At 43.6% G+C, this 123,743-nt stretch overlaps 8 protein-coding genes and 2 long non-coding RNA genes across 21 annotated transcripts in view; 4 read left to right on the top strand and 6 right to left on the bottom strand.

The window, feature by feature from the left end:
• prdm13 (PR domain containing 13) overlaps nucleotides 1-4,418 on the bottom strand; it is a 6,916-nt gene extending 2,498 nt beyond the window's left edge. Inside the window, exons 1-4 of the mRNA XM_056444426.1 lie at nucleotides 4,175-4,418; nucleotides 2,412-2,543; nucleotides 2,178-2,298; nucleotides 1-194 (exon numbers count right to left, since the gene is read on the bottom strand). The exon at nucleotides 1-194 is cut by the window's left edge and continues 2,498 nt beyond it. Coding sequence (XP_056300401.1) covers nucleotides 1-194; nucleotides 2,178-2,298; nucleotides 2,412-2,543; nucleotides 4,175-4,342 — 615 coding nt within the window. The 5' untranslated portion in view covers nucleotides 4,343-4,418. The remainder of the gene's footprint in view (nucleotides 195-2,177; nucleotides 2,299-2,411; nucleotides 2,544-4,174) is intronic.
• Nucleotides 4,419-10,847: 6,429 nt separating this feature from the next.
• On the bottom strand, nucleotides 10,848-17,700 carry zgc:172323 (uncharacterized protein LOC564165 homolog). 2 transcript variants are annotated; one of them, XM_056444565.1, is made up of 13 exons: nucleotides 17,612-17,700; nucleotides 16,045-16,166; nucleotides 15,614-15,870; nucleotides 15,275-15,434; nucleotides 14,998-15,147; nucleotides 14,442-14,561; nucleotides 14,262-14,357; nucleotides 14,040-14,174; nucleotides 13,839-13,949; nucleotides 13,645-13,755; nucleotides 13,365-13,489; nucleotides 11,384-13,261; nucleotides 10,848-11,215 (listed from the first exon to the last, which is right to left on the bottom strand). In XM_056444565.1, the coding sequence occupies exons 1-13, from the start codon at nucleotides 17,619-17,621 to the stop codon at nucleotides 11,122-11,124; spliced, it is 3,369 nt and encodes a 1,122-aa protein (XP_056300540.1). In that variant the 5' UTR covers nucleotides 17,622-17,700; the 3' UTR covers nucleotides 10,848-11,121. The 2 variants fall into 2 exon arrangements, with proteins under 2 accessions (XP_056300540.1, XP_056300539.1); XM_056444564.1 differs by having other exon boundaries at nucleotides 16,045-17,637.
• Nucleotides 17,701-17,717: 17 nt separating this feature from the next.
• tstd3 (thiosulfate sulfurtransferase like domain containing 3) lies at nucleotides 17,718-20,200 on the bottom strand. Its single transcript, XM_056444567.1, has 4 exons — nucleotides 19,968-20,200; nucleotides 19,643-19,810; nucleotides 18,662-18,821; nucleotides 17,718-18,239 (listed from the first exon to the last, which is right to left on the bottom strand). The coding sequence occupies exons 1-4, from the start codon at nucleotides 20,101-20,103 to the stop codon at nucleotides 18,152-18,154; spliced, it is 552 nt and encodes a 183-aa protein (XP_056300542.1). The 5' UTR covers nucleotides 20,104-20,200; the 3' UTR covers nucleotides 17,718-18,151.
• A 6,128-nt stretch (nucleotides 20,201-26,328) lies between these two features.
• usp45 (ubiquitin specific peptidase 45) lies at nucleotides 26,329-67,008 on the top strand. Of its 6 annotated transcripts, none has more exons than XM_056443883.1 (18): nucleotides 26,329-26,595; nucleotides 27,505-27,615; nucleotides 28,436-28,605; nucleotides 29,672-29,772; nucleotides 30,126-30,226; nucleotides 39,311-39,462; nucleotides 46,935-47,027; nucleotides 48,080-48,144; nucleotides 55,581-55,668; nucleotides 58,069-58,150; nucleotides 58,544-58,635; nucleotides 60,356-60,412; nucleotides 60,597-60,731; nucleotides 62,004-62,613; nucleotides 63,344-63,441; nucleotides 63,581-63,667; nucleotides 63,789-63,933; nucleotides 64,929-67,008. In XM_056443883.1, exons 2-18 carry the CDS (start codon nucleotides 27,513-27,515, stop codon nucleotides 65,057-65,059), a joined length of 2,310 nt encoding a protein of 769 aa, XP_056299858.1. In that variant the 5' UTR covers nucleotides 26,329-26,595; nucleotides 27,505-27,512; the 3' UTR covers nucleotides 65,060-67,008. The 6 variants fall into 6 exon arrangements, with proteins under 6 accessions (XP_056299858.1, XP_056299857.1, XP_056299855.1 ...); XM_056443882.1 differs by having other exon boundaries at nucleotides 46,935-47,030; nucleotides 48,014-48,144; nucleotides 62,007-62,613; XM_056443880.1 differs by having other exon boundaries at nucleotides 46,935-47,030; nucleotides 48,014-48,144.
• Nucleotides 41,536-42,333, bottom strand: LOC130212728 (uncharacterized). The gene is made up of 2 exons (XR_008835405.1): nucleotides 42,243-42,333; nucleotides 41,536-41,891 (listed from the first exon to the last, which is right to left on the bottom strand). It is a non-coding gene; the product is annotated as an uncharacterized LOC130212728 (long non-coding RNA).
• A 7,692-nt stretch (nucleotides 67,009-74,700) lies between the features above and the next one.
• pnisr (PNN-interacting serine/arginine-rich protein) lies at nucleotides 74,701-81,502 on the top strand. Of its 2 annotated transcripts, XM_056444725.1 has the most exons (13): nucleotides 74,701-74,751; nucleotides 75,245-75,344; nucleotides 75,513-75,689; nucleotides 75,990-76,240; nucleotides 76,620-76,782; nucleotides 76,950-77,009; nucleotides 77,444-77,640; nucleotides 77,793-77,927; nucleotides 78,038-78,137; nucleotides 78,739-78,792; nucleotides 79,200-79,394; nucleotides 79,584-80,667; nucleotides 81,121-81,502. In XM_056444725.1, the coding sequence occupies exons 2-13, from the start codon at nucleotides 75,257-75,259 to the stop codon at nucleotides 81,152-81,154; spliced, it is 2,538 nt and encodes an 845-aa protein (XP_056300700.1). In that variant the 5' UTR covers nucleotides 74,701-74,751; nucleotides 75,245-75,256; the 3' UTR covers nucleotides 81,155-81,502. The 2 variants fall into 2 exon arrangements, 1 of the variants encoding a protein (XP_056300700.1); XR_008835460.1 differs by lacking the exons at nucleotides 77,793-77,927; nucleotides 78,038-78,137; nucleotides 78,739-78,792; ... (1 more) ...; nucleotides 79,584-80,667; nucleotides 81,121-81,502 and having other exon boundaries at nucleotides 75,990-76,176; nucleotides 77,444-77,472.
• Nucleotides 81,503-87,686: 6,184 nt separating this feature from the next.
• LOC130213297 (uncharacterized protein MG328 homolog) lies at nucleotides 87,687-90,868 on the bottom strand. The gene is made up of 5 exons (XM_056444786.1): nucleotides 90,218-90,868; nucleotides 90,004-90,085; nucleotides 89,784-89,953; nucleotides 89,352-89,654; nucleotides 87,687-89,147 (listed from the first exon to the last, which is right to left on the bottom strand). The coding sequence occupies exons 1-5, from the start codon at nucleotides 90,866-90,868 to the stop codon at nucleotides 87,687-87,689; spliced, it is 2,667 nt and encodes an 888-aa protein (XP_056300761.1).
• A 5,688-nt stretch (nucleotides 90,869-96,556) lies between these two features.
• Nucleotides 96,557-102,604, top strand: coq3 (coenzyme Q3 methyltransferase). 2 transcript variants are annotated; one of them, XM_056405858.1, is made up of 6 exons: nucleotides 96,557-96,790; nucleotides 97,420-97,557; nucleotides 98,919-99,018; nucleotides 100,293-100,577; nucleotides 101,807-101,928; nucleotides 102,102-102,604. In XM_056405858.1, the coding sequence occupies exons 1-6, from the start codon at nucleotides 96,621-96,623 to the stop codon at nucleotides 102,349-102,351; spliced, it is 1,065 nt and encodes a 354-aa protein (XP_056261833.1). In that variant the 5' UTR covers nucleotides 96,557-96,620; the 3' UTR covers nucleotides 102,352-102,604. The 2 variants fall into 2 exon arrangements, with proteins under 2 accessions (XP_056261833.1, XP_056261834.1); XM_056405859.1 differs by having other exon boundaries at nucleotides 96,561-96,790; nucleotides 101,769-101,928; nucleotides 102,102-102,348.
• A 3,366-nt stretch (nucleotides 102,605-105,970) lies between these two features.
• Nucleotides 105,971-123,454, top strand: faxcb (failed axon connections homolog, metaxin like GST domain containing b). Of its 4 annotated transcripts, none has more exons than XM_056444676.1 (7): nucleotides 105,971-107,370; nucleotides 109,000-109,121; nucleotides 112,666-112,801; nucleotides 113,886-114,082; nucleotides 118,076-118,293; nucleotides 119,867-119,983; nucleotides 120,373-123,454. In XM_056444676.1, the coding sequence occupies exons 1-7, from the start codon at nucleotides 107,290-107,292 to the stop codon at nucleotides 120,933-120,935; spliced, it is 1,434 nt and encodes a 477-aa protein (XP_056300651.1). In that variant the 5' UTR covers nucleotides 105,971-107,289; the 3' UTR covers nucleotides 120,936-123,454. The 4 variants fall into 4 exon arrangements, with proteins under 4 accessions (XP_056300651.1, XP_056300652.1, XP_056300649.1 ...); XM_056444677.1 differs by lacking the exon at nucleotides 105,971-107,370 and having other exon boundaries at nucleotides 108,507-109,121; nucleotides 120,373-120,549; nucleotides 120,625-123,454; XM_056444674.1 differs by lacking the exon at nucleotides 105,971-107,370 and having other exon boundaries at nucleotides 108,508-109,121.
• LOC130213203 (uncharacterized) lies at nucleotides 108,979-110,072 on the bottom strand. Its single transcript, XR_008835459.1, has 3 exons — nucleotides 110,029-110,072; nucleotides 109,200-109,341; nucleotides 108,979-109,037 (listed from the first exon to the last, which is right to left on the bottom strand). It is a non-coding gene; the product is annotated as an uncharacterized LOC130213203 (long non-coding RNA).
• Nucleotides 123,455-123,743: the final 289 nt, after the last annotated feature.

Genomic DNA, 123,743 nt, shown 5'->3' with positions numbered 1-123,743 from the left:
CCTCGGAGAGGTGGAAGTGTTGGGGATGTCTCCGGACTTCGGCGACCTGCTGAAGGTCTCCGTGCCTCTGGCCTGCTCGCTGGACACAAACCCCCGACCGTTGCTCAGGGCGCAGTGGAAGTGGACGTGGGCCTTGAGCGTGTTCGGGTACTTGAAGATTCTCCAGCAGTACCAGCAGATGTAGCGCTCCTCACCTGTAGCGAGACCAGAAAACGTGGCATTAAATATCAGAAGGCTGCAGGTCATTAAGTCGCCCGACAACGTGAAGCCAGATAAAAACATGACAATTACATCCCCGTGCGTAAAATGCGTAAAATGCGCGTAAAATGCGTAAAATGAAAATGGCAGCTTTGGCAACTATAGGGAAAAAACCTGTGAGTGACCCCCTTCTTTTTTTTCTTCTTCACCCAAACCACCGATGCGCACATATACATTGTACAGGGTGTCATGTAAACGACAATACATGTTGCATTACTTTCCCATTCAAATTGAGGGTTTGTCATATTAATACATTGCCCCATCGATGTTCCCTTGAACGTGTCCCTTTAAATAGCAACATGCACATCAGTCACTGCTGCACATCACATTTAAATTATAATATAAGTATTATGGATGAGATCCGGTGTCTCAGATCTGGTGCCAAATGGCACAGGAGGCCATTGTAATGACCCTCCGCCCCCCAGTCGAGCACTCAGAGGTTAATATAGATGTAATGATTTTGTAATCCTCATACGGGCCCATTGTTTATGATCGCCATCAAAAGAGCAAACGCCCTGCCCAATCTGGCGCTCAGGAACCGATGCATTGAACTCGGCACTCTCCCTCTCTGTGCGCTTTCCCGTGGAAGTGACAGCAGCTGTTGCTTGAAATCGCAAGTCTCCATGAAACAATGGCGCCGGCCCATCTGTTGACGCCTCATAATGGGAGCGAGCGTATGTCCAGGAGCGCACACGGTGATGGGCCGGAGGAGCAGGGCAATATACACCCCATATAAAAGTTAGTATTCATTAGGCCACAATACCTTGACGCACCCACCTAATTTGCCATGAAGCACTTGTTTTTGAATTTATTTGCTTTTGAATACATGAATATTAATGACGCCGTGACATTTGTTAACCTCCGTCTCGCAACTGAATCCCGGGCCTTCTTTCTTCTTCTTCTTCTCCTTATTTTTCCACGAGATACTCCATTTCTGCTTTTAATTGATATCTTTCTCAACAACAACAAAAGATGCTTCAAGTACCGTAATTACTTCATCTCCATTATTAATATCTTTTCCCGGCGGACATTTGATATCAATAGAAGCTTCACCGTTTTGCTTTCCACGTTAATTCAATGAGTTGAGAGGCCCTTCCCGGTCCAAATAAAACGTGTAATCCCAAAGCATCGCCAATTGATGGCATTCCCTTCAAAGTATCTGTTGATAATCTTTTCCTTTTTTGTGGGGGTTTTGCGGATTAGTTTCTTTCCGAGCTGGTGTTTATTAGATTAGGGACTAATCCCCACGCGCAACCGCCAAATTATCATTACAGCCCAAACAAGCCGATTAAAAGACCAAACACAGGCTGATGACAAAACTCACAAGAAATGTTCACATATTCTGAAAGAAAATAATGTGCCCTAATTTATTGTGCTGTTTATTGTATGCCCTCCTATAATACTCCTGCAATCGAATTTAGTTTTGCTCGTCAATATTTAATCATTCACCTTCATCTGAATAAAGAGCGACACTATCTGTTGTGGCCCTGAAGTAATATTATTATCCCTTCTATGCAACGAATTAAACGTTTCGTTTTTTGGTTTTCTAAAAGAAAGGGATTCTTAAATGTATTATATTTTCATTAAATGAAAAACGAATGTTGTATTGTTTTGGATTTTTAACGAAACATTTTAGTTAAAAAAAAAAAAAAAGGCTGCCGGAGGTAAAAACAACATCCATTGATTTCCATCACTGGCGATACAAGGAGGGACATCCCGGGTATTGGCAGTCATTTAACTTGTGATGGACCCCTCAACATGTCGATGTGGTCTCTTCCCCGCGGTGTTCCACGTCACAGCCATAAACAACATCCTTATAATTCAGACACAATTCTCCTGTAATTCCCGTCACTTAATTTCCATATAATATTCTCCGTTTTGGCTGAACTCTGTGCGTCATTATTAGAGGTCGGCTTTACCTTTCTCGTCGTGCGTCGGCGTGGCGGTGGTGGGGATGTCGTACCACTGGGCCACCGCGGCGGAGTACCACACACTGAGCTCCTCTCCGGCGGGGATCTCTCTCAGCACGCGGTAGAAAATCTAAAAGGCGGGAAGAGGAGCTGAAGTTAACTATGGTGTCCAAGAATGGGTCCAATTGTGTGTCCAAGTGTGTGTGTGTCATTTGGCCTCATAAATGTGTCAAGATTATTCACCTGTCTGCCAGGTAAATCCGACACAGCCTCCAGGTTTTGCTCTTGGCTGTTCCTGGCAGCGCGGATCAGTCCGATCCAGTCTGGAACGGGACAGCCCGAGTCATCCACGAACTCCCCCCGCACCAAGCGGATCTAAGCAGACAAACGGGTCGGAATGAGCACGAGGCATTTAGACTATATATATAGAAACGATGGGAAACGTAAACTTGAACATCCGAATAAGTTAATACATGTTTCGGCTCCAGCTTTTGAAACACACGTTTGGCCCCTTTAGTTCCTCTTCATGAATCACCCTATTCATGCTTTTGTTTATTTGTATTTATTAATATTGTATTAAGTGAATTCTCTCGCCGTTATTGTCTGTCTGTCTGTCTGCTACCTGGAGGTGCTCCGCCACGCATGACCAACGCGCGCTTAATGCGTCTTTATCCGCTCTGCTGATAATTTACTAAAGAGAATGACACTCGGGCCTAATTGAGTTGATATGGGAAACGAATTTGAGGAGTGTCAGAGCGTTTCTAAACTGTTCAAGGACATTAATGATGGAAGCGTGACATTTGACACGGAGATTGCACCTGATGATCGCCGCGGCCCGGGGCCCGGGGCCACGCATTTAGACGCATCAATCACAGACACTGACAGCTCCACAATAACAGGGCGCGGCTAGAGGCCCCAGAGCCGCGGTGTTTACTCCTGTGCGTGCACAAAATAGGTGTTTTAAAGTGTTAATTTTATTTTTCGTCTCTGCTATTATACATGTTAACGTCGGGATATTTTTATTTTTTTATAATTATCTGCTCCTCTGGTTCACAGAAATATGATTTAGCTCTACATGCTCAGAATAATACCAATAAAAAATAAAACGAATTAAATTTTCAGTTTATTTTGTATAGCCCGATATAACAAATTAAAACTGTTCCTCAGAGGGCTTTACAATCTGTACACATACGACATCCCTGACCTTTGACATCACATCGAAACAGGAAAAACTCCCAAGAATTAGAAAAAAAAACGTTCACGGGGAGGAAACCTTCAGGAGAGCAACAGAGGGGGGTCCCTCTCCAAGATGGACAGAGGACATAGATGTCATGTGTACAGAAGGAAGCTTGCAGTTTATTTAGTTCTATTTTTTTATAAGGTTTTTTATTATTATCAGTAATTTTCGTATGGCCCGCGGGCTGCGGCCCCGGCCAAGGTGGCATCTTTCCGTGGCCGGGTTGCATTAACATTAAACGGCTCACCGGGATAACAGGCCCGACAGGCGGTGAAATGTGAGGCGGCTGAGGGCATGAAGCCCCACACAGCGGACCCATTAGGCCGGTTAATAGAAGCACAGACTGACAAGTCGGCCGCTAATGGAGCTCAATTATTTCCAACTTGACAGGCCAAACCAATTAATACGAGAAGGCCCGATGCAGTTTGACAGTGAAGCTTTAAAAATCACTTCCGTTCGTTTTTAATAATCACGCGCGCAGAAATGTAAGAAAGTGTGTTTGGATGTTAAAGAGGGCTATTTGTGGTCAATTGTGTTCACTAGAAAATATTACAACGTTTGGAGTAAAAAGTTGTGTATGCATTTTTTGAATAGCACAATTGGTAATAAATCACTCCATCAACGTCGATTTAAAAATATAGCAATGCACCCTGTATTCAATAATGCACTTCATTATAAATACACGTGTATAAATCAAGTATAAAAACCTGCAGCTTACAGAGAAACACATTTTCATGAAATGTTTTCAGTGTTGTTTTTTTCAACTCACCTTCTTTTTAGGTCCAACTTCCTTGCGGTCCGACACGTACTTCCCGAGTTTGAAGACGCCCGGTACCGGTCCTATCCGGAGCCCGGCCGGGACGCTGCAGTCCGCAAACACACTGACGGTGGTGGACGCCCGGGTGGCTTGCATGGCGTGAGCTGAGATCAGAACCATGAAGGCTGATGGAGACCGAGTGGGAGAGTTCAAGGAAGAAGGAGGAGGAGGAAGAAAAAGAGGAGGAGGAGGAAGAAGAGAGGATGAGGACCGGCCGATATCCGCCCTCAAAATGATGTGTTGGCGTTATGCTCTCCGGCTTTTCTAGTGATGGTGATAAGCAAGGGGGGGGGGGGGGGGGCGGGGGGTAGCGGTCCTGAGTTTGAAGCAGCGAGTCGGAGTGTGTGTGTGTGTGTGTGTGTGTCTGTGTGTGTGTGTGTGTGTGTGTGCGTGTGTGTGTGCGCGCGCGCGTTTGAGTGAGTGTGAGAGAGTTGGGCTCTCCCAGCAGCTGTGAGGAGAGGGGAGAACGGGCCGGCCTGGTCACATGGAGACTTTCCCTCACCCCGCCGCATAATGAATTGCTCCAAACCGGTCAAGAGACACAAAGGGCCAGGCGACCTTCCCATCCCCAAAACCCAATTTGTCAAGAGCAGAGAAAGAGGGAGCAGAATCAAAGGTCCGGAGCGACCATTAATCCTCAGCATGTGGCTTTGTCCTCCAGACAGTTCCGATATTTTAACTGACAAATCCACTGTATAATTTATCCATAAATCCTCTTCCTTTTCCATTCTCCCCTTTCAGGCCGGTTTTTGGAAATCAGTGGCTACTTTAAATCTACTTGGCTGGCATTCTTTGAGGTTTTATCCACTTCAAAGCGCTTTATTCTCCCTCCTCCTTTGTTGCCGTAGTTTAACAAAAGAGCAGGAAAGTTTAGAGGACTTGTTAACTTCTATTGACTCTCGGCGTGTGCCGGGTTGAGATCAGGCAGGTACTGAAAAGGAACCAGCAGCAGGGAGAGGGAGAGAGAAGGGGGAGAGGAGGAGGACAACAACGAGAAGAAGAACATCGCCATCTTCCCAACGCGCAATTGTGGTTTTCTTGTCTTCCTCATTCAACACGTATATTCCGCTGGAACGGCTAAAGAACATATAATTACACACATATTTATTTGGGGGTTAATAATTACATTATTTTACCTTTGACTGTATAGCTCAATACCTGATTTTTTGTGGCAACATATTAATTTATAATTATTCATTATAATTAATTAATTAAAAGCCTGCTACAAATTCCTAATATCTGAGAACATTTTGAGAGGAATATGATGTAAATAGATTGTGAAGCGTGACAGGAAAATCTGCTATTTGGTTTAATATTTAATTTATTATATGCTCTAATCCATTTGTCACAAAGTCACTAAAATTAAATTATTGTGAATGCATAATTGATTTATAGTGTTTGTCGAATGTACTTGAGGGTCTTGATGTATTTATTAATTGATATTACAGCATCAAATATATATATATTTTAAACATGTTCTGTCCTGTATGAACCACGTTTCTCCAGAATGTTTGCGTTGAGCTCAAAGCAGCCATGCTGTAATCTTCAGTCATGTAACAAAAATCATTGGTGTCATATAAAGTTGGTATATATGTTGTCAGAAGGACCAAGTAATCATTCTGTTTATCTAAAAAATACAATTAAAAAGAACAATATTAGACAGCAACACTGGAACCAGTCCAATACAACTTCTGAGTCAGAGCTTTGATCCATCAGCTCAACTGTAACATTTAGCTTCTTAATATCGGACACTCTATATGGTCAAAGGAATAAAAGCCTGAACATGATTGTCGCCTATATATGCGTTATGACAGAGACTCTGGAGAGAAACGGGAGAGCACGTGCAGCAGGTTTGATGCTGATGAGAAGAACAGAGGAACCTGTGGGTGATCAATTGAGACCATGAACACTTTGACCTCTGACCCGTCCACTGGGACAACGAGCCCATTATTGTGTTGATATGACTGTTTAAAACAAATAAAATGACATGATAAAATCCCCAAAAGTGATTGGAGTTATCCCGCCATGCAGTATTTGTATGATTTGATAATAATTAATAAAATAGATAATTAAAAAAAACACAGAACAACAACGACAGACCATCCACAATAAGATTAAATAAGTGCATTCCTTTAGTTCATCTTGAATTCAGCATTAAACGTTGTAAATAATCTAATAGACATTAATCTCTCTCTCTCTCCGCAGGCATCCCTCCTCTCTCCTCTCTCCTCTCCCTCTCCTCCCCGCGCTCCTCCACAAGTCAAAGAGCCTGAACGACACGCGAACAATCTCATCAATGGGCGCAATGTTTGCGCCTGGCTGTGCGGAGGGGGTTATTTATTAACGCCTCGCCATTTGCGGCTGGTTCCCATCCACCCCTGCGCTGGTTCTTTAAAGCCTCGCACTTCTCCACAGTGAAATGAATTATTCTCGGAGGAGGAGGAGGAGGAGGAGGAAGGTGAAGACTTTTCCTTTCTGTTCGCGGGAGAAGTCGCTGGATCTCCCCGCTCCACTGTGCGCTCTGCGCGCCGAGGAGCGTTCAAAAGGCTCGGTGTCAGAGTGTTGGATGGACAATTAAATGAAATTAAATGCCTTGACCGGCGCTATTGTTCCTCGTGCTTCTCCTAAAAAGGGAAAAGACACATTAATGACATCTTTCTTCTGGGACAATATCGCGAAGTCAATCAACAGCATTCCGCCAGTGCGCATGTCTTAAATCAAAGCCGCGTCTCTTTAATAAACGTAAATAACGAGCGCAGAAGAATCGCAGTCGCGGGACGTTTTTATGGGCCAGCTCTGCCTGGCTCTTGCCAGACCTTTTTTTCTCCTGTAGGGGGGTATTTTAACTGTCTAAACGGTGGGGCTCTGATTTAACTGGTTGGGCCATTAATGAGCCATGAATATAGAGGAACAACCTGTCTGCAAAGCAACGCGGTAAATACAGAGAGCAATGCCCCACCAGGGATCTGCATTCAGGCTCCCCGACTATACTTCAGGGGTGCCAAGGGTTCACCACCACCTCTCCTGGACTGGTTTCAATGGCCTACCATTTAAGACCCCTCCAAGCTCGGGAGAAAACACATTTTTTATGTCGACCCATAAACTTTGGGGTCTATTCAGAGGAGCCCAATCATTGTCCCACTTAGCAGCGTGGCCTATTTCTCACAGATTCCCACGTCTTAGAAATGACTCCGTGTTTGTCCAAAATCCATTTATTTATAAGCCCACACCTTCGGCACCTCTCACATATTTGGTCACACTTCTTGAGGCCTATACAATTAAAAGAAGAAGAAGAAGGAAAAAAAGAAAACTTAAATCCTCGTGCTTTTGCTTTTCGGGGACAGGTTGAACTCTTTATGCGGCAAATGAATTAAAACGTATTATGACTCCTTTCAGAGCTCAAACAAAGAGGGAGGAAAAAAAGCTTTTGTACGTGTTTATTTTATATTAAATGATTGTCTTTCTTTCCACCCGCCGTGTTCAAGGTGCTTTTCTTCCTGAGAAACCTGGGGAAAGATGCAAGCTGCACCAGGGGCCGACCAGCTGCCTTGATGCGGGTGGGACATTAGCGACGCGTTTGAATAGTAATTATGCTTGTATGGGACTCCCACCAGATGACATGATTGGGATTTTAACCCAGACTAATATTCAAAATCGCATTAGAGAGAAGCCGAATACACGGCACCTGATTCAACGCTGTTCATGCGTGATTTCATTCAAAATGCCTTTTTCCCCCTTCTTCGTCTTCTTCATCTTCTTTTTATTTGTTGCCTCCCACCGAAGTGGGCTGCACCGTTTCGTATTCAAAGTCTCTACAAAGTTTTTCTTTTTTCTTCTTGTTTTTTTCCAGGCCACATTTCCCTGACTTAAAGTCACTTTGTCTCGCATGAGGAGCCGCGGATAAAAGCGTGTGAAGTTTGCGTGAATTGATATGTTTCGGTGTACCTTATAAATTCATACCTTTTCTCACTCGAGCGCCTCGGAAAAGAAAGTGTCACTCAGGCCGATTCTCTCTGCTGTCCGACGCATTTAGCAGGAGATCTATTTGAAGAGTTCATTCCTAGGCAAATGTATGCAGACGCGGCTCTGCATGAATAGAGCGGCGTGTCAGCCGACCCTAATTGGGATTTAGCCACCCCAAAGCAGGCGCACAAAGTGACCGAGAAGCGCAAGTTTCAAAGGAAGTCACCACTTCTGCCCTCCTTGGTGCACACACTGAGCTCTCTGCCTGAAACTGTTCTTATAAGGATGAAGGTTCGTGACCCAACTGGCTGCGCGGCGTGTTGCTGCAAACTAAAAACACATATGATGCCAAAGTGCACGTTTAAAGACACGTAACCTTGACTGGCCTGCGTGTTTGAACGACGCCAGCAGTCATGGTTATTATATCTGGACACTTATCTGAATAATTGCATTGCCTCTTTTTCTCCCCTGTAATGTTTATTATTATTTTTTTTTTAGAAAGTTCAAATATGTAATTATTTTATTTTCTGTTTTGACGTGGATATTTTTGTAGTAATAAATCAGATATAAATATGAATGATAATATACCAATAATACTAATAATTGTTATTATTGCAATAAGGATGATGACGATACAGCAGCAATAAGATTGAGAATCATAATGACGATGATGATCATAATAATGTGTGTCTAAATATGCCACATATTAGAAAAAGGAAAATGTCTCTCACATTTGTCATTTGAAAATTCTTTTTTTTGACATATTATTTATATTTTCTTTATTCATCTCAATAATAAGAAAACACGGGTCCGTTTTTCCACCATGAAGCACCATTGAGAGCTCCGCTGCCGTCACACACACACACACACAGGCGCACACACACGCACTTCCAATAACGTACACGCTCCCTTGTTAATTATATTGATAATAAATTCCATCTTATCATATTGCCGAGAGGTGCACGTATCTCCCTGAACTTGAGCCTATAGGCCACTAATCGTTCGGGTTGGATGCACATTAATAATTCGCGGTAACAAAATGTAATCTAATGATATGACGTCTCGCGCTCATTATATCTCCGATTGACAGTTCTGGGCTCAAACTAATTGTCTCCCGCGTGTTCGGGTGGGATGAGCTTGTGGAAACGATGTGCGAGAGAAATATTGATTGCATCAACATGAGGTCTGTTTATTATCATCGTAACAATTTTTTATAAATTAATGATATTGTAAAGTATTCTGAAACTGGGCACTTCGCAGATGATGGAAAACAGGCTTCCGGACGCGCGTGAATTAAGTTATCAACATTTAATGGCAGGAAGTGTAAAACAAATATTCAAGGCGCTCTTCCTCGGCTCCCGGCGCCTCCGCCCCCTCAGCTTTACGGCCTCGGGGATACCTGTAGAAGAGACCCGATTTCTCTAATCCACGGAGTTTTATACTCTATGTCACCAGCCCTGGTCAAAACGTCACTTCCGGTCCAGTCGCTAAACAAGTATTTTCACAATAAGAGTCCGGTCTTGTTATTGTCCGCATTAAAGTCACTTTCACAATAAAAGTCCCTGTTATTGTAAGTCACTTCACGGAATTCAACCAGCCTCGTCAATCTATAATACGAACATACAGTCACTCTCATGCAACATACATTAATTCTTGCCATTTACATTTGCATAGAGTAAACATTACCCCTATGCTTCATAATACATTAATAACAATATCAATATTCTCCCTAATATTTTCTATTATAATATCTTTCTATATGTATTAATTTAAAACATAAGACTTCTGCAGATGTTATCAAAATAAACTATTACAACCTAACAATATCATAAGGCGCTCTTGCTCCAAATAATACTTCTCATTTATCGTTTTTATTTTATCTTGCTTGTTTCTCATTATGTGGTCATCATAAGTTTGATTGTATTTTTTCTTTGAATTTAAAGTATATAAAATATTTTCTTCTTCCTTAAAAAAAAGAGTAGGACATGTTATTATGTTGTTAGATGTATTGTAACACCATTTCTCAGAAATTAGTGTTTAGCATTGTCAATTACATTTCTTTTACTGTGGTCATTCTCATCTCTTTTTATTTTATTTTTTAAGTTTCCACTAGAAGCATTCTGCAGAGGAATAATATGTTTAATCGTCACTTGATCTAAGTCTTTATTATAATAAAGATGGCACAGCAATGCCTTTGTTGCCATATTAACGCTGTGATCTTTTGTTGCAGCTTCTCTCATGATGTGCTGCATGTCTTTGCCCTGAGCCCCAGGACACTGAAGGTGTTTGGCGTCGGCTGGATAGATTAAATTGCTCCCAATCAGCAACAGCAGGAAAAGGTGTGTATGTGGATGGAATGAGGACAGCAAGCGGCTGTGTGCCGTCACTTCGCTGCAGGACACAATTTGACTGACGGATTCCTGAGCCCTCCGGAAAGTGTCAGGATGGCCTCCTCCACCCTCAGGTGATTCTGTCTTTCTCCCGCTTTGCTGTTCCCTCACTTCTTTTCCCCTTTTCCATTTTTTATCCTTCCAAGCCAAAAATAAGCAACAGCTCTCTCAGCTGAGATAAAAAATGCTTTTACCAGCATTTCATGATTATAGATAACATCCTGTGTTCTCATGTGACACCACAAGCACAAACATGAAACAAGACAACGTAATTGAATGCTGATAGCTTTATTTGCAGCAAGTAGAAAAGAGGGGGAGTATATAAGGCACACAAAAGTTTGGAGACAATGTTTAGTGTTACTAGTTAGGCATATTTAAACATTGTGAGGTGACGTGTTCACTCTGTGGCAAAGGGTCATTCATGGTCTTCTTGTCCAGGGCAAAGGGCAAAGGTCAGTGCCCAGACATGGGCTTTGGTCAGCGCAAAAACTTAGAGGGGCGTGGAGGTTTAACAGCGAGGGGAGGTCAATTGGGAATTCATGCTGCTCATTCCTCGTCGGAGTCGTCGGCTGCACCGGAGATAATGTAGGTCTGTTCCTGGTGGTCTATCTCCAGCACCTGATCTTCATTTTTAACCGTTCTGTAAGGGAGGACATGCAGAGGGCTCAATAATTTAGAGGTATAGCTGCTGAAGTGGGTTCAAACACTTTACATTGTTCTTTCATTGGTATGCGTGATTTTATTTTCAGAGTTTTACTGCTGCAATACAAATGTAGGAAATAGAAAAAATACCTGATGGTACTTTTACCTGATGAGTACAGTCCTCCTCTCCGTCAGCTCCACAGCCTGCTCTGTGTAGGGCTCATTGTTGCCGTCGTAACCATCGGGTCCACATCCCATGCCGGCCCTGGCATTGTCACCCATTCCTCCACCTTTCTTCCCCATTCCACCAAGGCCTGACAGTGCAACACCTGCCCCCACATCTTCAGCTCCTCTATTGCCTCCGATTCCGCCAGCCATCCCATGAGAACCCATTCCACGATCTTTACCTCCATCTCTGCCTCTGCCATTCCCATCACCCGTCCCTCCACTAACACCGCCATTTCCTACACTGAACCCCATGCCAGTGCCGCTCATGCCACCCAAACCTGCAGTGCCACCATCAGCACCCATTCCAACACCATATTCACCTTTGAATCCCAAATTTCCATCAACACCCACACCTCCAGCCCACGTGTCCACACCTCCAGCACCAGTGCCTACACCTCCAGCCCTCGTGTCCACACCTCCAGCACCAGTGCCTACACCTCCAGCCCTCGTGTCCACACCTCCAGCACCAGTGCCTACACCTCCAGCCCTCGTGTCCACACCTCCAGCACCAGTGCCTACACCTCCAGCCCTCGTGTCCACACCTCCAGCACCAGTGCCTACACCTCCAGCCCACGTGTCCACACCTCCAGTACCAGTGCCTACACCTCCAGCCCTCGTGTCCACACCACCAACACCAGTGCCTACACCTCCAGCCCTAGTGTCCACAACTCCACCACCAGTGCCTACACCTCCAGCCCTAGTGTCCACACCTCCAGCACCAGTGCCTACACCTCCAGCCCTAGTGTCCACACCTCCACCACCAGTGCCTACACCTCCAGCCCTAGTGTCCACACCTCCACCACCAGTGCCTACACCTCCAGCCCTAGTGTCCACACCTCCACCACCAGTGCCTACACCTCCAGCCCTAGTGTCCACACCTCCACCACCAGTGCCTACACCTCCAGCCCTCGTGTCCACACCACCAACACCAGTGCCTACACCTCCAGCCCTAGTGTCCACACCTCCAGCACCAGTGCCTACACCTCCAGCCCTAGTGTCCACACCACCAACACCAGTGCTTAAACCTCTGGCCCCATTACCCACACCTCTGGCACCAGTGTCCATTCCTCCAGCTCCATTGTCCACACCTCCAGCACCAATGGCCATACCTCCATCATCATTGCCCACACCCCCAGCACCACTGCGCATTCCTCCAGCACCACTGCGCATTCCTCCAGCACCATTGCCCACACCTCCAGCACCAATGGCCATACCTCCATCATTATTGCCCACACCCCCAGCACCACTGCGCATTCCTCCAGCACCAGTGCCCATTCCTCCAGCACCAGTTCCAATTCCTCCAGCACCATTGCCCATTCTTCCAGCACTAGTGCCCATTCCTCCAGCCCCAGTGCCCACACCTCCAGCACCAGTGCCCAACCCCCTAATGTCAGCACTTGCGCCAACACCATTCATTCCTTCGGCACCCATTCCTCCCATGCCTCCCATACTGACACCCCCAGCACCTGCTCCTAAACCTCCAACCCCAGCTCCCAATCCATGAACACCACTAATGTCTGCCCCTCCTGTCCTTCCAGTAGTCTTGTCATCTGGACCACCAGCACCCATTCTTACACCCATTCCTCCAGCCCCACTGCCTTGAGCCATGCCCCCACCCATTCCCGCTCCAATCCCCATCCCTCCAACAACACCACCACTACCTGCCATCATCTCGTGACCCATTCCACCCCCCATGCCTCCTCTTCCTCCTCCACTGAAGCTCATCCCACCACCAATGGCACCCATGCTACAGCTGGTAAGGGACAGGGTTTGCATCATGTCAGAGAGTCGCAGATCCTCTCCTTCAATAAGTTTTCTGAAATATTGGAAAAGGACAACAAATATGTTTACAAATATAGTTTAAAAATATAGAAAAATATGTTATCACTCTACATCAACTATCAGTATTTTTTCTTCACCTGTATGTTGTAATCTCAATCTCAAGAGACATCTTGACATTCAGAAGCTCCTGGTACTCGCGCAGGTGCAGTGCAATTTTAGTCTTTGTGGTTTTCAGCTCAAGGTGCAGGGCCTCAATCCATGCCTATTAGGTGAGAGGAACCATACTATTAACTGTTACTCATTAATTATTGTGGTGGCTTTGTGTCTGCATGCATGAAAGTATCTGTGTATGTGTTGACAATGGACTCTGGTTGGACCCAGTTTGCAGCCGGAGACTATCTGCGTTGATCTTTGTACCTGCAGGTCTTCCAGCTCCTTCTTGTACTTTACTTGTGTCTCTCGGATCTTGGCCTCCAGAGCATCATTCTTGCTTTTCATGGCATCCAAGTCACGGTCTTTGCTTTGGATCTGGAGATATTTCAATGAATGTAGTCATTTTTTATCGCTTGTCAATCAAGCCTCATTAATTCATTTTCACTTTGGATACTCACGTCCTTTTTGGCACCTGCTATTTCCTCTCTAACGCTTCGAACCTTGTCCACGTGCCTTGTTGTCTTACTGGTCAGATCTTCAAACTTGTTTTTGTACCATGAATCCATCTCCTAAACATAGGGAATTAATTTAAAGACATGAATTTAATCTACAACACAGAGAACTTGACCTCAGACCGTGCCAATGTGCGATTATTTCACCTGGAGATTTTTGGCTGCGATGTCGTCGTACTGCGTTTGGATTTGTTTCAACGCAGCTGCCAGGTCAGGGAGGGCGAACACACTGTGAGCCGACGCGTGAGCCGAGTAGATCCGATTCATCAGCTCCTCAATTTCCTGGGAAAAAAAAGGAAATTGTTCGTCATCATACAAAAAATGGACGCCAAACTCGATACGTACTTCTTCAATGAAGATTGTATCCACCTGTTGATGGACCCGTTTGAGGAATTCAATTTCAACTTCCATCTGCTCCAGCTTCTTCTCCAAGGCGATGCGCGAGGAGGTGGCTTTGTCAACATCCTGAGGAGCACACACCCCGGTTATCATGTGGGTTCAAATTAATTTGACGATGAAGGAGATATCGGCTAATTATAAGCAACCTACTGGACGGAAGATTTCAATGTCTAACTCAGCTTTCCTCCTCAGCTCCACTGCCTCCTGGTATCTGATTTTGATCACCTCCAGTAGAGCAGCTGTGGACTTCGTAGCCGCCAAGGAAATGTCCTGAAAACCGAGAAGCCCGAAGTAATGTGGTCGTCTATTAGATAAAATGTAGATCAGCGACTTTTGCATTTTGCATTTTATATCTCAACTTCATTCCTGTGTGTGTGTGTGTGCATGTGTGTGTCTTCAGATGTACAATCAAGCCATCTCATCTGTGCATAAAACATAGCTGAAGACAGCTGTACTCCATAGCACCTTAACACGTCGAGGCACCTCTCCATTTGCCTGCCAGAAATAAGCCCGTTACCAGGTAAGGAACCTTGAAAACACCAAGTTGACATATTGTGTGGTTGCTTGGATGGATGCAGCTACGGCTCAGTGAGGTGTAAAAAACCTCGCCGCAAGACAAAGAATTCAGTCCTCACACTCTGCTGAGCGCCTGAAATGTAAAAAGGAGAAACCGAGGCGATGTGCGGCTCGGAGGATTCTGTCTCACCCGCTGAACTCTCATCTGGTCGGCGATCTTTTTCAGCTCCCTCAGCTGCTCCTCATACAAGAGGCGCAGACCCGATGGACTCTGGAAGCGGTTCTGGTAGGCCTCGATCTCAGATTCCAGAAGCTTATTCTGCTGCTCGAGAGAGCGAACCTGTGAGCACACAAAAAAAGCACCAACTCTTCTGTAATTTCGAGTACCACAATGTGTTGACCATGTGCTCTAAGAGGTGAGAGTAGTATGCCCATATAAGACTTGATGTGGTTATTGGCTGTTTTACCTTGTCAATGTATACAGCCAGTCTGTCGTTGAGGACGACCATCTCCTGTCTTTCAGTTGTGCGGGTGCTGAGGAATTCTTGGTTTTCGGCTGCAGCCACATCCAGATCCATAGGAACTTCTCCACCCGGCCCAACACAGACCATGGCGCCCGCACTCACCCTGGAAGGTTACCCGTGGAGCAAGGAGACATTTGAAGAAGCGGTAGATGGCATTTCATGAGCAAATAGAGGAACTTACTTGCATGAGGTTATTTCAAAAAACTTTTTTAACAGCACAGCCCTCTTACTCATAAACCCTACACCTGTCCATCTGTAGGCAGTGGAGGTGTCGGAGCTTACCCTGCTCCCGCCATGCGAGTCCTGCGTGCAGCCGAGGCGGTCCTCCGACCCACTGACTTCATGCGCATGCCGCTGGCCCCGGCTCTGCAGGAGTAACCGGCGGAGGCATGACGGGTGTCTTTCCTGGTGGGGGATGGGCTGGACACCCTGACCTGGTAGGACGAGCTGCTGCTGTCCTCAAAGTGACGGCGGTAGGACGAGATCCTCTCCGGGCTGCGGCTCATGGCGGCGGGAGTGACCGTGTTTCCTCTGGTTTGCTGATGGGAGATGAACGAAATGCTCAAAGCCTGGCTGTGGTTTTTCTGCACTTCACTTCACCGCTCCACCTTGTTTGCACTCCCGGATTGACAACCCAGCCTCAGGTTTTATACTGCCCGTTGCCAGCCAGACCCCCAGCTCTGTCACAGGCAGCCCGGTCCATGAGCCCACACCTGGGGAATGTCGAGCCTCTGCTCCAAATCAGGCCCGACCTGTCGCTCAGATATCTGCCAGCAGCTTGTGAGGAGCAGAGCGTGGCTGTTATAGTGGCTGACGGCATCGGACAGGAGTCTTTCTGCAAAACACAGAGCAATCATATCAGTCTCCCTTTAATCAGAACCACAATGGGTTTCGCTGGGATTAGTTTACATCCATTGGCTTATTGCCCATTACAGCACTGGGCAGCAGGCATGGAGGCAGGGTCCAGCAGCAGCCAGTAGGTGCAGCACTTGACGTGATCTGCTCTGATGGGACGAGGGGCTTTAATTGAACGCTGAGCCGAAGCTGGAGGGTGACCCGATGAGGCCTCGGAGGAACAAAGAGCCACAGCAGGATTTGACATAAATTAGCACTTATTTGTCTGATGTGTCTTCAACATATTAAAACCATAGTAATCGGGGAGGGAAAAGAAAAGAAAATTAAATGAACTGCCGCGGAGGGTTAAAAAGGAGGCAGAATAAAAGGAGAGGTGGGGTGGGTAGTCTAGAGTTTATGGTTGACATGGCCCATGTGATATGAGGGGAGAAAACAGCGCTCACGTCTCTATTGACACCTTCAGGGTCAATTGGTCAGGGGTCAGTAAACACTGCACTGTTCTTAATCTTTACTGTAAACATGAAACACCAGCTACATTTACCCTCATAGAAAAGCCAACACCAAGGTTACACCCACACACATTATCACCTGTCCAAAAACCAGATGATAGTCGTTTCAGCACATTTATAAAATGCTTTTTAATGTACGGTTCCTGTGACAACCCGTCCTGATGGATTAAGCTAAACTATTCTTTTCCACTGACCTCCGATCTTGCAGCAGCGTGGGACTTTTTTGGAGTCACTTGAACAATTTTCCATTAGGCCTATTTATGAAGCCTCACATGAAATGTTGACACAACCACACCTAATTTTTTATTTTATGAAGCCAAACATTGCAATGGGGAACACCAGATTCTAATGGTGTAGACGTGGTTCCTTCCTGATTAATTTATTGGTCTTTGTGTTTTCTTAATGTAACCGGACAAATGATGGGGTGTAGTTATGAGGTTTACTCACATACCTGCTTTAACAGTTACATATATATATGTACAATCATTTAGAGGAGGGATACCTTGCTTTATAATATAAATACAAATGGCATTAACACATCAGAGCCAGATTATTTACTCATGCTTCTGGTAAGTCACTTTGAGGTCAGTTTCCTATTCAGTGACAGTGATTCAGCATTGACAAGCGGCCTCGAAGTACAAAAGGCACAAACATCCTGATTGAACTGATCGCGAGAATGTCATGTGCGTGTGTGTGTGTGTCCTTTTTGGACTTTCAGCTCAAGCTGTAAAAGGGTAATAAGTTAATAAGGAACGAGGTTCCCGACAGCGGCCGACATAGTGTAGTTGAGGTATTCTCCTCCGTTGAAAACAAACACATTCATTATCGTGGATGACGAAGGAAACTGTTATTGTTCCCTGTCGGGTGGGTGGCAAATACGGAGAGCCAGTGGTTATTAGACAGAGCCCTTCAATACCGTAGATCATCTTGGGCCCAGCAGCTGTCACTTCAGCCAGCCGCCCTGTGCATATCACCGCTTCTTAAAAGACATGAACAAATATATTACAAAACACAAACATCACTGTTAATCAAAACTATAATTTTATTGTATGATGTTGGCCACAACTGTAGATGCATCTATGAGCATGGACTTCATTTGAACTCATAAATCACATAGGGTAATTTGCATAGATAATGAAGAAACAAAAAACCCTTACGGTCTATTGATATTTATATTATAGTTTTAGAGTAATCACAGGTTTTATATATGTGTCTCTTTAGAAGTCGTAAAAGTGTTTATGAATAGTTCTATGAGGAAGATAAATTACAAGTGACTTCAGGTAATATTGCAGTAGTTTTGACATGTTTTCTTTCGTAGCTGATTGGAGTTGTTGATGTTTGTCGAGCCCTCTGGTTTCAGTCTTTGGGATTCACAGTTGAGGGAAACAACAGACGAGTGAATGAACATCTTGAAAACCTTTTACAAGACATCTTGTTATGCACTCTCGCAAATGAATTATATATTTCCAGTTTTGCCATCCTTGGATCTGTCCTGCTGTTCATTTTTCGCCCAGTCTTTCCATCCGCCCAGGTAATTCTGAACACTGGAACAGAGGGAAGAAAAAAAAAAGAGAAAGGTCCATGAAACGTTGCATGAATAGAGATGCGTCAAAAATGGAACTGCATTTGCGTTTGAATGTGCCGTTAATAAAGTAACACTCTGCATGTGCTACGTGGCAGCTCTCGAAGGAGCAATGCATGATGGGATGGCATTGTGCAAAAACAGTTGCAATAATCTAAAAGCTGGTAAAACTGTCTCGTGACGAAATATAACCGTGATAACCTTCAGACATAACGACACAGTGGTACTTGAGCCTTGGCTCCGACTGGAAAAAATCCATTTAACTACGAACAATAACAAGAAATCTTTTCAACACTTCCTATACATGACTCGCTCAATAATTTGTGGACTTGACAATGAGGTGAGGAGCAAGGCTTGTGACAGATACGCGCCAAGGAGACTCACTCTTTGTATCCCAGCGACGTGGCCGTGTCGAGCGCCGTCTTGCTCCTGACCCCCACCTGACAGGTGAACACAATGTTATCTGCCTGCTGGGGCATTTCACCGCCGTACTTCTCATTGAACTCTTCCGGACCCAGCTGGAGGGCAGTGTTCACCTGTCCCACTGTTAAGTCAAAGAAGCACAGACAGGTGAGCCGTGGCCAGGAGAACTTGAAATCTGTGGTGGTTAATGGGGCTGGCGTGGAATCTGGGAGCCATTGGAAGCATTGTACCCAGATAATAAGATACGTATTAAGGTTAATGTTAACCAGGAAGAGACTTGTGCAGCATGACTGCTGGTGCCAATTCATGTTTAAATATTCTTCATTTGACAGGGAATGTGATATTGAACCATTTCTCCCCCAATGAAAAAAGTGCCTGTAATTATTCAATTCAATTCAGTTTATTTTGTATAGCCCATTCTCTTTACAATTATAGGCTGAGACACAGCAAACCAAGCAGCTATTCAAAACACATGTGTTTGACTTTTAGGATAATATAAATCACAATATTAATATATTTCAAATATACTGAAAATACAATCCAAATATAATTTAAATGAAATACCGGCAAGCATATTAGCACATAAACAGTCATGTACTTAAATTGTACCAAGTATACTTTAACTTGTTCCAATTTAGCACACACAAATACTTAATACACTTTAAATAGTACTTAAATACTATTTAAACAAAAATAACCCAGATAACACAATTTAAGTATACTTATGATTAGTAGGGCTTCAAGTATACTCAAGTATGCTAAGATTAAATATATTTAGTATATTTATTGTTCACTTGGGAGAACATTCACAAATCTGTTCATGTCTTTCATATAACTAACTATTTGGATACAACTTGTGTATATGGTCAATCAGCTCGGCATGACGTCAGACCCCTTGCCAAGCTAACACTAAGTGTGTATGTACTTGTAAACAACACTCACGGGGCACGTTGATGGACCCGGGGATGACGCCGAACTCCCGGAGCTCCCAGGGCTCCCTGACATCTATAACTACGATGTTCCGGCCCGCCAGAAGCTGCTTCAGCTGCTCGTAACTCACGTTCTCGCTCGCTGGCGCAGAGCTGAACGCGCGGAGCTGCGACCCTGCGACTGAAAGCGAAAACAAGTCACATCAGAAGGCTCTGCGCGCCGGGGACAATGTCGAGACGTGATGGTGCGTCACGAGCCGCCCGTGGGCTGACATTCACGCTGACATTGCTCCGCACCTGCAAATTAAGACAACGCCAACGTGAAATGCAACGCTCACTTTTGCAACCGTGCTGAGTGGAGACCAGGCTGGACACAGGGGCTCGTCCGGGCACAGAAGCCCGAGACAGGACGCCACTGTTCCATAACAGCCGCGGAGCGACCCCCGCCAACCCCCAACACCTTCTGAGAGCCATGTGATTAGTTTACACACTATGCTAGACTATATGTGACCACTTCGTCAACATAAACCCGCCTGTACGCAATAAATACTGCGTGCGACAACTGCCGTTACTAGACCAAACACTCGCTACTCACGCTCACCCTTCCGACATTCTTCTCTTCTTCTTCTTTTTAAGTTTTTAGGCGGATGGCATCCAGTGAACGGTGCATTTCCGCCACCTGCTGTAGTGGAGTGTGGACCAGAGTACCCTATCCCCTTACAAAACCAAACAAACAAAACCAAACTCAAAAAAATATATATATATACCCACAAAACAAAAGCAATAAAACAAACAAAACAAAAGGGAGATTCAAAAATGTCAGTGCTTTAAATTCTATTACTTAATCCTGTTTCTTTCAAATATTGTAATACCTGTCCTGCCCCCAAATTTAACGCATCTGTTAGATTTAGTTCCTCCACTCCCAGCTTCCTCTTCAACCTGTGTCTCTCAAGCGTGTATTTCTGACAATGACAAATGATATGTTCTACAGATTCTGGTACTTGACAGTGCTCACATAGTCCTGTTGGGTGTTTATTTACGAGATGCAGTGTTTTGTTCAGCCTTGTGTGCCCAATCCTCAGCCTGGTTACTATGTGTTCTTCTGCTGTGCTTCTTCTAACTGGCCTCCCTTTGCCAACTTCCCTCTGCACAGCATACAGATGTCTTCCTGTTTCCCCTACATCCCAACTATGCTGCCATTCCTTAATAATGTTTCTTTTGATAATTGTTTTAACTTCTGCTTTACTGTGTAAAATGTCCATCTTGTGCTGCCTTTCTAACGCTTGTTTTGCTAATGTATCTGCTCTTTCGTTTCCTTGCACCCCCCTGTGTGCTGGTACCCACATAAATGCTACGACAATACCCATATTCTTTAGACGGAACAGTGTTTCATATATTTCATTAATTAAATCCTGCCTGCTATGTGATGTAAATGATTGTAATGAGGATAGTGCTGAACTAGAGTCTGAACAGACAATGACTTTTTCGACCCGAACCTCCTCTACCCACTGCAGTGCTGTTAAGATGGCCAACGTCTCCACTGTATACACAGACAGATGCTCTGAGGTTCTCTTTTTAACTTCATATCTTAGGGACGGTATGGTGACTGCAAACCCAGTTCTCCCTGTATCAGGGTCTTTTGATCCATCTGTAAATGCTGGAATAAATGATAAGTATGTTGTCTCCAGTCTATCCTCCACCATTCCTGCCATGTTATTATTGTCTTTAAATGCTTGGGCTTTGTCTAAAAAATAAAGATCAACTGACACTGAGGGAAATAGCCATGGTGGTGTAATTGATAGCGGTATTGCAGGGGTGAATGTTATCTGATCCAATGACATATCTTTGGCTAATTTTTCACTGCTCCATGCGAAACACTCCTGCTTGGCCCCGTCTCTTTCCCAACATGGCAGAAGCACTTTTTTTGTTGGATGATTATCTCCAGAATGCCCTTGCAGGTTGGCCCAGTAATTTATAGTTAGGAGCTTGCGTCTCAAATGCAGCGGCATTTCACCCATCTCCACCTGCAGAGCAGCCACAGGACTTGTCTTAAAGGCACCACAACACAGTCTCAGAGCTTGGGATTGCAACACTTCCAGCTTCTTTAGTGAAGTTTTTGCCGCTGATCCAAATACGACACAGCCATAGTCAAGGACTGACCTCATCAGAGCGATATAAATGTTTTTAATCGCAGCCCTGCTGGCTCCCCATTCTGAACCTGTTAGACACCTCATTACATTTAGAATCGTTTTACATTTCTTTACTATCCTCTGAATATGCTCATTCCATGTTAATTTATCATCGAGCCACACACCAAGGAACCTAAAAACTCTCACTTGTTCAATTTTTTGTCCGTACATCTTTATCTGAGCATCAACTCCTCTTTTCCTAGTAAACATGATTGTTTTAGTTTTCCCCACAGAAAATTTGAATCCCCATGAATAAGACCATCTTTCTACCACTTTCACAGCCTCTTGTACTTTACCTTTAATGTGATTTATGTTCTTCCCCCTCTTCCACAGTGCTCCATCATCGGCAAATAGAGATCGGCCAATATCACCCTGGACTTGAAGGAAAACATCATTTATCATGATTAAGAACAGTATCGGACTAATGACACTACCCTGTGGTGTACCATTCTCTACCAGGTATCGTTTAGATAGTGCTGCCCCAATTCTGACTTGAATAAACCTGTTCCTTAAAAAATCTTTAATCCAATTATATGTTCTCCCCCCTATTCCTATCATATTTAATTTTATCATTAACCCCTCCCTCCAAACCATATCATAAGCCTTTTCCACATCAAAGAACACAGCCATCACTGACTCCTTGTTCACCTGGGCCTTCCTGATTTCTGTTTCTAAACAAATAATTGGGTCCATAGTACCTCTACCTTTCCGAAATCCACTTTGATGAGGTGATATCATTCCCCTGGACTCCATATAAAAACCTAATCTATCTGTAATCATTCTTTCCATTATTTTACCTATATAGGATGTTAATGCTATGGGTCTGTAATTCATTGGGTTTGATGAGTCTTTACCTGGTTTCCTGATTGGGATAATCACAGCTTCTTTCCAAGACCTAGGTAGTGTCCCCACTTGCCAGATCTTATTATAAAAAAATAACAATTTCATCATTGCTATACTACCTAAATGCTTAAGCATTATATAACAAATGTCATCCTTTCCTGGTGATGTAAGTCCTCCTCTTTCTATTGCTCTTTTCAGTTCCTCTAAGGTAAATGGGGCATCACTTGGACTATTAGTATCATCTCTCTTTCCAAGAACATCGCGGTGAGCTGATTGTGTCCTTTCCCGTCCTCTCTTACCTTCTACCGTCAGGTTGTCAGAGCTGTGGATTTCTGTTAGTGCTTTTGCAATCATCTCTGCCCTCTCCCCATCTGACGCTGCTGTTTCCTCCCCCCTCTTCAACACTGGATACTGCCACACTTTCCTCATTCCTCTCATGCTTCTAATCATCCCCCAAATCTCTCCCACAGGTGTTGCTCTTCCAATTCTGCTACAATACTTCTGCCAGCTTTCTCTTTTTGCTTTACGAATGATTCTACGAACCTTTGCTTGTGCTTGCTTGTATTCTATTAAAGTTTGGAAATTATGCGATCTTCTTAATACCTTCAGAGCTTTGTTCCTTTCTTTTACTGCTCTCCCACACTCCTCAGTCCACCAGGGGACTGCCTTTCTTTTCATCCTTCCTTTACTTTTAGAAATTGTTTGCTTCGCTGCTTCCAGTATTGTAGATGTCATTTTTGTATCAATCTCCTCAATATCTTCATTAATTTCAATTGTATCCATTTCACGCTCACATATATATTCAAAAAGTTCCCACTTTGCCCTACTAAATACCCACTTAACTATTGTGTCTCTCTGTTCTTTACTCCTTTGTATTGACACTTTACAATTTATTGGGAAGTGATCACTCCCCACTGATGTTTCATCCTCTATATCCCACTCACATATCGCTGCTAAATTTCTTGATACAATAGTTAAATCTAGTGCAGATGTGTTCCCCGTGTGGACATCTAATCTAGTCCCTCTGCCATCATTTAAACACACTAGATTATTTTCTTCTAGTAACTCTTCTATTGCTTCTCCGTTTGCATCTGTTCTTACTCCACCCCACAATGTACTATGTGCATTAAAATCTCCACACAGCACCACCTTGTTGCCACCCATCCCTTCAATTTGTGCCAATCTATTCGCCTCTAATTTTTTACAAGGATTATAAAAATTTATTACTGTTATCTTTTCTTCGCTGGCCCAGATCTCCACTGTTACATACTCTAGCTCAGTTCCTATCTTTACTTCTCTAAATGTAATGTCTTCACTAATGAATGTGGCACATCCTCCTCCTACACCACCCTCCCTATCACCCCTAACACACGTGTATCCAAATATTCTGAAATCCAAATTTGGCCTTAACCATGTTTCCTGTATGCATATGACATCTGGTTTAATAGATACATTTTCAACATATTTCTTGAATTCTTGTCCATTAGCCAACAAACTCCTCGCATTCCATTGTAGTATGTAAAGCATTGCGTTTTAAACCTATCCCTCCCCTACTTGCTCTTTGCTTGCTTGAATACTGAGATCATTTCTTACTTCCTCCCACGTTAATCCTCTGATATCTAAATGGTTAACTGCTGCTTTAACAATTATCTGGATTCTCTCCGTCTTGGATTTGACCTCCATTGTAGCATTCACTACCCCTGCTATGAAAGTGACTAGCTTTTTTAAATCTATCATTATTTTCCCCTCATTTGGCTGCTCTAGGACTGCTGTGGGTTGTTTTACTGCCTTAGTGTTCCCCTCCGTCCCTCCACTCTGGCCGATTCTCTTCACTGCCTCTGCATAGGTGATTTTATTCTGCACCCTCACCTGCTGTACTTCCCTCTCCCTTTTCATCACCTCACACCCATAGTAAGCCACGCTGTGCTCTCCCCCGCAGTTACAACACTTTGGTTGCTCATGTCTACATTGCCCGTACTCGTGATCTTCTCCACACCTCGCACACCTCCTTCTGCCTTTACATGCTTTAGCTGTATGTCCAAACCTTTGACAGTTGTAACACCTCATAGGCTTTGGTATAAACTCCTTCACTGTGTACCTTATGTAGCCTAATGATACTTTCTGTGGAAGTTCTTCCTCCTCAAAATCCAGCACAACGTAATCACTGTCTTTCCTTACCCCGTCTCGAGTCACCTGCAGCCTTCGGGCTCCTTTCAAAGTTCCTCCTTTAAGGTTCGCTTTAATTTCCTCCATCGTGACTCCAACCGAGACCCCCCAAATCACTCCCTTACTCCACGTACTTTCTTTTTGGATATGGTTTGAGCTCACTACTTTGCACCGTCCTATTTCCTTAATCCTGTCCGCTCGCTCTCTTTGCTCTTCATTTCTACAAACAATCAATAAGTTTCCGTCTTTCAAAACTTTCGCCATGAGAATATCTCCAATCTGATTTTTTAACACGATGGTTAGTTTCACCGGGCTCATGGCAGAAACCCCTCCCTCTTCTCCAAATCTCAAAATAATTTTAAACTCCGAACTGTCTGGATCGTCTGATCCTCCGCCTCCATCTCTACTACTCTTGTGACTGTCTCTCTTCGTGTTAGTCGCACCAACATTACCCCCTTCTGTCACATTCCTTCCCTTAGTAGGCCTACTTTGACTAGTATCCATACTATTGTCACTTTCTCCCAAGTCAGAATCTCCCCACTCTGGTCCAGTCACATCACAGCTGTTCCGCCCCATCACAATTTTCTTCATGTCCTTATGTTTCCTCATTTTGGAAACTTCTTTTTTCCAACCTCCAACTGATAGATGTGCCTTGACGACAGAATCATCTGCCTGGTTCCCCTCACTGGTTTGTTTTGTAGTTTTCACCATCCAATTCGTATCTGCTGCGTTGCAACCAGCAGCGACCAAGCTTCGTGGGAACTTCAAAAAACCCGGTTCGAAACAGGAAGTCCCATCGTCGATGCAAATCCTGACCCCTTCCGTCATTGACCTGCGCATGCGCATATGTATGGATCCCCAGGAGGGCAAACTACTACTTCCTTTCAATTCTTAGTGAGTGCTAACGCCATTAAGCGGATATGTCAAAGGTTAACCCATACTCAATACAATATAAGCTATTTATCCGAAGTATTTTTAACTAATTACCTAAAAAAGGGTCAATTGCATAATATATGATGCATTCACGCCCATGGGAAAGACGGAACAGTGATAATGACGCGCCTGTCCACATCTGATCAGTGACCAATAGTAGTCTGCTGCGCCTCGCCCTACTGAGTTTACCTGAAAGTTGAATTAACAAATACCACATACATGTATTGCTAACATCACCTTATGATCTGGACTTAGTTATATATGTGTGTTGTCAAAACACAACCCAAAATATACATGTGGTGATAACGCTAATTTCACTTCACGTAAAAAGAAAGCCTTGAGGCTAGATTACATGCAATGTTTACGTTCGTATCCATAGTGGGAACCATATTATTTTCTATATTGTTCCAGATTTGGTCTCTTTAAGTTAAACAAAACGTTGAAAAGCTCTTTCACGGAATATGTGACGCTTTGCCTTTTCAGGGAGATTTTCCATTGTACGTGAATGCAGCGTTCGGCCATACTGAGCTTCCGTAGTGCGTCACATGTTGACTAGTTTGCTAGTTGATGCTACCGAAAGCTCGACAAAGAATTGAAAGTCAAAGGAAAACACGAACAATTACTAAGATAATTGTGCGCTCATTCTCGGTACAGCGCAGCTTTCTTTGACATCCCTTAATATCTCCGCGGGTTGTTGGATACAACTCACGTGTTCATGTTTTATTCATCCTGACGAGCTAATGTAGCTAACTTCTTTGCTAGCCAGGAAGAGTTGACATATCACTGTTGGCTTCAGGTTAGCTAACACAGTCAACATAGGAGCCACAATAAAGAGGTGAGTGCATACTGCTTTTTCACAAAGTCGAACTGCTGAAAAGTTGTTCATTTGTTGTTTCAATATATTTGATACACGCCATATGCTTACCTACATTGGATTGTTGGGGCATATTGAGGCTAATCGTGTTATTCCACATAACTGAATGGTTATCTTTAATTTAGTTTATTGTCGTCGACATACTGATGGACGGTTACACATGTGTTTTGTCTCAGTGCTCCTGTGCAATGCTTAGAACATGGTGACGTTAATGTGACTGGGGATAGATGACGTTCAGCTGTAAAGATGCTTGGGGGTTGTCAAATGTATGCAGGGGCCCCCAATATGAAGACATTGCAGTATGATCATTATTTTAAACGCAAGGGGATTATAAGATTCAAACAGTGGTACGTTCTCCTTCAACCTGAGCAATCTTTCACATGCTAGACTAGACTGAAGGTGTAAATCCCCCCCAAAACGAGGAAGCAATGAACATGACAGCAGGATAGAACTAGTATCCCAGTGAAGAGACCAAGTATGGGAAAGATGTATTTCAAATTTACAAGCCAGTCATTTATTGGAAACAATTTGCAAGTAGATTAAAAAAAGATGTTCAGGCTAATTTGTCCGTACAGTTGTGCTTTTCTTAAAACGAAGACCATGTATTAATTGAGCTCAGAGCTTGATGGTCGAGCAAAAGCAGATATCCTCAAAATATAGCTCTAAATGACTCTCAGACTCATTGTAGATCCACGATAGTGGATCACAGTACAGATACTTACGGACTGCACTGTTTTTCAAAGTATTTGTGTGTAACAAAAAGTATCATGGACGAGTGCGATTGTTTTGCAACATCCACGTGTCTGTTATAACCCCGTTCTGTAACCTTTTATAGTAAGACCTACATTCGACCTCCTTTTCTTATTCAAGAGCTCCAGATGCGGCTAAAGGACCCCTTCTCTTTGAAAGCCTCCGATATGACCAAGCGGACTAACAAGCCGAGAAGACCTCGAGATGAGGAGTCATCAGATGAAGTCAGCGGTGAGTCACCAGCACCAGACGGGTAACGTTGGGACTGAGTTATGACGTGAGTGCTAGCACTGTGGATAGTGAGTGGGCTTACCGCTTTAGTTATAATCCCAAAGCAGGGTACTTATTTGTGCCACATCGTGGTACTTTTTGTAAAAATGTTCATCAAGTAATTTACACATTACATGCTTCCAGTGTTGAAATAACTGCATTGGTTTTAACTAAACAGTAATTGTTTTTAATTATGTCTATTTTGTTACTTGTATCCATAAAGGGGAATTTATCTTACAACTTATTTGCAGGGTTTTTCCTGCATAGAGAAAATTTGGGCGCGCGCCTAAGCCGTTTTCCCGAACGCCTATGACAAATCCCGAGCGCCTAAGGCAAAAAAAGTCTGCGATGGAAGAAAAAATTATAATAAAAAAACTGTGTTCATCACATGCATGTCAGCGAATATGTTCTCATTTCAATACTATGTTTCAAGTAGGCTACAGCCGAACCCTCGTTCTGTTTTGATCAATAGTAATCGAGTTGATAAGCGTGTCTTCTTGTCTGATCAATACGCAACTGTGAGGTGTGAGGTGCGCGAATGGATAGAGAGATACAGACCGTCAAAACATTTTTTTGGGAGCACCGAAAACCCGTTTTGACCCAGGAAAAACCCTGCTTATTTGTATCTTCCTTTTTGTGGTGCTGTCCCACCACATGTAACTTACAGCATCATCTCCCTTTCAAAACTAAATGAGTCAGAAGCCTAAATGGGTCTCTAAAATGGACGGGAAGGTAGATCGGTCATAAAAGCATGTTTTGTTTTTGTTTGTTTTTTAATCAGGGTTGACTTGTCAGCATGTGAGCAAGGCGGTGGACCTGAGCTCGGTGAAGAAGTCAGTGCTCTCCAGCGTGTGGCTGGTGTGCTCTGAGTGCTTAAAGGAGAGGACCATGATCGATGGAGAGCCAGCAGCCTCCCATGACATCCTGGTGTGCTTGAAGTGTGGTATCCAGGTAAGAATTTTTTGACAGTGATATTAAAAATATAGTGACGATCGTGGTCGTTTTGTTTTGTTTATGTGTGTTTACTTTTGTGCATATGTATAAGGAAGCAGATACGGCTCATTTCTGTCCACCAAATTATTTAGTGTGAATTTAACCTGCACCCACATCCCGATAAAATGTTGACTCGTGAATTATTGAACCAGAAATATATGTCATCTTCTAATTTATTTCAATTAGAAAAAAATACACCTGTATTTTCTATATTCAAAAAATATAATAGTTACACGAAAATAGTCATTATTTAAATGGATAATTGACACGAAATTGTTGTTCTAATGAGACAAAAGCCTTTGTGAATCAATTTAGGAGATACATGAATATATATATACAGGACTGTCTCAGAAAATTAGAATATTGTGATGAAGTTCTTTATTTTCTGTAATGCAATTAAAAAAACAAAAATGTCATGCATTCTGGATTCATTACAAATCAACTGAAATATTGCAAGCCTTTTATTCTGATTTATTGCTGATTATGGCTTACAGCTTAAGAAACCTCAAATATCCTATCTCTAAATATTAGAATATCATGAAAAAGTATACTAGTAGGGTATTAAACAAATCACTTGAATTGTCTAATTAACTCGAAACACCTGCAAGGGTTTCCTGAGCCTTGACAAACACTCAGCTGTTATAAATCTTTTTTTTACTTGGTCTGAGGAAATATTAAAATTTTATGAGATAGGATTTTAGAGTTTTCTTAAGCTGTAAGCCATAATCAGCAATATTAAAAGAATAAAAGGCTTGCAATATTTCAGTTGATTTGTAATGAATCCAGAATGCATGACATTTTTGTTTTTTTAATTGCATTACAGAAAATAAAGAACTTTATCACAATATTCTAATTTTCTGAGACAGTCCTATATATATACAGTGTATATTGTGTAGTGCAAAATGTGCTTTATCGAGGTGGAAATGAGCCGTGTTCCTTCAACATGGAGAGATGTGTGTTTTTAAATGTTGTGCTTTTTCACAAAGACTCTTACCTAACCACATTTTAATTAATTCTGTTACAGGCCTGTAACCATTCAGGGATCCAGCACGTTGTCCGGCACCACCAGGCCTTCAATCCAGAGGCTCACTGCATCACCATCAGCCTGAGCACGTGGAAGGCCTGGTGAGAAATGTCTTTATTGTGAGCCGTAATGAAAAGAGTGCACGCCGTACCAACGTGTGTGTCAGCCCGCCGTGACTCACGTTGAGATGCAGCCAGTGTGTGAGCACACATAGAGATCAGGAGGCGTGGGCGTCTTGTGTGTTGGTGCGTCTGCTACCACAGTTTAAGAGTTATTTTAGAACATTATATATATTATTTTACATACATTCATTATTATATTTAAAAGTCGGTATACATGGTCCTCCACTTTAGCCAAGTAAATTCAGTTCTCTAAATAGTTTTAATTTCTTGTTTCAGTTTCTTGAGTGTCTTTAACATTCCCAGTAACGTAACCCTGTCTCTCTTTGTAACAGGTGTTTTGAATGTAACGAGGAGCTCTCCACACACTGCAACAAGAAGGCTTTGGCTCAGACCCTCGACTTTCTACAAAAGCACTCTGTCAAGGCAACATCAGGTATGGTGTTTGGCAACATCTTGGAGGACCGTCCCCCCTAATGACGGACAAAAAAATATTATTTGATGACACACTTCGCTGCAGTTTTAGCGAGGCTGAAGTCGGTTCATTTGAAGTTGTGTATAAACATTCTTTTAACTCAGCAACCTTGTCAGTTATAGCAGAAGACGGTTCGGCTTTTAACACAGACATCCTGTAATGATAAGGATATATTAATGGCACAGATTTCTTTCTAATAATACGCAAAAGTGAATCGCAAACAAAGGTTCACTTGCCCGACGTCTTAGTGTCTGTGACCCATGTACAGGATGCTAATGGCACAATAACATCAAACACTACAATATCTACGGCTGCTGAACAAGGTGACCTGTAATACAGATGAATTAATTGACCTGGTCACATAGGCTCCAATGTGTTATTATTACCTACCTACCAGGAATTGACTGCAGTACACATGCTCCCCCTGGTGGCGGTGGTCGTCTGAATGCCTGTATCAATAATTGAAGGTTATTTTATTTCACCTGTCATCAGTGTAGTTATTAGGCGGTTGAGAACCCTCTATGTGTGGGGCATTGTTTCCTCTGGATACAGATACTTCACCTGTGTTTTACTCGGCGGCTTATGGCTGCGTGGCTTTTTTTTTTAATGCCTTCTACTGGTTATATATTTCGAATGTATCCGTGACATTGACCACCGTCATATTTATATTGCATAATGCATATTGCTTGATTTAAAGGATTTCCCCAGTCAAATAATGTGACCATTTTGAGATGTGACGCAGCAGGTTGCGTTCATACTGATATCTGAAAGCCTGACTTTAAGTCTTATGTCCTCTCACCTCACTCAGGCCCCCCTGAGCCCTCCTCGCCCAGGCAGTCAACCATATAGAGATTATCTCCACCACACACACACACACATACACACATTCAAACACCTTCTGTTCCAGCCTCCCCGTACCTCTCCCACCAAGTGCTGGCATGCAGAGAGCCCTCCTGACGAGACTGTAGCCGTTCAGGTTGGCGGACATCGCCACTTTCGGGTCTCGCTTACCGCCTCGCCTCGGCCCATTGGCCAGAGTGCCATCAGCCCTGGCCCAGTCGGGCTGGTCCCCCTTCATCAGTCCCTCGGCCACAGCTTCAGAATCGCGGGATTGGTGCTGCATCCGTCGGCCCCTCCTCACCCGACAACATCGCACGACTGCACAGATTAGTGGATTTAGGCGCTGGAGCGATGCTTCCGGCCGGGTTCCCCGAAGAACAAGAGCAGCTGCGCGGGGGTTCAGCTCCTGCCCCGTCGCTCGTTGTCTCTCCATTGCGATCCGTTTCTGTCCCGCGCTGCCTCCCTCCATCGAGCCGCTGTGCGTCTCACCACCTCTGGGCCTGTGTGTTGCACTAGTGGGAGTCAAGGTCCTCAACAAGTCGGAGCGACTGGATCGGAACAGCTGGAGCTGAGCACTGACGCTCGGTGGACTCGCAAACGCAGAAGGTTCAAATGAACAAACGCTGTTTTCTTTTCTCTCTCTGTATCATGTGTTTGTTGGCCACTACGAATGGTTTCATGAAGTATAATCGGTTGAACTCTCGTGTATTCTTTGTGAAAGGGAGCACAGGCTCTCCCAGGAGAAGATTCAGAATCACTTTTATTTGCCAAGTACATCACATACCTGAGGAGTTTTCAGAGTTTTGGGGATAGGGAACTTGTTTTTAGAGGGCCTGTATCTTTTTATGTTTTATAGGCTACACCCAGGCACACAGAGTTTTAACAGACAGGACTTTTCTCGCAGGAGAAGAAATATACACAAGTATTCATGCATCAGATATACTGTACAGTTGGTTGACAGACGGACACATTTCTAGTTTTGTTCTGCTCTTAACAAACACATTCTTCACTGTTCACTTAGATTTCCACGCTGTTCTTTCAGTGATGATGTGTCACCGAACTGCACCAGTTCTTTGAACCGCATAAACCGAGAATAATGCGGATGAGTAATTGGCGTGTGTTTTTATGTTGTCCACATATTCGTGGAGCCGCCCTTTTGTGGACATCGGTCCATGTTGGTGGGAACGGCCCTCCAGAGCTGGACAGTTGCTACCTACCAACAGCGTTCCCCTTTTGCCTCTTTAAATTACCTGTCACCTTTCCTGCCAACCAATTGTTCCACACCGGTCGGCCAAATGGATACAGAAGCAGGCTGCCATTGTTGCTGCAAAATAGGCGGTTGTTGTCTGTTGAGGAGCTTGTGAAATTGCATTTCAGTATGAAGGCCATGTTTTCAGATGAAATTGCTGTTGTACGGTTTCTAGTAGACCCCGGACACAAAAGAACCCCAGCGAGGATTTATTTTTTTCCGAATCCATAATAATTTTATACAACAACAGCTCTGGGTAGAAAGAAAGTCGATTAACTGTGCTCTCTCACCATCAAGGCTTTCAGCTCAAGTACCAGAGTCCCAGTAAAAAGCGAATTGACCTCAGGGAGCGAGACTCCAGCTTGTAACACAGCTGGGGAGTCTTTGTGGAGCAAATTAAAACGTTGGTCCTGAATAGGCACCGGAGCTTGTCTCTCATTGGAATCTGTCAAATCGGTCTTGTTTTATACAAGCAATCGTTATCAATCGCTATAGTACAGTGTCATTATATTACCATACTGTGTATTTTCATTTTCAGTTTCCCAACGTAAAGAAACTCTTTTGAATCAAAGGCTGTATCTGTTGATATTTAACAAAGGGACAGGCCGATCTTTCATGTGTGGGATTGAAATATTAATTTAATAAAGCAAAGTTAGTGTGCTCGGCCATTAGGCTGGCAAATTGAAATAATCTAAGAATATATATGTTATTTCCAAAATTGCATACTATAAAGAGCACAAGGCGGAACTGTGTGAAATCAGGTTCTGCACGGCGACACAAAAACAACTAATGTCACGTTTTCAACGTATTTATTTCTCATTTCACCCGCGGCTTATATATTTATTATTTGTTTGTTGGACTCATCTCTGTGGGATCAGCTTTGCTAGTCTTGAGTGTGGTAAGGCCGATGTTGGTCATACTTATTACCTTCGCATTGAAAATGCGGAAGGTTATGTTTTGATCGCCGCGTATTTGTATGCGTGCGTGCGTGTTATTCACATAAGTCAAAAAGTATTAAACCGAATCGCATGAAATTTGGTGGGATGATTGGTTATTATCCGGGGACCATTTGATTAGATTTTGGGATCGATCGGGTCAAAGGTCAAGGTCATGAAAACGTCAAAATCTTCTTTTTACCATAGCGCGGTCAATTTTTATCCAATTGGCATGCAACTCATGCCAACATGTTCATAATTCAATGCCCAATCTTGTGATATGTGAAGGTATGAGCTCTACCAAGTGCCCGTTCTAGTTTTAAATGTCTTCGTCCCAGCAGTTGAGAAACAATTTGATGGATTAACGGCGGCGCTGACATGTTCTGCCAGGAGAGTTGTATTTGTGCAGCCCAGCGTGCCGAGTATGGAGTGATGTCATGGTGTGAAGCTTATCCAATGCTTATATTGGGGATATTTATATTTCCGTTTGGCCTGTTTGACTCACTGATGAGTCTCCACATGTTGGACGTTTCTTCGAACAATGAAATGCAGTAAACGGTTATGTGTTTGGATTACTCCCGGGCTCACTTTCCCGAGGCTTCCCCATCGACTCGTCCTCCTCTGAGACGCCTTGGCAGAAGTCGATGATATCGATCGTGTTGTGGTCAACAAACACAGACACTCTGGTGAGAAAGGCAAGGCAGCGCCTCTACCACCTCAGGCAGCTGAGGAAATTTAAAGTTTCCCAGAGGATCCTTCAGTCCTTCTACTCTGGAGCTGTAGAGAGCATCCTGACAGGAAGCATCACAGCCTGGTTTGGCAACTGCTCCGCTCAGGACAGGAAGGCTCTGCAGAGAGTAGTGCGTTCGGCTGAACGCACTATTGGAACTACACTCCCCACCCTGCAGGACTTGTACACCAGGAGGTGCAGAACCAGAGCCGGCAGGATCATGAAGGATCCTCACCACCCCAACAACAGACTGTTTCAGCTGCTGCGGTCAGGCAGGCACCTCCGTAGTCACGCTGCAAGAACAGAGAGACTGAGACGGAGTTTCTTTCCTCAGGCCATCAGGATTGTGAACTCCGACCTCACCAGGACCCCCACATAGACCCACACAACTGCCCCTCTTAGGCACACACACACACACACACACACACTTACTGTAAATATTGTGTTGTTTTTTATTTGTAAATAGTGTGTACTTGTTGCCCTTGCACATTCCTGCTGAGCATTGCCACTTTCATTTCACTGCACACCCTGTGTGTGTATGTGACAAATAAAACATCTTGAATCTTGAATCTTGAATCTTGAATTACCGCGCCGCTGCTCACCTGGTTTTCCCGCCTCTGGTCGTTGATTTCTGGAAACCGTATTCTTTGGTTCACTGTCAGTTTAGCTTCATCCGAGTCGGTAGCCGGCAAGATGCTTGTCCCCTGGTGGTGCTTTCATGGAGGTAATCAAGGGTGATCCTGTCTTTATTCCCACCACCGCACATGAAAGTAGGCCAGATAGTGGGTAGCAAAAAGTGTGCGTGCGTGTCTGTAAGTAACATGGCACTGGGGTTTTTTTTGGCCTCAGATGGCAAAGAAACAGGCTCTTAGTGCCCTGCAGTCACAACAAATTAGTGAATTAATAAGACATTTGGTGTTTGCCTGGCCTTCCTCTTGACTGGCTGCTCTGCATGAAGGGAGCTGGTGTGTGTGTGTGTGTGTGTGTGTGTGTGTGTGTGTGTGTGTGTGTGTGTGTGTGTGTGTGTGTGTGTGTGTGTGTGTGTGTGTGTGTGTGTGTGTGTGTGTGTGTGTGTGTGTGTGTGTGTGTGTGTGTGTGTGTGTGAATATTGACGTTTCCCTCAGTGAATCTGATCAGCAAGACTATGAAAATGTCACTAAAAATGGGAAACACATTTTTACAGCTTTTCATTTTAACAAAAAATAAAGTAACTGTGAGATCATTTTAAAAAAGCGGAGGGGGGGGGGGGCGGCGTCATCAACAGAGGTCCTGTAAATTTAAGAGCGCAGCAAACTCTAAAATAATATGAGTAGTTTAGTGTTTCATGAGCTCTTACACAGGGCCTGGTGTTGGCCTTGTTTCAGCTCGACAAAATGCCAAAAGAATGCAGACGCATGCATGTCCCTATATTGTTCTTTTTGAAAGATTTCAGTGAAGCTTTTATCTTATTCTTTTTGAAATTATTTTGCGAGGACTCCGACTCCGATGGCTGGCAAAGGCAAACGAGGCCTTTGTGTGTCCCTCGCGTGAACAAGAGCTGGCGGGAGGTGTTGGTGTACATGCGTTCGTACATGTGGACAATCCTGAGCCCCCCGGGGGACGAAGGCTCCACCGTGGCGCTGCTGCCCACACTCGGTGGCTGAGCAAGGAGGGCCAGGTGGTGGTGCCGAGTGCGGCGGCACAGTCAAGCGTGGACGCGGCGCATGCTGTGACATTCGCCTTCGCCCACCGCTGCAGGGAGAGGAAAAATCTGCTTTTCCATATGCTTGTGCTCGTTGCAACCCTTCCCTCCACCCACTGCCCCCCCCCCCCCCTTCCTCCTCGATCCAATGACTCCGCCGCTCCGCGTGCCCCCTCTTCTCCCCAGTCGCAACCAGATGGCTCCCTGAACATTGTTTACCTTGGGTGACGGTCCCAGATGCAGAGTGTGTCCATCGGCATCCCCATTCCGCCCAGTTAGTCATTCCTCCGCTCCCTCTCGTCTCAAGTGCCAGTCTGCAGCCTTTACACTCGAGTCGCATGAAGTCCGTTTCATTTTCACTCTCTATCTCTCGCAATAACTTTCTCTTTTTTGTTCACACATCTCTTTACACCTTCTCAGTCTCACACCAAATACAGAAATGCAGTGTGTGTCCCCTCATCGGGACTGCCTGACCGTCTTTCCCCATCCCCACTTGATTTCCACGCATTGTGTGTGTGTGACATATGGGAGCTCCCTTATGGCTGCCTATTGACGATGGAAATAGGCCTCCAGATGTTGCCTGCACAGAGGGGCCAGATGCTTTTTAGCACCACTGGGTGGAGCGTCCCGAAAAGCTGAGCCTCGCCCCCTTTCTTAGACCAAAATAGATAAATAAATGCTCTCCTCAATTTTCCCCATTGTTTTTCAGACGAAGCTATGTACATTTCAAGCTCAACATGCAGCCAAGAAACGTGCATTAATGCGGCAGGCAGCCAAGTTGCCCTCATACCCCCCCATTCCCTTTAGTCAGACTTTATTGTGTATAAAATGCAAATTGCCAGGCCAGCGGGTGAAACGCCCACGGTTCACATTCCGCTGATGTCGCCGGCCTTGAGGAGGAGAAGCTCGCGGGCCAGCAAGCCGCCGGTGGAGTCGCCACCGCTGCGGGTTGAATAGCTTTTTCAAATGAATGTGTTGCGCAAGGAGCGGCTCTCCATGAATTTAATATGTTCAAGGGCGAGGCCATTGTGTGTGTGGAGGAGAAGAATGGAGCGAGCAGAGGTGCAGGTTATTAGGATGATCGTGAGGGTTGGCGGTTCGATTCCATTCGGACATTAGCGGCTCCAGGCCAGTGACCTCACTGGCAGCCCGCTCCATTGACTGGCTCATGTGGGTGAAGTGCTCATGGACCAATCTCTTTTTGTGTTTACCAGCATTTAGTTGACATCTCTCCAGACTGGAGGCCCTGAGGCGCCGTCGTCGGTCCCTGTAAGAACTCAACATGTTGCACTGACCTGTTGGTTCATTAACTATAAAAGCCTTTGCAGAGAGCACTGGCATCGGTCAATGTAATCCTACAGTCATCATTTTCTAATCAACATGAACGTAGTGGTCTTCTTTCGGTGTGTAGATACGATCAATAACACGTTTAGTTTAATAAATGAACAAAGACGTCTTTAAGAAAAGGGATCTTAAATTACTTCTGCTGTGATCTGGCGCAATAGAGAAAATTACAGGGTGGCGGGTGGAGATTTCAGGGGGGCGGGGCGCCACCCTGTTAGAATGGTAGGGGAAACACTGCTATTGCTTCCAATAATCACAGGAATACTTCCACAAATTTGCATTCCAAATAAAAAAAATCAAAGTTTATTCTTGCTTACCAACTCAATTCAATTCAGTTTATTTTGTACAGCCCGATATAAAAAATTACAAATTCCACTCCGAGGGCTTCACAATCTGTACACATACGACTACCCTGACCTTTGACCTCAGGAAAAACTCCCAATGATAAAAAATAATAAAAACTTTCACAGGGGAAAAAAGGTGAGAAACCTTCAGGAGAGCAACAGAGGAGGATCCCTCTCCAGGATGGACGGAATCAATAGACGTCATGTGTACAACAGAATGGTAATATCAATCAAATATTAATAACGTGGTATGTATCCCTGTAGATACCAGTGTGTTGCTGTATGTTGCAACATAGAGATCACAGGGACCATGTGCTACTCCACCGTGTCATCCATCGTGAAGCCCATGCACGAGGCTAAATGCCTGGGATGTTCTGAATCCGTCAAACTTCCCCAACATCACATTGAGCAAACACCTCTCTGCCTCAATTAGCACCTTGTAACTTATCCGGCATTCATTGCTTCACTTATCTCCCTCCCGTAACTCTAACTCCATCAGCACCACCTCCGTTTCCTCATTCTCCCTGAACAAAGTGTCATAGTGTGTTCTTCACACGCCGACATTTTCTTCCAACTTGCAGCGACCAATTTTACAGAGAAATCCGTGAGAAGTCGCGTAATTATTACAAGTGCAATGGTCTGTAAATTAATGTTACATTTGGGAGCCATTTTAATGATCCGGATTTCGTCAGACCTGCGTGGGAGACTTTTACAGCGGAAAGCCGTAGTGCTGTTTTTGAGCAGATTCAGGTATTTGGCTCTACATTGTATATTATGGGTGGTTGTACTTTAAGTCTGCTGTGTGAATGTGTAGGTGTGAATATTAGAACAATACTCTATCAGAAGATACTTCTGGCTCAGTTGCAAAAAGAAAATGCAACATAATTGCGACATCCATGGCAGTTTCGTATGGTCATGGAAAACCTGGAAAAGTTATGGCATTTTAAAATGTTTATTTCAGGCCTCGAAAAGTCAATGAAATAAAAATTAAATCCCAAAAGTTTTGGAAAAGTCATAGAAATGTTTTATATTCATATGTTAATTTACGCGGTATATATATACACCGTATGCTTTGGAATTGTCATTGTTAGTTTAAATACAACAATTTCTCACTCTTCCATGTATATATTGAGATTTCACAACATTTTTGGTCATGGATATTTGGTTTAAAGTTATGGAAAAGTCCTGGAAATGCATTGGTCAACATGTGTATGTGGAAACATGTGAAATATACATTATCTGTTGAGTAGTGAGAGAGAGAGCGTTGACCTAAATCATTGTCAACTTGCTGACACATTGTCAACTTGTCAACACATCTCAAACTCCTGGCGCGTGTCAGTAACACATTGGTATCGAGTCATCATGGCTGTTAGCTACACTACCTACTCCACTCTGTGCCGCTGTCAGTCTGACCATCTGTGTCTGAGTTTCTGTTTATGGTCTTCATTGACGTTCGGCAGTAACAGCTGGCTCCGGAGAGCCATCTCTCTCTCTCTTACCCCCCTCCCCCGCTCCCCTTCCTCACTAACCAGCGGAAACTTCTACAGCTGTCATCTGCGTTCCCAAATGACCCAGCTTTCCTTCCAGCTGCCACCCCAGCACCCTGCTCCCAACCACAGTCTCGCTTCGAGGCTGAGCCCATTTCTTTCTGTATCCGACCACAATCGCAATCGAATGGGACCTCAAACACGTTGCTAACTTAGACACCGTCTCAGCTCTATCTATACACTTGGCTGCCAGATCTTATTACCCACAAAATAATCTCACAATAAAAGCCAAATCAGTGTTTAGAAACTGAATCGTCTGTGTATTTCAATACATCACAGCCCGTCATTATGTGTTTATAATTTCCCCAATACACATTGCTTTTGAGTTTATACCACTGGGCATCACTCACCTGCTTTTGTTGTTCTTTGTTCCAGGAGCATCACCCAAGATCATCAAGTTGCAAGAAGAACCATCAGAATATGCCGACTCGGCAAAAGGCAAGAGTCCAGCCGCCAACAGCACCTTGGTCCCCGTCAAAGGCATCAACAACCTCGGCAACACCTGCTTCTTCAACGCTGTCATGCAGGTTGGTATTAATATGAGTTGGTTACTGTCAGGAAAAGAAATGTATATGAAAAATATGGTTATATTAGTCAAAATAAAAACCTCAGCAAACAACAAGTAGGTGTGATTTAAGGTATCCTTATAAACCCTGAAGCACGATTACATTACTTTTTGGTGGATTTCTCACGCCGCATAATCTGCTCTCAGGAGACCCCAAGAGGCCCAATGAGATTATATTCAACAATACGAGCATGAATACCGTTCAGTGTTTCCTGCAGGATTTCTTTGAAACTAGTGGGTGGGCCTCAGATCCTTTAGGGGGGGGGCTCTTGTTCTAGCAGTGGTGGAAGTACTCTACTTAAGTACAATTTGAGGTATTACAAAAGTATTTCCAGTTTATGAAACTTTATATTTATACTAGGGCTGTGAAACGATTAAAATTTTTAATCGGGTTAATCACAGGTTTTTGTGGATTAATCATGATTAATCACATATTACCGATATTCTCGGTATATTTTGTGAGAACATAGAGATTTATGACAAAAGACGGATATATACATTTATACATTCTTCTATACAATGGTGCTGCAACTCAGCAGTTATTTAGCAGTTTTCTTCCATATGGAACATTAATACATCTTCATCCTAAACAGAATGTTTAACCCTCCTGTTAGCTTTCGGGTCAATTTGACCCCATTCAATGTTTAATGTCGGTGTTCTTTGGGGTCAATTTGACCCCAGGCTGTTTTTCACTGTGTCAAACATATAAGAAATATCAACTTTTTTATTTATTTAAACGGCTATTTAGGTAGTCAACAAACAAACATAAAGTACCTCACACTTAAACTTGGGAAGCAATATTAATTCTAATAATTTTCTGGAGGTTTTAATTGCTGGGGTCAAATTGACCCGAGGGTAAATTATGTTAGTAAATGTAAAGGTAACAGGAGGGTTAAACAGAACATTGTTCTCTTGTTTGTCAACCATTAACTCCACCATGATACAATCTAAAGGCCTCTAGTCTTCCTCTAGCAGCTGCTGAGGCAAACTGACTGTGTGGGTTTTCTTCATGAACTGGGTCGTGATGAAAGGGACGGCGGGGACACCGCTGCAAAGCTGAAACCTCACCGGCCCGGACAGGTGGACAGATTGACAAGTGACTTTTTTTTTGCTCGGTCCCGATGCGCGCGCACGGAGCTCTGTGACGAGCGAGACGGAGATCGATAAGTGTTAACGCAACGCGTAATAAAAGAACAAAGACGTGCTATAGAGAACATGTCAGGGGGCGGGCCAATCTCTTTAATGTCATGCGATCTACCAACACTACGCCGCGATCGACTGGCAGGTCGCGATCGACGTGTTGAGACCCTGATCTACAGGAAGTAAAAGTCGTAACAAGGTTTCCGGAGGTGAACCTGCGGAAGGATCATTACCGATGAACAGCACGACCGTCTGCATGAGAGCGGACAGAGTTCAGGTTGAAGAGGTGTATTGGAAGCAGTGGTGTATAAAGTACCCAAAAGTCATACTTGAGTAAAAGTAAAGATACTTGACTGGAAAATTACTCAAGTAAAAGTAAAAGTCACCTATGAGAATACTACTTGAGTAAAAGTATTAAAGTATCTGATTCTTTTTGTACTTAAGTATCAAAAGTAATTTTCTGATATTAAATGTACTTAAGTATTGAAAGTAAAAGTAAAAGTAAATGCTGGTAATAAAATAAAACAAGGTCAGAATTTTGAGAATTATGAAGTTTATTTGTTTGGGTGCTGTGGCCGCCATGAACAAGGAGTATGAGCTAGGATGAACTTAGCAATATATGAATACTATGAAATTACTAAAATATAAAAACACGATTAACACAGAAAAAAGCAGAACCAATAGTAACAACCAAAATCATCACTTTAAAGCAGGGTGTCTACAGGAATAAACCAGTGAAATTTAAGACTTTTTAAGACCACGTCTAAATAAAATTTAAGACCTAATTTACGATGGAAATATACATTAATCTAAATTAATTAATTCAAAGTAAACACACTGATGTCTGTTCAAAATTAACAGTATGGTGTAATGCAAAAGGATAACACAAATGTCATTGCTGTTGTAAATTATATTTATTAATACATTTTCAGAACATTTAAGTCCCATGAACAAATGTCTCTAAAATTAAGTAAATATATTTAAAAAATACATGCAACATAGTTCCTTTTGAACAAAAAAATCCATAAAATAACAAATAACATTTCCAGCTGCTTTTAAAATGCAAATTCATTTACATAATAGAATGTATGTGTGTGTGGGTGAGTGAGTGTGAGTTCTCATGTCTCTATGTGATGGATGTTTGTGCACAGGTTCATGTCTACTCCTGAGCTTTTGTGAATATACTAGGAAAACAATCCTTTTCAAACTGTATTAATATAAAAACTTCCAGTTGACATTTGGTCCATTCTCCTGGAAAAAAGAAAGAAAAAAGGCAGACATTAGCCAAACAACAGTCACCACATCTCTTATGACACCACCACTTCAGATTAATGTCAGACTGGATAAATAGGAATGAATACTATTTTTACAAATTAAGCAACGTGAGCCATCTCTTGAGCCTAGTGAACACTATGTAGACATATTGACAGGTAAACACCACTCTACTTACTACCATTCTAAAACTTTTTAATTAGTCTAATTAATGTGTAGTGCGCCTATGCATAGCTGTTATTAACTTGACACATGAGTAAAGCTTAACTATATGAAACACATACTCATATACAAGAGGATAGTTAATACATATATTTATGTTAGACTTACTTTGAGGTGCTGAAGTAGGTCCTGGGCGGTGTCATGGCCCATGAGCTCCACAGGATCCTGACTGGACGTGGTCATTTAACCAATAACGCACATGAAGTCCAGCTGTCTGCTCGCGGTGGTCTGGTCCAGAGTCTCGTGGAACAGAATGAAGAACGCACTGCAGCGTTGGACTTCGGTGATGAGCTCTTTGTTGCAAGGCGCTGGATTTCCTCCGGTGACCTCCAGCGTTGTAGTTGACGTCGTTGCGGGCGGCGGAGCAGGAGGTAGCGGTGGAGCAGGAGCTAGCGGCGGAGCAGGAGCTAGCGGCGGAGCAGGAGCTTGCGGCAGAGCAGCAGCTAGCGGCGGAGCAGGAGCTAGCGGCGGAGCAGCAGCTAGCCCCGCGGGCGGCCTTCGCTAGTCTCTGTGCTTCTTGCTCTGCACGTGAGATTCCACCGCTGGAAAGTCTCGCGACACATAACGCAGATTCAGAAGCATTTCACCCACCGTGACCAGAAACACTCGTTCTTTTCAAGCCGTTGTTGAACTTGCATCCTGCCATGTTTTCTAAAGTAGCCGATGCTTCACGTTGTAGGGGATAGGACCGAATACGCGGTGCTCACCCGTGTGCGCGCATCACGGCAGAGCTTCGATGCCGGCGCACATCGCTCTGTCGCGCGAGCCGGAATTGTTTATGGGGGATTTCACCCTGTTATAGGGGAAACATTGGAGTTGATAAGCGTGTCTTCTTGTCTGATCAATACGCAACTGTGAGGTGCGCGAATGGACCGAGCGGACAGCTGCTGATCACTCAACAGCCCGACCTGCATAAATAGACGGTGCAAGAGCCAACATATTTTTTGGGAGCACCGAAGACCCATTTTGACCCAGGAAAACCCCTGGACATGACACCCAAAAAATTTAATACCAATCCAATCTGAATTTAAGACAATTTAAGACTTTTTAAGGCCTTATTTTTAGGAAAAGCAATTTAAGACTTTTTAAGACTTTTTAAGGACCCGCGGACACCCTGCTTTAAAGTGAAAAATGTCTTGTTCATCTTCAAAAGAAGTTGATTTTCAAAATGGAAAGATTTCAGTGTCGCTCTTCTTGGACTGAAGACGAGTCCTGCGATGCTGAAGAGCCGTTCACAGACCCTGGTGCAGGTAGAGTGTGTCTAGCTTCACAGGCCCTGGTGCAGGTAGAGTGTGTCTAGCTTCACAGGCCCTGATGGTGCAGGTAGAGTGTGTCTAGCTTCACAGGCCCTGATGGTGCAGGTAGAGTGTGTCTAGCTTCACAGGCCCTGGTGCAGGTAGAGTGTGTCTAGCTTCACAGGCCCTGATGCAGGTAGGTGTCTAGCTCACAGGCCCTGATGCAGGTAGAGTGTGTCTAGCTTCACAGGCCCTGATGCAGGTAGAGTGTGTCTAGCTTCACAGGCCCTGATGCAGGTAGAGTGTGTCTAGCTTCACAGGCCCTGATGCAGGTAGAGTGTGTCTCGCTTCACAGGCCCTGGTGCAGGTAGAGTGTGTCTAGCTTCACAGGCCCTGATGCAGGTAGAGTGTGTCGAGCTTCACAGGCCCTGATGCAGGTAGAGTGTGTCTAGCTTCACAGGCCCTGATGCAGGTAGAGTGTGTCTAGCTTCACAGGCCCTGATGCAGGTAGAGTGTGTCTAGCTTCACAGGCCCTGATGGTGCAGGTAGAGTGTGTCTAGCTTCACAGACAGCCTGCACACAGTTGGGAAGCATTTCAGCAAGTCAACGTGATCCACGTCTCCATCCAGCTGTTTGCTGCTGTCATGCGCTTGAGATGACGAAGAAGAAGTCCTCTTCATCAGATGAACTGGACCTGGTGGCATCACCTAGCTGCAGGGAGGGTTCTTCCATGTGCTTTTTGATGTAGTCCATTCCTGAAATAAAGTGAGAGTATTATAGACATGATAGAATTAATAACACTTCCTAACATGTCATGACCCCAACCAACAGTTTTGTACAATAGTTTGTTTTAATTTGAAGTTTATACATTTAGTTTCATGCACTGTCCGTGCATCCAGAGTTGATTTGTGAATATGTACTTGTATCTCTGTAGTTAAACACAACAACAGTCCCAAATCAATATCGTCGCCATTACTGGACCGTCACTCTTATAATATTAATACAAATAATTATAATAATGCTGTAATGATTAGCATTATATTATAGCTAAGACGACTCAAATCAACAAATTCTCACAACTGTCAACACTTCTTCAGCTCATTAACTCGCTCGAGATCTGTCTGCTGCACTCACGCTAATTGTCTCATTTAATTGACGATAGCTAGCGAACGTTAGCCTAACATACAACATGCGTAGGACAATCAGACACCTGCCTCCCCCCCTCCTGCCAAAGATATAACTTACTCCAATCCTGAGGACAACACTGCTAGATATCTTAACAGGTTTATGATGACTAAACATTAACGTTGCGGCTCATGGGATTAATCTTAATTTACCTCAATGTGTTTCTTGAGGTTGGTGAGTTGTTGAAGGCCAATATCTCCGTAGCTTTCGGTCGGCATAAGAGGCATTTCATCCGGTAGGAAGAAACTTTCACTCCGACAAAAGAAAAGAGTTCGCCCAAATATGGCCACGGACGTTGATCTTGGTCCCCGTGGTTGTTCGAGTCGCTTCCATTGCTGCTCCACATGAAATGAGTCGTATCTGTAGCCGCTCGCTCGCATCCTGGGCATCACTGGGAAGAGAAAACACGCGGCAAGGACCACTGATCCCCAACTTGGTGCTCGTGCTGCGTTCAGGTGCGCTGCGGTGTGTTCCACAACAGTCCCCGATGTTTGTCAAATGATTATTTTTTTGCGTAGTAACGAGTAACGATACTGTTTCAGGGGAAATGTATCGGAGTAAAAGTACAAGTTTTCATTGCAAAATGTAGTGAAGTAAAAGTAAAAGTAAACAGAAATATAAGTAGTAAAATAAAGTACAGATACCCAAAAAAACTACTTAAGTAAAGTAACAAAGTACTTCTACTTCGTTACTATACACCACTGACTGGAAGCTCATTTTGCAAGTGACTTTTTTTTCGTCCCGATGTGCGCGCACACGCCGGCATCCGAGCTCTGGGGTGCGCGAGACGGAGATCGGAGTCGTGTTAACGCGACACTAGAGACAGAATGACATGCTGCTGGAGAGACGACCAACAACAGACGGATTGGAAGCTCATTCTGCGCATGCGTTAAATGCGTTTAAAAAAATAACGAAGTTAAACCTGTAATTGAATTAACTGAGTTAACGCGTTATTTTTCACAGCACTAATTTATACTAATCTATATATCGAATGCAGGACTTTTACTCGTAACAGAGTATTTTTTACTGCGCTCTAGTAAATAATAAAATTATACACGCATCGGTCATATGAATATGAATGGTCACCCTCACAAAGCGTGATAGATGAGATGGGCTTCGTGTTTCCAGAGGGGGTCGGGTGGGTTGGAGGACGGTCCGCTCTGGATAACAGTGGTGCGGGGAACAGGGTGTTCAGAGCAGGCTCACGGCCCGGGGACAGCAGACACTTTCCCAGCCGAACAGGAGTCTATCTCTGTTGAGTACACATGCTCCCGCAGAGGGCCAGCTCGCCCTCCCTTTTGAGAACAATATTATTTGTTCATTATTAGCTCTGGCAGGACAAAATGAACTTGGCCGCCACAGTCGAGGTAATTATTGGGAAACACTGCCTCCTACAATGTGGAAAAACCTCAAGTGCCGCTTCTGAGGAGTCTGGCCAATGGGATACCAGATGTCAGCCTGACAATGACCGAGTGTAAACAGGCTTGGCCTTGAGATCATTTTGAAGTATATTCAATGCAGCAGTAAATGCTCCGCCGGCTCGGAGCCGCTCACCTTCCCGTATACGAGTGGTGCTCGGTTGGTGCACAGCATGTTCACCATACAACGCGTCTATAGAGGCGCCCGGGTCTTTTTTCTGGTTGTGTCACAGTGACGGCAAGCCGACGCCACCTCCTCAACAATGGAGCTGTTTTTTTCCGCCATTTTTTTAATCACCCTCAGGGCCTTCCTCGCTGATTGAAATGTGAGCGAGCGTGCGCTGTACGCGGCGTTCCCTCCCTCTCCCGCTCTTTTTGTGTTGTCTCCTTGAAAATTGCAATCTTTTTTTGGTGAAAACACATAATTGTGAAGGGATGAGCTGTGTGCGTCCACAATGCCGGCTCCATTGTGCATCTTCCATAGCAACTGTCTTCATTGCCAGGATGTCACAAAACAGAAATCTCTTGAAAGGGAAGGAATGGATGTGCCTCGAACAAGAAGAGGGACAATGATGGCTTCAGGCTCTTCTCCAAGGATCTTCTCTGCATTTCAAACTTGCAGATAATAGATAGATTTGAAAACCTCTTTCAGAATACTGAACCAACCACAAGTTTTCCACAATGGAGATACAGATTTCTCAAGGGTATTTTAATTGACTACATTAGATTGCCACAAGCAAAGTGTGAATACAGTTTATTATCTTTTGAAGGATTGCAACTTCTTTATTTGTCCACAAAATTGTCGTGTGGTCTTTTTCAATTGAGTAAATTCCGCGCCTCGTTTTTTTTAAAATTCAATAATCTTACGAACAATACCTAGTTCCATTCAAAGCACGGATGGGTTCGAGACGTTATTGAAATGTTTGCAAAGGGCTCTCAAAATGATTCTGTTCTCCCCACAGAACCTGTCTCAGACGCACATGCTCATCGACCTCATCCAGGATATGAAGGACAAAGGCTACAAGCTGAGGATCGGCCCCACTGTCGATAGCAACGTGGTACAGTCTGACGTCCACCTCTTCTACTAGTCGTCTTTTTCAAGCGAAATAATATATTGAGAAAAAAAAAAAAGACTTTTGAAATGATAATCCCAAAGCTGTGTCATTAACATGCATTAGATCAGTGACTCAGAACTGAATATAGATAGTTGTAATCACTTGACTCTTATGCCTAAGTTTATTGTTTGGTATTTTTTGGTATCCGGTCAACTATTTGGTTTAATTTTAAAGGAATACTTCACCCACCAAGTCACCATTTGTGTATAAGTCACTCGCCCTGTGCTTCCTTGAAATCTTTTTTTTCTCGCCTCCCTCTGCGGTGAATAGGAAATTTTAAAAAAACATCAAGTCTTGATGAATTAAAATACAGTAGAGAACAAAAGAAACGGCGAAGCTATATCAAAATTTGTTCTAGTCCTGTTGACTCCGTGTGGCAAAAAGCTTTTTAAGGCAAAGAAGTAGAATGTTCTGCAATGGCCAAGTCAATCACCAGGGAGAAATCCAGCATCTGGTGATGTCTCTGGGTTCCAGACTTCAGGCTGTCATTGACTGCAAAGGATTTGCAACCAAGTATTAAAATTAACAATTACATTGATAATTATGTTAGTTTTTCCAATTACTTTTGATCCCTTAAAAAGGAGGGGCCACATATGAAATGTGTTGTAATTCCCACACCGTTCCCCTAATGTGGATGTAAATACTTTCAAAATAAAATCCTGATTGTTTCATTCAAAATCCACTGTGGTGGTGTGCAGAGCCAAAATGTTGAAAATGGTGTCAATGTCCAATATTTATGGACCTGACTGTACATACTTCTGACCTAGATAGAATAATGATTTAAAGTAAAGGAACAACATCAACTTGTCCCACAATGCATTTATATAACTTGTATTGGCACATTAAGTTCCAGCTGGATCCTGTTTTGTTAAATTAGTTTTGAAATATTGAAATGAATGCTTGTGTTCTGTCCCTTCACTTTACAGAGTCCGTTGACAGTAACGCTGCACAGTCCGGAGCCGCTGACAGCGGCCATGTTTCTGTTCCTGCAGAACATGAAGGAACCAGGGAAAGGCCCCATCAACCCCAAGATGCTCTTCAACCAGCTCTGCCAGAAGTAAGGCCACGCTCTTCTTATGAATCACCCACGATGATACACCAGCCTCATCCTCTGTGTTCTCATACTTTATCTTGGGTCTGTGAAGTTGCCAGTCGATGCCGTAGTTGTTCGTATTTGCAGTTCTCCATCATCACAGCAGCCGTCTTACAGCACGGGAGCCACAGCTTTCACCCCCTCACTGCAGTGCAGTGACCACTTCAACCAACCAGACCCAGGTAGCACCTGGTCCAGGCTAAATGTTCAACATACACACAACACACTACAGGCACTGTAGCCTATTAAATGTGTAGCAGCGGAAGCTTCCGATGTGTCGCTCTATCTGCTAGTTGCCACCTGTGTCACGTTTGATCTGGATCAAGGTCCAGCAGGCCGTGTGACGGGCAGAAACAGGCCAACACGAACAGCTCTTGAATGAGCAGTGTGACTGTGGGGTTGTCTCTTGTTTGAGCATGGTGCACTGCTGGTTGGGTCCACCCTACGTGTGCGTGTGCATATTTGAGTAGGAGTGCAGGTGGTTGACCAGAGCATTTTACTCTGGGTGACCGGCTGCATCTCTGATGCAGTTTGACAGTTATTCTGGTGCCTAGCTTTCATCAGAAAGCCCGCTGTGTGCGTGTGGGTAGCCACCTCACCTGGTACCACCTCAGCCTGCAACACGCATGCAGGCAATTGTGCATTCAGACAGCGAGCGCTGCACACACCTTTAAGCATTCATACGCGTCTAATTTCAGCGAGGGCTCATCTATTCCACTGCCATGCATTTGAATAGAGATTGAATTTGCCTTTAAGCCGTAGCAGCAGCCATATGGTACACCTGCACCACAAGCTCACTTGTATCGTGTGTAACTGCTTTGTACACCCGTCTAACTATGAAACAAGGAATCCCTGTCGTCCATGCAATCTACTTGACACAGGGTATTGCTAGGGACCCCAGCACATGTCGAATATGGTGTCATTTGTTCATTTTTAATAAGTGAACGGAGCTCTGCAGGAGAGCAGAGCTCTGCGGCCCGAGTAAAACATGTTGTCTGCAGCGGGCAGGTCATTGCTCATTGACTTGCATTTAACTTTTTCTGCTGGATGCACTCACTTTAGTTCACCAACCTGGAGTCAACGAGTGATGAGTGGTTCTCGACAAGGCTTCCCGGGGCCATTAGGCCCGTTCCAAACGGACACGCGCTAGTACAGTAAACGCAAGCTCTCATGTCCACTCACATTGTTTTTCTAATCACAAAAGTGGAGTGAACCACAACAAATAAGTTGGAGATTTCAAAGCAAGAACAATGGCACAGCCGTCCTAGAAAAAAACATTTGAGCACTTTTTTAAAACGTGGTTTCATAGGTATGAATCTGATTGACACAAACAAATCCATCCCCAAAAGTTTTGAAGGAAAAAACAAACAGTGAAGAACCAATAAATCGCTGTGGAGCATATAAAGTCATTTCATTCACGTTAACCTTCACAGCGTCAACGTGGAAAGGGGGATGATGGAATCCTCAGAGCATCTCTTATCAAGAACTCAAAGGAAATGCACACGGTCTCACCTTGTATTCCTTGAAAAGAGCCCCTGATTCCAGGTGATGGTGCAGAGTGAACCAGTCAACGTTTATGAATGACGTTTGAAAAAAATATTCGATACAACCCTGGTGGTTTGTAGAAATTTTAATGGACATTTTTGATTAATCAAGTAATGGTCATCATGATTTCAGCTGATTATTCTGATGTATATGGAAGAACTGGACATTTCTTTCTACATTCAAGACCTTATTCACTTGTTAGCTTTAACATCCACAAAGTGTACCTGAGGTCAAAAACGTCTCCTGTTGACATGTTCCTCCACGTTCCTCCTTTGTGCTATTCTCTCTATTCAACCATCAATTTCTCTTGTGGTTGAAGGTCTTGTCAATGCAGGAGGTTTGGGTGTGCCCTTGACCTGTGGGCACTGAGAGAGCTTTGCCATTTCTCTTTCACTGTCTTTCCAGTATGTTGGTGTTCATAAGGTTAATAAGGATTTCTGACATTTTCAGTGGTAATGTGAAGCACGATTGAGCCCAGTTCTTAATTAGTTTATTAGGGCTGAAACCTTGTCAGAATTATTTTTGTAGATATCTGGCGGGGTAAAAATGTATTTGCATGAGTTTGTGTGTGTGTGTGTGTGTGTGTGTGTGTGTGTGTGTGTGTGTGTGTGTGTGTGTGTGTGTGTGTGTGTGTGTGTGTGTGTGTGTGTGTGTGTGTGTGTGTGTGTGTGTGTGTGTGTGTGTGTGTGTGTGTGTGTCCTCAACCAGCTGAGGACCCCACAGTCTGCCTCTGCCAGCTAAAGGGGTCTGGTCTGTGCCGGACCAGTGCCAAGCCATGTGGGTCGGATGGTCAGCACCACACCCTCTCTCTGGTGCCAGACTGGGTCCCAGCTTGTACCCATAGGCCTTGTGTGGAGACAGGGGGAAAATAACTTTTGATTCAAGTCTCAAATATCTACTTCCTCCTGGAGTCTGAGATCAGGGACAATGGTTTTCATACGGCCTGTCTGCTGCTGCTATTTGTTCAGAATGGTATGCCCTCTCTTTGCATGTCTGATGCATAAGATTATTAAACAAGGCACACATTGGCATTCATCTACACCTGCTTCTTTCAAGGACTGATTCAATTTCCAAGACGCCCACTGGACACTCTCTTCGCTTGCAAAGAAATGAGAAGTCTGCTGGCTCTCCGTGATGATACTTTATGAGAAGCCCTACATCCCTGATGGGAATAGCAGAGGACAACAATAGAGTCCACCTCGTGCTCTGGCATGCAGGACAGGCACATCTACATATATGTAGTCAACACAAAGAGGCAGGCTGGCATCCTGGTCTGCTCGGGAGGAAGGAAAGAGGCAGATATTGATCAAAGTAATACAAATGTTTCTGTGTGCACGTATGCTCAGCCAATAACCACAGTCCAGGGATTCTAACGTAACATTATTGGACTGGTATTTGAAAAGGATCTCTCAGGATTATAGGATCTCACAGTTAATAATTACTTTAGCGAGCTAACATTAGCTCAAGCACAGATAAATCAGAAATTCAAATGCTGGGTTGTTTTTTGTTTGAGTCAACATATGACATAATTGCAATTAATTCTCTTTTAACAAAGTAGAACTATAGACTGTCACCTTCAACAACAAAGCCTGCTGTGTTAGCTACTTTATGATATGATATACCTTTATTCGTCCCACAGTGGGGAAATTTCAAAAATCACAACAGCAGTGCACATCAGAGCATCAATGAAAATAAATATAAAACACAAAACTACACTACCGTTCAAAAGTTTGGGGTCACTTAGAAATGTCTTTATTTTTCAAAGAAAAGCACTGTTTTTTCAATAAAGATAACATTAAATTAATCAAAAATACACTCTATACATTATTAATGTGGTAAATTAATATTCAAGGTGGAAGTGTCTGGTTTCTAATGAAATATCTCCATAGGTGTATAGAGGCCCATTTCCATCAACTATCACTCCAGTGTTCTAATGGTACATTGTGTTTGCTAATCGCCTTAGAAGACTAATATCTGATTAGAAAACCCTTGCAATTATGCTAGCACAGCTGAAAACAGTTATGCTGGTGATATAAGATATAACTGGCCTTTCTTTGAGCTTGAAGTTTGTAGAACAAAATTAATACTTCAAATATTAATCATTATTTCTAACCTTGTCAATGTCTTGACTATATGTTCTATGAAATGTTCAATTCATTTGATAAATAAAAGTGTGAGTTTTCATGGAAGACACGAAATTGTCTGGGTGACCCCAAACTTTTGAACGGTAGTGTAAATACTAAAAAGTAGTTGGCAGTTGACATGTTGGGTTGCTGTCTGCAAAATCTGACAAATGCTAGATATTATGACAAAAGTATACTTCCATTCTGATGCCCAGTCTGTCCAACACGTGCTCCTTTTGTGAAATGGTCCAACATTCTGTTTTTTTTGTGTTCAGACCAGGAGTAGGGAGTCATGTTTTTCTTTATCCGGTCGTATTGGGATCACCGTGATCCAACCTGCCAATGAGTTTTTAAATACTCTTCGATCCTTGAATGAAAAAAAGGGAGATTTAATTATCCGGAGCATTCGGATCGAAATGACTGTTTTTTTAAAGACTGGTCCCTGATGCTGACAATGCATTAACTTTATTTCACCAGTGAATGAATCATAAATATGATAAATTAGGAAAAATAAAACCTGCGCAAATAAGTTGATGAATACATTTTTTTCAAAGAAGCTGACCATAAAAGGTCTCCTAAGGCGGGTACAGATTGTGTTGGCGCCTCTCATGCGAGGCCAGAGACAAAGAGGGCGTGTGCTTATCCTTAATTCAGAAAGAATCAGAATCAGAATCAGAAACAGGTTTATTGCCAAAGAATGTTTTCACAAACAAACGAGGAACTTTTTTTGGCGGAAGGTGCAAGAGTCGCGCACCAAGACACCGAGGCGCCGTCCGCGGCGCCATCTAGGAAAGGGTGGATGAAAGATGACAGCATAACATGAGGGAAGAGAGGCGAGAAAGAAAGCCACCCCGACTATGCCCCGAGAGGGGTACAGTGTGGGAGCAGGAGAAACAAAAAACACCATTGCACATAAGCACATACATCTTAGACATGACTTGCGACGAGTAGGAAGGGGGGAGGGGAGGTAATCCAAAGACTGGGCGATAGCCCCGTCATTGGGGGCAGAAGGTAACCAGCACCGACAAGCAGCCAGCCCGGTCCTTCGCCGTCACGGCGCCGGACGCAGACCCCGTCCTGTCTTACTGGGGGGGCAAAGCAGGCGAACACAGCGACCACAGTCTCGCATGGTATGTGTGTGCATTGACTGACAGAAAGGAAACTAAAAAGACCAGCGGCCAATAGATGCTGGATGGTTTACTGATGAAAATAGAAAAACTTTTTTTATTACCATGTATTTATACATATTTTACTCTGTAATTGGCTTACAAGCATTCAAATACACCAACAACAAATCATTAAATATGAAGACCTTTAGTCTCAACTCTTGAACTGAAGTGTTCCAATTAGAGTCGAGTTGTATTGTTGGCAAAGACACAAGACTCCAAGTTCAGATATGCGTTTGGCTTTGTTCTGTACCAAACTCTCATCATTCATGAGCATATTGGAAGTCATTTACATTTAATATGTGCCTATGTGTGAGCAAACGCTGGATGAGTTTACTGTGCGAGCGCATTGTGTCGTTTGTACAGTGTGTGTGTGTGTGTGTGTGTGTGTGTGTGTGTGTATGTATGTGTGTGTGTGTTTGGGGGCGGGGAGCTTGTGTGGCCTTGTGTCTGGTACTAACTCATCTGGCTATTAATTGTGTTAGCAGCGCAGCTGTTTGCGTTGGCCAGATTGGGAGCAGTGCTACGGGGCCTTCTGCTTCTCTCCACTGGGATGAGCTTCCAGACCTCCTCGTTCCCACTGATCCCAACCAACGTCTCTCTCTCCTTCTCTGCGTCCGTCCGTCCGTCTCTCGCTCTTCCCCCGTCTCACTCTTTTTCTTCTCTGTTGCGCTCGGTGTTCCTCCCTCTGTTCTCTCTCTCCTGGGAGATGGAGAGACGAGTCAGCCGAACCAGAGGGAAGCATTCCTTCACATGCTGCCCACGTTCAAGGAGGGTGCATACGTGACATATGTGCTTCGTGCCGTCCTCACCCCTCCACCCAGCCGGTCCCTCGTGTCTGCACGAAAGGGGCATAAGAGACTGATATTGTGTCTTTATGTGAGGGGGGGGACCTCTGTTATGAGGGAGAGAAGGGAAATTATTAGAGGGGGGCGGAGAGGGGGTATTATGTAGGAGAGGAGTGCGGGAAAAGTGTGTTGGTTCCATGTGGGGAGGGCAGTAAACAGGCCTTTTGTTTCGTGGAATGTGGGAGTGTAGCTCAACAACAATATCAACAACAACAACAACAACAACAACAACAAGAAAAGAGCATATAGAGCAAAATCTCTGAAGGCCCAGACTGGTGAACGAGGAGGGAAGACTAATAATGCGTCCGTGGCCTATCAGAGAGGCTTTATTCGTGTGTCCAGAGGTTGTGAGTTACACTCACATGAGCCTGTCAGGACATTTGGATGTGAGTGTTTAGACTCCTGGTTATGACCTGTGTCGAGGGCAGGTGGTTGGCCATCTCTCCCCCAACCATAAGACATCAATTCTCGGGCCACATGTCGGCGTGTCTCCGAGAGATGATTCCTTAAAGTAGGATTATGAATGGCATTAATAATTGGATGCAAAATGCTGTGGTCAGGTTGTCTTTCGACCAGGATAATTAAGAACGAAAAATGTCTCAATATTATTATTGTGTATAATTATCGATGTAATACAGTACGTTTCTGGTGGGTCAAACAATTGGGGGCCAATTCTATTAAAAATACCTTTTTAAAGTGACAGAATATGTATTAATAATACACGATGAGATCACTGGTGTAATCGACACAATGTGATTTAAAAGAAGTCAACCCACCACCCTCTAAACATCCTAAACGTTTAGAGGGTGATGTGACCTCTCCGCGTGTGTCATGGCCGCCGTGCCTGTTGGACCAACCTGTCCTGTAGTTCTGTGGCTGGCTCGGCCCAACAGGTTGCGTTGGCTCCCGCCCCGGTTGCCCGTCTGCCCTGGCGTCTGGCATCTGGCCTCACATCTGCTTCACTGCGGACAGCCGGGGGACGGGCTCAAGGAGAACCTCCCCTTCTAACCAGGAGAGATATCCACCAACTAAATGGCAATAATGAGCAAAAGCAGAAGGTCAAGTCCATAAATTGACTGGCAACACGGTAGAGCGGTGCTTCAACGACCGGTTGTTATTATCATACGTCCTTTTTTTACGTGATGGACCTCAGTGTTCAACACAATGGAACAAAGACTGTACATTGGCTATTTATTTTAGCAGGGTTCCTATGGTCATGGAAAACCTGAAACAGTCAGGGAAGTTTAAAATGGTTATTTCCAGACTTGCAAAAGTCCTTGAAAAAAATGTAATCCAAAATGTTTTGGAAAAGTCATCGACATTTATTTTATTCATATGTTCATTTAGGCAATTTCATAAAAAGAATACATATTTATTCTTTGAATCAAACTATTGTCTCTCATTCATTTGTGTCATTAATATAATCTTGTACACACCGAGATTTCACTAAATGTTTGGTCATGGAAATTTGGTTTAAAATCATGGAAAAGTCCCGGAAATCCATTGGTCAACATGTGTATGAACCCTGTTTCAGTGCATTGTTTACCTTTTTAAGACTGGTAGACAATCATATAGATATGATTAAATTCTATGGAATCATTTTGAATGAAAGAAGAAAATGCACGAGGGTAGGATCTAATATTTTATTATAATAATTGTTTTCGATACTGGCAATACATTTGACTTTCATCTATGTTTTTATTTTGTCTTTTCCACAGAGCGCCGCGCTTCAAGGGCTACCAACAACAAGACAGCCAGGAGCTCCTCCACTACCTTCTGGACTCCATACGCGTAGAGGAAACTAAAGTGAGCTTACATACACACACTCCTGTAACGGCTCACTCCAGAATATAACTGCTGTTAATCTTTTGCCTTTTTGCACTTTTTTTCTTCAAAGGGTGCTTAATTTAGACTCGGCTACAGAAAGGTTCTTCAATCCGTACAAAGTGCTCCTCGTACTTCTGGTATTTGAGGTTTTCTTTAAAAATTCATTTTGAACATTTGGGGGAAGAAAATGTGCCAGCGAGGACGGACACGCACACACATGCTTTGTCAGATTATAAAACCATTTTTTAGCCACACTTTTGCAGACTAACCCTTTGTGTTTTGTGTTAATTATGAATTCATAACATTGTAGCATGCCACTAACATTCAAAGCTGAGATGGGGAACATGCTGAGTATCAACGGTGAACATGTTAGCATTGGCATTAGCATTTAGCTCAAAGCACCACAGCACAGCACGGCTGTAGATTCTTAGTTTGTTTTCTTCCCATTGATGTGGCAATTTGTATTTTTTATAATTTTTTGCTATCTTCAAAAGGTTTGTGTTTCATGGAATACATTAAACAAATGAATCGAGCATCAATGATGGCAGTCCGCTTAGAGACTTCAAGCCAATGCCTGAAACGAGTTGATAATGGGACCAATAAGAGAAACGTCTGCAATGTGTTTGTTTTGAAAAGCTATGACTAGTGTCGTCATAAGACATCCGGCGGTGCGTTTGCTCTTATACAACCCAATATCAGTTTTCTGCTTGGCTCGTCTTTTTTTTTTTTTTTTAAACCTCAAGGCGCCTCATGTTTTTGGCACGTACAAACTTCCTTCACAGGGCAATTAGGAGGCCCCACGGCGGCCCTTTTCAGGGCTGAGCTGGCCCCTGTGGCCCCACCAGTGGCTCTATGAACCAAGGAGGAGAAGTTAGCGGGTGTGTTTAGTGGTCAGCCCCCAGACCCGGGAGCCCCCCCCCCCTTCCCTTGCTCCCATTCAAACTTGTGAACACTGACAGTTGTGCCACTTAGGGGACTTGCAAGTGGCACGACCGGCATCATTGTGTGATCTTGGGAAACCCACAGCTGCCGAATGAGCTCCGGGGCTGTCCCATTGTGCTGGAGGGTCACCCACAGCCCCCCTCTTACACACACATATACACACATACACACTCATCAGCCCATCTCCCAATCCAATCAAGGAGATGAAGAGGGAGGGGGCCACAGCCTCCTCTATCCATTCACTCAAAACGCATGTATACAGCCAAGCACATACACACAGTGGCTCTTTAGCCAACATTGTTGAAGGATTTCTAAAAATGAAGGCAAACATTAAAGGTGTTACTAACTTTTCTAATACCGATGAAAGCTATTGTCGGATGTTTGTCGCTTTTTCAAACACCGGACAAACGTGACGCAAACATAATTTTTCCGAAGACGTCGCCAACGAGCTCAAACCAAGTGAACCTGACCTGAGGACCGTTTGAGTGACACCTGTATTCCATCCACAAAACATACACACCCTGTCCTGCCTAAGCCCTGTGTCACAGAGAGAGGCAGTGGGTGTCAGCGACCTTTTCGAGGCCCTAAGTGTTTGTGTTGATTGGCCATTAGTATCAGAGATCTAAATATGCTAATTTGGCCCCAGTCAATTAACGCCAATTAGCTGAGACGGTGGGTCTTACTCTCTCAGGGCATGGACGGTCCTTCTTCGCCCCGTCTTCGTTTTAGCCTCCACCCCTGCACCCTTTTTACCAGCAACCCCCTCCGACTCCCCTCCCCCCGGCCCCATCCCTCGGCCCATCCTGTGTGAGACCGTGCACGCTGTTACTTTGGGGAAGGGGGGCGGGGCAAGGGAGGCTGTGGGGCTACTGGTAATTAATTAGTAGGAGAGGCTGAGCCTGGTTTGACTGCTGACTGAGTGGGGTGCACGCTGGCTGGGCTGTGGATTAGTGGGACTTTTTCTGACCTAAATAGCCAGTCCAGTGCGTGGGTCCCGGGACAATGGGGTGCTGACTGGTCTCGACCGCAGACATAGACCGCGGCCAATTATCTATTGATTGGTGCTTTGCCGTGGCTGTGCCTCTATACAGCTCTGCCGCTGACACACTCACTGACCACGTCAGCTCCGATAAGAGGAGCTCATTGACGCACACAAACGTGCACCGTTAATTAAGAGATCTACACGGTGACGTTTTTCGACAAGCACAATAATTATTTTACACTAATGACGCTTATAATAGGTATATCTGTCACACGGAGCTGTGGGCTGGATTTTGATGTTTCACTAATGGATGTAATGAAAAAAGCCCCAGAGTGAATTTGTATTTTAATCCATGTTTTCTTATTTTAATTTTTATTCATGTATTTATTTGGCATAATTTTTAAGCCTGCATCGTCATATTTGATTTACATATTTTTTTTATTCGTTCTGTTTAGAGGGTGAAAGCGGGAATTCTGAAGGCTTTCAATAATCCCACTGAAAAGACGGCGGATGAGGAGACCAAACGCCAAGTCAAAGGTTTGTATACTCATGTAGTTGTAGGTAGATGGCCCAGATCAATAGTTCCATCTTGAGGCCGTTTAAGGAACTGCAGCTCAGTTAGTTATCAGGAGGACAGAGCACAGCATCGTCTTTGTTGGATAAACCTTCACCTTTACCTGTAACTTTCTATTGAACACACTTTAAACTAGCTTGTTTGACCTGATGACTCATATGTGATATGATGGCCTGTGTGTGTCTACATCCACAATCTGTTTCATCGTAATTTCCGTCCAGGAAAATGAGTCAAATCGATTAGTTCTCAGCCGTTATTGGAAAACAAATGGTGCCTGCCATATTTTTGAGAAGTGCATTGACAGAATATTCTTCATTATTGGATTAAGAACAATGTCTCTCTCTCTTCCCCACTAGCATACGGAAAGGAAGGTGTGAAGATGAACTTCGTCGACCGCATTTTCGTGGGCGAACTGACCAACACAATTATGTGTGAAGAGTGCGAACATGTAAGTGTGCACGTGGGTGAGCAGGCACGGCTCAACCCGATGACCTCAATGGAACACAGAGACGCATGGGGTCGCCGGGATCACACTTTCTTTGGCTTCAGGCCGTAATTGATTTTTAATGTAACAAATGTGTAACCTTGCCCACTTTTCTTTATGTTTCATCTTATCTTTTGCTGCGGGAAGCTCGATAGATTGGCAATTTCCAGCAACACTAGCATCTTCCATTATCCTCTATTATTATTATTATTATAAATTGACAGATATTTGTCACTGATCTGAGCCGTAGCTTCCCGGCATCAAGTTGACGTTTCTCTGTGGGCTGAAAAACAAGTCGGAGAAAGAAAGAAAAACTGAAGTCAGCGGTAAAAAAGCCCTTCAAGGACCAGCTTGACTGTTTGCAGCAAGCGTTCACAATAACCCGAGGGAGCTCAGAGTCGTAACAAAAGCAAATGCCACTCTGAAAATTCATGAACATCCTTGAAGGCAAAAAGCAGAAAAGCTTCCCAGACCTCTTTGCAGACTTGTTGAAAATATGCAGCAGAGGTTGACTGTTATAAACTGGCTATATATTTATTTTTATTAATATTTATTTGTATATATAAATATTTATTTATATATGTGTATATATAAATATACATATATTTAGTAGTAGTAGTAGTAGTAGCTTTATTGTCAATTTCTTCACATGTTAAGACATACAAAGGAATCGATAGGACGTTTCCCACTCTCCCACGGTGAAACATATAAAAGTGCACAGGCACAACAGATAAGACAAGACATTTCCTAATACTAAGTAAACATAAAGATTCACGTACAGTTGTTATAAATACTATATATATAAATACTATAAATACTATATATATAAATACTATAAATACGTAATACAATTTTAAACAAGTGAATACAAGTGATTAAAGTGCAGAGTTTTGAGTGATTTTTTAGGGGGGCGGGGGGATTTTCAGCTTCCTGTCAGACTGGAGGATATGGCTGGGGGGAGTGATTGAGATTTATTTATTTTTTATATATTTACATGTATTCATATATTTATATTTATTCATATATATATTTATTTTATTTATATATATATATATATATATATATATATATATATATACACTACCGTTCAAAAGTTTGGGGTCATCCAGACAATTTTGTGTCTTCCATGAAAACTCACTTTTATTTATCAAATGAATTGAAAATTGAATAGAAAATATAGTCAAGACATTGACAAGGTTAGAAATAATGATTAATATTTGAAGTATTCATTTTGTTCTTCAAGCTCAAAGGAAGGCCAGTTGTATAGCTTATATCACCAGCATAACTGTTTTCAGCTGTGCTAACATAATTGCACAAGGGTTTTCTAATCAGATATTAGTCTTCAAAGGCGATTAGCAAACACAATGTACCATTAGAACACTGGAGTGATAGTTGATGGAAATGGGCCTCTATACACCTATGGAGATATTTCATTCGAAACCAGACGTTTCCACCTAGAATAGTCATTTACCACATTAACAATGTATAGTGTGTATTTTTGATTAATGTTATCTTTATTGAAAAAACAGTGCTTTTCTTTGAAAAATAAAGACATTTCTAAGTGACCCCAACCTTTTGAACGGGAGTGTATATTTGTAAATATATATATTTATTCATATATACATTTATATATCTATATGTGTGTGTGTTTGTGTGTGTGACATCCATGTGATGTGTGTTTCAGATCTCCACAGTGAAAGAGGCTTTCATTGACATCTCTTTGCCGATCATAGAGGAGAGGGTGAGCTGCTCCAACTGTTAATAAGAAAAACTGTGCAAATAATATCAAAAGATGATAATTATCACTCTAATCACACTTGTACAGACGGTATACTACATGAGTTAATGACAGAAAAAGGCGAGATTGTTAAGGTTGAAGTGTTGTTTACGGTTCCAGAACTGAAGGCTCAGTATCTCATACTCAGATATCAAAACCGTCCAACCCCGGTCGGCTAGGGAAGGGCAGCCGGGAGCAGGACACTCACGTGACCCACCACGACCAGGTCCTCTCCGCAGCGCACTCCGTCAACAGAAACAACACCAGGAAGCTGAGTGGACAGGTGGGGGTGCACCGACTATTGAATTGAATTGAATTCAGTTTATTTTATATAGCCCAATATCACAAATTTACGAATTCATCTTACGAGGGCTTTACAATCTGTACACATACAACATTCCAGACCTTTGACCTCACATCGGATCAGGGAAAACTGCCAAAAAATAGAAAAAAACCTTTCAGGGGTAAAAAGGGAAGAGGGAAGAAACCTTCAGGATTTCTAGTTTCTTCTAGTTTGAAAGCTTCGGCCGTCATAACGTCGACATTCGAACGCTTCGCAGTTTTAACAACTCGTAAGTCGCCGGTGGTTACAAACGAGCTCAGAAGTGGACAGTAGTCAACTTGTTGTGTAGTTATATTCCATTGGTGGCTGCTTAGGATTGATTGCTTGTTTTCTGACTCTTGCGACTTCCGGTCATTTTAAAATCCAAAATACACACGTTTACAGCAGTCAGGGATACACACTGATACGTTTTATTTATTAAAGAAAGGATATTTAAGTTGAGGATTGTGTTCAAGGATTCATCATTATGTTTGTGGTGAGGTCATAGAATATGAGAATAGATATTCAAAGCTTTGTTTTCTAAAATTTCAATAGAAGCTTAAAATGTCAATACAATTAAATAAGAAATGACTTTCGCTGTAATGTTTATGGTGTGATGGAAAAGGAGTTGCTAATTTGAAAAAAGTGATTCTCTTTTCTTTACGGTTGATATTCATGCTTCGCACAAAGAAAAGATCTGCCAACTTCAATCTGTTTGTTTGTTTGTTTGTTTGTTTGTTCGGTATCATGCCAGTGTTGTTTTTCTCTCTATTGTCTGCAAACTGATGAAATGCACACAGCAAAGCCTCGGCCAACATGTCTCCTCCTGTGTGGGACTTTGATGGAAGACAACGCCTGGCCCTTTATCCTATTCTCCTGTAACGTTAACAACAGTAGAAACACATGTCAAACATGGCGTCATGGCAAATACACTCAGCGCTGATGTTTACCAGATGTGTAATCATCACTACATTGTTTACCCTCTGAAGAATTTCACAGCTACGACACACCCTATTTGTTTATTTGTCAATAAAGTGTGTGCCCTTGCAGAAAAAGCCACAAAGTGAACAAGTGCTTTACTGACAACGTAAATGTTGTTGTTTTCTTCACATTTGATCAGCGTGATCAATTCTAGTGTCGGCAGTTTGGGAATCCAGATGCTTTTTGAGCGTGAAGTCTTCATGTAAATGTGTCTGGAAGGGTCTCAATGCGCCCGTTTGTTCTCTCCCCAAGAAGCCGCCGAACAGGAGGTCCTCGAGCTCCATGGAGGAGAAGAGAGCCAGCGGCAGTGAGGGGGGGGGCGTCGCCGCCCGACCGGCTCGAGGCGTCTCCGTCTGCAAGATGGCCACCGCCGGCAGCCTGTCGGACGGCAGCGAAAGAGACTCGGCCGCTCAGGACAGCAGCAACGACGCCGACAGCGAGGCCTCGGAGAGCGAGTGTTCCCCGCGGCCCTTTTCCTCCGGCCGCGGCCACGGACACCTGTCCTCCACCCTCACCCCTTCCCCGACGCCCGTCTCCGCCCCCTCCTCGACGAGGCAGAGCGGCGCCGTGGAGCAGCTCGTCACCGGAGTGTCCAAAGTCAACCTGGGCTTCACTTCTGGGGACGGCGCCCCGGAGGAGCCGGGGGAAGCGCAGTCGCGAGACAACCTCCACCGTCAGCACCACCACCAGGGGGCGTTCCAGGCGCTGTCCCACAGCTACATCCCCAGGTCCAAGGAGTGCTCCATCCAGTCCTGCCTGCACCAGTTCACCTCCGTGGAGCTGCTGATGGGCAACAACAAGCTGCTGTGTGAGAGCTGCACCGAGCGCCGGCAGAAACAGCTGCGCAAGAGCAGCGCGGCCGGTGAGACCAACACATCTGGAAAGACGAAGGGCTTTGAGGATGCGCCGCGATGAGTTGATGTGGTGTCAAATACGTCCCATAATATTTCTAACTAATGCCAAATGATTACCTTCGCATTGAAAATGCCGGAAGGTAATGTTTTGATCGCCGTTTATTTATTTATTTGTATGCGTGTTACTCGCATAACACAAAAAGTATTAAACCGAATCGCATGAAATTTGGTGGGATGATTGGTTATTATCCGGGGACCATTTGATTAGATTGTGGGATCAATCAGGTCAAAGGTCAAGGTCATGAAAAGGTCAACATCTTCTTTTTACCATAGCGCGGTCATTTTTTATCCAATTGGCAGCAACTAATGCCAAAATGTTCATAATTCAATGCCCAATCTTGTGATATGCGAAGGTATGCGCTCTACCGAGTGCCCGTTCTAGTTGTACATGTGATCATCTACATCACAGGTTGTCAATAGGAAAACCCTTAAAGCGATGCTTGAGTTTGTGTTTGTGCACATCAGAGCACATTATGAATATATTATAAATATAAATAAATATACATTATAAATCTACTATCTCAATCCAGATGTTCGTAGGATCCTGTCATGAAGACTTGTCAGTATTCGTCTTCACTCAATCACTCAAATTCACGACTTTGTTTTGTTAGCTCGAACAAAACAGAATTGTGTTTTTTAACAGCTGTCATTTCTGTGTGTTTTGTGTTGTTGGCGTAGACAAGAAGGTGGAGAACATCTACACCAGCGCCAGGAAGCAAATCCTGATCTCCTTGCTGCCTCCTGTCATCACACTGCATCTGAAACGCTTCCATCAGGTGAGCAGCCTGCCTATTGTTTGTTTTATTGTTGCACATAGTCACACGTTGTTCCTTTGTGTATCCCAAACAGTGATGTTATGGGAATTGTGTTCGGCCAAAATGTTTAAGTGCTGTTGTTCCGTTGTTGTATCTCAAGGCGGGGATGAACCTGCGAAAAGTAAACCGCCATGTGGACTTTCCCCTGATCCTGGATCTGGCTCCGTTCTGTTCGGCATACTGCAAGGTGAAATATACTCTGTGTGCTTCTCTTCTACGTGACACCACTACTTTACTGGTTTCTAAACGTTCTACTTGTTAATCTCTTTTTCCTCTTTTTCTCTAACACTCCTCCTTTTTTCTTCTAGAACCTGGCAGCCGATGAGCGTGTCCTCTACAGCCTGTATGGGATTGTGGAACATAGCGGCTCAATGCGGGGGGGCCACTACACTGCTTATGTCAAAGTGCGCGCTCCCCAGAGGAAAACGGATCAGCACCACAGGAACCTGTCAGGTCAGGGTTTGACTCTCTTGATCTCCTCCGAGACCTTTTACCCATGTTCTGATGTTCTGTGTGTGTGTGTGTGTGTGTGTGTGTGTGTGTGTGTGTGTGTGTGTGTGTGTGTGTGTGTGTGTGTGTGTGTGTGTGTGTGTGTGTGTGTGTGTGTGTGTGTGTGTGTGTGTGTGTGTGTGTGTGTGTGTGTGTGTGTGTGTGTGTGTGTGTGCTGTTCATGAAAGCTGTTCAGTAAAGGCCTGACTCCCCGTGACCTTGAACATTTCCTCTTCAAAGGGTTAGGATGAATAGAGTTCTCTGTGCTCTATAGATCCATGTCTTCTCTTTTTTCTGTTCTTCTCATAGCGGTAGTTCAGAGTAGGTAAAAGCCAACCGCCGAGTAACCGGCAGATGAAGAATACACATAAGAGACAACGTTAAAAAGAACAGCCAGAAGATTCTCACTCCGTGTTAGGGCGAGTACCTTCAAGTTAAGTTGTTGTTCAGAGAGGACAACATTTAAAAAACGATTTCTCCACGAATTGTGCGAGGAATGACAGACATAAATATTTAGATCAGATTTTGTTCAGAGTTGTTCATCTATATGGTCACTTCCAGAAAGGTGCACGCAATAGTGACCTTCTCTCAAACACACACACACACCTAAATGTTAAATGGACCTGTACCTGTAGAGCGCTTTTCTAGTCTTCCGACCACTCAAAGCACTTTAACACGACATGACATCATTCACACCCTCCCCCTGGTTTAAGGCGCTCTGCACTGGCCTCACCATTAGGCCCGGTGGTTGCCGCCTGATTAATTGTCGAAGCCCAGTACGCCTGGAGAAGAGTTAAAGTGTTACATGTTACATTTAGCTTTGTTGTTGTGGAGCCATCCTCTCAGAGCTCGTCTACATACACTGAACAAGATTGTTTACCCACACTGGACACAATAATGACATGTGTGTGTGTGTGTGTGTGTGTGTGTGTGTGTGTGTGTGTGTGTGTTTGTTTCAGGTGCGAGGGAAGCCGGCAGCAGCTTCCAGGGCCAGTGGGTGTACATCAGTGACACCACCGTTCAGACGGTACCAGAGTCCCGGGTACTCAACTCTCAGGCATACCTGCTCTTCTACGAGGAACTGCTGTAATGGGACCAGCAACAGTATTTTCCCCTAGATGTCGGTTTTGCTTTGCAGTGTTGTCAGTTTTTTTATGTCCATGCCTGTACTCCTCATACCCTATCTGTGTGTAAGGAGGGACGAAAAGGGAAAAACTTCACTGTTCACACATTTGTCTTACGGGATGGGAATGAACGTTTTGCAAAGACAATTATTTGATTTTCCAGTTTTCAAAAATCCATCCCTTGAAAAAAATAAAAAGATAAAGGAAAAGAAGAGGTCTGGAGAAAAGCGTGTGGCTGAACTGGAGCCGTTCTTTTTGTTTTGTCTCCGTCACGATCAGGTGCCTGAGATACCAACTGCATGAAGGCCTTTTTCTACAGGAAATAAACAGGACATGCTCTCGGTTGTTTCTGGCTATGGTTGATGGGTAGATGGTTGGAAACGGCGGGATGAAGATGAACTCCGACTGGTTTGTGCTGTAGATGGAGCGTGAGGACAAGCAGCAGTATCACTGGTGACCGAGTTCATGTCGTGCATCTGGGAATCTTGAGCACTAATAATGCAGCGTTAAAGGAGCAGTGTGTATGATTTAGGGGGGGGGGGGTCTATTGGCAGAAATGGTTTTCCCTGGTCTGTAATCAGTAACGTAGAAGTCCTTCACATCTCCTCTTCACCGAGTCATCGGCTGTAGATTAGAAGTGGGCGTAGTCGTCGTGACTGCACCCGTCTGCTTGTGGGCTGGTGTTACGAAGCCTGGATTTCAGCGTGTTGGCCGTCGCCATCTTGGTTTCTGCCAGCGAGTGAGCGGAGGCCACCGCATTTGGACTGCCGAGGAGCAACGCAGGGAAGAAAGAGATTTTCTCGTTTTGACTTTACCTGAAGGCCACCGTAGTTCTCTGTCGCTTGTGGAAAGGGGGGGGGGGGGTATTGTCTCAGTCCTTACCCTCTGTATGTATGCTAATGATGAACATGTTGTCATTTACCTCGCCGTACTGGTTTCAATTGTTACACATGGCACCTTTTAAAGAACAGCACAACAATTATGCTACCGCCTCCTTTGAAAAGTGTTTTTTTCTTTTGTTACATCAGAATGTAAACATGCGAGACGATCAGTTAATTACATTTGCCAAAGAAGAGTTTCGCAGCCGCAAATCAGACAGAGCAGAGAATCCAAAACACACGGAGGGGTTTGCTTCAACCAGTTTATTTAACGTTTGTTCTCTCGAGGTCGTCAGCGCGGTTCTCGATGTTTGTCGGAGCAACAAAGCACCTCGTCTGCCTTCATTGTGTTCAGCGCTCCTGCTGCTGTATCTCACTCACGGACCCTTTGAATTGTTCAACTAAGCGCTGTGACTATCCATCATTCTATCAGTAAGGTTAAACCAGACATAACTTTAACTAACGCCTGACTAGAATAGAAAATGGTAATGTGCATGGGGTTAATGTAAAAAAAAAAAAAATGAATGTATTGCTTATTCTTGAAATGTCTGTAAAAATGAGCTGTTCATCTTTTTCTATGAAAATATTTTTGAAAAAGAAAAGGTTGTTGGACATTTGACAAAACGGTAGAAAGAACTTGGCTGGTCTAACGGTTTTTTTCTTCCTTTCTATTTCAATCTTCTTTATTTTTTTTTTAAACGAGGACAAATTCAGTGCCTGTGCTTCAGGTTTAAGAAACCTGTGCACGGTGAGAGGAAAATGTATGCAGAAGAAAATGCAAAGATGGATATGTGTGACATAACTGTGTACAGTATAAGTTACTGTAAGCAACACATAATAAAGAGTATATGTAATTGTACATAATAGAAAACGATACAAAACCACGGTGCTTCGGGTGTGCAGTTTTTTTCCCTCAAGACGGATTTTTTTTCTTTCCAGAAGGTCCTTTCAATGTCATTTCTGAAAAGATTTCAACATTTGGAATGAGTAAAACTGCAAACTGTATTCAAAGAAAATAAATCTAATTTATGAATATCCACAGGACTCGTCTTTCTCTGTGTGCGTTCGCCCCAATGGAGATCATAGGGGTTGTCGTCCCTCTCCGGCTGTCGCTGTGGGTCCCGCGGTGCCACGTTCAGCCCGTCTTCACCGGTGATCGGCCCTGACGGGTGCAAAGCAGCGCCGCTTCAGAACATGTCGCGAGCTGGTGAAGAGGAGGTGGGTGTGGAATCAGGAAAAGGGCAACGTCCAAAAACAGAGACCCCCGCCCCCCTGTCCCCACACGCTGTGACATCCCAGCCGAGCTGCTGGAACATTGAAACAGGTTGTCAGGCCACCAACAACAAAAAAGAGCAAATGGTTTCTGAAATGCATTTGTCTATTTTTAAAGTGAGGGGGGGGGGAATGAAAGGCCCCCCATCATCCCGGAGTGAGACGAGTGTGAGAAACTAATGCTGGAATGCTGCTTACTGTCTGCCCGCCTACCAGCAGTGGAGGTCACGTAGTACTGCTCTCACCACGAAGGCCATCGGCACCATCAGCCTCAGCAAGAGGTTGATCCACAACCCGGTCAACACGTTTTACACACACACACACGTCACCTACACTTATTAACACCAACAGAGCACATGACGGAGCACTGAACAACACCTGCAGATGACCCCTTCCAAAGACGGAGCATGTGTTGAATGGATTTCAGACCCTTTTTAGGCAAAGAGCAACACCCAGTTAGTCATCGGTGCACTACACTTAACACACTTGTATTTTGCGTAGCCTTTTTGTAGAAATCACACTCATCCATCTCTAATATTGGACTACCACTGACAATGTGGATCATTGTTGTCTTTATTTTGCCGTTTAAATGTATCCACCAACACGTGCTTAGTGTTTGCTGCCCTCTACTGATACGGACATATTTAATGATGAGGATAATAATGTTAATCTTATTTGTAGAGCACGTCGTACTAGAAATACAGATCAAATGGCTTTTACGTGAAAAGAAAACGGAGAAAGAATGAACTTAAAACTGGGAAAACTAGAATGGGCACTCGGTAGAGCGCATACCTTCGCATATCACAAGATTGGGCATTGAATTATGAACATTTTGGCATTAGTTGCATGCCAATTGGACAAAAATGTATCGTGCTATGGTAAAAAAAGAGTTTGACCTTTCCATGACCTTGACCTTTGACCCGATTGATCCCAAAATCTAATCAAATGGTCCCCGGATAATAACCAATCATCCCACCAAATTTCAGGCGATTCAAGAACATTTTGACCTGTTCATGACCTTTGACCCGATCGATCCCAAAATCTAGTCAACTGGTCCCCGGATAATAAACAATCATCCCACCAAATTTCATGCGATTCGGTTCAATACTTTTTGAGTTCTGCGAAAGATTTTGACCTGTTCATGACCTTTGACCTTTGACCCGATCGATCCCAAAATCTAATCAACTGGTCCCCGGATAATAAACAATCATCCCACCAATTTTCATGCGATTCGGTTCAATACTTTTTGAGTTCTGCGAAAGATTTTGACCTGTTCATGACCTTTGACCTTTGACCCGATCGATCCCAAAATCTAATCAACTGGTCCCCGGATAATAAACAATCATCCCACCAAATTTCATGCGATTCGGTTCAATACTTTTTGAGATTTGCGAATAACACGCATACAAATAAATAAATAAATAAATAAATACACAGCGATCAAAACATAACCTTCCGGCATTTTCAATGCGAAGGTAATAAGATGCAAAATATAACACACGTTGTAAAATATACTAGGGACTTTTTGAAAATGGATATGGGAAAGTAGTTTGGGTCAATTCAGTTATTTTATATAGCCCAATATCACAAATGACTAATTGTCCTCATAGGGCTTTACAATCTGTACACATACGACATCCCTGACCTTTGACCTCACATCGGATCAGGAGAAACAGGAGGATCCCTCTCCAGGATGGACAGAAGAATAGATGTCATGTGTACAAGCATTACAGAGTTACATAAACCATACCTGCAAAGTGCAAACTTGTCACCTTTCAGTGAAATTCACCGTTTTGAAATCAAAATAGGTCATCCAAGTGAATCGTGTAGATCCGAAGAATTTGGGGGGGGGGGGGGGGGCTCAACTGGCCGGCCGGCGTTTATGAGATTGGAGTGAGACACGGAGAAAATGTGGTGTGGTGATCTTCGCAATAAAACATCTTTGATGGGACGTGTCGAGTCTCGGCCAATCAGCGTTCAGATGTCGACAGAGTTTAGGGGGTTCGGGTTAGCTTGAATGTCACCCCGCTACATCTGCTGCTGTCACGCTGCACGGTGTATCGATACTAACAAAGTACCCGTACGTTAAACACGATGTGATTTATCATATTTGTTGTATCAATACTTCATTAAAAGAGCGCGGGATCAGAGCGCACGCGCTGCTCCGTGTCAAGTTGTCTGCACGCAATGCGCTGCGCAGCGCTCACAGCGAGTGGCGTGAAGTGGCGGAGCTTTTGAGACTTAAAGTCTTCAGCTTTAAAAAAAGAAGAAAAAGATGATTCCAGAAGTGAAATGTTTCAGTTCTTTGTCTCCAAGGCAGACAGTCTGTAAAGTTATGTAACTCTACAGCTGCTCATCCTGATGAACTCTGTATCATCTGGACAGATACAGACTAAAGGCCTCATAGTGTATAATCAATACTATGATGGAACCATGTAGTTTCATTAATATCTGGCTGTATTAATACTAATAATACTGCCATTTATTAAGTGTTGAAAAAGTTGGGAAAAAGTGAACCATACAGATGTTTTATTTATTACTATTATAGATAAATATACCAGTATCGTATTTATGGTATCATATTGTTTTTATGGTATTGTATCGAATTCTGGTATCATGATATTTATGGCAGGTATCGTATAGAAGTTATAATGTTAGTGACAGCCAGGTAGAGGCAGAGCAGACTCAAGGAACAGAGTCATGGCTCAGCAGAGCTCACGAGTCCTTGTTGTTCAGGCCAAAGAAAGGGAAGTTGGTTTATGAATGACTTTAACCATATGATATATAATGACAACGCACATTTTTTATTACTATCATTATATCATTAATAATATTTCTACTTCATACATTTTGTTGTAAAACTAAACAGCTAACAATATTATTAGATTAATCAATTAGTTGCTTAAGAGACGAAAAAAATGAACAAAATTGTTGATAATAATTTCACTTTAAATAATTAAAAAACATTTTATGGTTCCAGCTTCTTAAATTTGAAGATGTGCTACTTTTCCAATTTTCCTAATTTGAATGATTTTAAAATAGTGTTATATTTGTGTTCGCCAGTAGGGGGCAGTAGTGGGTTTTGCCATGACTGGTGTCGTAATTCTTGTCTTAAACAAACAAGTTAGACCAGCGTAACACAGACAGTGACGCAGCTGTTGATGCGAGTCTCTTGTTGGTGTTTACAGGTGAGAAACGTACATAAGCACCATATATACACTACCGTTCAAAAGTTTGGGATCACCCAGACAATTTCGTGTTTTCCATGAAAACTCACACTTTTATTTATCATATGAGTTGCAAAATGTATAGAAAATATAGTCAAGACATTGACAAGGTTAGAAATAATGATTTGTATTTGAAGTATTAATTTTTTTCTCCAAACTTTACTTTCGTCAAAGAATGCTCATTTTGCAGCAATTACAGCATTGCAGACCTTTGGCATTCTAGCTGTTAATTTGTTGAGGTAATCTGTTGAAATGTCACCCCACGCTTCCTGAAGCACCACAAGTTGGATTGGCTTGATGGGCACTTCTTGCGGACCATACGGTCAAGCTGCTCCCACAACAGCTCAATGGGGTTGAGATCTGGTGGCTGTGCTGGCCACTCCATTACAGAAAGCATACCAGCTGCCTGCTTCTTCCCTCAATAGTTCTTGCACAATGTGGAGGTGTGCTTTGGGTCATTGTCCTGTTGGAGGAGGAAATTGGCTCCAATCGAGCGCTGCCCACAGGGTATGGCATGGCGTTGCAAAATGGAGTGATAGCCTTCCTTATTTAAAATCCCTTTTACCTGGTACAAATCTCCCACTTTACCAGCACCAAAGCAGCCCCAGACCATCACATGACCTCCACCATGCTTGACAGATGGTGTCAGGCACTCTTCCAGCATCTTTTCACCTGTTCTATGTCTCACAAATGTTCTTCTGTGTGATCCAAACACCTCAAACTTGGATTCATCTGTCCAGAACACCTTTTTCCAATCTTCCTCTGTCCAATGCCTGTGTTCTTTTGCCCATACCAATCTTTTCTTTTTATTGGCCAGTCTCAGATATGGCTTTTCTTTGCCACTCTGCCTAGAAGGCCAGCATCCCGAGTCGCCTCTTCACTGTCGACGTTGACACTGGCGTTTTGGGTACCATTTAAAGAAGCTGCCAGTTGAGGACCTGTGAGGCGTCTATTTCTCAAACTAGAGACTCTAATGTACTTGTCTTCTTGCTGAGTTGTGCACCGGGGCCTCCCACTTCTCTTTCTGCTCTGGTTAGAGCCCGTTTGTGCTGTTCTCTGAAGGGAGTAGTACACACCGCTGTAGGAAATTTTCAGTTTCTTTGCAATTTCTCGCATGGAACAGCCTTCATTTCTAAGAACAAGAATAGACTGGCGAATTTCACATGAAAGTTCTTTTTTTCTGGCCATTTTGAGAGTCTTATCGAACCCACAAATGTGTTGCTCCAGATAATCAACTAGCTCAAAGGAAGGCCAGTTTTATAGCTTCTCTCATCAGCAAAACAGTTTTCAGCTGTGCTAACATAATTGCACAAGGGTTTTCAAGGGTTTTCTAATAATCCATTAGTCTTCTAAGGCGATTAGCAAACACAATGTACCATTAGAACACTGGAGTGATAGTTGCTGGAAATGGGCCTCTATACACCTATGGAGATATTTCATTAGAAACCAGACGTTTCCACCTAGAATAGTCATTTACCACATTAACAATGTATAGAGTGTATTTCTGATTGATTTAATGTTATCTTCATTGAAAAAAACAATGCTTTTCTTTGAAAAATAAGGACATTTCTAAGTGATCCCAAACTTTTGAACGGTAGTGTATATTATTGTTATGTTCGCTCGCTTTTATATTTTGACAGTTATTAACTGTGTAGAAGTTAAAGTGAAGACAGTTAATTAAGGCTAGCGCCGTTTAGCTAGCGGATGTTAATCGCGCGCTAGCGTTTTAGTACCATTGTACAATGGTCTGCTGGCCTGAGAATTACATTGTTCCATGAAAGATTAGATAGTTACATGTTGTGTCCCGTGACAGATATAAACAGTAGTATGCACACACATAAGTACATATATACATACACAACATGTACATGCATATAAAGTTTAAACAGGTTTCCTGGTGGAAGTCACTTGTCAGTGCCTTCGATCTCCGTGACCTTGTCCGTCACCATGGAAACATTGTCACATGACATGTAAGTACTCTGGTACTGTGCTGTGACGTCACTCGACTAGTGACGTCACGAAGCACCGAACCAGAGTCTGTATATAGAAGTGATTTCCAGCAGGAATTCAGTGTGTGAATCTCACAGAAACCCCCCCACCCCTTCTCCATTCAGCCAATTCCCGGGGTGGGGGCCTCTGATGAGATATCACAGACAGGGTGGGTGGGAAGGTTTATTATATATTATTGGTTATTGGATAAAATAAGGAACAAAAGGAATTAATTTCTAAAATAATTTAGAAATTAAAAAAATTCAAAAAGTGTTCAAGTGCACACAATTCAGGAAGTTACTTGATTTGTAAAATAGTGTAACGTGAGACTTGTTAACCTGTGATTGTCGCTCAAGTGGGCCGTAGAGATTTCTCTGAATGGGCCTCGCTCCTATTCACACCTGGGCCCATGCAAAATAAATTTTACTGAATATTTCAAGGTGTGGCAGCCATATATATATATGTGGATATATATATATATATATATATATATACATCTATTATATTCTTATTAGAAGGGTTTGTGGGCACTGACTTAGTCAGAGCAGAGGACCCCCACCCCGTTGTCACTTTTTTCACCCCTCATGAGTTTGCAGGTATGATAAACACATTCAGTGAACATGACAGAGTGTATGAATAGTTCGTAGTAGGCATGGTCCACGATCCAGACCTCCACAATCCATGAGACGGAAGGAGGTAGAGGGGGTGGGGGGCATCAGCAGGGCCATGGCAGGTCCAAATGGATAATGATAATCATAGTTTGTTACGTCACTTCATCACTCTCACACCCTGCTGGGTCTGTCGATGCCTCTGCTTCCTTCAATAAACTCCATGGATATTTGGTGGAATTTCATGAAAACACAGAGCAGATGTAGTGGTCAATAAGTCAGTTCAACGACAGACTGCAGAGGAGTCGAACACAGTTGATTCTCCTGATGGAGGGAAGAGTGTTGTGGTCGACGAGTGGGTGAACATGCAGAGGGTCTGATTATGGTGTCACTGGGATCAATAGATTCTGGAAGCGAAAACCTATTTGGGTCAAAAGTCAGTTGATTATACCATGGATTACCAAGGGAAAAAAATAATGTAGTTTAAGTGCACAATTTACATTTGTGCGCTCAAACATGCGGAGGACCACTGCATGCGTTTTCTAGTCATGTTGTATAAAAGATGGACTAAAATGCACTTTCCAACTGAAAATCATGTTACTGCTAAGTGGCCGTATGGCACTGCGACCTTCTCCATATTACTACAAGAATTCAATTCAGTTTATTTGTATAGCCCATTTTCACAAATTACAAATTTGTCTCAATTCAAGAAGAAGGATTGCTTTACAATCTGTACATATAGACATCCCTCCTGTCCCAGAACCTCACATCGGATCAGGAAAAACTCCAAAACAACCCTTCACGGGGGAAAAAAGGGAAGAAACCTTCAGGAGAGCAACAGAGGAGGATCCCTCTCCAAGATGGACAGAAGAATAGATGTCATGTGTACAAATGAATCATTATACACAGATTAAAACAACAAGAAACCGTGTACAGATGTTTTACTTCAGCTGAAACTCAACATATGATAGTGTGCATATGTCTACTCTTCTTAACTCTCATTGTAAGTCCAAATCCACACAATTGAATTTTAGTTTTGATTGATTATATTAAATATGTATAGGCAGACAGTCATGGTACTTTTGGTCCATAATAATATATGTTGTATTTATTACAGCAATCGTCTGAGTGACTTCTATAGAAGTTTTAAATGTGTTCAACATTATTGTGCTCATCAGCATCTGAATGTCTCGCGGTCCCTATGCTGCCTTCATGTGTCACTCGTAAGTTAGAGTGTGAAGTCAAATTCGTCGGAGCGCTCGGAAATACCGCCGACATGTTTGCAGCTGATGGTTTAACGAAGTAATTCACCCCCAAAGTCTGCCTAAAATAAACCAAGACGAGTTGCATTGTAGAAACAGTCACATTACTTAGAGGGATCTGGCTGATTAATGTGATTATTTAGTTGTTTTTGACTAAAACCCCCCCAGAAATCGAGGATTCAATTTTGTATTTGATGATATGCTTCGCGTGTTGGAGTTGACGTTATAAAAACGATGGGAAAGCCTAAGTGTTAAAAAAAAAACGACGCAATTTTGGAATAGAAAAGAGTAAATGGCAAATAGTATAAATTCCCGACCGCCCCTGAAGGCAGCAGTACTTCTATGCACACTTCCTCCGAGTAGTTGCGGAGCAGCCATTTTGATTCTGAACCGCAGAGCTGGAGAGAACCCGTCTGGAAAAGGTGGGGACTACGTTACTCTAAGCACAGCGCAACGTTTATCTCCCACTTCCCCAACAGCGTATATTTTAACTTCAATGTTCACGCACATTTGTTCATCCGGTAACCTAAATGATGCAACTATCATAGCTTTTTACATTTTTTATAGCTTAGCTCACGTTAGCTTGGGCTAGCTTCCTTAGCTCCCCATTGCATGACAACAGGCAGTTTACGAGGTTGAGATCTCACCGGCCAAGAGTGTATTTCAGTATCATGCGTCATGAATGACACAGTATGTCTCCCCATACCACATAGCATTAGTGTTGGCTTCCACCACGAACTTGGGGGAGTGGTGTCCAGCTAACGAAACGCTAAATACAGCTCCCCGGTCAGCTAGATGAAGCTAACCGTTGCTCTTTTCTGGCCGTTAGAGGAGAGCCAAGTGTAATGTTGCAGCCCCCTTCACGTAAAAACAGATGGTGTACATATCTAACTCTAGCTGGCCTTGATATTTCAGATCCAGAGAGTGATGTGGGACCAGGGAGGACAGCCCTGGCCGCAGTGGCCTCTGAGCCAGCAGCAATGGATGCAGACTTTCCAGCACCAGCAAGATCCAGGTTTGTGGATGATGTGCATGCCACTATGCACGCTTTTTTCTGCAAAAGAAGTGTGCATCCCCTGCAAACAGGGCATTTTTGCACATCTACCCACTGATGAGATTGCTTGGGTTTCACGAGACCTTTAACAACTTCTGCTTGACTGTTCGTTTTCCTCGCCGTGTGCAGGTCAAGTGGACTGGGCTGCCCTGGCACAAGCATGGATTGCCCAAAAAGATTCGACAGGGCCAGAGCCGAAAAACATTCAACCCAATGGCCAGGACATCCCTGGCCTTGAATCAGTTGGACCAGGCAACCATGGCGCCTTCCAGGGTGACCCAGCATTTGGCCGAATGTGGCAGCCAGGTAGAGTTGTAACCCCTTTGATCACTTCAAGTTTCACCAATTTCTTTTATTATTTTGTTCTGAACTGTTTTCTCCTGTTTGGGAAATGGTGCAGGAAAAAGTCAGTACATTCAGTCGTACGGCTTACTATCATTCATTAGACTGAAGAGATGGAGCGTGATTTCGCATACATGTTGTCTCATGTTTATGCACTTGGATAGACTGCTGGAGATACCCAGTACCTTCGAGTACATTTTGGGAAGAAGAAACATTCTTGAGCATTGCTTTGTTTCTGTTTATTAATGATGTTGTCAAATACAGAATGGGGATTGCATGGCCAGCCGCCGCCGCCGCCTCCGCCTCCACCACCGCCCCCCGAACAGGCCTGGATCCCTCCAGGGTCAGGACCGATGGATGTGGTGAACCCCAGCGAGGACAGCAACAGCCAGGACAGCGTGGAGTTCAACGCTGAAGCCCACCACGGGGTTTACCCCCAGAACAGCCATGGGTATGGGGCACAGCCCGACAGCTACGCCATGGCCCCCATGGCCATGAACCAGTTTGATTATCAGGTATGCAGATGCTACAGTATAAATTGTTGAAGCGTTTGAGTTTTAGTGTGACAACCAAGTAACTCGAGAAGGAGCAATCCATAGAAACTGTTCCGGGTCCCAGCATCTAGGTGTATCAGTCTTTGCTCTCTTGATGCGCTGCAGAGGAAAGTGTTGGCGTGTTGAGGATCCAGCATGGTTTGGTTGTATTTATTAGCAGATTTTTTTTTTTCTAAATCTTTTTTAAACCAAACAGACATTCTAGCCCAGTCAGGAGTGATGGATGGATGTCAGCTAACTAAATCTGGGGAAAGACAACGACGACCCGACACTGGCAGTTAACAGAGGACCTTATGTACTTTGAACTAGCTCTAATTTTCAGTTTGTGCTCTCTCCACAGCATGGAGCCGCCTCGTCCTTTGCCCCCACACCCACGGGCTTCCACCCCCCCTACTGGCAGGGTCCTCCACAGACCAGACGAGATACCAGGCCACCCGGCTTCAGAGACCGTGCCAGATCTCCCATCCAGCTCCCTGTCAAACCGGAGGCCCCAGCACTGCTAGGTGAGTGTGCTTTCACCCAACTGCCGTCATATTGAGGATTTAGATTTTTAGGGTGAAGTTGTAATGCATTGTGACGTTTGAAAACCTCAATATAAGTTTTGAATGTCAAAAATGATATGTGGTACAGCCCTAAGTAAAATACAACACGGCTATTTTTTCTTTTTCAGCCACGTGTGGTCAGTGGAGCGGCTTTGAGCAAGGCAGCGAAGGGGAAAAACGCTTAGAGGGTAGGAGCATACAGGCCGTGTGGATTTTAACTGTCCGTACCCAAGCTGTGCTGCTGGTTCTGCATCTTGCCAAGCATCCGATTAGGCTATTTGATATGCTATTAATTAATTGAGTTATTTATTCAGCATATTTTGTCCGTTCTGTTATTTATCTGCTGTCAGGACAAAACAAGTAATTGATTGCACCCTTGAGCTTTAGGCAATCTGATGGGCCTTTAGTTTACTTTTTATTGACATGTTATAATCCAAATTATAAATTCAAGATGTTCAAATCATCAGCTCATTGTAGCCTGATTAACATATCAATCACAGTTTGGCTCAGGGTACTGTCAGCATGGTAAATGTTCATTTAGAAGTTGTTGTAAAAAAGTGTACACAGACTCAAACTGATCGGGTTAATGTATAACAAGTTATTTGTAACTTTTTTATTTCAGCCTTGGATGCAGTAAAAAGACGCACACTACCTGCATGGATCCGAGAGGGCCTCGAAAAGATGGACCGAGAGAAGCAGAAGAAGCTGGAGCAAGAGCGAATGGAGAAGGAGAGTTCGAAAGTGGCAAAAGTCGATCACAAAGAGCATGAGCCAGAAGAGGAAGGCGACGGGCCACGTCTTCCCCGCAAGAGCAAATTTGTAAGTTACACATTCCTGGCCTTGACAGTGAAGCGCTTTACCTGGAAAAACAGTGTACGCTTCCTGTGTTGCATTGGTGATGAAAGACTTTCAGTTTTCTCTGACACATGCTTGTTGATTTCCATATCTGTCCTCGCTCCTGAATGCATCAGGACAGTGACGATGAGGCGAATGATGACGATGACGAAAAGGTCTCCATCAAGAAAGAGTCTTCTGGCCGGAGCCCATCGCCTCCTGCAGAGGACAGTGAGCCTGAGATGACGGAGGAGGAAAAGGAGTTCCAGCTGGTCAGTTTGATCATTCAGATGATCCTTTTCTGCATCAAGACGGTTGTAGTTGAACAGACTGTTTTTGAAAAGAACATATTGGAAATAATGAATATCCTGTCGTCTTTTAGATGATCATCACAAAAACCCTTCTGACGGAGATCCTGCTTGAGGTCACCAATGAAGAGATCCAGCATGTGGCCAAAGAGACTCACCGCAAAGCCACTCGAGGTCTGCTCTTGATTTCTCCAGAGAACGCATCATCTATGCTTTTCACCAAGACACATTTAAATGTGAAGAGAATCCGTCACGTGCATAATCTATTTAAAACCCAACTCAATAATGTCCTGAGTGACATACATGGTCGTATGTCTGATGAGCATTTTCAACCATTCTCTGCTAATGCATCAGGAGGAGAGAGCAAAGCAACGCTTCTCACAAACACTATTTGAAACCCTGGTGTTCTGGTGAATGGTATTGAAGGTCCTGCTGAAAAACTATGATATGAGTGAATTATGTCTCAGTGCTGAATCTGACCAGCATCCACCGTTTTAGATGCAGTGGACCTCCTCCATTGAAGGGACTGTGCATTAGTACAGATTGGTCCTTTCCCTCCTGTGCGACTGTTGACTTGGATTGTTTGACAGCATTTTGTTTGTTAACCCTCTCTCTTTTCTCCAATTTTATTTCTTTTTTCTTTTCTCTTGTTACCAAAGGCAGCTCTTGTGAATAGTGCTTTACCTGTGACCCCCTTCTCTAGCGACTCTTGCCTAATGAGAAAATGGCTGTATGTGTTTTAACATGTTGTTCCTGTTGTTGATGTGAATCAAAGCTCCTGCAAAACAGCTGGCACAGTCAAGTGCACTGGCTTCTCTGACTGGTCTCAGTGAGTATCCCCTTTTCTGTCACTGGGAGGGGGGGGCGGGGCAATATTTACATTTTTAGTTAATGGCGGGGTGTTGGCAGGAACATCGGAAAAGCTGTTGGCAAAAGCCATAACACTCAAATCCTCTCCCTACTTTATAAGATTCATTTATTTTAGAAGTGGACTCTGAGTGATGGATTTGGGTTTTGATGATAGAAGCATGTTCTTGAAAACAAGGATATATTTTACGGGCTTTATGTATTAGTTGTTAAAGGGGTTATCAGTGTGAAATATCACGTTATGAGGAGTACGTCTCTTTCACTGGGACTTTGGTTTGGGATTGAGGGTTTTCAAAAGTGAAACCTGATTGTGAGAGTTTATCTTTGTCCTGACCAACACTCAACAACCCGGGGGTTCTGTTGTGGCAGGTGGGCTTGGTGACTACGGTTCCGATGAGAGCGAGGATGAGGACGAGCGGAGCGCGCAAGGCTCCGAATCCTCCGACACCGACGAGGAAGAGTTGCGCCACCGCATCCGAGAGAAGCAGGACGCCTTCCGTCGCAAAGAGCGGGAGACGCAGCAGCTGCAAGAAAAACAAGCACAGGAGGCTCTGCTTGCACGTGGTAGGAAGTGACGCTGATGTCTTTACAATGACATATCTGTGGAAATGCACACCGTGTGACCAGGAGTTAAAAGATCATATTTAATGCCGACTTGATCTCATCTTGAACATCACTCAAGATTCAAACTATAATTTGTGTGAAAGTCGTTGAGCTTTACAGTTTATTTTATATATTTGTTTGTTTCTACAGAAGAGATGGCGAAGGAGAGATTGAGCAGAGAAAAGGGGGATTATGATGAGGGCCAGCCAGAGAATCCACACAAACAGGAAGTAAAGGAGAGGGAGGCGGAGCCCTCGGTAGAGAGGCGTAGGTCCCGTAGTGAGAAGGAAGGCAGCGAGAGCAAGCACTCGGGCAGAGGGAAGGAGCGGTCACGGCGAGGCGCCAGCAGTTCCCCAGCCAACGGTCACAGCAGCAGCTCCCGCTCCACGTCCAGCCACAGCAGCCGGCGTTCTTCCTCCTCCTCGTCTTCCTCTTCCTCCACGTCGTCCCGCAGTTCATCGCGGTCCTCCTCCCCACAGAGGAAACGGAGGCGCAGCCGCTCCTCCTCCCACAAGGCTCGTAAGCGCAGCCGCAGCCACAGCAGCTCCCACAGGCATCGCAGTGAGAAGGTCAGGGACAGGAGGAGGAGCAGCGCTGAGAGATCAGGGCGCCACAAGAAGGAGCGCAGTGATTCCAGGGAGCGCCGGAGCCGCAGGAGTAGATCCAGATCCAGAGAGCGAGATCGAGCCAGGGCCCGGGCCAGAGAAAGCCGCAGCCGAGAGAGAGAGAAGGAAAAGGAGAAAGAGAAGGAAAGGAAAAGGAGCCGCGATGGCCGAGATAGCAGTCGCAGTCGTAGCAGCAAACGCAAGCAGAAGGCCTCCAGCAAAGACAGAGAGAGGGTGAGGGAGAGGAGTCACAGCCATGATAAAGACAAGAAGAAGAGGGAGAAAGAGTCTGATAAAAAGAGAGAAAAGCCAAAGGCCAAGGAGAAGGAGAAAGGAAGCTCTGTAGTTACCGAGGAGAATGGCAAATTGAAGAAGAGGAAAGAGAGTGACTCGTGCGCGGACTCTCAGAGTGACAAGCACTCTCGGCAGGAGAGCAAATCCAGCAAAAAGGGCTCCGCCAAAGCTAGCAAGAAGCGCTCCGACTCCGACTCCAGTAGGTCCCCGAGCCCGGAGGTTAGCAAGGAAAAGAAATCTAAAAAATCCAAACGTAGTCGCTCAAGGTCGACGGAAAAATGTCACAAGTCTGGTAAGAAGGCAAGCCGCAAACACAAGTCTAAGTCGCGATCAAGGTAGTATTCGTTTTTTTTCCTTTCTTTCTTACTGTATGTTTTCATTGTGTGTCTCGTTGTGATTTTACTGGAATCCTTTTTAATCTATATTTTTGCAATAACTTAAAGGCAAGCTATGACAATGTTCTGTCAACTGCAGTCACTTCTGCTTAACTGTGTGAGGTAACGTTTGGTGCAATAAAAGGTTTTAATGCTTCATGATGGTCTTATCTATCAAATGCAAAATGCCAGTTCTGAATGTCTAAGGATAGCGACGTGAATTCTCAACATCCGCCTGTTTAGTAGCGCCTCGTTAGAATGTGTCTTTCTGCCCACAAAGAAAGCCTTGCACTGGGTCTTGCATATTGTGTACAGTTTCTTTTGGTACTGTGGGGTGTGTGCATGTTTGTACTGTGCAGAGTGGGTACATGTGATTGGTGCAGTATTAATGTTGTGTCAACGCCTCTCTTCCAGGTCGACGTCCCCCTCCCGTCGTAGCAGACGCTGAGGAGCACAGTTAACCTCCTGATCTGTGCACTTTACCATTTTAAATTCCATGAGTTGAACAGGCTTGTCTCATTATAGAGGCAGTTGTGTAGGTGAACCCCCCTCGTACATCTTTCATCTTTGTAAATATATTGTTATTTTTAAAGTGTGACTGAAGAACAAGACTCTTTGACTGGTAGGAGTTTTCACTTGTATCATTATGCAAAGAGTTATCCTCACGTGCCCATGTGGACACTAAAAAAAATGTAAGAACACTCGAGTTGTACCATTTTAAACCATAATAGAATTAACTTTTTTTTCTTCCTCCAAACATTATTGTAAGATGTTCAATAAAACTGTTTGTTCATTGTCTTGCCTCAACGTCTCTTTTGTCAATGCTGCATACAACACAGTTACACGAGTAAGTCAACACCAAATCTCACAGGACCGAGAGCGGTACCTTGTGCGTGTATCGTGGTTCATATTGAAGCTGACTCGGCACTACAGGGTTAGAAATAAAAGGACAGAAATTGTCATCCTACTTACATCAGTGCAGCTTATTATTTCCTGCTAAAGTGCTGCAATGCCGATTTTAATTAATACAATTTGAAACTAGTGTAGTTCCTCATGAGAAGATAAGTATATACATATATATATTAGACTCTACACCCTAAAACCTACATTATACACCTGAAAACCTAAACCCTCCATTCTACACCCTAAAATCTAGACCCTACACCCTAAAACCTACATTATACACCCTAAAACCTCGACCCTACACCCTAAAACCTAGACCCTACGCCTAAAACCTAGACCCTACACCCTAAAACCTAGACTCTACACCCTAAAACCTACATTATACACCTGAAAACCTAAAACATCCATTCTACACCCTAAAACCTAGACCCTACACCCTAAAACCTACAATCTAGACCCTAAAACCTACATTATACACCTGAAAACCTAAACCCTCCATTCTACACCCTAAAACCTAGACTCTACACCCTAAAATCTATATGTATATATATATGTGTGTGTATGTATATATATGTATATGTGTGTATGTATATATATGTATGACGTGTATATATATGTATATATATGTGTGTATGTATATATATGTATGTATATATATGTGTGTGTGTATATATATACGTGTATATATATACAGGACTGTCTCAGAAAATTAGAATATTGTGATGAAGTTCTTTATTTTCTGTAATGCAATTAAAAAAACAAAAATGTCATGCATTCTGGATTCATTACAAATCAACTGAAATATTGCAAGCCTTTTATTCTTTTAATATTGCTGATTATGGCTTACAGCTTAAGAAAACTCAAATATCCTATCTCTAAATATTAGAATATCATGAAAAAGTATACTAGTAGGGTATTAAACAAATCACTTGAATTGTCTAATTAACTCGAAACACCTGCAAGGGTTTCCTGAGCCTTGACAAACACTCAGCTGTTATAAATCTTTTTTTTTACTTGGTCTGAGGAAATATTAAAATTTTATGAGATAGGATTTTAGAGTTTTCTTAAGCTGTAAGCCATAATCAGCAATATTAAAAGAATAAAAGGCTTGCAATATTTCAGTTGATTTGTAATGAATCCAGAATGCATGACATTTTTGTTTTTTTAATTGCATTACAGAAAATAAAGAACTTTATCACAATATTCTAATTTTCTGAGACAGTCCTGTATATATGTGTATGTATATACATATATTTATATATATGTATATTTATATATATGTGTATATATATATAAGTGTATATATATATGTGTATATATATGTGTGTGTATATATATATATATATAGATATATATATATATATATATGTATATATATATATGTATGTGTATATATATGTATGTATATATGTATGTATATATATATTTATATATGTGTATATATATGTGTGATATATATATATAAACTTGTATATATATATATAGGTTATTTTAATTTCTAGTTAACTAGGATAAAACTAAAATAAATAAGTAAAATAAATAAATATATTAAATGAAATGAATAAATAAATAAAATAATTTTAAAAAAGTAAAGTAAATAAATTAATATAATAAATTAATTAAATAAGTAAAATAAATATAATAAATTAAATAAATGAATTAAATTAAATGAATAGGCGAAAGCCCGGCCACCAGATGCTCGCCGACGAGCTCCCCTCCTGGGTCTGGCTCCGGGAGGGTGCCCCGGTTTCCCTTGTCCGGGCGAGGTAGCTGAAGCTCGTGTGCTGATATTCATCAGGGTTTTTGAACCGCTCTTAGTCTGGACTCTCACCCGAGACCTGTTTGCCTTGGGAGACCCCCGGACAACATAGCTCCCGGGATCACTGAGCCTCTCAAACTCCTCCACCACGTTAAGGTGGCGATTCACGGAGGAGATATAAATATAATAAATTAAATTAATTAAATGAATTAATTAAATAAATAGATCTTCTCGGTTTTCTGTTGATAAAAGTTGAGAGTCTCCTGGTCGTTGGTGTTCTTCAAGGCAGATCTCAGTTTCTCATTCTCAACAGTGAGCCGATTACCGACACTTCAGGGTATCGAACCCCATCCCAGTAAACCAGGAGTACCATTACCAGTGCCATTTTTCTTTTGGAGGCCCCCCCCCCCATTCCTCCTTCATGACTTTGTATCTGTATTTTTCCAAACGACTGAATGTTCTGTATACACCGTTCTGAATACCCTAACTTCTTGGAAGTGGTATTATTCTTCATTCCTGTGTTTTCAAAATCAATACAAAATCATAAAGTATATAAAACAAAATAAAACAAAACAAAACAACAACAAAAAGAAATAAAAGTTTGAATCCTCTCAGAATCCTCGGCCTTGAGGTCGAGCGGCCTTTGTTTCACCGTCTTGTTCAGAGCTGTTATGTCTCCAGCTGGTCTTTGTTGTTGACCTGTCCGTGTGGAGCTCCGTTTGGACGGAAGTCTTTTCTTTAGTCACAGACGATTATTTTCCAATCGCTCGAGATTCAAAGTGTTCTCAAACTTGATCTTGTTGTTAGCCACCATCTCGGTCGTAGCTCTGACCGAGACCTTTAGCCCCGCAAAGGGCTTTCTCCAGCGGCTCAGTTCTCCATGCGTGGGTCTTCTGAGCGTCTTCACTGGTTGTAACGTTCCTATGATGGATGATGCAGGGTTTCTACGTTGAAAGCTGCATTTCTCGGATTAAATGTTTTTCTTGATCAACGGAATGCTCCGTATTTATAAAACGAATCTTGGTGTTTTCCACCTTTTCCTGCGGATCGATCTTCAGGGTTTCATCAAACTTGATCTTGTTGTTATCCATAATCTCGGTCAGATCCCTGACCGAGCCTGTTGCCCCGCAAAGGGCTTGTTGAGTGGCTGAGTTGTCCACGTCCACGCATGGATCAATTCAGCCCACTCTTTGATGGTAACAACCTTCTGGTTGATTATGCAGGGGTTCTGCTCAAATGATTTGGGCAGCTGCATACCTCCAGTATGACTTTTCTTGATCAACGGAAGCCTCCGTATTTATCAATTCGATCTTGATGTTTCTCCCTCGATCTTCAGGGTTTTATAAAACTTGATCTCATCCATCGTCTCGGTCGTAGCTCTGACCGAGACCTTTAGCCCCGCAAAGGGCTTTCTCCAGTGGCTCAGTTCTCCGTGCGTGGGTCTTCTGAGCGTCTTCACTGGTGGTAACGTTCTCTTGATGGATGATGCAGGGTTTCTATGCGAAAGGCTGCATTTCTCCAATGACTGTTGTTTGTTGATACATGTATTCTGGAGCTAACAAGTTGATCTTGTCTGAGTGCACTTTGTTTCTCTGTGCGCTTTGGTTCTCTGTGCACTTTGGTTCTCTGTGTGTTGTGCCGAAATACTCAATAATGCTCGAAGAAACTGAAATAGTTGTCTCCTATATATTGGCATCCGTGACAACACTGATTAAAGCCCCCCCCCCCCACACCCATCCCTCCTTCATGACTTTGTATCTGTATTTTTCCAAACACCTGAATGTTCTGTATACACCGTTCTGTATACCCCAACTTCTTGGAAGTGGTATTCTTCATTCCTGTGTTTGCAAAAATCAATACAAAATCATAAAGTAAATAAAAAATTAAAAAAACAAAACAAAAAGAAATACAAGTTTGAATCCTCTCAGAATCCTCGGCCTTGAGGTCGAGCGGCCTTGAGGTCGAGCGGCCTTGGGGTCGAGCGGCCTTGAGGTCGAGCGGCCTTTGTTTCACCGTCTCGTTCAGAGCTGTTATGTCTCCAGCTGGTCTTTGTTGTTGACCTGTCCGTGTGGAGCTCCGTTTGGAGGGAAGTCTTTTCTTTAGTCACAGACGATTATTTTCCAATCGCTCGAGATTCAAAGTGTTCTCAAACTTGATCTTGTTGTTAGCCACCATCTCGGTCGTAGCTCTGACCGAGACCTTTAGCCCCGCAAAGGGCTTTCTCCAGTGGCTCAGTTCTCCATGCGTGGGTCTTCTGAGCGTCTTCACTGGTTGTAACGTTCCTATGATGGATGATACAGGGTTTCTACGCAAAAAGCTGCATTTCTCGGATTAAATGTTTTTCTTGATCAACGGAATGCTCCGTATTTATAAAACGAATCTTGGTGTTTTCCACCTTTTCCTGCGGATCGATCTTCAGGGTTTCATCAAATTTGATCTTGTTGTTATCCATAATCTCGGTCAGATCCCTGACCGAGCCTGTTGCCCCGCAAAGGGCTTGTTGAGTGGCTGAGTTGTCCACGTCCACGCATGGATCAATTCAGCCCACTCTTTGATGGTAACAACCTTCTGGTTGATTATGCAGGGGTTCTGCTCAAATGATTTGGGCAGCTGCATACCTCCAGTATGACTTTTCTTGATCAACGGAAGCCTCCGTATTTATCAATTCGATCTTGATGTTTCTCCCTCGATCTTCAGGGTTTTATAAATCTTGATCTCATCCATCGTCTCGGTCGTAGCTCTGACCGAGACCTTTAGCCCCGCAAAGGGCTTTCTCCAGTGGCTCAGTTCTCCGTGCGTGGGTCTTCTGAGCGTCGTCACTGGTGGTAACGTTCTCTTGATGGATGATGCAGGGTTTCTACGCGAAAGGCTGCATTTCTCCAATGACTGTTGTTTGTTGATACATGTCTTCTGTAGCTAACAAGTTGATCTTGTCTGAGTGCACTTTGGTTCTCTGTGCGCTTTGGTTCTCTGTGCGCTTTGGTTCTCTATGTGTGTTGTGCCGAAATACTCAATAATGCTCGAAGAAACTGAAATAGTTGTCTCCTATATATTGGCATCCGTGACAACACTGATTAAAGCCCCCCATCCCTCCTTCATGACTTTGTATCTGTATTTTTCCAAACGCCTGAATGTTCTGTATACACCGTTCTGTATACCCCAACTTCTTGGAAGTGGTATTATTCTTCATTCCTGTGTTTGCAAAAATCAATACAAAATCATAAAGTAAATTTAAAAAAAAATAAAAGAATAAAAAAAAAAAAAAAGTTTGAATCCTCTTAGCGCCTTAAGCTGCGTTTACTCCTGAGAGTTTTAGCGGCTTATCTCCATGGCTTTACCCGCGTATGACTTTAAACACCGTAAAGTCTTTTCTTTGACATCGGTACTAAATTCTCAACGATCCCATCTCACATTAACTCTGAATCCTCTCAGCGCCGTATGCTGCGTTTACTTGCCTGAGTTTACCCGCTTGAGCTTTTATGGCTTTTCGCGGTTTCACTTGACTCGCTTACACACCCACACAACCTGCCATCGGCAGGGCGACGCCTCCTGGCCTTCACGACACCGTTAGCTAGACACCTCGTACTTTTGAAGTGGAAACACGTTCTCCCACCGACACATAACAGTTGGTTTAAAGAGATCCTAAATCATATAAAACTTTTAAAGATCCGATTTGGACCACTGTTTCCAGCGCCACTTTTTCATAACGCTGATCGGCTTTCCCAACTCTGCTTCTTCATCTGCAGCTGATTCTCCATCGTCTCTGCCGCTGTCTTCCTCGTTACCGCCGAGAGAGACATCTTCTCTCACTACACTTCCATTAACTTCTTCTTCATCTCCCTCTCTTTCCTCTTTCCAAAGTGGCTCGGTAGAAGTGTGGAAGGAGATCCCTTGAAGGAGGACATCTCCTCCTTCCCCACCCTGCAGTGGTGGTCTAGGAGGCTGGAAAGGATAAAGAGTTGTTTGTGGTGAGAAAGATTGAATTTTGGTTCTGTTAAATGATCTTCTGGCTGCAGAGATAGAGCCAGAGAAGGAGAGAAGACGTTGATAGGCCAGCATTCGTCTGCCGGAGACGCCTTCAGACGCCTTATTAACCAGGTGAGCCCCTTTGTTTTTAAGGGCAACCTAGCCAAGACATGCAGCAACATAGTTCTATTGTCGCTTGTGTCTTCTCTCTTTTGTCCATTATTGTGGCCTGTGTCTCTTGTTGTCTCTTGTGTCTCTTGTTGTCTCTTACTGTCTCTTATTGTCTCTTGTGTCTCTTGTTGTCTCTTGTGTCTCTTGTTGTCTCTTGTGTCTCTTGTGGCTCCTGTTGTCTCTAGCCTTTTGTCTTTCGTTGATGTTTGTGGAATGGGTTCATCTTTTGGTACCATTTTTTCCCCCGCGGGCGGTTGGAGATCTCGGGCTGCTGGAGGATCTCTGTGGCCTGAAGAAGGGAGGTATCCTCCTGCTCCAACGGGAGCTTGTTGTTTTCCTCAGCCTCCTTCTCTCGTCTGATATCTTCAAACATGATGTTCTGTTCCTCGATGGTAGCGGTCTTCTGGTCCAGGTCCAGGCGTGCTCCCTCTAGCTCCAGTAGCTTCTGATTCATCGTCTGAGTCAGAGCTGCTATGGCCTCCAGCTGGTCGTTGTTGTTGGCCTCGGCTGTCTGGAGATCTTTTTGGAGGGAGTTCCTGCCGCTCTCCAGGTCATGGGCTGCTACCTGTGTTTCAAGGATCAACACATGGTGTTCTTCAGTCATATCAGAGATGGTCCTTTCATAGATCTGGTTTTGGACCTCGGCTCTTTTCAGCTCTGCTTGGAGGGAGTCCTTCTCCTCCTCCAACACCAGATTGGTGCTTTCTGCGGCCTCTAAGTTGAGCGGATGTTGTTTCACCATCTCACTAAGAGCTGCTATGGTCTCCAGCAGCTCTTTGTTGTTGACCTGGGCCCCGTGGAGCTCACCTTGAAGGGAAGCAACTCTCTGCTTCCACTTCCACAGGTCTTTCTTGAGCTTCTCTGTTTTCTGCTGGTAGATTTTGAGAGTCTCCTGGTCCTTGGCTGCCTCTTGATTGAGCGGATGTTGTTGTACCTTCTCATTCAGAGCAGCTATGGACTCCAGCTGCTCTTTGATCTTGAGCTGGGCCGTGTGGAGCTCACTTTGGAGGGAAGTGTTCTGCTCCTCCAACGCCAGCTGGGCTTTGATCTGGTGTTGGGCTGTGTGGAGCTCTCTTTCCAGGGAAGTCTTTTCTTGAGTCACACCAGTAACTCTCTGCTTCCACCTGCAAAGGGATTCAGCCAGTGCGTTGGCTTCATCCTGCTGCTCTTTGATCTTGAGCTGGGCCGTGTGGAGCTCACTTTGGAGGGAAGTGTTCTGCTCCTCCAACGCCAGCTGGGCTTTGAGCTGGTGTTGGGCTGTGTGGAGCTCACTTTGGAGGGAAGTGTTCTGCTCCTCCAACGCCAGCTGGGCTTTGATCTGGTGTTGGGCTGTGTGGAGCTCTCTTTCCAGGGAAGTCTTTTCTTGAGTCACAGCAGTAACTATCTGCTTCCAACTGCAAAGGGATTCAGCCAGTGAGTTGGCTTCATCCTGCTGCTCTTTGATCTTGAGCTGGGCCGTGTGGAGCTCACTTTGGAGGGAAGTCTTCTGCTTCTCCAACGCCAGCTGGTCTTTGATCTTGTGTTGGGCTGTGTGGAGCGCAGTTTGGAGGGAAGTCTTTTCTTGAGTCACAGCAGTAACTCTCTGCTTCCACCTGCAAAGGGATTCAGCCAGTGCGTTGGCTTCATCCTGCTGCTCTTTGATCTGGTGTTGGGCCGTGTGGAGCTCACTTTGGAGGGAAGTCTTCTCCTCCAACACCACCTGGGTGTTGTCCGGTGCCTTTACATCGAGAGCCATCCAGTTAACTGCCACATTGAGAGAAGTGTTGGTCTCCAGCAGGTCTTTGATCTTGAGCTGGGCTGTGTGGAGCTCAGTTTTGAGGAAGGTGTTCTTCTCCTCCAACACCACCTGGGTGTTGTCCGGTGCCTTTTGATCGAGAGGCACCCGGTTAACTGCCACATCGAGAGAAGCGTTGGTCGCCAGCAGGTCTTTGATGTTAACTTGGGCTGCGTGGAGATCTCTTCGGAGGGTGATCCTCTCATTCTCCAGGTCCTTTGTCGCATCCTGTACCTCCAGGATCCAATCAGTAGACTGCTGAGTCATATCAGCGATGATCTTGGCATATCTTCTGTGCTGGAGATTGGCTTCTTTCAACTCAGTTTTGAGGAAGGTGTTCTCCTCCTCCAACACCACCTGGGTGTTGGCCGGTGCCTTTCGACCGAGAGGCACCCGGGTCAAAGCCGAATTGAAAGAAGCAATGGTCTCCAGCTGATCTTGGATGTTATCCTTGGCTGTGTGGAGCTCAGTTTTGAGGAAGGTGTTCTTCTCCTCCAACACCACCTGGGTGTTGTCCGTTGCCTTTAGACCGAGAGGCATCCGGTTCACTGTCTCCTTGAGAGAAGCAATGGTCTCCAGGTGTTCTTTGATGTTAACCTGGGCCGCGTGGAGATCTTGGCGGAGGTTGTTCCTCTCCTTCTCCAGGTCCTGGGCCGCAGCCTGTACCTCATGAGCTGAACAGAAGAATCCTCGGTCATATATGCGATGGTCCTTGCATATTTACGGTGTTTGACCTTGGCTTCTTTCAGCTGTGTTTTGAGGGCAGTGTTCTCCTCCTCCAACACCACCTGGGTGTTGTCCGGTGCCTTTAGATCGAGAGGCATCCGGTTCACTGTCTCCTTGAGAGAAGCGTTGGTCTCCAGCAGGTCTTTGATGTTAACCTGGGCTGTGTGGAGCTCACTTTGAAGGGAAGTCTTTTCATCATTCACAGCCGTAACTCTCTGCTTCCACTTCCAAAGGTCTTTCTTCAGCTTTTCTGTTTTCTGATGATAAATGTTGAGAGTCTCCTGGTCGCTGGTGTTCTTCAGGGCTGGTGTTTTTCTCAATTTTTCATTTTCAACAGTAAGCCGTTTTATTTCTAACCGCTCGAGGTTCAGAATTTTATCAAACGTGATCTTGTTGTTCTCCATCAACTCGGTCTGAACGGGGACCGAGGCCTTTGCCCCGCAAAGGTCTTTCTCGAGTGTCTCAGATCTCCAGGCCTGGATCTTCTGAGCGTCCTCGCTGATGTTAACTTTCTGATCATGGATTATGCAGTTCTGCGCGAAGCCCTCCGGCAGCTGCATTTCTCCAATCAGGTGGTCTTCTTGATAAACCGAACCTGCCGTATTTATCAAGTTGATCCTGATGTTTTCAAACTTTTCCTCGATATTCAGGGTGTTATCCATCTTGATCCCGTTGTTATCCATCTCGGTCAGAGCCCTGACCGAGGCCTTTGCCCTGCAAAGGTCTTTCCTGAGTGGCTTTGTTCTCCAGGCCTGGATCACCTCAGCCAACTCTTCTTTGGTAACAACCGTCCCGATGTTTCCAACCTTTTCCTCCTGCCCGATCTTCAGGGTTTGATCCAACGTGGTCTTGTTCTTATCCATCAACTCGGTCAGAGCCCTGACCGAGGCCTTTGCCCCGCAAAGGTCTTTCTCGAGTGGCTCAGATCTCCAGGCCTGGATCTTCTGAGCGTCCTCGCTGATGTTAACCTTATCATCACGGATTATGCAGTTCTGCGAAAGCCTCCGGCAGCTGCATTTCTCCGGTGATCGTTGTTTGTTGATGCATGTCCTCCATAGCTATCAATCTGATCGTATTGTGCGGTTTGCTTCTCTCTTTGTGGTTTGCTTCTCTCTGTGTGCGGCTTACTTCTCTCTGGGTGCGCTGTGCTTCTCCTCTAACTCTCAAAGAAACTGAAACGGTTCTCTCCTACTTATACACTTCAGTGATGTCACAGATCAAAGGCAGCACAGGCAGAATGATGTCACTATATTATGTTGAGCATGAAAGGCAATGCTGATGGGTTCTATCTCCATGACAACAGATTCTATGCAATTTTTGTTCCTTCTTCTTCTTTAATGGCGGTTGGCAAACAACTGTTTGGTGCTTTAGCGCCACCAACTGGTATGTAATTGCATTTTTTTTATTTTATTTAAAAAATATATATATTAAATTTTTTCTTAAGTTTGACCAAATATGGCGAAACCACATAAATGAAAGTGAAAGTTTCAAAGGAGTGAAGAGGAAGTTTGTCCGTTTGACTTGCAATGAAACTGTTGCCGTGATGAACAATTATAATATATATATATATATTAGGGATGCTCCGATCTGATCGGCGCCGATCCATATCGGCCGATATTCCCCATATCGGTTTCGATCGGCGTTCTCAAAACGGCCGATCGAACTTGGCCGATCAGATGACATAGAATCTGCGAGAACTATCGGAGACGTTTCAATGGCGGCGCATAGCAACGGAGAAAATGAGCCCGGAGAGGGCCGACAGAGAGCAGAGGGGATCATATCACTGACCGAGCGGCGTCCCTTTCCCGCCGAAATGCGGTCAGCTCAGCCGACACTCGGATCTCCGTGGTCAACTCAGCCGACAAATAATTTCTGTGCCCCGATAGACTGATGTTCACAGGACATGCATTTGATCGGGAGCGCGCGAGGGTTTTGATAAAGTTAACGGAAGGATTCACGTGACACAACATTCGGTTTTCCAAAGTTAGCGGAAAGAACCACGTGAAAAAACATCCGTTTTTCAAAATAAGATGTCGACAAATCATACACTAAGAAATAAAAGTAAACAATTAACTGATTTAGTATCTTTATAGATCGTTTCTGAGATTTAAATTATGCTAAAATTAAAATGTTACTGTACCAAGGAAGAGTTTATAAAAAATAAAGGTCAGACTTTTGTATGTTAAAAAAAGCACATTTCTGATTATTTGAAGTCCTGTATATAGATTTCCACAAGAGTTCCAGGAAATGACTGATGCAGATGTGTTCCATACATATCTGAAATCCCTGACACTGGCAATCAAACAATTTTAATGTACTAAATTTAAATGTGTATTTAATGTATTTTAATTCTAAATACTTAAAATACATAACCAATGTTGTTGAGAAGAATTCATTTCATAAATAATGCTACACATAAATAGAATGCTTCAATCGACAGTGATCGGTGATCGGTATTATTGGATCGGCAGATACTGATTTCAGTGATCGGCACCAAAAAACCTGATCGGAGCATCTCTATTTTGAATGCTTTGTCATGCCGTATGATTCTTCGTGGGGAATCTGTTTTATACATCCGTATAAACTTACCTATTAGTCAATAAAAATGTAAATATATCTCAAATGTGATGCCACTGGAGGTCTCAATCCAGCATTCCTTGATATATTTGAGTGAAAAGAAGTAAAATCACACGTACACGCGTTGAGTTACCGTCCAATTGTATTTATTCCACAGAACAGACAATGGGAGGGAGGGAAGGGCGGGCGGAGGTCAGAGGTCGGCCCGATCACATACAGAACCTACTGTCTGAAACATGGCGTTGTTATTACACACAAGGTGCTTTTCATGCCACCAATGAAAGGAAAACATTATCCGACCAATTAAAAACAAATTACAAAAAAACAGCCAGCCATCTGTATTCTGGTGCTCACAAATTAATAACAGTTTAGCATTTAGGAGTTTATTGTAAATTACTTAATGGTTTAATAACACTTCATGTTTTGGAAGTTGTAAACAGTTACACATATATGACTATGAAACATGTAGAAATGCTTAAAAACAAAAAACATAAAAGTTGTAATCATATGTGAATAAATCATGACCGTTATAAAGCATTTAATAACTGTTTATGTACATTTACAGGCAGGTTTAATATGGTTTATAAATGTATTTTGAAGGCATATATGATAACTATGTATTGATTATTTTCCAATTATGGATGCTTTATACTGCAGGGAGTTTAAGTTGTATTAAATAAACAGTTTACTTATAATTTGTTACAACTACATTATAAATAATGTGTTTAATAAACAGTTATTAAGTGTTTATGATATAAATGCTGAGTAACAGGGTTCAAATTGAAATACATTAAGATTTGAGAACGTCAAATCTAAAACCGTACATATCTAAAATATATCTGAATTGCCACCATATATTTTTATACTTTATTATATTGTATGTATGTCACAGACCTAAAGTTATATAATGTTTGTCTTATTTCAGCTGTGCTGGAAAATATGACGTGTGGATTTATAAATAGATATACATCTTTGTACAACTTATTAATAAGGCACGCATTATACATTAACTACAGGTTGTGAGTCATGGCTTTATTAATGGTTGGCAAATACCTTTTTGTTGGGGTTCATCCTCATCTTCTAATATTCAGGCATGAGAATCCCTCACCTTTCGGCGAAATTCGCCGTTTTGAAACCAAAATAGGTGACTTACGTGAATCGTGTAGAACCGAAGAGTTTTTGTTTTGGGGTAGGGGGGGTGGGGGTCAATTGGCCGGTCGGCGTTTATGAGATTGGAGTGGGACACGGAGAAAATGTGGAGTGGTGCTCTTCGCAATAAAACATCTTTGATGGGACGTGTCACGTCTCGGCCAATCAGCGTCAAGATGTCTTCAGCGTTTGGTGGTTTAGGTTAGCTTGAATGTTAGTCCGCTACATCTGCTGCTGTCACGCTGCACGGTGTAGCGATACTAACAAAGTACCCGTACGTTAAGAGCGATGTGATTTAGCATATTTTTAGTATCGATACTTCATTAAAAGAGCGCGGGATCAGAGCGCACGCGCTGCTCCGTGTCAAGCTGTCTGCGCACACAAGTGGCGGAATTTTCGGCTTTAAAAATAAAAATAAAAAAAGATGCCAGAAGTGAAATGTTTAAGTTCAGTCTGTAAAGTTCTGTAACTCTACAGCTGCTCATCCTGATGAACTCTGTATCATCTGGTCAGATACAGACTAACGGCTTCATAGTGTATAATCAATGCTATGATGGCTCCATGTAGTTTCATTAATATATTGTAGGCTAATACTAATTTTACTGCCATTTGTTAAGTGTTGAAAAAGTTGGTAAAAAGTGAACCATAGGCCTACAGATATTTTATTTATTACTATTATATATAAATATACCAGTGTCTTATTTATGGTATACTGTTTTTATGGTATTGTATCATGATATTTATGGCAGGTATGGTATAGAAGATCGTGACAACCAGGTAGAGGCAGAACCGACTCGAGGAACAGACTCGTGGCTCAGCAGAGCACAAGACTTGAAGACTTGTTCACGCCAAAAAAAAAGGAAGTTGGTTCATGAATAACCATATTATACACAATATTACTATTATTATAGGGCCCGATCACTGACTTGGTGTCAGAATGGAGGACCTACAGATTATTATACAACGTCCGCGCGCCTATCCTTCTCACCTTTTTCACCCCTGACCCGTTTTCATGCCTGATATACAGGACTGTCTCAGAAAATTAGAATATTGTGATAAAGTTCTTTATTTTCTGTAATGCAATTAAAAAAACAAAAATGTCATGCATTCTGGATTCATTACAAATCAACTGAAATATTGCAAGCCTTTTATTCTTTTAATATTGCTGATTATGGCTTACAGCTTAAGAAAACTCTAAAATCCTATCTCATAAAATTAGAATATTTCCTCAGACCAAGTTAAAAAAAAGATTTATAACAGCAAAACAAAATCAAACATTTGAAAATGTCCATTAATGCACTCAGTACTTGGTTGGGAATCCTTTTGCACGGATTACTGCATCAATGCGGCGTGGCATGGAGGCAATCAGCCTGTGGCATTGCTGAGGGTTTATGGATGCCCAGGATGCTTCAATAGCGGCCTTTAGCTCATTTGCATTGTTGGGTCTGGTGTCTTTCAGCTTCTTCTTCATAATACCCCACAAATTCTCTATGGGGTTCAGGTCAGGGGAATTGGCAGGCCAATCGAGGACAGTAATGCCATGGTCAGTACACCAGTTACTGGTGGTTTTGGCACTGTGGGCAGGTGCCAAATCATGCTGGAAAATGAAATCCTCATCTCCATAGAGCTTTTCAGCAGACGGAAGCATGTAGTGCTCTAAAATCTCTTGGTACACAGCTGCATTTACTCTGGACTTGATGAAACACAGTGGACCAACACCAGCAGCTGACATGGCTCCCCAAACCATCACTGACTGTGGGAACTTCACACTGGATTTCAAGCAACTTGGATTTTGCGCCTCTCTTTTTGTGTCTTACCCTCCTGATGGAGGGTGTCAATGATGGTCCTCTGGACAGCAGTCTTCCCCATACTTGTGATTTAGTTTACTGAACCAAGCTGAGTGTTTTTCAAGGCTCAGGAAACCCTTGCAGGTGTTTCGAGTTAATTAGACGATTCAAGTGATTTGTTTAATACCCTACTAGTATACTTTTTCATGATATTCTAATATTTAGAGATAGGATATTTGAGTTTTCTTAAGCTGTAAGCCATAATCAGCAATATTAAAAGAATAAAAGGCTTGCAATATTTCAGTTGATTTGTAATGAATCCAGAATGCATGACATTTTTGTTTTTTAAATTGCATTACAGAAAATAAAGAACTTTATCACAATATTCTAATTTTCTGAGACAGTCCTGTATATATACTACTGGTCAAAAGTTTTATAACACCTCAATTTCTCCAGTTTTTATTGATTGTTTATTTTATAAATATACTTGGAAATTAAATCATAAAACAAATACACATTTGTTGATAAATAAATAAAAATAAACTACAGAATCGTTTTGTTTAACAAAATGTAATCTAAATGTTTGACACCTGCAGACATACCAGCCTAAATTTTGTATTTATCCTCTGGCAGTTTGCCGCTGACCTTTGTACCAATTCATATATGGTACACTTTTTTTGTGTGCATCATATATATATATATATATATATGAAGAAAATGATGATTAAGCGTCTGAGTATTTTGAAAAGCGCTATAGAAATGTAATGTATTATTATTATTATTATTAAGGATGTTGTGAATTGTCAAAGAATGCTCATGGATGTCCGAGTTAATCATGCAGCATATTAAATATTCTGAAAGCAGGCTTAGCGTTAATAATTGTAACATGACATAAACCTTAAATAGCAGGAATATATTACACAAGTAAATTGCTAAATGCAACATTTCCTCCAGTGTTCAAAGACTTGTTTCCCCGTTGGGAAAAGTGGCCGGTAGGAACCAAAGTGTAAGTTGTTTCTGCCCGAGCGGAAAATACGCGCGCACTGTTGTTCGACCTGTAGTAGCAAACTTCTCGGTGTCTGCGGTGCCGGTCAGCTCGAGCATGTTCGGGAACAAGTCGAGCCGCCTCGTGTCGGGGCTGCTGAGCCTCAAGACGACCGCGGCGGCGCGGAGCGCCTTCAGCCGGACTGCGGGGGGCGAACAGCGGGCACTGTGGCTGCAGGAGCGCGGCTGTCCGGACACCCGGCGGCACGTCGTCACCTGTCACTCCAGGTACGGCGGCGGCCTCACGGGCGGCGCTGCTGCCACCGGGTTGGTTCGGTGGCTTCTGTAGTTGGAGGGCGGCTCACATTTTCATCTCCTTAGAAATTGTTATGAATCACAGTTCCCCAAAGTGTGTTCAAGAAGACAAAGGTCGAATACAATCACGTGGGCTGAGCGTTGAGCTGTTTAATAACAAATGAAAACATCGTGTTCGAGGCTATATGATTTATCTTACTGTGGGTAAAAGAGGCATTTGCTTGATTATCGATCAACCAGTCAATTGATCAGCAGAGCCCAGCATAGCCTCAGATGTTTTTCTTATAACCCAGACAACAGACCAATACCTCTTTATTTATGAGTCAGTGATGTGAAAAGAATAAAACCCTCATCCTGAGAAAGCTACAACCAGCAAATACCCTACCTGCTCGATTGATTACTTGATAAATAAATGGTTAGAAATGGTCAGTTATTATTATTTTGTTATCTCCCAATTGACTAATCGAGCCGGAAGATGTCGGCATCATAAAAGAATCAGCCTCGGTACCGCCATCGGCCGCGGTTTGTTCCCTGTGTTCAGTGCCGTGGTTCAGGTATAAACACTGTCGTTTTTTATGATTTGTATGTGTTGCCGTGCCCAGGGCTCGGTCTGCCTCCCAACCCACAGTGGACCCCGACGAGCTGAGGAGGTTCCAGTCTCTGGCCGGCAAGTGGTGGGATGAAGGAGGAGAATTCGCAGCTCTTCATGCAATGAATGACCTGCGGGTGCCTTTCATACGGTGTGTGTGTGTGTGTGTTGTGTGTTGTGTGTGCATCTCGAAAGTCGTATTTTCTCAAATGCCAAGCAGTCCCGTCTTCGTGGCTGTTTGATTGGCAGAGGCATCAAGGAACTGTGGCAAAACATGACCCGGAGGAGGTGCTGGCATGGCCCCCCCCCCCCTGGTGGTGGTGATGTGTGTTTGTGGTGACAGCATGACAGACCCAGTGCCAGTGTACATCTGACTGCCTGATTTGCCCCCGATATAAGTCTGTCCCTCAGGGGGGGGGGGGGGGACCACTACTACTGTTGCTGCTGTACCTTTTTTAGACTCTGGCAATCTCACCATGAATAATGTAAACGTTTGTTTTATTTATCGGATATGAACTGTGAATATAGACCTTAATATATCATGAACTGTGAATATAGACCTGAATATATCTGAGTCACTTATCTGTTTAGTCGTCTAAAATACAGTTACAGTCATATTAAACCACAAAAGACTCTTTTGCAACAGACAGAGAGGGTTTTTGACAGAAATCAGGAGGGGGGGGGCATTTATTCATATTTTACTTTTTTATCTTTGTTGAAATTAGCCATTTTCTTTTCACTGCTTCTCCCCGGGTTGATGCCAGAACAAACAAACGCTGCATTCAAACATGTTCAGAAGTCAGTCATTTAGATTTCATCGCAACAACAATAGTCCCTAAAAATGGTTGATGATGTTTAGATGACTCCACATTCCCCCTCAGACTGCGGCTCGGTAGCGTTGGCCCCCCCGCCGGTGAGGCTGGGAGCCGGTTAGGTGGATTATCTATAATCCTTCCTCCATCGCACAAATGCTCTCGTGCCCCAGCAGATATTTAATGAGGACGATGCATCGCCAGATCTTGGCCTGCCATGCACGTGTGTGTGTGTGTGTGTGTGTGTGTGTGTGGAACGCCTGAGGCCGACAGCGTGTAAGGGAGGCGGGGAGGTGGGAGGGAGGCGGGGGGGAGGAAGTAACACAGGAGCGATGAGGGGGGGGTGAATGTGTAGCCGGGGGATATCTGCGGTCGTTAGCTGGCCGACACTGACGGCGGCTCACGGGGATATGGAGATGGTTTTTGACAGCGGATGGTGTAAGCAGAATGTGCTCCAGCCTCCACCTCCTTCTCCGTCACGTCGGCTGAACGCACGCTGCCACGCAGACACCGTCTCTCTTGCCCTTTGACCTTTTGACCTGGCGCCAATGCAAACAGGTGTAAATAATGCATTTCGTATGCATGCCTAAACTCATTCACTCATTCTTGATGTGCAAAATCTCTGCAGTCTGTTTTTTTGGGGCCTTTTGGTGACGCACCCTGAGTATTTGAAAGCTGAACTTCTCGTCCACCTGTCCAGGGACAACCTGCTGAACGTGCACGGGCCCCGTCGCCCTGGGAAACCCCTCGGAGGCCTCCGGGTCCTGGACGTGGGCTGCGGAGGAGGCCTGCTCACAGAGGTAAGTGTGTGTGTGTGTGTGTGTGTGTTTGGTTGCAGCACAAAGACAACGCCGACGCAAACGTCTTTGTGTCGGGCACAAACTGTTTGTCGAGATGAAGCCTTTCCTTCTCAGACGGCAGGTTGTGCTCTCGGCGTTCTAGAGCCAGTCCTTTCACATAAATACCGGCGGCCCAAAACACCATTTAGACGTCGGCTTCGCGCCGCCTCCCTTTTGGCTTGACCGGTCTCGGTGCGGCGGAGCCGACAGACGGTCGTTTACACTTGTTTATCTGTTTGTTAGCGGGACGGGGGCGTCCGTCTCTGCCTGTTTATTTGAGCCGAGGACCGACCGGCTGCAGTGTGTGATCTGAGGAGACAAAATCAGGTCCTGTGCGTCCGTGTCTCCGTCACGCAGGCTGTCGAGTCCAGACAAACACACACAGAGAAGAACACAACGCGTGTCTGATGGGATTGCGGTTGTTGTCGCGTCTCTGGGTGTCTTGTCACTACAACTCTTCCCATCAGAGGGGATGAGCTGTGGGAGGAGATTGATCGGCCCCTGGGCGAGTGCAGAACCCCACACGGGCCTGTGTTCCCCCTTCTGTCCAGAAGAGGGCGCTGGAGTTCACATCCACACGCGCCTGATGTGTACTTTACCTGCTCTAAAAGGCGTTTTTTACATTATAAAACACAAATTTTCTTTATTCAAGTTCATGCCATGAATTAACTTTAATAATCTTTTTAAATGCTATGTATTGTTTTCTTCCTGAAATGCAGCCACCACCAAATATTCACTTAAAAATATCACTTAATTGGACACCATTTGTTTGTCATCTACATTTATAGCCTTTTTTAGTCGTAGTCACATGATCAGATGTTCCTCTTTGATGCAAAGCATTCTGGATACCTGGACACATCTTCAGAAGAAACAACAGCTAAACCTAAAACATCTGTATGCATCCTATACATGTGGGTTTGTATTACTGGAAAGACTTTAGTGGAGGAAAATAAAGCCTCTGGAAGCACGTTGCAACATATTTTATGAATTTCTGTAATCGTATACTCAGAGGCAGCACAATCCATGTGGTAAAAAAAAAAACAATAGACATATTTTCTCCAATTGTAAGACCCTTGTTTCATCCTAGGTTACATAAAGTTACATAAAGGACAGTTAATGTGATGACTGATAATAATAATAATATGATAATAATATAATCATGACACTGCTCACTTCAACTGGGCGTCCAGCGGACTGCGTTGTGACTTCTCTCCGTCTTCTCCCTCCTCCACTAGCCCCTCGGCCGCCTGGGGGCCGACGTGTTGGGTATCGATCCGGTCGGAGACAGCATCGGTACGGCCCGGCTGCATTCGGCCCGGGACCCGGACCTGCGGGACCGGGTCTGCTACCGGGCCTGCACTCTGGAGGAGCTCTCGGCGGAGAGGGAGGGAGGAGAGGAGGAGGAGGAGGAGGAAGAGGAGGAGGGTGTGGGCCAGTACGACGCCATTGTGGCCTCCGAGGTGGTGGAGCATCTGGCCGACCTGGAAACCTTCGCCTCCTGCTGCAACCACGTGCTGAAGGTGTGTCCCGGGAGTGTGTGTCTGTGTGTGTGTGTATCTGTGTGAGTGTGTGTCTGTGTGTGTGTGTGTTTGTGTGTTCCTCCAGCTGTTGCCTCATGTCAGATATTTCTGTGTGTTCATCTGAGCGTACACGAGTGTGCAGATGGTGATTTTGTTTTGTTTGCTATGTTTACATCTGTTGCCTCTCTCTGGGTCAGCGTGAGCTTCTACGTGTACTTGACGAGCTGCAGCGAGAGCTGAACATCGACACCGAGATCACGTGACCAACCTCCGTGATCGGTGAGGGGCAGCGAACACACGAAGGCTGACCTTCACTCGGTGCTGCTGCATCTGGTCGCTTCATTTCCAGATGATTCCCGAGAGGAAGTGAAGCTCTTTGAATCTTGGACTTTTTATTTCGATGTAAAAATGATAACTTCTAACAGTGATCGTACCGGGAGGTTTTATTAATAGTTATTAATAGCACACGTGCAGCTGCCTGCAGGATGAGTCCATTAAACCAGCGGAGAGGAGCCCAACGCGATGGACTCTACACCGGTCAGCTCGCTGCCTCACTGAGCATGTTCGTTGAGGAGCATACGGATCTATTTCCATTCATTCTTTAGTGAAACACATTTGTTTCATAAATGAGTCGTTCACTTTAAACTCTAAGTTTGGACACTGGCCACGTTGTCGTTCACACAGTACTTTCTACATCATTATCCTCGCTAGTTTGCCCATTTCACATCGTATTTGAGAAATTAGTGGAATTATTTGACAACGAGTGATGATTTCTGTCTCCACATGGTAAATACAGTCTGAGCACATAACTTGTGTATTTTCTATAACTCCAGTTTATTCCTGTTTTCTCTCTCTCTCTCCTTTTCTTTCTTTCTTTTTAAAAAGTAGCTTTAGACTGTATCTTGCTTCAGGGCACCTATGCAGGGACGCATTAGCATGACTTCTTTTGTTTGGATTCATTTTACTGCACTCACTCACTTTCTATTCCCCCCCCCCCCTGACCACTGACCCACAGTCGACTGTCTAAACACTCGTATGACTCAGGGTGCAGCGGTGGCTCACTTGCAGAGATGTGATGTCAATGTACAAGATGTCTGAAGCGACATTACCAGAAACAACTGTAAAGATTTCATACTCCATTAACTCAAATTGCTCCTTATTAATTAAATTACATTTTTGTTCCCCTTGCAGCCGGGCGGCTCCCTCTTCATCACCACTATTAATAAAAGCAACCTGTCGTACGCTCTGGGTATTGTTGTCGCCGAGCAGCTGCTGCGCATCGTTCCCAGCGGGACGCACGACTGGGAGAAGTTCATCAGTCCTGTGGAACTGGAGCGCCTCCTGGAGTCCAGTGAGTAGGGGGGGGGGGGGAAGAGTGTTAACAACCAGCACGATTGAGCAACATCTGTTTTTGGAACCGCACATGTTGGTCCACGAACGACACCGACGTCTTTTTATCGACTGCAAATGTCTCGCTGAACGTCGGTACGCGAGCCACTAACCGCCGCTCTCCCCGTCCCTCAGACGGTTTCTCGGTGCAGTCGGTCCGAGGGATGCTCTACAACCCGGCATCGGGAGCCTGGAGCTGGACTCGCAGCACCGCCATCAACTACGCCGTCCACGCCGTCAAAGCGAGAGGCGCAGAGGAGAGCGACGCCGACCCAGACGACCGAGTCAGGAGATAGAGGGAGGAGGAGGAGAAGAAGGAAATGTAGATTCGGGTGCGATGCGGCGAAATGAGGCTGTCGGCCTCGAGGGAGAAGGAGCGATGTAATGCAGGGGCCGAGTCACACACCACAATGAGGTGATGTCACGCTTTTTGGTTTGCTCATCAGCCTCTGCTCGGTGACGCAATCGGTTCAAGGAATGTTCAGTGTTTGAGCTTGAGAGGCAACAATGCGTCCCCTGACTGTGTGATTCAGAGAGAGACGTGTGACCGTCAGAGTTTATTTATGTCGAGGCTGAATATTGTGATTTGCTATGTCGCCTATTAAAAATGTAAAGGTAATTAAATTTCCTAAATTCTCTGTGTCCGTCTGCTAAAACAATGAATGAACAATGCTACACACACACACACACACACACACACACACACACATACAGGGTGAGGACAGCCGCCTGCTCCGGGATTATAATGGGACTCGAGTGGCATTATGTAATGCAAATCCAGCCTGTGGCACGGAATAAGTCATCCGTGCGTGCTGTTCTTAACGCTCTGGAGTCGGAAGCGTTGAACACTATTTTCAGAAACGGTGACAATGAAAATGTTATACCATGTTTATGCCAAAAAAATAGCAGGACACTTCAGGGAATCGAACCCCATCCCAGTAAACCAGGAGTACCATTACCAGTGCTGTTTTTATTTGTGAGGCTTGTGGGTTATAGTTCCCCCCCCCTCCTTCCTAATTGTGTGTTTGTATTTATTTCCAAACGACTGAATGTAAAGTTCTGTATACCCCAACTTCTTGCCGGTGGTATTATTCGTTATTCCTGTGTTTGCAAAATAAATAAAGAAATTTTAAAATGTAATAAAATTAAAATAAATAAACTAAATAAATAAATAAAAGTTTGAATCCTCTCAGCGCCTCATGCTGCGTTTACTCGTGTGAGTTTTAGTGGCTTTTTACATCGGTACTAAATGCTCAGAGGTCCCATCTCACATCAACAGGAGAACTAGTTAACTAGTTACTAGTTGGTACCATTTTCTTCTCCGCGGGCGGTTGGAGATCTGTAGCTGCTGGAGGATCTCTGTGGCCTGAAGGAGGATCTCTGTGGCCTGAAGGAGGAGGTGTCCTGCTCCAACTGGACCTTGTTGTGTTCCTCAGCCTTTAGGTCAAGCGGCACCTGATTCGCTGTCTCATTCAGAGAAGCTATGGTCTCCAGCTGGTCTTTGTTGTTGACCTGGCCGTGTGGAGCTCCGCTCAGAGGGAAGTCTTTTCTTTAGTCACAGACGATTATTTTCCAACCGTGTTATCAAACTTGATTTTGTTGTTAGCTATCATCTCGGTCAGAGTCCTGACCGAGGCTTTTTGCCCCGCAAAGGGCTTTTCTGAGTGGCTCAGTTTTCCATGCATGGATCTTCTGAGTGTCTTCTCTGGTTGTAACGTTCTCATGATGGATGATGCAGGGGTTCTGCCTCCAGCAGCTGCATATCTCAAATAAAAAATGTTTCTTGATCAACGGAAGCCTCCGTATTTATAAAACTAACCTTGGTGTTTCCCACCTTTTCCTCCTGCTCGATCTTCAGGGTTTCATCAAACTTGATCTTGTTGTTATCCATAATCTCGGTCAGATCCCTGACCGAGCCTGTTGCCCCGCAAAGGGCTTTGTTGAGTGGCTGAGTTGTCCACGCATGGATCAATTCAGCCCACTCTTTGATGGTAACATTCTTCTGATGGATTATGCAGGGGTTCTGCGCAAATGTTTTCGGCAGCTGCATATCTCCAATATTATTTGTTCTTGATCAACAGAAACCTCCGTATTTATTAAGTTGATCTTGATGTTTCCCACTTTTTCCTCCTGCTCGATCTTCAGGGTTTTATAACACTTGATCTTGTTATTGTCCATCATCTCGGTCAGAACCCTGACTGAGGCCTTTGGTCTTTCCCCAGTGGCTCAGTTTTCCATGCGTGGATCTTCTGAGTGTGTATTTGTATTTTTCCAAACGACTGAATGTAAAGTTCTGTATTCCCCAACTTCTTGGAAGTGGTATTATTCTTCATTCCTGTGTTTGCAAAATCAATATAAAATCCTTCATTCAGTCATATATGACTATTAAAAGTAGCTAAGAAACACACGCAGACTGTTTACTAACACACGCAGACTGTTTAATTTAATCAACTACTCATTACAACAAGCCCGAACCATCATCGCCTCTTTAGATGCAGAAAAAGCATTCGATAAAGTAAATTGGACATTTCTCTTAAGTGCATTAAAAAGATTTGGTTTTGGGGAGTCATTTATTAACTGGGTCAAAATTCTATACACTGCACCTACAGCCACCGTCATCACCAATGGACACACCTCTCACAGCTTCACACTGCACAGGGGGACAAGGCAAGGATGCCCACTCTCTCCCTCACTTTTCATCATTTTCATTGAACCGCTAGCTGCTGCCATTCGTCAGAATACCATCATAAAAGGAATCCAAACACTCAATACCCATCACAAAATCAGTCTTTATGCCGATGATATATTGCTCTTCCTCCAAAAGCCATATTCATCGTTACAGGAAACTATTAAAATTATAGAAACATTCTCCAAAATCTCTAACTACTCAATTTACTGGAACAAATCATCCATCCTTCCATTAAACAGTAACAGTTGGGATGGGGCAGGCCACACACCACCTATCCCTTTTTGTACTGGTGTCATCACTTATTTGGGAATACATATTTCCTCCAGGCTGTCAGAGCTGTTCACACTCAACTTCACTCCACTACTTAAAACAATAACCGACGACCTCCTCCGCTGGATGAAACTACCACTGTCACTCATGGGCAGAATAGCAACAGTTAAAATGACAATTCTTCCTAAAATAAATTACCTATTCACAATGATTCCATCTCAACCCACCCACTCCTGGTTCAAATCTCTTGACTCACTCATTACAAAATTTTACTGGAAAAATAAGATGCCAAGAATAAAACTGGCCACTTTACAACAAACAAAAAAACAAGGAGGACTTGAAGCTCCAAATTTTTCTCACTACTCACTAGCAAACCAACTTCAATACATTCTTAAATGGATCCACCCAACTCACTCAGACAACACATGGTTAGACATAGAACAGACAGTATGTAAGGACATCCAGATTTCAGACCTACCATTTATCAGCCAATCAGTCAAACGCCATCCTTGTTTCAAAATGGTAACAATAGCAGAAACTCTGACAGCCTGGTGGAAATTCCACAAAATCACTAACATCACTTTTGCACCCTCAAATTTCACCCCTATATGGAACAATCCGGACATTCTAAGCAGTAATAAGCATTTAAATCTCCACACATGGTCCACTAAAGGCATCACTCATTTGAAACACATCTTTAATAACAATACCCTGGTTTCATTCCCCCATTTGGTTCAGAAGTACGGCATCGGGAAAAAATCACTTTCTGGAATATCTACAATTTAAATCATCCCTTCAAACCAAATTCAACATTAAGGCCACACATTTGGAATTACCTCCCTCAACCTCACAGTTAATTAATATCACCTCCTCAAATAAATTAATCTCAAAAATATGTAGCATAATATCACACTCTGAAATAATAACCATACCAATAATAAAATGGGAATTTGATTTAGCTATCACTCGTGATGCCGACTTCTGGACCAAAATCTGTACTAATATATATTTTATGACCAAAAATACAAATTTACAATTAATACAATATAAAATACTTCACAGAATTCACAACACTGGGCACAAAATGTTTAAAATGGGTTTCACTACAGACATCTGTCCACATTGCATGCAAAATACTCAGGATAGTTACATTCACGCCACCTGGCACTGCACACCAGTTCAACACTTTTGGAAACAAATAACTGAGTCATTGTCTGTTTTCCTGGGCTGCCTCATCCCATTATCCCCATCACTCTGTTTACTGGGAGACATCTCATCTATAAACCTGAGCAAAACAAACTGCAAAATACTTCTCGTGGCCCTAACTATCGCCAAGAAAACAATCCTCGTGAACTGGAAATCAAGGAATAACACACATATCTCACATTGGAAAAATTTAATGTCAGAATATATTTCAATGGAACAACTCACCTCATCTATCATTTACAATACAACAGAACACCATGACATCTGGTCATCATTCAATATATTTTTACAAACATGACACCACTCCTCTTATTTATTAGTTAATTCATAATGCACATGCACACACATATACACATGTACACATGCATCTGTCTTTCTTTCTTCTTCTCCTTCTAATTATTATTATTATTATTATTTTTGTTTTGTTTTTGCTGTTGTTGTTGTTTTGTTGTTGTTGTTTTGTTTTGTTGTTTCCCCCCCACAAATACTCTGACTTTATGATGTTATGTCCATTGTTTTGTCGTCTGCATTGTTTATTGTCCTCTAGGTGTTATGTCTATGTATTGTCTTTTGTCTTATAATAAAATAAAATTAAAATAAATAAAAATAAAAGTAGCTAAGAAATAAAAAACATTAAAAGTAAGTAATATGAGCCATAATAATTTGGCTCAATGAGAATCAATTTGCTGTGCAAGTAATACGAGGGTGAGAAATAATCTACTTTATGCCTTTAAATATTGTGCACATGTATACTGCTGCTTAAAGAGAACAAGGACGTGCATATTTCTTCTGTTATACTAATAACAGACTAATAATAATAACCACTGTATTGATAATCGAAGATAAGTTGTGGCTGGCGGGGGGATACTTCAGGGACATATTTCATATTTAGCTGGGCTACAACAGGGCTACTCCAGAAGTTTATCCGGCTACAATAACACACAGGCCTACTCCGATGCGCGCTCCCTAAAGCCGCGGGAGTGCGCGCCTAACTTGCTGTAGCCAATGACTGCAGAGAAGACTTTTTAGAGCTCCTTTTCGGATTAAAATGCACAGTTCATCCCGTTCAACCGGGACAGATCTATCACCGGTTGACCGGGAGGAGACTTCCGCGGACACAGGACATCTTTAACACTTCATCTTCATCTTCCTCTCGGCATGTCAAACCGGTTCCAAGAACAGTCTGTGGACTTATGCCTCAAGATGAATATCTTCTTCCACTTCCGAGATTGTTCCAGAGTGAGTCGACTTTGTTCGTGTTACATGTTCCCACGTTTGTAAATACATTCACTTTTTATTTTATTTATTTATTCAGTGTATATGAGTGAATATACAATGCATTAAGATTACAATACACGTGCATGCAGCCTCTATTTATAGCCTGTGTGAATTCTGAAACAGATAAACTCATGCAGCAGTACATCTTATCAGGGTAGACGCCTGTCACGCTGAGAAGGCTGACTCAATGGAGCCACTGGTCTCACTGGTTACAGGGGGCTGGTCTGGGCGGGGTGCCTCCTCTGCTGGAGCAGCTCTGTCAAGTTCCCACAGTGACCCCAATGAACACCGGAAGTTTCTCGAGTTCACCGGGGAAATAAGAGTGTTGTGTTTACCTCGATTCATTGGCTGTTGTTCGTGATGTGATCTTACAAACACATTCATAACTCGTTGTGGTAGCTCTTTGTTGAAAATTCATCAGATCTCCTCCTTTCATGTATGCCAGTATGGTCAAGATTGAGCTTTAATGCTCAAATACGCAATGTTTAATGAGACCGATACAGAAAGGTGGAGCAGAGTAACACGTTCATGTGAGACACACATGTATGGCCAATGATCTGTAGACTGCTTTGGAAAAGGCAACAATAATTCAGCACTGAAGTGGGTAGTTTCAGTCCACTGAAAAACTGAATTTCTTAGTCCAAATAATATGTTTGAACCGTGTTGCAGTTAGAGCAGAAACACTGGTCATTAGTCACTCAGTTCTCCAACGGAAAAATGATCAGCTGCTATTTGATATTAAAGTCCAAACCTCAAATATATTCAATTTAATGTCATATAAGAATATGACAGTACATTTAATATATTTGGGGTTTGGACTGTTGACATCTGACATTCATAGTCAAAACTAATCTGGATAATATTGTTCAATTAAATGGATAAATAGCAGTCCTGATTACTCTAGAAAAGTTTAAAAGTTAATGTTCAAATATATTTTCGAGAAAAAATCTAATTGAACGTGTCAAATTCCATTATTATTATTATTATTATTATTATTGTTGTTATTATTGTTATTATTATTATTATTCAAATTTGACAGACTGGTTACTTGGCGTGACTGATTTAGATTCTGGATAGTCATTATTATTATTATTATTATTATTATTATTATTATTATTACAATAGTTATGTACAAGTCATCAAATAACATTGCAACACAGCCTCAACAGTAACATCTTATTTTGAAATCTGAAACCGGAAGTACCGCTGTTGTACTTCCAATGAGCTTTTACTTTCTCAGCCCTGAAAGGAAAGGGGGCGCGGAGCATAGACCTGGGGAGGGAGTCGAGATGTTTACGGCTGCTGGGTTTTCCGGAGCAACACTAGCCGCACGCCGCCGCCGCCGCCGCCGTGCCGTAGACTTTCCGCCCGGCGTTTAGATGAAGCCTCGCGGGGATCACAGCAGGGAGGAACCGGGGTGGCTGTAACCGGGAAGGGGGGGCGGGGAGGACGATGTACTGGGCTGCTGGCTTTGCCTATTCCCGGCCGTGTGTGGTTGAACTGGGGCGGAACCACAGCCTGCCCCTCGAGCTGTGCGGCTCCGAGCAGCAGCAGGCTCTGTATGGCTACGTCATCGCCGTCCCCTTGCAGGACTACGGGGGCATCATGTCGGCTCTGGGCTCGGACTCCTGGTGGAAGAAGACTCTGTACATCACCGGGGGGGCCCTGCTGGCTGCTGCAGCCTACCTCCTGCACGAACTGCTAGCCATCAGGTAAGGACGCACATCATGCCTCTTCATCACCATCATCATCTTCTTTGCATTTCATCCTCAAAAAAAGAAGCTGTTAACCTGTTAACCAGACGGCGATGAGTCGATGTCATTGGGGCCGAGATCAGAGCATGAATGGAGACGGGAGTCCTCTGTGTGCACATCTCGCGGTGGTTGCTGAGGTTTCAGCCCTCTGTTGTCATCGTTCCAAGGACACGACGTGCTATAAATGGAGAGAGATGCACAACAACAACAAAAATAAATACATATATTAACTAGAATGGGCACTCGGTAGAGCGCATACCTTCGCATATCACAAGATTGGGCATTGAATTATGAACATTTTGGCATTAGTTGCATGCCAATTGGACAAAAATGTATCGTGCTATGGTAAAAAAAGAGTTTGACCTTTCCATGACCTTGACCTTGACCTTTGACCCGATTGATCCCAAAATCTAATCAAATGGTCCCCGGATAATAACCAATCATCCCACCAAATTTCAGGCGATTCAAGAACATTTTGACCTGTTCATGACCTTTGACCTTGACCTTTGACCCGATCGATCCCAAAATCTAGTCAACTGGTCCCCGGATAATAAACAATCATCCCACCAAATTTCATGCGATTCGGTTCAATACTTTTTGAGTTCTGCGAAAGATTTTGACCTGTTCATGACCTTTGACCTTTGACCCGATCGATCCCAAAATCTAATCAACTGGTCCCCGGATAATAAACAATCATCCCACCAAATTTCATGCGATTCGGTTCAATACTTTTTGAGATTTGCGAATAACATGCATACAAATAAATAAATAAATAAATAAATAAATACACGGCGATCAAAACATAACCTTCCGGCATTTTCAATGCGAAGGTAATAAACTAGTCACGCGTTCCCGCTCCTCAGACCTGTAGTGCGCCGTGAGAAACAGCTGCCGCCCCGAGAGCCGTGCAGCACAACAAGGACAACAAGGACAACACACCTACATCGTCCCCGCGCAGTGATGGCGGATGAGACGCGATCAGACCCGATGAATACGTGATTATCTCTGGGAGCTATTGTTAGTGCATGCCTGACAATAGTTTTAGGGGATTATTTGTGTCCAGGCCCGTGCAGGCGCTCAGCATCCGGGGACAGTGGCCTATAGTCTGCGTTCACTCTCGTCCCGTCATCATCTCACCGCCTCGTATTCATTCATACAGAACACGCCGCTGCTGGATCACGTGGGACCCGCAGCCCGTTGGTGCCATGTGGTGTGAATGTGTTGTTGTGTTTGTTATTCTCCCTCCTCTCATGGTCGGAGAGCCGGTTGAACATTGAAGTTGGCGGAAAAAAACGTAATAAAAGAATAAAAGAAAGGGTTGGGTGACGGACACGAGCCGTGGAGCAGTTCAGCACCACGTGACGGTGGACAGCGGCGTTCAAGACTCGTTTCAGCACCACGGGGCAGTGGACAGCGACGCGTTCAGGGACACTCGTCCAGGGTTGTGCACACTGTAGTCAGTTCCCAGTTTATTAGGTACACCTAGCTCAAACTAATGCTCTTCCCAGCTGACAGTATAGGCCATAATGTGATGCAATTCAAAAGCTACACATCGACCACAATGACCAGAAACACGTGTTGAAGCCATATGGGTTATTTCTGAATATACATTTGACAAAAAGTTATCCTCAAACAAAGGCGTGTATATTTCATACTAAGTATGAAGAGGATAACACAATAGTGGGGTTATGAGGGGAAGTCAGCTTGTGTTTGGGTGGATTTACTCTTCTTTTCATCTTTAAACGAAGGCCTTTAATCAGATGTCACCAAGCTACGGCCCAAAGAGGTGCGTTTAAATGTTGTGTGGTACAGAAGTGTTTCTATGATCCAACCCATTAATATCACATAGGGTAGAATAAATCCCTCCCTCCCTCCACCTCCTAAAATGGGGTGAGAAGTCGATGCTGGTCACCATCATCTAACACAAAAATATAAAAGCTGACCAATGATAATAAATGCATTATCATCTAACTCGTTAGCTTGAATTCTGCGCTGTGAGCATCCATGGTGATATAAGTCACTGTGAAAGTAAGATTTTAATCTTAAATTTAATTTTTTTTCAAACGAGACAATGTCCTAATCGATCTGAATCGAACATTGTTCAACAAGTGATTCATGGCCTGGTTATAATAATAATAATAACACAGCTACACACTGACATCTCCTAACATACATATTGAGAGCACAGCCGGACAAAAGAACATCAGGAGAGAGTTTATAGTTGTGTTCAGACAGCAGGCCTGAGGGATGGGAAGTGTTTGACAGCGGTGTGGGGACTCCATAGATCATTATTTAAATTTGAATTGAAGCTTTTAATGCCACCAGCTCGGTGGTTATGAGTGATACTGGAGATTAGGATCATCAGTGTGTCCACATACAATACGCTTGGACTCTGCCGTCTCTGAAAGTAGAAATGCGTGTTGGTGGGTGGTGGAGAGGTCACGGACACGGGGACCGCGGTGCTGATATGAGCCACAGGAGGTTTGGTATTTATCTCTCAGCACCAGCTGACCTAGAACACCGGTAGTGGAACCGGTGGTTGTCTGTAAAGTGTGTATCGGTGCTCTCTCCACTGTTGTTCCTGCTGTGTGCACACAGCCGACATGGTTAACGAAGCTTGTGAAGAGTCAACCGTGTGTTGTTGTTTATTTCTAAAGACCGGGTGGGAAGATCCATCGCAGCATCGAAGGCCTTGGAGCGAAGCATCCTGCTTCTTGTCAAGCAGAAATGACTCAAAAGAAAATATTATTGTTACATGAAGTTATTTTTGAACAAATTGGGGAAAGCAGATAAAGAAAAAGTCGATCTTGGATTTAAAATGTAAATAAACCAGCACATGTTGCCCCTTTTTCCCCCTTAAAGGTTTTTTTCTATTTTGTGGGTGTTTTTCCTGATCCGATGTGAGGTCAAAGGTCAGGGATGTTGTTTGTGTACAGATTGTAAAGCCCTCTGAGGGGAGTTATTAATTTGTGATATTGGGCTATATAAATTTTTTTAACCCTTGTGTTGCCTTCGGGTCAATTTGACCCGATTCAATGTTTCACCCTCCTGTCGCCTTCGGGTCAATATAACCCGATTCAATGTTTAACCCTCCTGTTACCTTTATATTTACTAACATATTTTACCCTTGAGGTCAATATGACCCCAGCTATTAAAATCACCAGAAAATTATTAGAATTAATATTGTTTTCCAAGTTTAAGTGTGAGGTACTTTATGTTTGTTTGTTGACTCCCGAAAGAACACCGACATTAAACATTGAATCGGGTCAAATTGACCCGAAGGCGACAGGAGGGTTAAATATTGAATCGGGTCAAAATGACCCGAAGGCAACACAAGGGTTAATTGTATCGAATTGAATACGCTAAACGACAAAAGAACTAATCATGTTCAGTTATTTGATATAATGATAATTGCAAACAGTTCTGGGAGCGTGAGCTCAAGTAGATCAGTCCGAACAGCGCTGTTGTCTTACTCAACATGTTGTGTTCTTCTTCCGTGTAGGAAGGAGCAGGAGCTGGACTCTAAAGACGCCATCATCCTGCATCAGTTCTCCAGGCCGAAGAACGGCGTGCCCAGCCTCTCGCCCTTCTGCCTCAAAATAGAGACGTACCTGCGCATGGTGGACCTGCCCTACCAGGTGAGCTCTCTACACCTCCCAGAGATCACCTGCCAATCCGACTTTCTGTCAGAAACTTCCGTAAACAGAAGATGTCCAGTATTTTATTAATTGGGAAAGAAAAACTCAATTGCGTAATGCACTTCAACAAAGTAAACACAAGCTACAGAAACAATAGATCATAGCATTCCCATATTGCATCTTACAGTGGACCCTTTCTGCCCAGTAAACACGCCTCCTCCAGTAGTACTCGGCAAAACGTTGCCGTATAAACAATTTTGATTTTTATTTATTTATTTTATTTTAAATTTATTTAAACAGGAAATGCCTCATTGAGATTAAAAATCTCCTTTACAAGAGAGTCCTGGCCAAGACAGCAGCAGGAGCACATTACATAAAGTTTCAGACAATACAACATAAAACAGTGACAGACAATATATATATATATACACTACCGTTCAAAAGTTTGGGGTCACTTAGAAATGTCTTTATTTTTCAAAGAAAAGCACTGTTTTTTCAATAAAGATAACATTAATCAAAAATACACACTATACATTGTTAATGTGGTAAATGACTATTCTAGGTGGAAACGTCTGGTTTCTAATGAAATATCTCCAGAGGTATATAGAGGCCCATTTCCATCAACGATCACTCCAGTGTTCTAATGGTACATTGTGTTTGCTAATCGCCTTCGAAGACTAATGTCTGATTAGAAAACCCTTGTGCAATTATGCTAGCACAGCTGAAAACAGTTATGCTGGTGATATAAGCTATACAACTGGCCTTCCTTTGAGCTTGAAGTTTGAAGAACAAAATTAATACTTCAAATATTAATCATTATTTCTAACCTTGTCAATGTCTTGACTATATTTTCTATTCAATTTTCAATTCATTTGATAAATAAAAGTGAGTTTTCATGGAAGACACGAAATTGTCTGGGTGACCCCAAACTTTTGAACGGTAGTGTATATATATATATATATTATAGAAAAATACTTTTTTTTAGTTTACAGCATCGTCAGTCCACAGTGACACGCTCTTTTCGTCCAGGACGTGTTTGTAGGATTCTACGTGTTCTCACATGAGGCTGTTTTTCTCTCCGCAGAACTACTTTGATGGAAAGCTGTCGCCGCAGGGTAAGATGCCGTGGATCGAGTACAACCACGAGCAGGCGTCGGGGTCGGAGTTCATCGTGGACTTCCTGGAGGAGAAGCTGGGCGTCAACCTCAACAACAGCCTCACCCCGCAGGAGAGAGCCGTGTCCCGGGCCGTCACCAAGATGGTGGAGGACCACCTGTACTGGTAGGGAGCGCACACGGAGAGAGGATGTTGTGTTGGACGCCTCACGACCGTTTCTTTAGAAACCCTCGTTGTACTCGCTGAAAGCTCGTTTCAGCCTCCGGTGAACCGAAGGAAGACATCCAGTTCTCAAGCAACAACTCGTTACAAAGAAGACGTGACCTCTCTGTAACCCGATGCAACTAGAGGGCTAACATGATGCATTTGCTGACTGGAGTGTCGTACATTTATTTTTATAAAGTCTTTTTTTAACCCTCCTGTTACCTTAGGGTCAATTTGACCCCATTCAATGTTTAACGCTCCTGTTACCTTTATATTTACTGACATATTTTACCCTTGGGGTCAATTTGACCCCAGCAATTAAAACCTCCAGAAAATTATTAGAATTAATATTGTTTTCCAAGTTTAAGTGTGAGGTACTTTATGTTTGTTTGTTGACTACCTAAATAGCCCTTTAAATATATAAAAAAGTTGATATTTCTTATATGTTTGACACAGTGAAAAACAGCCTGGGGTCAAATTGACCCGAAAGAACACCGACATTAAACATTGAATGGGGTCAAATTGACCCTAAGGTAACAGGAGGTTTAAACACACATTTCACACACATCTAAAGTCAATGAAAGCATTATTTATGCAGCTATACCAACTCCATCCCCACCATCAGCAGCCTTGTGTTGCCAGCTGTGGTGAGTCACCTCCCTCCTCTGGGCGACAAATATGCTGCTGCTAGGAAATCATGTGCCACTCCCCCTCCCCCCCCCCCCCCCCACACACACCCTCCACAGAGGATCTGAGTGGTTTCCATTACCTAAAAGCGTTATCCATCTTACAGTCTCCACACCCCCCCATACACAAACACATACAAACACACACACACTCACTGTGTGCCTTCTGTGAAGAGGGAGTACACGAGGACGTGTAACACTGTTCAATGTGTACAGAAATTGTTGTAATTAGGTGAAATATTGGAGATTGCACCTTTTTTAGTGTGCTGTAAAAAAGGGAATTCCATGATATTCCTCCAAAGCGATAAAGGTCACGCATGTGCCCGACATCCCCCCTCCTGCTGTCTTCTCTCTGCTCCTCCAGACGTGTTTAGACCCACATATAGACCTATCGATTAAATTATGCACGTCTGGGAAGTACACTGTCGCGGGTATAAAAATAAAGTAAAATAAGACAACAAGAAACTGTGGTAACTTGTGCTTTATCTGCCATTACTATAAGCTTTTCTTTGGATGATTAATTTATTAAAGAGAAAAAAGACAGCGAGTCTTTAAAAAAAAGATTGTAACAGTTGTCTTAAAGCTGCACTAATCAATATAGTTGATGTTAACAATGGATCAAAGGACTTTGGGTAATGGCGATGGGTCAATTGTAGTGACCTTTTCACATTTCAGCCTCTTTAAGCTCCCTGTATTGGTTTTTTTACGACCCGTGAATTACGCCCTCTCATCAACTGCGTGTCTAACGGCAGCAGACATCACTTATTTAATAAATCTACTAAATGTTTCCCCCACAGCATCAAACAGCACACCACATGAGCGACTATCTGGGGAACATGGTGCAGAATTCAGCTGCTATAAAAAAACACATTCCTTTTTTTTAATGGGTTGATAGAAACCAAGACGGAGCTAAAAGGGCAGTAAATATCGGACGTGCATTGATCAGGTGAGCTGCATATGAATGATAACGTTGTTGTTTCTGTTGGAAGTGAATCCGATCGGCTAACACGTGAGGCTAAGTGAGATTTAGTTTTAACAGTTTGTTCCACTGCCCCAGGAGCTAAAGTAATCTATCAAAGTCATTTTCAAATCGAAAAAACAATTAAAAAAATTCTACCACAATTTTTGGGAAATTCAATCAAAACACATTTGGTTCTTTTAATAGGATAAAAAAAAAAAAACGTAAATAGGATTTTAACTCTAAAAAGCCGAGGCCCCGTCCTCTGCTGATGGTTCTATGAGTTTTATAAGTGTGCAGTCGGAACCAATTACTCATTAAAATGAATAAGTATCTTACATTACAACCATAAATGGGAAAAAAGTAGTGACTGCAATTAAAAAGTGCAGCAAGGACAACAAAAAGTGACCTGCTAGCATCCCCTGTGTCACCGCCCCAAACTGAAGCCACGTCTTGTTTTCATATTTTAATCTGCTAAACAGGGTTTTCAAAAAAACAACCAAAGGACTGTTTATGCTCTTGTGAAATCATATCCTGTGATATGAAGTAACTCCCAGACGTCATGCAGGGCGGATGCTTTAATTCAATGTCCGTGTCAGAAGACTGCCGGCTCTTAGCATCGTGACCGGCTGAGTTCGGACACGAGGCCTCCGGGCTTCAGACGAGCTGCGAGCTCATTGAGTCGTTCCAATAAGGGCGGTGCGAGAAAGGGCAAGTGTTTTAGGATATAGACGCTTAATCTTGTTAGTGTCCAAGCTGCTTGTCGGGAGAAAAAGATAACAACAGAGTCCCAAATATCAGAAACAGTTACTCTGTTAACCCTCCTGTTATCTTCAAATTTACGAACATCTTTTACCCTTGGGGCCAATTTGACCCCAGAAATTAAAACCTCCAGAAGAAGATAAGAATTAATATTGTTTCCCAAGTTTAAGTGTGATACTTTATGTAGTTTTATTGACTACCTAAATAGCCCTTTAAATAAATAAAAAAGTTGATATTTCTTATACTGTATGTTTTACACAGTGAAAAACAGCCTGGGGTCAAATTGAACCCAAAGAACACAGATGGGTACAAGTTGTGTACAGGACATTGAAAACATATCATCATGTGAATGTTATGTTTTCCCAGTTGTCCCCAATAAATTAGGAAAAGTCATGAAATATGAAGCAAAATAAATGATGTCAATCATTTATTTAGAGACGTTAAACATAGAATGGGGTCAAATTGACCCCAAAGGTAATAGGAGGGTTAATACAAAGTGTGTATTAATGAGATAGATGCAGGTGAAACAACCGTCTCTTATTGGTTTACAGTATGAAATGTCTAGTCACATAAGGGGAGCTGCAGGTAAGTCGAAGCAGACGCTGCAGGCAGCCTAAAGGGATTTGAAGACGAGCGAGAGGGAACCGGAAGGACTCGACGAAGAAGCCGTGCAATGCAGCAGAAAGTGCTGCTTAAAAAAAAAATCTAAAACGGTAATTGCATTTCTGGGATGCTTGCACAGTCACCGTCTCCCCTCTATTTCCTGGAGGAGAGGCGGCGGCTGACTCCAAGCTTTTTTATTTGATGAGGACAAGTGAGTTGTGAAAAGACATGACGCTCTGATGGCAGCGGGACACGGGAGAGGAATCGGTGATTAAAAGGTGCTGTTGTGTACTCTCCACACCTGTTGGAGTCCTGACGAGCTCAGTCGCTTCCTTTTGTTTTCAGAGCTGACGTGTACGATGAGGACGGGATGAGTTGCTAAGATTCAGATTTAGCTCATTCAATTCAGTTTATTTTGTAGAGCCCAATATCACAAATTACAAATTTGCCTCAGAGGGTTTTACAATCTGTACACGTCCGACATCCCTGACCTTTGACCTCACATCGGATCAGGAATAACTCCCAAAAAATAGAAAAAACCCTTTCAGGGGGAAGAAAGGGAAGAACCCTTCAGGAGAGCAACAGAGGAGGATCCCTCTCCAGGATGGACAGAAGAACATATGTCATGTGACCAGAAGGAATCATTACACAGTAACAACACATTCAATGAGTATGACAGAGTGTATCAATAGTTGGCTCACGACAGCTGGAACTTGGACATTGATCCCCACCGGTCCTCCGACTGTGTGTTCTGCTGTACATCGGTCCAGAGGATTGGTGAGGCTGTGAGAAAGTGTTTCATCTTTGACCATTGAGCCGCCACTCCGTTTTATAAATACCTGCCGTGTCGATGTTTTCTGATGCAAAAGGAGTCCATCTCGTTAAAAAAATGTCAGAACCCGAGGTGACCGCGACACCGCCATGTCTCCCGTCTGGCTCTTTCAGGACGATAGCCTACTGCCAGTGGGTGGACAACCTGGAGGAGACTCAGAAGCTGCTGGCGATGAGCGGCCCGCTGAGCGGCTCCCTGAAGTGGCTGCTGAGCCGCCTGAACGGCAGCACGGTGCGCAGGGAGATGTACGGCCACGGCATCGGGCGCTTCTCCCGGGAGGAGGTCTACGCCCTGATGGAGAAGGACATGAGGACGCTGGCCACGCTGCTGGGTAGGAGACGGCTGTGTGTGTGGTGTGTGTGTGTGTGTGTCTGTGTGTGTGTCTATGTGAGGGTGGGTGTCTGTGTGAGGGTGTCTATGTGTGGGTGTTTGTCTATGTGTGGGTGTCTTATGTGTGGGTGTGTGTATGTGTGTGTCTATGTGAGGGAGGGTGTCTATGTGTGGGTGTGTATGTGTGTGTCTATGTGTTTGTCTATGTGTGGGTGTCTATGTGAGGGTGTGTGTCTATGTGTGTGTGTCTATGTGAGGGTGGGTGTCTATGTGTGGGTGTGTCTATGTGTGTCTGTGTGTGTCTATGTGTATGTGTGTGTGTGTGTGTGTCTGTGTGTGTGTGTATGTGTGTGTCTGTGTGTCTATGTGAGGGTGGTGTCTGTGTGTGTGTCTATGTGTGGGTGGGTGTATGTGTGTTTGTCTGTGTGTGTGTCTACGTGTGTGTCTGTGTGAGTCTCTGTGTGTCTCTGTGTGTGTGTGTGTGTCTGTGTGAGTCTTTCTGTGTGTGTGTGTGTGTGTCTGTTTGTGTCTGTGTGTGCGTCTCTGTGCGTGTGTCTCTGTGTGTGTGTGTCTCTGTCTTTGTATGTGTCTGTATTTGTGTGTGTCTGTGTTTCTGTGTGTCTGTGTGTGTGTGTTTTTATTAATGCCTCCAAATAGTTGCCATCATATGAGCAGGGATTGTTACTCAAACTCTTCTATATAATCTGACTTTAGAGTTACCATATTTCTTTATTTGGGTTAAAATACTGATATATTGTTGTATGCATCTCGAGCTCTTCTGTTTCTTAAAGAACTGTCTCGTCTCAAATGAATGTTTGAAACTTAGTTTGCAAGAAATCAAACGTGAATACCAGCAGCAACGTAAAGAAATAAATTAGTCGGGCACAGGAAGTATTTTCATGTTTATGGCAATAATATTAATATCAAGCTCATTTGTTACAGCACCAATCGGCGATAATGGCCAGGAAATAGTTGGATAGCTCTGGCAGTGTGGCCTAATGAAGCATTATTAATACTGAATAGAGCCTGTCACATTATTTCAGAATACATATGCACCGTGATAAATCCTTGGCATGTTTTATAATATCAATACATATCTGTCCTCAAGTTAAGCAGCGTGTGAATATATTGTAATCCCCTGCGGACCAAAGATTCATTGGTATACGTCTCAGCTGTGTTCCCTTGGTGTTCATAGTTGGAGATGGGAAAGTTCTGCATGTCAGCAACAGGGATATGATATTAGTCTTCAGATGGAAATTTAGAGTTGAAAGAAAAGTGTTGAGCATCGATCTGTTTGTGGGACGGAAAGCGGATACACGGAGTTAAAGCATCCGCAGCGCACTCAGCTCCTCAGTCAACGCTTTCCAGACTCTGGAAAAAGAAAACATTAATAATGAGAGACAACAAACCTACAAACAAACTAATTACATCAATCAAAGAGTTGTCATTAATTCGATAAGCAGTTAAAATGATTGACTAAAGGAAATAAAGGAAGAGTTAAGGGGTTAATTGCTAATTAACCTTATTTTTTCTGCATCAGAATTTAACGTTGCTGTGCATTCTTTGCCCTGTAGGAGACAAGAAGTACTTTATGGGCTCTAAAGTATCGACATTAGATGCCACGGTGTTTGGACATCTGGCCCAGGCCATGTGGACTCTGCCTGGGACACGGCCGGAGCAACTCATCAAAGGTCAGTGCATCAGAATATTAGAATAATGCACCAAATTAATGAAATCTTTGCATATTCAATGAGGATCCCAAAGCTGTAGTTTGAGCTTTGTCGTCAGCCTGTATTGCAGTTTACATTAGCCGACTTTACATTGGCATTTAGTATTTACACTTTTCCGTCTGTCATTGATGTATTTCTCTTTTCCAGCCACTAGATGGCAGTCATATATGTTACTGCAATGCAGTGCTGCAGACAGGTTGTGACTGTTGCTTTCACATCTTACAGAGTACGACTCACTTGAGTCTTTTATCTTTCTGGAGTGCAACATCAGAGCTTTTAACGCCCCAAATGAAGATTCTCTGTTGTTGTTGTTGTTGTTGTTGTGATACCTCGTGTGATGCCTCCAGCAGCACCTCCTGCTGGTGCTGACCGTGCACGTGAAACACCTCCTGTTGGTACTGACCGTGCACGTGAACCACCTCCTGTTGGTACTGACCGTGCGTGTGAAACACCTCCTGTTGGTGCTGACCGTGCACGTGAACCACCTCCTGCTGGTGCTGACCGTGCACGTGAACCACCTCCTGTTGGTACTGACCGTGCACGTGAACCACCTCCTGCTGGTGCTGACCGTGCGTGTGAAACCTTCTGCGTTGTCTCTGCAGGAGAGCTCCTCAACCTGGCCATGTTCTGCGAGCGGATGCGGAGGAGGTTCTGGCCCGAGTGGTTTGTGGACCTGGAGGATCTGTACTTTGAAGGAGAGAGTGAGAGCAGCAGCGTCTCCCCGAGAGGCCTGCTGGACTTGGGCCTCTTCTCGCGGACCGACACTCTGGACGACAGCGACGCCAGCATCCACTCGGCCGGACACACACACTCCCCCAAGTCTGACCACTCGCTCTTTGACTCGGACGTGGGCACGGGATCCGACAATGACATGCAGCTCAAGGAGGAGCTGAACCCCGACCCGGAGGTTTGACCGGAGGGCGGTCGTGACGGATTGAGGACTGCGTCGGTTCTCTGGGGGAACCCGGCAGTCTGGACAGGGTGCCAGAAAGCTGGATACACTAGTCCAGCTCCTCCACCTCCAGCACCCACAACAATATACCGTCTTAATGGACAGACTGGGTATGAATATGCAGAAACTGAACCTCATCATACCCCCTCCTGTGACATCAGAACTGCCCCCGTGGCAGTTCCTCTTTGCCTTATTGGTCTGGTCCTAAGATGCAGAAGCCCCGGTGTGTGAGAGGTGACCACGAAGGACACTGGAAGGAGAGGAGGAGCGGTGCAGACGCGGCAGGTGGCACTTCACTTGCTATGAAACGATGCCACTAATCACCGCGACGACGCGCGTCTTCCTGCCCAAACCCGTCGGAACAGGCGGAGACCGATCGCGTGGCTGAAGGGAACATCTGCTGCGTGTCGGCTGCCGGAGAGGAGACACGGATCCATCCTCTAGTCTCGATTGATCCTCGATTGATCCTTCATGCCTCTGTGTGTGTGTGGGGAGAATCTGGATGTCTCCATGAAGACCAGGTCCGTGGCTGCAATTCAAGATTCAAGATTCAAGATTCAAGATGTTTTATTTGTCACATACACACACAGGGTGTGCAGTGAAATGAAAGTGGCAATGCAATATAGTCCTGTGGAATAGAAGAGGGAAAGAGGGGCAGATTTGTGCTTGTTTCAAATACCATTTATTGTCTTTATTTCTCACTTGTTAGTTATTATTTGCTTGCACTTTTTCATTGGGCGAGTTGGTGCTTAATTAATTAATAATTGATTTTAACATCCTCATGAGTTTAGGTGCAATTTGTACAGTTGACCACTAGGTGGAGTCAGCAGTCCACCTGATGCCTTTTTATTCTGCAACATCAAGGTCACTCCACCCTGCAGGGTATTAAACACCTTTAATATTGCGGTTCATATTCATAAGTGCAGGTGTTGTGCACACTGAGCTCAGCCTTAGTTCTTTCACTAAATGGGTGAGAATAGTCTGCGACCGCTTTTGTTGCGATATCATTTAATATCAGTTTAATACCACTCGATAATCTTATGTGTCAAATATATATATATATTTTTTGTTAATATTTTTTTCTCCTTACTGCTCTCAAAGAGAGATGCTATTTTGCTCTAGTGGAAATTTATTTTCACCTTATTTCAAATCTGCTGTGGAGGTAGAGAACAGGCCAAATGAAAGGGGGACGTCGATGTGTGTGAAGAACGGGACGCTGAGTGTTCTGATCGTGATTGTGCTGCGTGGCTGTGAATATTACTGCGTGTGAATGCCATCAATAAAGCAGCAGATGAAGTCTTTTGAGTCAGAATACCAAATCCACAGAATTGAACATCGCGACTTTAGAAAGCTTTGGGAAATAAAATGGACCAACATGTCTGGGGAATTGTTCTCTTTGCTCCGTGGCGTTGGAAGTGCTCGTGATGGCAATATGGTTGCTGTAAAAAGATTGTGGTGCAAATAGAGTAGATGTGATTTAAGTCGAAGGGTCAGTTTCACCCAACGAACAAAAAAGCTGTCTACTTAAATGTTATCGAGCCATGCAAGGAGTTTGACTCTTTATTTCTCCAGGTTTTGAGATACATACAATGAAGCTGAATGGATATGTGCTTGTTGTGTTTATTGATTTGTCCAAGATGTGTCCATCTATAGTGTCAAATCCATAACGCTTCTCCCCTGATGAATTTTAAAGAGGCCCCATGACACCTGTGGACTATAGTCAGTAGTTTTATATTAACAAGGGCTCAATTGTGTCATGTGAAAGGGGTCACTCGTAATTATGAAACCAGAGAATTATCTCTCTGCGGATTCTCTAAATTGTTGCCACAGCTTTCGGTAAGTGTGTGTGTTCAGCGAAGAAGAAGAGAAAGCTAGTGACTCGTTGGTGACCACAGTGGAGCGTCAGAGATATTTCCCTCAGGGTTTGGTGGAGAGCAACAAGCAGAGTGAATATTGGACTTACTCCGAGTGAATGCTAATGCGGCTCCGTGTCTGCCGGGTTGTAATTGTTTGACGACGAGTTTGCAATGCCGACTTCAAAATGAGACTCTCTGCATGGCTCCATCCCGAGATGTGTAACGATGTGTGTTTGTGCAGTTTTGGGTGAGGTGACCCTTCAGACGAGAAGAATAGATGTGTGGCTTAGTGGCAGGAGGCTCGAGACACGTGGACTCTGGAGACCGCGTCGTCCTGCGGTTCATATCGCCAAAGACCCGCCCCTCGCCCGGATTGGGCGCTTTTCAGTCGCCTCATCCAGTCGGGGCCTCATATACAGTTGTTCTGCTTTAATCAAGCCATATTAAAACTAAATGTCTTGTTATCATCGCATTACTGCCGGGGTAACGTTAATATTGTATGTGTGGCAAAGTGTACCATGCTGTATGTAGAGCAGACTGATCACATGACCTCCGGGTGTGCAGTCATAAACTGGAGCGACTGGTGGATTTCAATAAAGAATAGCTGTGAGAATTTTAAACATGCCTGTTGTTGTGTGAGTTTAATTTGCATCCTTATTACGAGTCCGGGTTAATAAAAGTTGATGTCATGACGCTGCGGTTTATTAATAATAATAGCCCACAGATTGTGTTATGTTGTCATATTTCTGATTGTATTTTTTCGTGTGTGGTTGTGTGTTTTCAATCAGACTAACAAGTCGCAATCATTCAGGTTTGGAGGGGGGCTGATTAAGACTCTGCCAGCTGGAGGCGAGGAGGAGGAGGAGGAACTGGAAGAGGAAATGTTACGAGAAAAAGAAGGAAACAAAATTAG

Source organism: Pseudoliparis swirei, chromosome 22, assembly GCF_029220125.1.
Source record: "Pseudoliparis swirei isolate HS2019 ecotype Mariana Trench chromosome 22, NWPU_hadal_v1, whole genome shotgun sequence".
Classification (NCBI taxonomy): Eukaryota; Metazoa; Chordata; class Actinopteri; order Perciformes; family Liparidae; genus Pseudoliparis; species Pseudoliparis swirei.
This window is presented reverse-complemented; position numbering and strand designations above follow the sequence as displayed.

Excerpts from the sequence above, each read along its gene's own strand:
- zgc:172323 (XM_056444564.1), bottom strand. The coding sequence starts at position 16,188 with ATGATTGCTCTGTGTTTTGCAGAAAGACTCCTGTCCGATGCCGTCAGC. Across the intron at positions 15,435-15,613 it reads ACTCGCATGGCGGGAGCAGG|GGTGAGTGCGGGCGCCATGG; the intron begins GTAAGCTCCGAC and ends GTAACCTTCCAG. Across the intron at positions 14,358-14,441 it reads ACATTGAAATCTTCCGTCCA|GATGTTGACAAAGCCACCTC; the intron begins GTAGGTTGCTTA and ends TGTGCTCCTCAG.
- tstd3 (XM_056444567.1), bottom strand. The coding sequence starts at position 20,103 with ATGGCTCTCAGAAGGTGTTGGGGGTTGGCGGGGGTCGCTCCGCGGCTG. Across the intron at positions 19,811-19,967 it reads CACTCAGCACGGTTGCAAAA|TCGCAGGGTCGCAGCTCCGC; the intron begins GTGAGCGTTGCA and ends TTTCGCTTTCAG. Across the intron at positions 18,240-18,661 it reads ACGTCGCTGGGATACAAAGA|TGTTCAGAATTACCTGGGCG; the intron begins GTGAGTCTCCTT and ends CCTCTGTTCCAG.
- usp45 (XM_056443880.1), top strand. The coding sequence starts at position 27,513 with ATGCGGCTAAAGGACCCCTTCTCTTTGAAAGCCTCCGATATGACCAAG. Across the intron at positions 48,145-55,580 it reads TTCAACCAGCTCTGCCAGAA|AGCGCCGCGCTTCAAGGGCT; the intron begins GTAAGGCCACGC and ends TCTTTTCCACAG. Across the intron at positions 55,669-58,068 it reads TACGCGTAGAGGAAACTAAA|AGGGTGAAAGCGGGAATTCT; the intron begins GTGAGCTTACAT and ends CGTTCTGTTTAG.
- pnisr (XM_056444725.1), top strand. The coding sequence starts at position 75,257 with ATGTGGGACCAGGGAGGACAGCCCTGGCCGCAGTGGCCTCTGAGCCAG. Across the intron at positions 77,010-77,443 it reads AGGGGAAAAACGCTTAGAGG|CCTTGGATGCAGTAAAAAGA; the intron begins GTAGGAGCATAC and ends TTTTTATTTCAG. Across the intron at positions 77,928-78,037 it reads AGGAAAAGGAGTTCCAGCTG|ATGATCATCACAAAAACCCT; the intron begins GTCAGTTTGATC and ends GTCGTCTTTTAG.
- LOC130213297 (XM_056444786.1), bottom strand. The coding sequence starts at position 90,868 with ATGGATAAGAACAAGACCACGTTGGATCAAACCCTGAAGATCGGGCAG. Across the intron at positions 89,954-90,003 it reads AGAAGCCAAGGTCAAACACC|CTCATGAGGTACAGGCTGCG; the intron begins GTAAATATGCAA and ends TCTTCTGTTCAG. Across the intron at positions 89,148-89,351 it reads AGGCACCGGACAACACCCAG|ATCAAAGAGCAGCAGGATGA; the intron begins GTGGTGTTGGAG and ends GCCCAACACCAG.
- coq3 (XM_056405858.1), top strand. The coding sequence starts at position 96,621 with ATGTTCGGGAACAAGTCGAGCCGCCTCGTGTCGGGGCTGCTGAGCCTC. Across the intron at positions 99,019-100,292 it reads GAGGAGGCCTGCTCACAGAG|CCCCTCGGCCGCCTGGGGGC; the intron begins GTAAGTGTGTGT and ends CTCCTCCACTAG. Across the intron at positions 101,929-102,101 it reads GGAGCGCCTCCTGGAGTCCA|ACGGTTTCTCGGTGCAGTCG; the intron begins GTGAGTAGGGGG and ends CCCGTCCCTCAG.
- faxcb (XM_056444674.1), top strand. The coding sequence starts at position 108,862 with ATGTACTGGGCTGCTGGCTTTGCCTATTCCCGGCCGTGTGTGGTTGAA. Across the intron at positions 112,802-113,885 it reads TGGTGGACCTGCCCTACCAG|AACTACTTTGATGGAAAGCT; the intron begins GTGAGCTCTCTA and ends TTCTCTCCGCAG. Across the intron at positions 118,294-119,866 it reads GACGCTGGCCACGCTGCTGG|GAGACAAGAAGTACTTTATG; the intron begins GTAGGAGACGGC and ends TTTGCCCTGTAG.